The sequence below is a fragment of the Dipteris shenzhenensis genome, chromosome 24, assembly GCF_047967505.1.
Source record: "Dipteris shenzhenensis isolate YYH24624 ecotype China chromosome 24, Dip_SZ_1.0, whole genome shotgun sequence".
NCBI classification, from domain to species: Eukaryota; Viridiplantae; Streptophyta; class Polypodiopsida; order Gleicheniales; family Dipteridaceae; genus Dipteris; species Dipteris shenzhenensis.
Genome location: NC_141619.1, coordinates 24,336,100 through 24,480,278, shown reverse-complemented (window position 1 = coordinate 24,480,278; position 144,179 = coordinate 24,336,100). Strand labels below are relative to the sequence as shown.

The window sequence follows — 144,179 nt, the reverse complement described above, 5'->3', positions numbered from 1 at the left end:
AGCTCAAGCAAGAAAACCAAGTTCACGGTGTGTAGGTAAGAGGATCAGCGTTGCTTTTCTTTTTCATCTCTACAGGTAGCATAGCCAAAAAGTGCAAGAGTACACTGTCTGAGATTGGGACGCCCTTCGCAGTGTGGCGAGAGGGTAGTATATGCTGCGAGAAAGGGTGAAGACCTTGATTCGAGGCTATTTTGGGGCCCATTTTGGGGCCCGTTTTGGTGGCAAAAGTTTTCCACAGGCACCCAGAAAAGTGCCCTGTTTTTGCTGTGCGACCATTGTTCCACAGGTTGGTGGAAAGTTGCCACAGAAATTGCATCGTATGCTTGTGTGCAGAGATATTGGGAGTGATAGAATCATTCTTATTGCCCGTTGATGCAAAGTCGTCACTAGGAAGTGACCGTGTGGTCAAATACCACTTTCGTCAGTTTTGCAGATTTTGCCCTTATGAGGCAGAAGTTGTGGTTTTTGCAGTGACAGTATATTTTTGCAGTGTTTTGTAATGGCGTTTGATGCTCTTTCACAGATAGTCACTGAAAAGCTTGACAAGAACAACTTCCAAGCATGGAAGTTTAGAATGACAAATTTCCTTAAGGGAAAAGGCTATTGGGGGTTCATTGCTGGAGCTTAATAAGAACTAGTTAGTCCTAATGTTCCCAATCAACAGGAGTTGCAGGCATTTAAAGGATGGCATGAGAGAGCCAGAAAAGTTATATGCTGGCTGTCTATCAGTATTTCAGATTCTATGATTGTGAATATTTAGGATGCAAGCACGCTAAAGGAGGCGTGGGATACTTTGACAAAAATGTATAGCACAAATATGCAAGCCAGGAAAATGCAGCTCAAGCAGGAGTTGCATAATGTGCAGAGAGAAAATATGAGCATCAATGACTACCTCATGAAGTTGAAGAAGATTGCAGATGCACTTGCTTCCATTGGGTCACCAGTGGAAGATGATGATTTAGTTTCTGTGACCTTGAATGATCTAGGAAAGGATTATGCACAGTTTCAGACATCCATTGCCATCCATGAAAATTTTCATGATTTTGAGGAGTTGATTGCTCTTCTAATTTGTGAAGAGCAGAGAAATGGTGGTGCATCTGAATTGAGTGCAGCAATGTTTGCACATGGGATTGATGTAGTTGCAAATATTGATACATGGCATAAACGCATTGGTCATGTTAATGTACATCGACTTAAATTAATGCAGGCCCAAAATATTGTTGCAGGATTGCCTAAGTTCAAGGTTGCAGAAATGCATAAGGTATGTGAAGCCTGTCAATTTGGAAAACAAGCAAGGAAACCATTTCCTAGACATGTTCAAGAGAGTAAGAGGCCATTGGAATTAATCCACTTTGATGTGTGGACTACTAAAGCTACATCTATTGGAGGCTATCATTATTTTGTCACTTTTATTGATGACTACAACAGAAAAGTTTGGGTGTATTTTATGAAAAAGAAAAGTGAAGTGTTTGGGCATTTCAAAGCTTTTAAAGCTATGGTTGAAAAAGAAATAGGCTTGCAAATAAAATGCCTAAGGTCAGATGGAGGGGGAGAGTACCTCTCAAATGAGTTTGCAAGGTTCCTATAGGAGCATGGCATAAAGCAATAATATTCATGCAGTCATACCCCACAGCAAAATGGACTTGCAAAAAGGAAAAACAGGCATATTGGAGAGGTATCTCATGCCATGCTCAATAAAAAAGACCTGCTAGATTATTATTAGACTGAAGTAGTTGTTACAATAGTCTACATAATGAACAGGACTCCCACTGCAGCAATACATGGCATGATGCCAAAGGAGAGTTATACTAGTAGGAAACCAGATATTTCTCATTTAAAAAATTTTGGTTGCATTGCCTATGTTCATGTGCCAGACGAGTTGAGATACGGAAGTGCACAACCTTCATGGCCACTACGGAGGCTCTGGCATGTGTGTATGGCAGGTCCCCACCCCTGCCATAAGGCACCCTTGCCTAGCCAGCCCTCCAACCTCCACAAAAGGCAAGCTTGGGGGAATTGAAGATAGGAGGGGCAACTTGGACTATTTATGTCCCTTCATCTTCCACACACCTTTGTATGTGGGATAATTCAACCCTTTCTCCTTCTTCTTATCCCCTTTGTCCATGAGAGATTTGCACCTCCAACACCCCCCTCCAATCGATCATGGAGAGAGGTGGCCGGGGATCAGACCCGGGCTCTGATACCATGTTAGAATCCAAGAGCATGTGCCTAGCATGCCCCCCGCCAAGACCGCTAGCACCTCACGGAAGTGCACAACCTTCATGGCCACTACGGAGGCTCTGGCATGTGTGTATGGCAGGTCCCCACCCCTGCCATAAGGCACCCTTGCCTAGCCAGCCCTCCAACCTCCACAAAAGGCAAGCTTGGGGGAATTGAAGATAGGAGGGGCAACTTGGACTATTTATGTCCCTTCATCTTCCACACACCTTTGTATGTGGGATAATTCAACCCTTTCTCCTTCTTCTTATCCCCTTTGTCCATGAGAGATTTGCACCTCCAATAGAAACTTCTTCTTGCCGCCCTTCTTCTTTTTGTCTCACCACTAGTAGAGGACTCACCTTTGGTGGAAGAACCACCTTTGCCTTTCGCAGTGGCAGAGAACGTAGCGTCCCCATTGCCACCTCCATCTCAAGCTTTAAGCCTCAATTCATCCTCCATAAGTAAAGCACAAAACTCCTCAAATGACAATGGTTGGGGTCTCATCTAGCGATATTACTAGTCCATCAGACCTTGGTGGACATATTCGGAGACACCACCAAGCTAGCTCTTTGCTAGTCTTTTGTATCCCAACACCAGCCATCTAATCATGTAGATTTTTTATTCGGTTATGAATGCCTCCACTATCTCTCCTTCATTAAACTTCTCAGCTGCGAGCTGATTCTCTAGGTTCTGGATCCTTGTCTGATTCCGCATCTCATACTGAATCTTCAATATGTTCTAGGCCATAGTTGCCTTAGATGTATGCTCGAGGATGTATGCTGAATCAAGGTCAAAAACACTATCAGTAGTACTTGTAACCAGGGGGCACAGAGCATCCACATTCCTATGTTTCCAAGCTTGTAGAAGGTCAGCATTAGGAGGTATCATACTCCTCATATTTGCTAGGTTGGGGGTTCCTTGTGGTTTTGGGTCACAGTCCTTAATACTGTCTCCAAAAGCTCATATGAATCCAGAATAGTAGTAATTTTAAACTTCCACAGAGTGTAGTTCGTACCATCTAGCTTGCCTTTAGTGAAGGCTAGTGGGCAAATCCTCAACGCCTGGCTTGTTGGTATAGTTGGTGCAGCTGCTGAACTCGAGCCGCTTCTCGTTGCCATCACTCTATATGCTATTGAAGCCCTCGCCTGTCTTCTACTCTTTGATCCTTACAGCTACCTAGGCTCTGATACCATGTTAAATTACACTGCACAACAGAACAAAAACTGAACAAAGAATAGAGAGTACACAACAAACTGAAGACGAACAAAATTTTCCTTCAATACTAATGTAGTATAGATGATGGCTTCGTTCACCCATGTGCTCCCACAGTGGAGCTTAGATGGTGATCTAGATAGATACTAGGTGAAGAGCTACTAGCTGGAAGATCTTTGCTAGAAGATCTGATCTGGTACAATGGACTAGGGAGGTTGCCAATCTTTGACTATGTTGATCCGACTATGTTTGTCAACCTAGTCGATGAAGCCGACCAGTCAACCTAGTCAGTGGAATTGACTAGTCGTCCATGGAATAGTTAGAGAATATTCCCTATACCATCGCCTCAGGGGCTGTCACCCCCAAACCCCTACCAAGGGGCCGATGGCCCCCTTGGGACCCCCCAACTGGGGGCCAGCTAGCCCCCAGGCCCCAGCAAGAATAAGGGGCTCCCACACAATCACCTTTCTACCATCAACGGTCTCATTGATAGACCTCATCTAACATGCAAGTCAGGATCCATCCAGTGTCCCGAGCTCACACATGGCTTCTCCTCATATGGGGCCTTACAACTTGAGCACCTTGGACCACTGGTGGTTACCAGGAGGATGGGGCATTGAGCATATCTAATAGTTGATAGCCATTAAGAGATGAGATGTTGAGAAAGAATATGCATACCCTTAAGGTGAGATAGGAAATTCATTAGAAATAACCTTCATATGAGTGCAAAGACACAAATATTGTTACTAGAAAAGAATCACCTTTGACAAGCTCAATGTCCATGCTACAAGGACCTTATTGCATGTAATGTAAGACTCCCATTGTGTATGCACACTAGGTACTATGGTCCTGGTGTGGGCACCCCTACCATTTTTTCTTCTTTAGAGCATATGGAACAATGACAATTGTATGAAAAAATAGAAAAAGAATTGGTTGGCACAATTATAAATAGCTTGTTGCCCCTCCTCCCCCTTCCCTCATCCCCCCTTGTGCGCATCCTCCCCACCATCCCCCCTTGCACCCATGCGCTTGTTGCATCTAACATCACATACCAGAATATTAGACATGCCACACTAGATACCATGGGTGGGAAGCTAGGATGTAAACTTTTCGAGATAGTGGCAAGCTAGAATCAACATTCGTTGGACTACTTGTCTTGCAATTAGTTAAAGTTGGCTGAGATTTTGGCAAAGAACCATTGGCACCCAACTCTTGGAAAGATCTTGTTAGGAACTTGTGCCTACTCAATACATGCCTGGGGTGCTCATCTCCTTGATCACGTCACACACCTAACATGGTCCTAGGATTGGCTATGCCTAAGCTAGCTTTTTGGGAAAAAATATAATTGCATTATATTAGCAAGGGATCAAAAGATTAGTCATTACATATTCCTACTTTTACCGTTGATTTAGACTCAAGAGCTTAGAGAAGAGAATAAGTACTCAAAGGGAACAAAAAACTTTGAAAAACAGCATAAAACCAAATCAAATCTCCTCAAATTTGACCTAGAAAAGGATGGGGGCATTTAGAGCTTGCAATGCTTTCTGTTACACCTTGCATGCAATAAATCGGTGATCATGAGCAAAGATTCCTTTGTGCAACTATTTGAGAGGTTAATTCTAGTTGAAGATTTGTTGTTCCACCATCCTTTGGGCCTAAGGAACCCCTAGATCAGGCATAAGGATAGAATCAATACCAATATCAACACTAAGAGAAAGTATCAAAGTGCCTTTTAAACCATTTCATAAAACATAGCTTAGCTTTAGAAACTATCATTGAACTGAAAATCATTCCTAGAAAGCCACGACAAATCATGTGCCCTCACTGTAGACCATTTATTTGTTGTGTCTGACTCTAGCTACATCCCCAAGAAGAATGTCTTTAGCTACATCCCCATTTGTTTATTGTGTCTAACTCTAGCTACATCCCCAAGAAGAATGTCTTTCCAATTTAGTTGGATAAGTTTCCATACTTTCCTAGTAGTAGGGCAAGAAACAAAAAGATGGAAAACATCTTCCTTTAAACCTATGCATCTTTTACAACTCAGAGTCCTATCTTCTTTGCCAATCATTAGACTTTTGCTATTGGACCACACTCCTTTGTGTAATATTAGCTAGAGGCATGTTGACATTTTCTTTGGGACTCTTTTGTCCCAGATTTGTAGAAATCGATACTTCCATCTGTGTTTACTATCATTAGTTTCCATCTGATATTAAGGGTTTTAAAGACCTCATCAAGGTTCTCTCTAGAGGTAGGGATGGGAGATCAGATGGCAGTAGTCTACCCAACTGTGTTCTTTGCATTAGACTAGTGAGGTACCGCCTTTCCATTGAAACTAATTCTTGACCACAAACTGATCTCATATGACCACAAACTAATTCTTGATAAGAGGAGGATGGGATCTCTCCGCCTGGGATTTCCATGCACATTTGCCAAGTGCAAACCACTCCAGACATAAGCAACAAATTGGACCACAACTCACATGGTGTAGGCCAAAACTACTCAAAGAAAGGAACCTCCTTCAGTATGTACAAGCTCCATCTTCCTTTCGAATGCATCCCACATTTGATGCAGTACCCCTTCACTACTAGTGGGATGCCGATCGGCATGATCCAGACAAGGAAGATGCTCCTCACAATGGGCCCCTAATAAACACTCAGTAGATCCTTAGACAAACATGTATCACGAATGCAAGATAGTTATGACAAAAGACTCAAGTAAATCACCAAATACAATGAAGCTCTAGTAGTAATCCTGGAGGTGTCCATCACTGATGACCATCTACCCACCACGGGTTAGTTTCAACTTGAATCAATAGATAAATGTTCAAACAACCAATCACCTCTTTCAAAGAGTCATATCTCTTCAACAATGGTATCATTACCAAATCTCTTTACTTGTTTGCCAATTTGAATTGCCTCTTTATCTCTAGCCAAGTTTTCCATCTGAATTACTCCTTTGCCAAAGTTTCCCCCAGGTATGTAGTCTTTTTTGAAGTTTAGACTCACTACTTGGAAATCGTTGTCATTTAAAGGATGATTCTTTAAAATAGATGGGACCCATATAGAGTCTAGGTCCATGAACGATCCTTTCCCTAAAAAGACACTTGACTTTTGGTAGCCTCAAAAGAGTCCCCTAGAGATCTCTAAAGTTGGCTCCCTTTAGTGGAGCAAGGTTTTGGATTTTAGATACTAGCAAGTTTAGGATAGTTCCATTTAGGAGCTCTCAATGGTTTGGCTAGGGAAAAGTTTCTTAGTATGATTGAAGACCACTCCAAATGAGAATTAAGAATGGCCTTTATAATCTAGGCAATAGCGAGCTTATGGAATGACTGTATGTCAACCACCCCAAGTCCACCTTCTTCTTGGGTTCAAGTACAGAAGGACCACTTAACTTTAGAGATCCTTCTTCTTGTTGGGCTCCCACCCCAAAGGAAGGATATTTATAGCTTGATGCGCTTGTCCATGCTTGGAGACCAGCAAGAAATGTAAAAGATGCTCACTGGATAAATGCAATGATTGAGATCAATCCTTGTCCCAAATAGGTTAGAATACAAAACTCTCCAATTTTTCAGTTTCTTTCTAAATCTTTTTAAAAACCATTCCCACCTATCTTTCATAGAAACTTCGAATCTCATTGGTATGCTAAGCAGTTTGAAAGCTATTCCTTATTGATTTTGTGACATCACAACTCAGTTAATATCTTAAAGTCATTCCCTTTTAAGATGCAAAATCCTGTCTTGCATGATTAATTAGAGAAATAATGCCTTGAAAAAAGTGTCCATACGTTCAAGTACTCCTTTGATGTCCTCTATAGACTTCTTGATGGTTAGATTGGTATCACTTGCAAATTTTTGTGATAGAAGTTGTTTACTTGAAGGGAGCTCAATGCTTTTCATTAGCCCTTTGTCAAATTCATCTTGGAAAGCCAAGCTAGAGCATCAACAACAATAGCACAAACTAAAGGTGCAAGAGGGCAATCTTGCAAGATGGACCTTTTCAATATAAAAGGCTCAGTCATTTCCCCATTAATACATAATTTAACTGAGGCATTGCTTAGCAAAAGTTTGACTGAGCCTACATTTTTTGCCGAAAAAACAGTGCTGAATATATTTTTCGAAAAAACAAGATACATGAGGTCAGTTTTGCAGCTGACGGGGCTGCGTTCACAAATCGGACGCAGTCCTAAATGGAAACAAAAAGCTCTCTCTCACGGAGGGATCAAGCGGGTGTGAATAAACAGCCAGAGAGGTGGTGAATAGCGCCACTGAAGGCCCTGAGAAGTATGCTCGAAGAAGAGGCCCTGCGTATCCCAATCTCGGAGGAAACGTCTCCGCTTCTCTCGGCCCACGGGAATCTCCCTGTATCTGGTCCCACTGGTCTCTGAGTGTGTGTATAATCTCACTCCAGATGTCGGCCATGACCTGGGCAGTCGAAAGAGAGGTACCACCGAGGATCTGCACGCAGCGCGAGGTCCAAATGTGCCATCCAGCGATGCTGCTAATAACCTCCCAGACTGGTTGCCTCTCCTAAGAACCTGTGTCCGCCTCTGCCAGGTGCGACGGGATGCCCTCAAGCGGCCCCCAAGTCCCCTGTGTGATAAGGAACATGGGGTCCTACGGGCCTACCTCGAACAACTGATGAAAGCCAGGTGTGGTGCTGCACCAGCAGAACGCACCCCAGGTGATCAAACCTAGCTCCGGTGCTGCGCGAGTAAGGATCCCAAAGGTCCACCTCCACACTTCCTGGGCGCGAGTGCAGCTCCACAGGCAGTGTTTTGGTGACTCCTCGTCCTCATGACAAATCTGACAAAGTCCATCCTGACCAATCTATTGCAACCAGCCCCCCACTGGAAGACCCTTGTGGGCCAGTAGCCAAAAGAAGTAGGAAATCTTCCGCGGCCGCCAGCTCTCCCACAAGGCCTTCCAGAAGGCCTGCAAAAATATCCTGGAGATACCCTGAGCATACCAACTGGGCTTGCACAACCTCTGGCCATCTCCACTCACTTGGGTCCCAATCAAGCTCTCTGACAGGGCCCGCCCCTCCCAAAGCCATAATTGCCATAACTGCAGCTGATCCTGCTCTATACTAGGATCGATCTGCCAAACCTTTCCCACGAGGCCTACAACCCGAACCCTCTGCCACAAGAGAAGGGGGTCGATGAGCATACCCTCTCTCCTGAGTCGGCCGTCCCCCAAAACCGCGAAGAAGGAAACAGAGGTGTCATCCATCCGGCCTGCAACCACCACCAGTGGGATGCCACGGGGGTGAACTATCCAAGCCAACGGTCATCACCAGGCATGAGGATCTGAATCTCGGGTGGAACCAACCAACCGGCAGGAATCGCTCCGTCTATCTTTGTGCATCTCGCCTGAGCTCCACGGACACCTCCAGCTGCAGCTTCTAGAGAACGGTCTCCAAGTGTCTGTAAGTGTCCCTCCAAACTCGAAGGGACTGGGCTGGCCCCCGCATCCAACTATCCCACAGGATATGTGACCTCTCCCCCAGCTGAAGGCACAAGGTATCTTTGACCTGATCGTTCTAGATGAGCGGCTGGCGGTCGATCTCCTCCTGACTGCTAGGAGGGGACTGGAGGAGACTGAGACGGAGTCGCCTCCAAACCATGAGAAGGCTACGAATGAGCGGGGAGCGGGGGTGAGTAAGCGGTGCAGAGGTGAAGATCCATCGGAGGGATGGTAGCCACTCTCCACCTCAGCGCGGGATGCAAGAACTGATCCCCTGCTGAAGTAACATCTTCCACGTTTGCCCCCCCGGGGTCAAACCACTGATAACTAACTTGCCCAGCAGGGCCTGACTCTAAAGCTCAGGATCAATGACCCCCAAGCCACCCTCAGCATGTGGAAGAATGACTGTCTACCAGGCTACCCTGGCTCTGGTATCTCTGAGACCATCCCCCCCAGACCACAGGAAATTTCGGACCATCCTCCTGAGCTGTGCCACGCTGGATCTCGAGAAGCACCAACAAGAGGCCACATACCAGGCCATGGCTAGGAGAACCTGGTTGATTACAAGAGCACGACCTGCAAAAGAGAGCCTAGCAGTGCTCCAGAAAGCCAGCTTCCGTCGAATGGAATCTAGCACCGGGAGAAACTGCTGAGCTGGCGTGATGTCCAGGCCGACCTGAAAGCCGAGATATCTAGCTATCTGCCCCTGCATGATCCATTTGAAACCCAAAAACCTCCCCCATTGTGAGCTAGCCCCAGGGTTTGTGAGAAAACCAATTGATTTGTTCCAGTTGATTTTTGCACCGGCTGCCGAGCAGAAGACCTCTAAGGCCAGCCTCACCCTCTCCAGCATCATCTCATCATCCTGAACGTACAGCCTGTGTCATCTGCATACTCCGAGTCCAGGAGCTCCATGTCCTCCCTGATGGGAAGGCGAACACCTCGGATCCCGGTCGACCTCGCTCGAAGGTAGTATGTCATCACCTCGGTGAAGAAGAGAAACAGGTAAGGAGCGAGGGGGCAACCCTGACACACTGATCTCTCCAATCGAAATCGCTCTCCCATCCTGCCGTCGATGATGACCCTGTTGGAAGCTGTCCTGTATAACGCTGAGATACCCTGAATCCATCCTACTGGGAATCCCAGTCTCTCCAAAGTACCCTCTAGGAGGGACCAGTCCACTCGATCGTAGGCCTTCTTAAAGTCGAGAAGTAGGATGGCTAAGTGCGACCCGCTGTGCTGAGCCCACTCCGTCGCCTCTGAGAAAGTAAAGACATTATCCAGGATACTGCGATCCTGGACAAAGCCTGTCTGAGTGTCATGAATGAGGTCAGGAAGTAGTGGCCGAACTCTGGCACTGATCATCTTGGCAAGGATTTTGTAGGCAGTGGTGAGGAGAGTGATCGGGCACCATTGACAGATCTCCTGTCGGTCTCCTCCCTTCGGGATGAGGCAAATCAATCCCGAGGAGAGGCTCTCTGGCATATGTCCACTGCTGAAAATCCTATGGAGGGCTGCGAGGAGGGGCTGATGGATCTGATCCCAAAAAGAGGTGAAGAAAGTGCGAGAGAGCCCATCCTCGCCAGGGCATTTCTGCCCATCAATGGCCATCAAGGCCTCCTGCATCTCGACAGTAGTGAACGGTGCCATCAACGTCGTCTGCATGCTGGGCTGAACAAGGGCTGGAATGTTCCTCCACACCTCCTCGCGGGAACGTCTAGTACAGGGGGCAAGCTACTCCTGCTAGAAAAGAGTCCTATAGAAGTCGGTAGCCAACCCCAAGACCTCTTCCGAATGTGCCCCTCCACTGTCCTAAGACTCCGGAGCTGATCACCTACTGCCCTCTGGCCATGCGTCCTGAAGAACTCTTTGCTCATCCGGTCGCCCTTTTGAGCCCAGTAGGAGAGGGAGGCATGATAAGAAAACTCTGAGCGACGCTGGAGAGTCTCCTCAAGAAGGGCTCTGGCTCAAAGGGCCTGGATCCAAAGCTCCTCCGAACCTAGAGCTGCCTGCTGGAGTCGCTGAATGGAGGCGAGGTCCCTACGAAGATCTCTCTCTCTGCCCCACCACTCCTGGTGAACCTGAAGGGCTACGAGCTGGCAAATCTGGCTGGACTCCTGCAAAGCCTGCGCCACCGACTCTACTAGATCCACGCACTCGCCCCAATCTCTATCCCAAAGGCTACCGATACTACTGTGCACCTCCTCCCTAGAGAAGATGGAATCAGGAATCCTGCACGAACAGGGAGGAAGGGACTGAGCTGCCGAGTCTAGTGATAAGAGCACTGGCGCGTGGTCGGAGAGTGTCGTCCCTGGCACTATACCCACCTAACCACCTCTGATGATGGCCCAATCACTGACATAAAATCTGTCCAGTCTCTCCAGGAGTCTGCCTCCTTCCCTGCGGAAGCCCCACGAGAAGTCCAAGCTCCCGTGCCATCGGCGGAAGGACGGGTCTCTCCAGCTGTCCCTACCTCCTGTCGCGAAGATGAAGGAGTCCCAAGCGGACTGCTCTGCCTGAGCTATACCTGTAAACTCTGGTCCTCTGCCCTGCTGGTCCTCCAAAGTCTCCAGGTTGTTGAAGTCACCTCCAACAATCCACGAATCCATGTCTGGGAGAATCTCTGTGAGTGTCCTCCAGAAAGTGGCTCTGCATCGGAGGTCTGTGGGTGCATAGATGTTGAGGATTCCTATTTTGGAGCCCTCCAACTCTAGGTCAACCCAAAGTGCATGGCCTGGGATCAACGTACCATGACCAAAAACTCCCTGGGCAAACGACTCGCAAACGGAAGTACAGACACCGCCACTCCTCCCCTGTGCACCGATCGAGGGCTCCCAATAAGTGTGAGAGCATCCAGGGAGAATCTTCCCGCAGCTACGGGAGTGAGCCACTGAAAGCTTATGCTCCTGGAGCAGAAGTATATCCAAGCGACCAATCACTACTGGTTGAAGTTCCTGTCTCAAGATGAGCTTCCTAGGACCACGGGTGCCAGAAGAATGAAACCCGTTCACGTTCCAGGAGACAAGGTGTAAGCTCATGATGAGGACTGGTAGGCTGCGAACAACTGTCTACTCATGGATGAGGTCGATGAAGAGGCTGAAATGTCGGAATGAAGGCGCTGATGCTTTTGTGAGGGTTTGGAGGGGGAGGCGGGGTCATCCTGCCCATTCTTCAAAACTTTTAGCAAAGACGTGAGGCCTTTGATGCCATGGACAAACGCTTTCTCGAGCCAACTCGAGATCTCTGAGGTAGTCATCTCGTAGAAGGCGCGAAGTTTCTGAGGAGTCCAGGCTCTAACATCCTGGGGAAGGGGCCACGACAGAGGGGGCCTGAGGATCACAATCAATCTGAAACGCTTGGCGGCGCAACGCCACCTCAGGCGCACGTCACCCTCGGACCATTGAGTCTCGAGAAGCTGTCCACCCGACGGGCCAAAAAAAATCTGAGCGTGCGTCTGCTCTCTGAGAGCCTCCCAGATCGAGTCGTCTGTCCAAGTCTCAGTGCCGTCGCTGAGAAAGGAGAAAGCAAAGCTGGGGCCATCCCTCAGGGCCAAGGCTACGATCTTCCCATCCACCCCTTTACGGAGCAGGAAGATACTAATGTCGAGGCAAGCAGGGAAGGTCCCGAGGTCGGCCACATCCAAGTAATCCCAGGGACCAGATCTGTAGAATTCGTGAGGAAGCTCTCTCTCCTGGAGTTGAGGCCCGCCAGAGTCTGCAACTGAGGGGGTCGGGCTAGCAGATAGGGAAGACTGCTCCAGGGGTGGTGCAGACTCGGGATGCCCTGCCTGGGGTGGGGAAGGGGAAGGAGGCTGAGGGGTAGGCAACTCAGACTCCACGGAAGCGACTAGCGGGGGGGGGCGGAGGAGGGGGAGTGGAGGCTGCCCATGGCTGAGGAACCACCGGTGCAGCTGACACTGCAGAAGAGCTGAGAGGGGCGGGGGAGGGGGGATGGGGCTGGAGCTGGGACTGGGGCTGAAGAGGAAGAGGTGGGGGCTGAAGAGGAAGAGGCGGGGGCTGATGCTGCAGGTCGGGAAGAGGGGGCTGCGGCTGGGGTGGGATAGGGGCTGGGGCTGATTGGAAGGGAGCTGGGGATCGGAAGAGAGGGGGACCTGAGGCTGCGGAGGGCAGGCTACAGACGAAGAAGAAGCTCTCCCAGGACCCTGGGGCGGCTGCCTGTCAGGTCTCTGAGGCGCTGCTGCAGGTTGGGTAAGCTCTGCCTCCTTGCCTTTGTCAGAAGTCTTCTTATTCTTTCCTCTTTTCCTTCTGACCTCGGTCCAGCCGCCAGCCACCTCTGGACCGGACTCCGGCTGCCTCTGCCCTTCCTGACGTGGCTGCCCGGAGGGAGGGGAAGGGGGCTGAGGGGGAGGGGGCGGGGGGGGTTGAGAGGAGCTGGAGAAGCGTGGACAAGTAGCAGCTAGGTGCCCAAAGCCGTGACACCTCAGGCACTGGCCTGGCTGTCCTGTGACTACCATGCTCTTTGAGTAATGCTGCCAGCATCTGTCACGATCTCAATCACTGCAAGGAGGGACGCAGGGTCTGCCATAGCCACACGGACTCTGGGAGCTCCTGCCACAGTAACCGCGTCGACGAAAGTGTCATGCATCACCCAGCCAAAGTGAGAACCCAGGTCCCTGACTATCGGCCGCAACTCAGCAGCAAGGCCTGGAAAGACTAGCGTCACTAGGTGGCGAGGTATACGGAAACGAGCATCAAAGTCCACTGCGTTGAATCCTCAGTACCAAGGGACTATCATGATGATCTTTCCATCCACAGATGTGGGGGAACCAACAATCAGGTTGCTCGCAACTTTCGCAGTGGAGATTTTAAGCCAGAAGATGCCCCTTCCCATAAGGGCCACCTCCTCGATGTGGCTGTCCTCTAGCATAAGAGTGGACTGGAGCCAATCCCTGATGGCTGGTCTGGAGGGAGAATGTCCAATGACTCTGCCATAGACGGAAGTGAGGGCAAAGTCATTGGCAACCTGTTGTACCCGAGACGATTGTTGCTCTGTCAAGATCACGCGATAGGCATCTGGAGAGGGAGGGTCCGACTGGGCCTCTGGTTCCGAGCAGGGAGCCGCCATACCGCCAAGACAAACTGCGAGACCTCCGATGAAGAAGAGGCTGCCACCAAAAAAGGGGGGGAGATAGACGAGGGATGGAGCCTGGGTGTGACGGAGGAGGATAAGGCGAGGTGAAGCGAGGCGGGGCGGAGGAAGAGGAGGCGATGGCGGGGGCAGAGGGCGGAAGGCGGAGGGGGGCGGAGGGCGGAGGTCGGAGGCGAGAGCAGAGGGCGGAGGTCGACGGCGAGGGAGAGGGGCGGCGGCAAAGGTGAGGGCGGAGGGCGGAGGGGCGAGGGACGAGGGCGAGGGGCAAGGGCGGAGGGCAGAGGGGCGGAGGGGTGAGGGGCAAGGGCGGAGGGCGGAGGGGTGAGGGGGGAGGGGCGAGGCGGAGGGTCGGAGGGGCGAGGGGCAAAGGGGCGGAGGGGCGAGGGGCAGAGGGGTGAGGGGCGGAGGGGCGGAGGGGCGAGGGCGGAGGGCGAGTGGCAGGGGGCGGAGGGGCGAGGGGCGAGGGCAGAGGGCGCGAGTCGCGGGGGCGGAGGGCTGAGGGCGGGGTGTGGTGGCGAGGGAGGGCTGAGGGCGGGGTGTGGTGGTGAGGGGTGAGGGTCGAGGGGTGAGGCGAGGGCGTGGTGGCGGGGCGAGGCGAGGGGCGAGGGGTGTGAGGCGAGGGCGAGGGGGGTAAGGCGAGGGCGAGGGGGGGCGAGGGCGAGGGAGCGAGGCAGAGGAGGGTAGGGAGGTAGAGGCTATGGAAGGAGGGAGGAGGGCTCACAGGAGCAGTTGACTGAGCCTACATAGTTGACACCTAGCCCCAAATCCTGGATCAAGAGGCCCCAATCATATTTGTCATAAGCCTTATCAAAATCCATTTAAGAAGCAGATGTCATACCTGCATATTCACCCCTTCCGAAATGTTGATGATGGCTTTAAGTAAATGTCTCGCTTTAATAAGACCTTTTTTCTCTTAGATTATCCAAGATCCCATTCCCTTCCAGATCCTTAGAGAAAGGGCTTTGGCTAGGATCTTGTAGCTAAAATTTAGCATTGTGACTTGCCTCTAGTTTTTTAGCTCTTCTTTTTTCCATGCTTTGGGTATGAGCTAAATGATGCCTCCATTTATTTGTCCAACAAGTTATTCAAGCTCTACACTTTCTTGCCAAACTTTAAAAAGAGCAAGGCCCACAAAATCCCAAAAGTATTTATAGAATCCAATGGGTACACCATCTATCCCTAGGCTTTTACCATTAGCCATTGCATTTACTGCTACTTTTAGCTCCTCCATTGTGAGGGGTTTGTCTAATAAGGCCTGGACAAATTTTTTCACAGTCCTCTTTTGGATTTGTTAGCATTTTTTTCTAGCATTTAATAACTCCTCATTGGGTTCAAGAGAAGTAGACAATAGTCTCTGAAAATGGGAGTGTACTATTTGTATATTTTCTTCAGTGGAGCCTACATAAGTGTTGTCTCCTTTTAAAAGGAAGGGTACTTCTTACTTTGTCATTTTTTTCTTGATGAGTTTAAACATCTCCTTGTAAGGTTTGTCAAGTTTCCCTATCCACCATTCTCTAAAGTAAATCTTGGCTTCCTCCAATATGATTAGTTCCTCCAATATGATTAGTTCCTCCAATATGATCAGTTATATGATCAGTTCCTACTTCTTGAGTTTCTTTTTTATTCTTACAGCTTCTTCCTGAGTAGCCACATCCTCAAGTCTGGCTTTGCTTCTATTTCTTGAATAGTTGCCTTTATTGTTTCCATCCCTTTAGCTCTAATAGCAACCTTGTTCTTTCTAGCTAGCTTGAGAGCCTCCTTAGTGTTCAAGAGTGTCTCCTAAGGAGAGGAATTGCCACGTGGTAGAGATACCTACATATAGGTCTAGTTCATATCCATGGACTCTAGTAAAGGCCACACTAGACAGATGTCCTTAATGGACTAGTAAAAAAGTTCATTTGAAAAAAGGGAGGGGTCTCTACCTTAAACCAAGAGGAAAGTTTTTCCTCTTTTCCAAAATCACAAACTGTGAACACAGGCTTGTGATCGAAAGAAAAGGTTGAAGAAAGTCTGGGAAGAGTAGGATATGGTTCTCTCTAGTAAGACTTGAGCAATGTAGCATTTGTCAAGTCCCGCTTCTCTTTTATTATACCAAGTCTTCCTGTTGCACCACATGTATTTCACCCACATTGTCATTGTCAACAAGCTGAAACTACTCCTTGAGGTTTTAAGCCCCTTACAACAAAAGCTTTCTTTAGCCACCTGTTATTAGCATTTTCTACCATGTTAAAGTCCCTTAACATTATTACATCTTCCCCAAACTCTGGCATTGTGTCCCACATTTTTTTTCTTCTTTGAACACTATTGGCTCTTTCCCACAGCTTCCATGGGAAGAGTAAGGTATTCTCAGTATGTAGGGTTCCGAGGCCTTTTGTCACCTACAGATATATCGAGGTTGTCGTTTGTAGTATACATGTGCCTTAGGACCTCGAGTCATATTCCGATGAGAGATGTAGGCTTAAGTGTGGTAAGCAAACATAGTGCATGCATGTGTAAAAGAAACGTGTATCATCATGATTGAGGTAATGAAGGCTTTTATCTTCATTGGGGGTTGCAGGGTTTAGGAGGAGTTCAAGGGTTAGGAGGATGTTCTAGGGTTTAGAAGAGGTTCCAGGGTTAGAAGGAGTTCCAAGGTTTAGAAGGAGGTCCAAGGTTTAAAAGGAGGTTCCAAGGATTAGAGAGAGGTTCCAAGGTTTAGAGAGAGGTTCTAGAGTTTAGAAGAAGGTTCCAGAGTTTAGAAGAGGTTCCAAGGTTTAGAGTAGAGTACATGGTGGAGAACTCGTCTCCCTTGTAGATCATGGAGATTAAGGGTTGAGGAACTAAGGGTTTAGGGGGAGCATAGGAGTGGGAGAGAAAGAAGGTGTAAGAGCATGGGGGAAAGAAGAGAGAGGAGGGAGGAGGGAGGAGGAGGGAGGAGGAGGTGGGAGGAGGAGGAGGAGGGAGGAGGAGGAAGAGGGAGGAAGAGGAGGAGGAGGAGAGAGGATGAGGAGGAAGAGGGAGGAGGAGAAGGGAGGAGGAGGAGGGAGGAGGAGAGGGAGAGGATGGGTTGCAAGGTTGGAGGAGAGGGGAGGAGGAGTTGCAAGGTTAGGACATGCTTTTGGATGTGGAGTGCAAGGAAGCATGAACACTTGAGACAATTGCTTGGAATACTAAAGTAGAAAACTCAATACAATGCCCTAAAGAGTGTGGGCTTCATTCCATTATGGGGTATTTATACAAGTTGGAGAGCTTCTCTCTCTGCATGTAGGAATTGTAATACATTCTCTCTCTACATGTAGAAGTTGCATGTAGGAGTTGCATGTAGAACTCACATGTAGGAGTTGCATGTAGAAGTTGCATGTAGAACTCGCATGTAGGAGTCGCATGTAGGACTTGCATGTAGGAGTTGCATGTAGAACTCACATGTAGAACTCACATGTAGGAGTTGCATGTAGGATTTGCATGTAGAACTCGCATGTAGAACTCGCATGTAGGAGTGGCATGTAGGACTTGCATGTAGAACTCACATGTAGGAGTGGCATGTGTGAGTTGCATGTAGGAGTTGCATGTAGGAATCGTATGTAGAACTTGCATGTAGACCATGCAAGTTGGATTTCTAAGAGGGATTATTTCTAGCCTTATGCAAGTACAAGCGGAGCTTTGCTGCTACTCTACACACACATTCTATTCTACCTAAGTTCATGTTGGCATAGAAACAACATACTCCCGGATCCATTTTATTACCCATCCTTGAGTTATGTCTTATTTTGATTTTTGAGTTGGGATGCCATGTGCATAACCCAGTGGTTGTTGAGCTTATTGCATGCGAGTCGCTCCTACTATAATGCTTTTGCACCATACAATTTATGGTCTGTAGTCAGGAAGCTTATCTCCTCTTAAGGAGGGGTAGACGGCTGTGAAGCTTATCTCCTCTTAAGGAGGGGTAGACGGCTATGAATTTCAAAGGGGATCTCATTGTTGAGGTTGCCGACTCTGCCATCGAATCTTCTTGGGAAGAGGTTTGGTGAGGGTCTCGTTGTTGAGGCTGGCATTTCTTACTATCTTTCATACATGTTGGATGCGATTGCACCTGTATCATTGAGCTTGTAGATAAGTTTGTATGCAAATCTGATATTTTTGCATATAGGAGATGGCTGTGATGTTTGGCGAGGGTCTCGTTGTGTTGAGGCTCAAACTCTTGCCAATTCATCTTGAGTTGTGGCATAGCTTCTTGTCCTTCTTGTTGTGAATTCATTGCATGCTTTGAGAGTATGGAATGAAAGTGTGTGCTACTATTATTGATGCAATCTATTATGTGCCTATCCAAAATCGTGTGAGTGCACGTGATGTGTCTAACTATATGCTTATTTGTGGGATTTAATAGGGAAACTAAGACTCAATCATCCCTAATACGAAATTAATTAGGTCTCCCTAAATATGCAAAGATCTGCATATGACAGTGAGTGTGCATGTAACAATCTAGTGCAAACTATATGTGCAAAAACGTGCATATGCTAGTGAGTTCTCGTGATACAATCTAATCCTAACTAAGAAATACTTGGTTTCCCAAATCTTCATTTTTGTCGGGGATGGCTTGCGTGTTGATGTAGTAGTGCTTTAGTCGGCTCTCGTTTATTGTTGTGTTGAATTGGACTCCATCCAATGTTTCTAGCAGTATAGCTCCGATGGGATTCATCTTTTGTACTCGATATGGTCCTTGACCTAGATACTTCAATTTCCCCTTGTGTACTTTGGCACTGTATAATAGGACTAAGTTGCCTTTCTTGATGTCTTTAGCTTTCAAATTTCTATCAAACCATGCCTTTCTTCTGGGTTTTTAGTTGTCATGACATGGTAGGCAACTAGTCTTGTCTGTGTATGCTTCTCCAAGTGATAGAGTCTTTCTTTCAAGGATTCATGGTCTCCCATGCATTCCTGTACTGCTATGCGTAGGCTTGGTATTACAAATTCTAGGGGGACCACAGCTTCAAGGCCATACACCAATTGAAAAGGCGTGTTCCTTGTACTGACCTTGAGTGTGGTTCTGTATGCCCATAAGGCTGCATTCAGTTTCTCTGCCCAATCAAAACACTGTGGTTCTACTACCTTGGTGAGGATAAAGCATATTATTTTGGTGGTGGATTTAGCCTCCTTGGGGTAGTAGGGTGTGCTTTTTCTATGCATTACCATGAAGCCAAACAAGAGTTCTTGGATTACCTCATTAACAAAATATGTGCCTCTATCCAACACAATTTCAATGGGGCATCTAAATCGGGTGATCACATTTTTGTATAAGAATCTTGCTGTGCTTCTGGCATCTGCCTTTCTGACTGCTTTAGCTTCATCCCATTTTATAAAGCAATCAATGGTGGCCACAATGATGTAGCGTGCCTGTGTTCCTTTTGCTGCTAGATGTATGGGACCCACATAGTCAATCCCCCATTTTTCAAATGGTTTTTGTGCAACAACTATTGTTAGGGGATTGAAGTCTTTTTGTTGTGGTTTAGTAGTCTATTGGCATACATCACAGCCTTTTACATATTCGTAGGCATCTGCCCATAGTGTTGGCCACTAGTAGCCTACGAGGACAACTTTTCTTGCCGTGGCTTCCCCTTGGAAGTGTCCTCCTATGATGCCTTCATGGACTTCACTCAGGATAGGCATGATCTCATGAGGCATTACACATCTTCTTAATATCTGGTCCTTGCCCATCTTGTACAATTGTCTTGCAATGAGTTGATAGGGTGCAGTCTTTAGAATCAATTTTCTGGCATCTACTACTTTCATTTCAGGGGGTGGTCTTCCTACCATCAAGTAACCAATGATATCTACCACTTTGGAACAGCATCTATTTAAAATAGTGTGGCATCTGGTAAGTCGTCTTCTACTCTAGTGGCTTCTTCTCTCGACTTGACACGAGACATGTGATCGACAATGTAGTGTTGGGCACCTTTGCAGACCACTATTTTGAAGTTGAATTCTTGAAGCAAGAGGAGCCATCTGGTTATTCTTCCTATTGTACACGGACGTTGTACATGGACAATTCACAAGATCAAGCAATGCTTAATGGTCCGTGTAGAAGACAAAATCATTTGCCATAGTAGATAGTGCCGAAATTTCTTTACACTATACACCATTGCTAGGGCTTCTCTTTCTGTGGTGGTATAGTTGATCTCTGCATCATTGAGTTGTCGACTGGCGAAGTAGAATGGGTAGTCTTTCTTATGTTCACCAGGTTGACAAAGCACACTCCCAATTGCATACTTGGATCCATCAGTATGAACATGAAAATCAATATCCCAATTGGGAGATATAAGGATGGGTGTTGTGATTAGGTGCCACTTTAAAAGCTCAAAGGCTTGGTCGCACTCTTCGGTCCATAAGAATTCCACTAATAATTTGTAAAGTGGTCTAGCTATCATGGCATACCATAATATAAATCTTCTATAATAGCCGGCATGTCCCATAAAGTCCTATACACCTTTGGAATTCATAGGAGGAGGCAATTCCATGATGATTTTGATTTTGTCCATGTGAGTTGTTGCAATCCCATGTTGAGAGACCATGTGTCCCAAAACAACTCCATGGGTGACCATGAACTGGCATTTTGTTGGATTTAGGGAGATGTTGTACTCCCTGTATTTTGATTAGTACTACTTCAAGACATTTGAAGTGGTCTTTTTTGTTTGAATGGATGCACAAATCATCCAAGAACACCTGTAAAAACTTATTTAGAAATGACTTGAAAGCTATGAATATGACTCTCTGGAATGTGGCTGGGGCATTACAAAGGCCGAATAGCATGACTCTATATGCGAAAATATCCCATTCTGTAACAAATGCTGTTTTTTATTGGTCTTTAGGAGCGATTTGCACTTGGTTATAGCCACTAAAGCGATCCAAGAAGCTATATATTTCAGAGCTTGCCACCTTTTCCAACACTATTTCTGTTAAGGGTAGGGGATAGTGATCCCTAATTGTGGCGGCATTCACATTTTTTAAGTTTACGCATATTTTGAGCTTCTTGTTGCATTTAAGCACAATGATAATGGGTGAAACCCAATCAGTGTGCTCTATCTCGTAGATGAATCTGGCATCTAGGAGTTTTTCCACCTCGTCACATAAACCATGGTGCCGTACTTCGGATTTGTGCAATAAGGTCCACATACCTTAGGGTGAGCACCTTCCCTTATAGGTATCATGTGTACTGCCACATCTAGTGAAATTCCTTTCATCTCTTTGTATGACCATGCTAGGTAGTCACGGTATTCCATTAGGAGTGCTTTGATTTGGTTTCATCTTCTTGTCGAAGCTGTTTCTCGATGAAAACCAGTTTTTCTTCCTCCCCTTCAAGGGTGAGGTTTATTGTGCATGTTTTTGCTGGTCCCTCATAGATTGGAGTCTCTACAATGCTATCAGTTTCTTGAACTTCAGATTCTTTTATTAGTCTTGGTATTGCTATTGGCACACTGCCACTTGTGTAATTCTTGAAGTATTCCGGCACTTCTCGAAGATCAGGCCTCTGATGGTGTTGAACTAGCCTGACATGTGCCATGTATACTGGGTGGCATAGTTGCATTTACCAATGTGTTAGGCTCTTTTTTACTTTCTTTTTCTGAAGTCTCTTGATCGAGCTTCATCTGCACATGTGGCTTATATTTCCAAAACTTCTTACGTTGGGAACTATGGGGTAACTTTTCCACTAGTAAGGTGTTTCCAAAGTAAGGGTTCATTGGATGTGCATACTCCTAGTCCCTCAGGGGACCATTCAAGAGGCGGTGGTTCTGATTTTGAGGGAGCTGGCTTTGCAAGGTACAATTAGATGGACTCGTTTGAATTCATTGAAATGTTCGGCCTTGGCTTTTCTGCGATTTCCTCCTTCAACTTTCTTGCGGGATCTTCTGTTGTTATTCAACTTTGGAGGTTCAACTTTTGGGAGTTCGATTGCCATTAGGGCATGCAGGATGGCTAAGTCATTATCAAAGATTTGATCTTCAATTTCAGCATTTTCAGTCTCTGTTTCAAGGTCCCAAGGAAAATATGAGTCATCATTGGTATGGGTACCTTCTTCAAGTTCATTATTCCACTTGAGGTCAGCCATAAAGAATGGCATCTATAGATCGATTAGTTCTTCATATGTGAGTGGAGGATCTACCTGTAGCACCTTAGCATCTATCTGTGAGAAGATGGGGTCTAATGAATGGCAGTTGTTGATGGTTGCCAATGTTTGTATCCAGTTATTGACATTGCTTTGTGAATCGCCCATTATGGCATGCTGTTGCAAGGGAGCTGATTTGCTTGAGATTGTTGTTAAAGATGTGTCATCCAATGCTCTAGGCACAATTGGTTTTATAGCTCCTGTCCCCACATTCACCCTGACTATGGTGTCATGATTCTGGATTGTCAGTCTATCAATTTCCCAGTCATGGAGGACTGATGCTTCCCGTAACCAAGGACATCCCTGTAAGATTTGATAGGATATTTTGGGGAGATCCAAGATTGTGAATTGAAGGGAAAAACAGACTCCTATGATCTTTGTGGACACACCATTTACTATTCCCAAGGGTTTAGCCCGTGAATCATCGGCAAGGCGTATGTTGAAATTAGCCTTTTGCATTGGTGGGAGACCCCATTCTTCGTAGAGCTCCTTTGATAGGACATTTACACCTGCTCCACCATCCACTATGGCTTGGACTTCATTATATGCTTTATGGATCAAAGGCACAGTAATGTTGCCTATGTCATCTCTCTCACCCATCTGCATAGGGATATCTTTGATGTCATTCATAGGTGGAGGGGGATTTGCAAGTTCAATCCATCCTTTGAAACTCTCCCAAAGATTGGGATAATTTCGTAGGAGGATTCTGATGGGAATTGACACAGGGCAACTCAAGATGCTAGAGAGTGCAGCTCCTTCAAGTTGACGTGGCGGTACATTATATTGTGGAGTCTATTGTTGGAACAGAGGCTCAAGTACAGTATCAATACTTTATGGGACCAAGTCATGGATTGGGTCTTGAGCTTGTTGTTCTCAGCCTCGAGAGCTTGTTTCTCAGCGTCAAATTGAGCTTGTTCCTTTAGTACCCATTGTTGAAGTGCCTGAAAACGAGTCTTCTCCACCTCTGCATTTGGATATGGAGCTTCCTTTATTTGAGGCTCGGGAGTTGATGTGGATGAGCTTGACTGCTCATTGCTTGGTGGAGATGGAGGCACTTGTGCTTTCTTTTTAGGAAGTCGCTTTGGTTGGATTGGAATGTTAGGGTCCTTGCTGGCCTCTTTCTATTGGCATGTAATTACATTTACAAGTTGTGATATTACACTTGCCAGACCCAGACTTTGATGGTCCAACCCAATGATGCCGATTGGGATGTCAGGCTTAACCTCTGTTTGTTGTGGGACTTTATTTTTCATGAGACAATCCATACAGGCATGTCCTATGTCACAATCTCTGCAGAGTGGTTGGAAAGTAGTGGCACTACCATGATGAGGGTACTCTGTGATCCGGTGATTTTCTCCACAATCATAGCACTTGATTGGTGCTCGATATGTGTTGGCATGAACTTAATTTGCATAAACTAGTATTAGACCCTCTGCACCTTCTACATAGCACATTGGGTACTCTGTTTCATACTCAAATGATGAGTCTACTTCCTCGGCTTGTAATTGGTGTATTGGAACTGCCTAAGGAGCTGGATTTGGTGCTCTTGGATATGGTCATGGCTTTGGATGCCTGAGTAGTTGTGGGACTTGTGTCCGAATAAGAACAAGATCTAGCCTTGGAGCTGGGGGCACTTGTGCAAGAACCGGTTGCCTGTACACTGATATTGTTGAGGTCGAGGCGGGTTGTTGTGCATGTTGAAGATGCAATTGTTTTCATCATCGCCGTCGATGACACAGATATGGCACCACAACCTTGGTGGTGGATTTTCTTGTGTAGTGATCTTGGCTCTTAAGACCAGGCACTCATTTGCTATATGATTAGCCATACATTATGGACACCAGACATTTTCTCGTCATGGATATGTCTGAGTTGGTGGCCTCTAGGTGATCTTCATTTGATGTTTCGGCAGTGGACTTGGATTTGCCTTTTTTTGAGCGCTTATCTCGTGTACTGGATTTGCCGTCATCACTGCTAGTGTCTGAGTTGGTCATGCCATCCTCGATGTTAATGGCTATTGCATGAGCAGCACTAAACATTTCATAGCTGCTTATCTTTTTTATATCCTTTCGGATTTTCTTTCTTAGTCCTGCAATGAACCAGGCTGTGAGATACTTTGCATCGCAGCGTGGGTCACATTTGGTGATTAATCTTTTCAGCTTACCCAGGTACATGCGTACATCTTCTTGATGACCTTGTTCAATCTTGCTTAGTTGGAGAGCGGGATCATCTTGTAGCCTCTCCATGGTTCCATGTGGCACGCTCTTCCACTAGAAGGTCTAGGTACCATTCAGACGCTTCATCAGTTAAGGCCATGGGGAACCAAGCCACCTTGGTTTCATGGGATTGATCTCCACTTGCACAGCATGTGGCATCAAAATGCTAGAGGAATTCGGGCTAGATCTCCCCTACCATTACATTTGGGAAGTTCCAGTTTTCCCAAGGGGCACCTACCTTGAGTGTTATTATTTCTTCCATTAAAGAAATTGTTAGCCTCTGCATTGAGATCGATATCCCCATCATTTTCGCAATGGCATCCAGCCATGTTGTGGCATGGAGGAGATAAGGGGAGTGATTGAATCTCAAGGGGGGATTCGGGGTAGAGGATTGTCAAGGGCGGTGGTTGCAGCAGAGTTGTATGTGGATTTGGCAAGCATTGGAGTCACGGGCATTGGCCAGAACGTAGCTACATGCAGATTGGGCGAGATTTGCAAAGGGTGTCTATGCCGTAAGTGTGGGTGTGGATGTAGTTTTGTTGGAAGGGTTAGAGTGGTGTTAGTTTGTGTAGGGACCATCGTGTTAATAATGTGCCTAAGATTGTCCTACGTGTGTAGGGAAATGTGCCGGTGCAGACGGATCATTAATCGGAGGTCAGGGCATGAAGATACGAGCGAATTTGTACGAAACGAGGCCCACATGGGGGTGCGAATGAGCGAGTGCTAGGGATGCCGAAATGGTGTGCACTGGGTTGAAAAAATACCCCGTAGCATTGTTTCTGTGTGTGAAATCTGTGTTCAAACAGGGTCCAATTTGAGTCTCAAACAGATGAGTTACGAGGGGTTAAAGTAGGGGTAAATTTGGCTTTTTTGGGGGGGAAGTGGTCTTAAGGGTGGTGTGAATGGACTTTAAGTTCAACTGACGGGTTTGAACCAAGTTAATTCTAGTTAGATAAACTAACCTATCTCCTGGGAGGTTAATCTAACTACTCTTACTAACTATAGTTAGTTACTAACTGAAGGTTAATTAGACTAACCTAGCTATTAGTATAACTAACCAAGGTTAAACTAACCTAACTAAGTTAGACTAACCTAACCTAAGTTAAACTAACCTAGGGTTAAATGAATGGTTAGGTTAGGTTTTTTTTATAATAAGATTTTCGTTGGGGGACGAATTCCGCACCGCCCGCGCCGCGGTGGCAGGGGGGTGTTTTCGCGCCGCGGCAATGGGGGGTTTTTCGAGCAACGATGAGGGGGGTGGAGGGTGTAGGGTAGGGGAGGGGAGGGTGGAGGGTAGGGCAGGGGGGTGGAGGCTGAGGGCGCGAGCGGGGCGAGTTGGGGCATGACAAGCAGGGTGGGGCAGGGCGAGGTGGGGCACGAACGGGTGGGGCAGGGCGAGGTGGTGCACGGGCGAGCAAGCACGAGTAGGATGAGGCACAATGCGGTGCAGTGTGGGCGGGCGTGGTGCGACACGAGAGGGATGCGGGGCAAGCAGGCGAGCAAGGCGCAGGGCAAGGCAGGGCAGAGGGGAGGGGGAGAGCAAAGAGAGAGAGAGAGAGAGAGAGAGAGAGAGAGAGAGAGAGAGAGAGAGGGGAAAAAAGAGAGAGAGAGAGGGGGGAAAGAGAGAGAGAGAGAGAGAGAGAGAGAGAGAGAGAGAAGAGGGAGGGGGAGGGAAAGAGAGAGAGAGAGAGAGAGAGGGGGGGGAGGGAAAGAGAGAGAGAGAGAGAGAGAGAGAGAGAGAGAGAGAGAGAGAGAGAGAGAGAGAGAGAGAAGAGGGAGGGGGAGGGAAAGAGAGAGAGAAGGGGAGAGAGAGAGAGAGAGAGGGGGGGGAAGAGAGAGAGGGGGGGATGGGGGGGTGGGAGGGGGGGGTAGGGGGTCATGAATGGGGTGAGGGAGTGGTGGAGGGGGTGGTGGTGGTGGTGGAAGGGGGAAAGGGTGGTGGAGATGGAGGGGGGGTGGGTGGGGGAAATGGAGGAAGGGAGGGGAAAAAGGGGTGGTGGAGATAGAGGGGGGTGGGGGGGGAATGGAGGGAGGGAGGGGGAAAAGGGGTGGTGGAGATGGAGGGGGGTGGGGGGAGGGGAAATGGAGGGAGGGAGGGGGAAATGGAGGGAGTGAGGGGGTGGTGGAGAGGGAAAAGAAAAAAGAAAAAAGAAAAAAACTTAACAGATGAAAAACGAAAAACTTTGATGGAAATCCAAAGGGAGGAAGAGATGGTCACCTAAACACTCTTCAAGTCTTTCTCGATGTAACGGGATTGTTGAGGACCAATGGATGGTGGATGGATGGCTAGGTTATCGCCTACGAGATGAGATCGAAGTCACTTACCATGTGAGGATGGGAGTAGGGTGGTGGTCGATGGAGAGGGAGGAGTGTCTTGCATAGGGCTCGGAATGGGGGAGAGGATGGAGGCAAGATGTGAAAGATGAAGAATGAGGGGGTGCAGTGGGTTTTTATAGGACATGGGTTTAGGTTTAGGATTAAACCCTAAACTCTTCCCGAGCCGTAACTTTTTATGGTTAGCTCGGCTTGTTCTTCTTCAACAAGGTGAAATGATTGAAATTGCAAGCTCTACGCATTCGTGTCCACTACCTAGCCTGATTGCTTATCAAGTGGCTTCTTTTTAAGAAATGAAGAAAATTTCTTAATGTGGTAACCCAAGGTTGATGCTTGGGGTTGATATGTTTGGCTAGAAATGGAAAAAAAAAATTTTCCTTGCCCTTGAGTGTTATGTTCATGAAAGTTCAAAGTAAATTGTTTTTTTCTACACATACCTACATATGTTTACTTGTTACTTGAGATGCTAGTCTCCCCGACAGCGACACCGAATGTTCGCTCTTTCCCATGGCTTCCATGGGAAGAGCAGGGTATTCTCAGTATGCAGGGTTCCGAGGCCTTTTGTCACCTACAGATATATCGGGGTTGTCATTTGTAATATACGTGTAGCTTAGGACCTCGAGTCATATTCCAGTGAGAGATGTAGGCTTAAGTGTGGTAAGCAAACATAGTGCATGCATGTGTGAAAGGAACGTGTATCATCATGATTGAGGTAATGAAGGCTTTTGTCTTCATTGGGGGTTGCAGGGTTTAGGAGGAGTTTAAGGGTTAGGAGGAGATTCCAGAATTTAAAAGAGGGTTCTAGGGTTAGAAGGAGTTCCAAGGTTTAGAAGGAGGTCCAAGGTTTAAAAGGAGGTTCCAAGGATTAGAGAGAGGTTCCAAGGTTTAGAGAGAGGTTCCAGAGTTTAGAAGAAGGTTCTAGAGTTTAGAAGAGGTTCCAAGGTTTAGAGTAGAGTACATGGTGGAGAACTCGTCTCCCTTGTAGATCATGGAGATTAAGGGTTGAGGAACTGAGGGTTTAGGGGGAGCATAGGAGTCGGAGATGAAGAAGGTGTAAGAGCATGGGGTAAAGAAGAGAGAGGAGGGAGGAGGAGGAGAAGGAGGAGGAGGAGGAGGAGGAGGGAGGAGGAGAAGGGAGGAAGAGAGAGGAGGAGGAGGAGGAAGAGGGAGGAGGGAGGAGGAGGATGAAGAGGGAGGAGGAGGAGGAGGGAGGAGGAGAGGGAGAGGATGGGTTGCAAGGTTGGAGGAGAGGGGAGGAGGAGTTGCAAGATTAGGACATGCTTTTGGATGTGGAGTGCAAGGAAGCATGGACACTTAAGACAATTGCTTGGAATACCAAAGTAGAACTCAACACAATGCCCCAAAGAATGTGGGCTTCATTCCATTATGGGGTATTTATACAAGTCGGAGAGCTTCTCTCTCTGCACATAGGAATTGTAAGACATTCTCTACATGTAGAAGTTGCATGTAGGAGTTGCATGTAGAACTTGCATGTAGGAGTTACATGTAGAACTCGCATGTAGAACTCGCATGTAGGAGTTGCATGTAGAACTTGCATGTAGGAGTTGCATGTAGAACTCCCATGTAGAAGTTGCATGTAGAAGTTGCATGTAGAACTTGCATGTAGGAGTTGCATGTAGGAGTTGCATGTAGAACTCGCATGGAGAAGTTGCATGTAGGAGTTGCATGTAGAACTCACATGTAGGAGTCGCATGTAGGAGTTGCATGTAGAACTCGCATGTAGAACTCGCATGTAGAACTCACATGTAGGAGTTGCATGTAGGAATCATATGTAGAACTTGCATGTAGAACATGCAAGTTGGATTTCTAAGAGGGATTATTTCTAGCCTTATGCAAGTACAAGTGGAGCTTTACTACTACTCTACACACACATTCTGTTCTACCTAAGTCCATGTTGGCACAGAGACAACAAACACCAGTGGGGGCATAAACTGATATGACTAAAAAGGAGATTCCTTTTAGACAACATTTGATTCCTATCTAGTTAGACCTTGTGTTCTTACATACTTTGGTAATCCCTTCTTGGTAATGGGAAAGGATGCCAATGGTTGTACCGCCCCTGCTATCATCATGATCGGTGAAAAAAAACCAAGCTCTTCTTCTACCAATTGATGTCAACCATTGTTCCAATGTTTGTCCAATGACCTTAATCTCATGAAGTGCAAGGAAAATTGGGGAAAGGGAATTGCTCCTCATCCACGCAGCTAGTTCTAACCCTATGTTGGGGTCTATTAATCCACACACATTTAGTGTGAGCATACAAATAGTCCTAGTTACCATTTTTGTTCTTCCCCTTTTTAGCCTTGGAGGCACAGCTCCCGGGGGCTAGGGTATCTCCTTTCACTTCGGAGAGTCTTCTCTTGTTCTAAATTATTGCCAAGGCTTTAGCCTTTAGGAAATTTTCTTTCTTTGAAGACTCAAGAGGGATAAGTTCTTTTTTTAAGTTCTCCATCCTCCTCTATATCACTCATCCTCGCATCCTTTTGATTTTATTCAACTTTAAATTCTTGAGACCAACTAGGTTTGATTGTTTCTCCATTGGCACCCTCAAAATTTTCAGTTATCCACTCATCAATCTCCTAATCAACAACTAAAGTATCAAAGGCATTCTTTGTTATCACTGGAGGAGATTCAAGAGTCTTAGAAGGGAGGGCTGTCTCCATTTGCATGTTTTAGACATTACGAATCTCCAAGCTAGGACCCTCCTAAGGTTCGGTGTCCTTTTGTACCCATTTTGTTTTGGGTGGTAGGGGTGGGGGATGATTCTCTACATGCTTCTTAGCCTTGCCTTTTTTTAATGGGTAGTTCTTTATTATGTGGGATAAGAGCCCACATAAGAAACAAGATTTTGATAGATTCTCATACACTAAGGGTTGCTCTTTCTAAACTTCCCCATTTCTATGCATGTTTTGATAAGAGTTTCTTGAAGGCCTTCAGCTATGTCTAACTAATCGCATACCTATGGATTGCCCTTAGGTTTATTAAATTGCTCCTCTTCAACACTAACCCACACTGAGATCACTGTCAACCTTTGCTTATCAAGGGGGAAGTCAAGATACCACCACTTTAGGTAGAGTAACTTCGTAAGGGTCCATAGACTCACATGGAGGGCCTTGAAGGCCATCTCTTCTTTTTTTTAAAGAAAGGGATAATACCCCTTTCTAAGAAAGGGCATGCTTTTGTAATGTTTAGACATTTCTTTATCCAAGTTTTGTGCATCCAACTCTCAATTAGACTTGGGGGGGTGAGAACCTAGGAGATGACCTGCTAAAGATTGCATTCTCTCATTAACAGATTTCCTATGCAAATATTCATTGAGCATGGCACATACAAATTTACTTGTTAGAACCTAAGCTATCTTTGACTCTTGATCATGGTGGAAGATGCTACTACTACAAAGAATATCCAAATGTGGATCTCCCTTAGTTTCCCTTAAGAAATAAAAGATAGGCAACATCTCTTTTTGGGCTGTCGCTACATGAATGATACACGAACTCATGGGATTACCAACATTGGCAGTAGAAGGAATAGGAAACTTAGAAGAATGGTGAAATATCAACTCATAGGACCACTAGTGTCCGCATTAGAGGAATACAAAAAGTAGAGGAATGGTGAAAGTGGGAGGATGAATGGGGATGGGGTATCCACTTCTAATGGAAAATTTGATATGGACTTGTTGTTTTAAATTGTTCTTCTAAACCATGTTGCATTTAATAGAGCATCACAAAATGTACAAGATTGCTTTACATTTTGAGAATCATACGTAAACTCTTGAATAATTATTGAGATTTTTTGGTCTTGGAAAGTGTAAGGGTTGAGGGACTAAATTGTTCCCATTAAACGCCCCCTTCACTACTAAAAAATAAGATTGGTTATGGTATTCAATGCATTTTCCCTTCTTAAAGTCCCTTGCAACTAGAAGCTGATTAGGATCCATCATGGGAATAAAGGTTGTGAGGTAGAATGGAGGCTAGAGGCTGAGGATAAAGTTGAGTGAATGGATGGAATGAGATAAGGAAATAAAGGGTGAGATAAAGACGGGAATGAAGGATATATAGGATGAGGGAAAAGCCAAGAAAAAGAATGCTATGAATCTTGCACCCAAACTCATTACAAATCCAAATGCACACAACCTTTTGTATGGACTAATAGTAACATTTAATCCATTGTCCCTCTACCTTTCCACACTTTCCCTTTTCCATTCTATGGTGTTCATGCACACATCCCACAAGATTTCTCTTGAAGTGCATATTTCATACTCAACAAGAGTTTACAAGCCTTGCTTTGTTTTAATTCCCACATCATGGATTATTAATACCTACCACCAATAATGGCTTGCCAAATTATGAGCTTCCATTCACTTGAAATATGAAGCTACTCCTCATGGACAACCTCACCATTTGAACCTATGACACACTTTTATTTTTTCTAGTTCAATGCTCACATATTCTCCTTATAGTAAATTAGTTAAACACTCTTTTCTTTACTCACAAATTCTAGCTACATTCAATTATTTTGATACTCTTTTCTTCAAATTAATGTATGCTACTATGCCACTTTTTTTTGGGGCTTTATTAATCAAAGCATGGTACACATTTTAGTAGTCCACTTTCTATTTTTGACTGAATGAAGATTAACTAAAATGTTAACGTGCATGCACCCAAAACTCTAAATTTCTTTTAACCCTTGATTTTAAACACAAATAGTCAAACATGTATGCTAAATTACAATGGGTGAAGCCTAAGACATGGTCCATACACTATATATGTGCTTTGCAACATGAAACCTTTACCCCTTGAATTTTAACACAAATAGTCAATTAGAATGTGCTTGTAATGACTTGATGAGTCGTAGCTTTCCTTCACATAATCTTGCTCCCACCCATCTTCAACTCATTCTCCACCTGTAGTGCCCACTCTCGCCTGCCCTCCTCGCCCATCTGCTCCTCCCTCTGGCTACCCCCTCCTCGACCGTCTGCCCTCACTCCTCTGTGTAGCTCCTCCTTGCCTATGCAGCTCCTCCCTGCACACCTAGATCCTCCTACCGCCTGCACATCTATCTTCTCCCAACACACCCCTTAGCCCTCACCCGCTTAGCCCCCTCGCCCTTACTTGCTGCTCCTCTCTCTCACCTGCTATTTCTTGCCCATGCTAGCCACCCATTCTGCATCATCCACACCCCACCCCACCCCACTCACCTCTCCCTCAACCACACACCCACCCACCTAACCACTTCCTCACCCTGCTTTACCCTCTCCTCTGATGACATCTCTCCTTCCAACAATGGGGGGCCCCCACGTTATGACTTGCAAAAAAAAAACTGGGAAAAAAGCTACAAGATAACAGTAGTCAGCTTTCGAAATGGGAAAAGGGGAGAAAGACATAGACAAAATCAAGAAAAGAGATAAAAACCAACAAACACAATTAAAGCTCGAGGATGTGAATAAGCGATTCAACTTAAGTGGACTTGGAATGGATAGCAAAGCAACTCATAAAATGAGATCTACCTCAGCTTCATCTGTAGTTACAGCCACTCCAACTTCTTCTTCATCTACAATACATACCCCTGATAGGGGGTTCGACATTGATTTCCTCCACTTCTCCCACGACAAAGGGGTTGACACCAATCTCCTCCTTCTCTCTTTCTCCTATTATAGTTACAAAATCTCCATCCTCTTCATTACTAGTAGGTGAGAGCCAACAAGGATCTCAACATCAGAGTTCGTGGTATTCCATGCATTGAGGCTACACTGATGAGCAATGTGATTGCATTTCTGGCCACTATTCTTGGGGTAGCTGAGCATAGGATTGAGAGGGCATGGCGGGTGATGAGAGGTCCCAATTGAGAGCAACCCCCATGATACTCATGCACAATTCTCAGCTCTACGGCATAGATTAGTCTTACAAGACTAGCCATTGATACCCATGGATGAGGATCTCACTCGAATCTCATTCCCTTACAGGTTGAGGAGAGTCGCACTCTGATACAGTACGAGATCAAGCCCGCAAGCATGGGAAGTGGGCAGTAGTTTGAGATGGACGACTCCTCATAGGACCCCATCGGGCATCTTCCCCTCCTCCCACATAGGGAGGTAGGGTCTATGAGACCCAGCATACCAAGACCCTGTCCTATACCATTTAGAACTGTAATGGAACGTTATGGTCAGAACCAGGGAGCTTCTTGAAATCTTATATAGTTCATGCCATAGTCTTTTATATAGAGTCACATCAGAGTCCAGAGCACCCACTACCAGTAGTTAGTGGGTATACATGGGAGTCTACTTACAAAGATGAGACAAGGGACACAGGGGCAGTACGAGGATCGAGAAGAGTAGAATTTCTTTACAAGTCCACTCTTTTGGGAACTATCTCAGTAGAGCAGAGAGATACACACTCTAGATTTCTCCAGATCCAACACACAGATAGTTAGCTAAGATTTGTTTATTGCAGTATGCTATTTCCCTCATGAGACCTCACACTTTGCTCGGGATGTCCAAGAGGAAACGGAGATATCACCATATGTAGCTCTATACCTAGACATTGTCGACCTCTCAAGCCACAGGGAAGTCCTCCTAGTTGGGTCTTCAACGTGAGGACAGGGGTTAGTCAGGTACCACTTCTCGACTTCAGAGACGAGATTCCATTTTACTACGAGACTTTGATCTTGAGGATGCAGGTATGATGCGAGTTTCAGCTGATAGACGAGAGCTCTGGTCACACCTTACGGGTAGGCCTTGTTAGATTTAGGTAGGATGCATGATCTTATTATTTATAATGGTCTTGATAGATGGCCCTCCTCAGGTGGTTTTACCTGCTTCCCACATGGAGGGGTCTCTAGCATTGTTGATTACATCATGGGATCCCCTGCCTTCACCTCTTATATCAATGGTTTTACTATCGCACCCTATCCTCCCGGGGTTGATCACACATACCTCTTCTTTAGTATCTCTACACCCCATGTCACAGTATCTCCCACACCATAGATTACTCACACCACTTATCATGACATACATTTTGATCGTAGCCTCATCTATATATTCAGCTCGCCTTTACATACTTCTCACATATATTGGTTTTATACCCTTACTAGAGGAACGTGTTGCTCTAGTCGCTCATTACATGAGGCTGCCCTTCACGCTTTCCCTCACACTACTCGCTCCACTCGTCCACCACCACATGAGACCATCCCTTGTAATAGCTGGTACGATGATGAGTGCAAGGCTTTGCCCCATCAACTTAGATTCATAACCAAAAACCACCTCCAGAACAAACCAGAGACGCTATGTGAGTATCATCGATTGGTATGTAGGAAGAAGCTAGATTTTCAAAATGAGAAAGAACTACTGAATATTCTAGTTATAGTAACAACTGTAAGGGGCAGAGATTTCTAGAGGAGCGGTCCCTTTCACCACTCACTGACACTCGAGTCTGGCATAATTATGCACACACACTTTATGATATCCCAATCAGCCAGCTCTTGATCTCTCACACATACCCTACCCCACATCCTGCACACTCTTCACTAGGGAGGGTATGAAGGATGCCGTGAAACTTCATAATGGCTGAGTGAAAGATCATGAGGGCCTATGCACTAAATTCATTGCATATAGGATTAATCACCTAGCTCTGATCTTAGCAAAGCTTTTTAATGAAGCTGTTTGTTTGGGGCTTCCACGCACTTGGACTCTGAACACTATCTCACCCATCCACAAGGCAGGGGATCCCATGAGCTAGAAGAGCTATAGGACTATTATGATCGGACATGCCATGTCCAAGATTTATGCATCAGTGCCTGATTCTAAGGTCAGCCTATTCATAGAGTTTGTCAGGGACTTAGAGTAACCAGACAACAGGCTGGATTTGTACGTGATCATGGGACCAAGGATCACATTCTCACAATTATGTGTATCATTGAGGAGGCGAGGGCACGAAAGAAGAGGGCATATTGTTGCTTTGTGGATTTCCGTCATCGGGCTCACATGCTCAATAGAGTACTAGAGTGCATGGTAATGAGTGATTACAGCCACCTCTATCATGGCTATGATTCCATAGGGCTAGCAGTTAAAAGTACTAGCCACCACTCACCCACCACTAGGCTTAAGCATGCATGATCACTACGAATGTAGTAAAAATTACCAGTCACCGGGCTCACATGATCAGTAGAGAACTAGACTACATGATAATGAGTGATTAGAGCTTCATGATTTACCTTTGTGGGAATTACTGCCTGGTGGTGGTGGCTCTCATCAGCCACATCTATCATGGCTAAGATTCCACCGAGCTGACAGTTAATTACCAACCACCGGAGTGGCCTGCTCACCCACCACATGGCATCTACTTCATGATTACTAGCCCATCTAGGGTGGCGCCTAAGATTCCACCGTGGTGGCCTACAATTAATATGGATGGAATCCCAAGCTCTAGCCACCACGGTGGCTCGAACTTTATAATATATAAGGTTCGTGGCATTTGGCATTTTACTACGTTGCTCTCATCCACCCCTACTCTACTACTTTTCTCCCCACATGCTCTGCTACTTTGCTCCACACCCCTCCCCCAGCTCTTTTCTGCCCCTGCTCTACTTTGCTTCACGCTCCCTCCTCCAACTCTCGTCACTCATCTACTCCCCTGCTCATCTGTTGCTCACCCACTCATCTTCACCATGCATACTACCACCCCCCCTCGATGTTTTGTGATCCCAATGTTATCTACCTTCTCATATAAGGTGATTGCATTGCACTCACCTAGAGTAGAAATGATGGCACTATTGGATACCATTCGTTCCCACAGTCAATTCCCCCCACATCTGCATGTCACCACCTTAATTGACATGCTCACAAAGGGCCTCTTTATGGCTGTGCTGTATGGGTTCCCCCTAGATGTTGATGAAGGCCTCAGGATTTTCAAAGTAGAGTACTCTCGACTTGTTGGGGGGGCCGTAATCTGAGTCCTGGCAATGTGCATGGTCTTCAGCCTCATCGTATCCTCCTTTGGCTCCCTAAATGTTTTTAATGCAACAAGCTAGACTAGTAGAAAACTGAGTTGTAAAAGTTCACTCTTGCTTAGACGAGGCTCTTAGTAATGGCTGGATGTAATCTTTTGGCCTCTAAGAACGAGCTTTTGGCTCACTAGATGTAACGTTTTAGTCTCTAAGGCTCTCAGCAAATTGCTAAGTTTTTATTACATTTATGTACTCTCTTTTTGTTCAATTTGGCTCTGAGTATGCATTGTGTTAACTTTTATATTTGAATGGTTATGGTTGCTAGCTGTAATCTTTTGGCCTTTAAGGCTCTTAACAATTGTAATAAATGTAAGATTCTCTGTTTAATTTTTGCTTGGTATAAGTTGTTAATTTTTATATAACCTATTATTGGACGTAGATGTACATTGTAATCTCTTTTGCTCAAATTTTTCTCAATAAATTGTACTTTTGCCCTCGTTTATATTTACTACAACAAGGACTAAAATACCAATAAAGAAGGACTACAATTTCCTTGGTTTATGACCAAAATAGCGCTAAAATAACTCCGACCCACCATTGTGGTTGCATGGAGATACATTTAGAAAAATACAGTTTAACTTTCAGAAAATGCAATTGACAATATGTTCCTTGAGGGGCCCCTCTAGGGGCAAGGGCCATATCGACATGCATTATACAATATCCAGGATGCCACTGGATAGAATTGGCATGTTGATATGGCCCTTGCCTCTAGAGGAGACCCGTCAAGGGCCATATCATCAATTGCATTTTACTTGGTTACACAATGGAATATATTTTCCTTGGTACATAAATATTTAATTCCAAGAACCAGCATGGTGGCTATCATAGATTTCCTTCTATTTGCCAGCATGCTGCTATAGACTTCTTCCTGTAATACGTAAAAATAGGTAATGGAGGTATAACTCAAAGAACCAGCATGGTTGTCTCTCCAAGACAACCTTGAATTTTGGGCGATGACAGGTTATCAGGCTAGAGACTACATTGAGGTGATGCTCAGAATGATAGATTACATCTCATTATTATGCCAAAAACTAGTGCAGTGATCTCTATAAGCCAACCTATGATTTGCATGGGCAAAGATGCACAAAAGCCTGCACGATGATAGGTGGTCAGACTAGAGATTGCACTACGGTGATGTTCAGAATGATAGATTGTGTCTCATTATTACGCCAAGAACCAGTGCGGTGGTCTCTCCAAGCCAACCTTCAATTTTAATGATCTACATGGGTGCGATGCCCAGTGACAGGTGGCAAAAATATGGCAAAAGGCTACACGATGATAAGTGGTCAGGCAGCTTAGGCGAGAGATTACGCTACGCGAAGCACTGCAAAGATGCGTGTCAAGCTATGTGATGTTATTATGCTAGTGCGCCTTCATGATGTTGGGAAATTTTCAATGAGAGCACGTGTCCATGCAAAATTCGAACATTCACCCATAAGCGCATTGCATCACAGCCCCAAAATTGCCTTGAAAATAGTTCCATGAGTGGCTACACCCAAGCAAATGTTGACCCACTTGTGATATGCAGACATTACATGTAATTTGTAGACTTTTGCATTCACAAGTTGTGGCATCAACTTAGAGTTTGGTTGGCTTTAAGTGCAGCGTAGTGTTGATTTGACAAAGGTTCAATGAAAGCTAGTCAACCAAGTACTTTAAAGGAGCAATTGCTAGTATAAATAAACAATAAGTCAAAGAGAGACTTTAAGATCAAGGGCCCTATAAAGCACTGACAAGTTGCAAAACTTAGAGACCAAGGTTATAGAGGCAATAAGGTGGCCGCTACAAATAGACCCCAAATAGATGCCCAAAATACTGTGCTTGTTGACATCATGGAATGGAAATCTAATGCACTACTTTGGTTTGAATCCTACATCAATAAAAGTGATGTCTACAATCCTCCTTTACAATACCATTATTTGTTGATAACACTGGGGCATCACAAATGGGGCCATTGAATTCCGTATGGGCATCACATAAGACTAGAGTCCTATGATCCAATGAGAAAACCCTAATGGACAAGAGTTGGGATAAGAAGAAAGAATTTCATTTTGGTGAGATGTGGAGAAATTTGAGCAAGAAAAGGAAACCATTAGTGCGTTCTTAAAGGGAAAGGTGCAAGCTAGGACCACATAAGGAATGTTAGTTTCATGTCCTTTACCACAAAGAAAGAGATCTTTATCAAAGAGGATATTAAATCTATAATGTATAAAACCATCCATTAAGGCTATCTAATAGTTTATCCTTATTTATTGCAACATGTATGTTATGATGGTGGTAAGAACTACAAAGGTGACATTGGGAGGGTCATAGGAGCTACAAAGGTGACAATGGTATGATGGTAAGAACTACAAAGGTGACATTGGTATGATGGTAAGGACTACAAAGGTGACATTGGGAGGGTCGTAGAGCTGAGAGGTACCAAGAGAGATAGCCATTTAGATACCCGACCCTATGTTATTCAAGCGATTACTACAACACAAGAGGAGAGAATATGGACCATTACACCATTGTTCAAGGGTGAATCACCTCATTGGATTAGTAGCGATACATGCGCTGACAACAAATGTTACATGTTGAGTGAGAATCATTGATTAGGGAATGGCACAAGATATTTTGGAGAACTGTAGGAAAGGCTTTAGAAAATTAAAGCAGTAATCTTTTGACCAAGGAGGATTGGGTAGAGCGGATCCTCAAGCACAAGCAAGACCATGCTAAAGAACACACGCGCTATAGATTTTTCAATGCAAGAGGAGGAAGATATAGCTAGCAATCTAATGTATATACACTCACTTGGATTTTCAATGAAATGGTGCAATTTTTCTTTTATTCTCCCAAAGAGAGTAATGTTTGCATGCAATTTTCCTTTGATTGTAGTGTCTCTATGCATAACCAATCGCTTCTAAAGTCCCAAAATGAATGTTGGTAACAATATGATGGTAACCAATCCTATGGAGAGAAAAACATCTCAAGATATAACAATGGATGCTCTTAGGAAGTTTGGTTTCAATGGGAAGCTAGCCCTGTGGCCCATTGAAGACATAGACCTTGCATCAAAGCTTGCATACTAGTGTAAACATTTTTATTCATGATGGAATATAATACATTTTCCAACTATTGAGAAAATGTTGAGTATAGGTGACTGCATAAAATTTCATGCATCAATCATCTCATCCATTGCATTCTTGCCATGTGTCATATTAGGTTGCATCTTATTATGTTGTTTCTTATCACGGTACTAAGAGAAAGATTGATAAAGGAATTGACTTTGTTAAATATTCTCATTGTCCATTATTTGTGACCACAATTGCTACTAGCTAGGCATGGATGGGAGTGGTAGTCAATACCCAATGTTTGTGAGAACCTGTTTTGCCACATTTCTAAACTTTGTCACCATATTGCCTTTTAGAAGAAAAGTATGGAAGGTGAGATTGAACATAGGTTTAGACAAAGCTCTTCTTATAGTACAATAAGGTTATTTAAAGGATGGCTAGACTTATGTCAAAACATACATATGTAACTTGTAGATTCAAAATGAGAAGAAATTTTCAAAGTAAGATCTGCTAGATCCTTTGTAAGTTCATGTGATATGGTTGAAATCACTCACTGTCTCTTATTTACAACCCTCTTTTTCATCTTCATTCCTTAAATATGGTTTTGATATGCATGTGTCATTTTATGCATTTCATCATGTCACGCATTATCATTCTCTTACTATTCATCTTTTACATTGTGTCCCCATGGGTTTCCCTCATTTGTACATTCTCTTCACCCATGCTTATTTAGTAACTATTAATAATTTTGATTTATTTGTGATTCAAGAGGTTGATAATGGAAGGCAACCTTGCTTCCTCCCTAAAATTCAATATCCCCATATATAAATTTGTTTTGAAGATTAGATAAGGTCAATGCATGCTCCTATCATGTATGAACAAATTTTTTCCTACATCTTTTCATAATCTTTCAACGTGTGGCAATTATTAAATCTACCCATAAAATACGTGTGATGTTATCTAATTATTGCACTTTTAGATTGTGCATGTTGACAGAGTATCCTCTCGCAAAAAGATCGGATCACATTTGGGCTTGTTGATTAACAACATTTGAAAAAGCTTTTTTTCACACACTTGAAAAGAGTTTGTACCATAGCTGGTAATACGTTTACTAAGGGAAAATTTCATCCAAATGCTCACTTGAAAAGATTTTGTACCATGGGTTGTAATATTTTTACCAAGTGAGCTTTTTGGCAACGCTTAATATCAAGACTAAGCTTGTACGATAGGTGGTAATATTTTGTACCAAGTGAGCATTTTGGAAACGCTTAATGTCTAGAACCAGTTGGAATGAATATTTAGATAAACCAAGATGGAGCCAACTTTCCTAATCCAAAGTCGTAGATGGATGATGCATGCTTATCGCGTTAGACTTTGTTAGGGAAGAAAAAGTCTACAATCTACCAATTATACCAAGTCTATGATCTGACAAAATTGCCCATATAGGTTAGGTGGTGAAATTCCTTTAAATTCTCCCACAATTTTATCTCATTCCCTCTGACAATGGATCCTCTCTTTGTTCGTTTCTCAGTTCTATCCTCTACCATGTTCTCCCATGATTGTAGCTCATTCCTCTAACAATAGATCCTTTCTTTGTTCATTTGTCAATTATGTCCTCTATGATGTTTAATTCTCCAATTACCATTGTCCTTCCCCATATTGTTGAAAGATCCCTCCGAGTTTGTAACCTTCTTTGAGCTCTTGTAGGGGTGTAAACTAAGAGAAACCCTTAACACAATGCACATCTCTAGCTCTTGAATCACTCCAATATATGAAAACCCATGTTTATATTGAGGATGTACCCCTATTATAGTACCTTGTTTTCCTTTTCCATGATTGGTGTAAAACCATTCTCTTCTTCTATCCATTGATCTTAGTGTTTGAAAAAGGGTTGTATCAATAACTTTTATCCTTGAAGAGTAAGAAATGTTAGGAGAGAGAATTAGCTCTTAACCAATAGGAAAGTTCTTGTCCCCTTGAGGGATCAGTTAGTCCATAGACATTTAGGGTGAGGAAAGATAAAGGTTTACTTACCCTTTTTGTTTTTTCCCTTGTTTTCCTTGGGCACGGCTTCTCAAGAGTTGTGCAACCTCATTCTTAGGAAGTATTATGTCTGAAGCATTGCCTGGACTGCAAAGTTTTTACCACCCTAGTTTGGATGAGGCAGTTCCTCTTCTAAGTCCCCATCATCTAGAAGCTCAGTCACCATTGGATCCTTTTGCTCTATTTCATCCTCAAAATATTTAGACCAACTTGATTGCTTTTATATTTCTTCTATACTTTCTTTGCTATCTTGCATCCACCATCTACTTTTTACTCTATAAGGGCCTCAATATTTTTTGATATTATTGATATGGTCTCTTTTTCTTTGTTGTTGATTTGTCTAGGTTCATGTCATATTTGATTTGAATTTTTATCTTTCTCAACTCTATCTTGCTTTCAACCTGCTCTTTTTTCTCTTTTTGGACCCATTTAAGTGGGTTGTCGGCTCCTAAGCAACTTTTGATTTATCGTTCTTCTAAGGGGTAGGTTTTGAGAATAAGGCCTAAAAGCCCACATAAGAAGCAAGAGTTAGGGATATTGATATATTCATACACAGAATGATGCTTTAGAAGACATATCCATATTTAGAAAGAAAACTAGGGTACTAGGCAAATCCTCTGTCTCTTTGAAGACTTATCCATTTTTGGAAAGAATAACTAGCTTGTTAGGCATATCCTCTATTAGTCCATCTAGAGACTATATTGGCATTCCCTCTTGGGTTAACGAGATGTTCTTTGTCTACTACCCAAAGGACAACCCCTAGTCCTCCACAAAATGTGATTTCATAATATAGAGGCAAGTTTGAGTGTTCCCCCCAAATAGGTGTCCTCGTAGACCTCATCTTGTAAAAAGAGGAATTGGGATGCCAACTGTCCACATATAAAGGTTGGTTCCTTACTCATAAGCATTGATGGAGGATCCTTGTGGCCATCTTTTCATTTTCAAATAGGAAAATTCAAAACATAGTATCCTTTATAGACAAATCACACATTTTCACTACAAGACCCACGATGATCTCACTTATGCTTTAGGAAAGCTACTGGGGGATGGGATCCTAGTTAGTATCGTACCAAAGCATGTTTTCTAAGCTAGTCTACCAAGTCTTGATCCAAGTCTTCATCTAAGACAAGACAAATTGAAATAGCTTTTGGATTTGGTGGTAATGTTCCTCCATTTTGATTGCCCTCTCCCAAAATCACTCGTGCATTCAAAGATGATCATTTTGGATTTACTAACGCAATGTCACCTCCTTGCTGCACATCCTTTTTTTTCTTGCTTTTTGAAACTTGCACAATTGGCTTAGCATGTTGAGAAAAATTCTTAATCAAGGGTGAGATGGCATTGGGAGCACCAATATTGCATTTAGTCCTTGGGAAGGGTGAGGCAAAGAAGCCTCCCTTGAATGCTTGAAGTGCTCCTACACAAAGGATGGTTGGTAAACATTTTGCTAGAGGTCATGCCCTCTCACAAATTCTTCTTTCCTCTAGTATTCTCCATCCTTTTACCGTACAAGGGAGCTAGGTAGCAAGGGGAACAAGGTCTCACTAACCTTCTACACCTCTTTGTCCCAAAAGAATGGGGAGATGGGAAGTCTCAAAGAAGCTTCTTTTCCAAGGAAGAGTCTCTGTCAAATCAAATTTCTACTGAAGATAGGGGAGTTAGAGTAGTGCATGTGGAGGCTAAGCAAGGATAAAATGGGATATCCTGTATTAGTCTACCTCTATCCTTCATATTAGCTTGAAAGAACTTTGCAAATGGCCACAATGTGAAGAATCTAGTAGAATCTTAGTGGAATTCAAGGAGGCTCAAAGAAGAGAACTCAAGGAGGCTCATGGAGGCTGAGTGGCTCTGATACCACGTGTAATTCCATGTAGAAACAATGAGACACAACTATCCTTGTTTATTCATAGAGTGGTTACATATATAGGCAACTGCCTTCATGTAGGTAGATCCCAGATCCACAATCATCTCCTTGATGATCTCAATCAATCACCTCCTATGATCACTCACTCATCACACCAACTGACACACCTAATTGGAACCTTCTAGCACACCTACACTCACACACTTCTTGCATAGGACTCCAATCCCATAGGCGCACACACACACATCAATTTGCCCCTTTACAAGTACCCAATTTTGATTCTATGTGGAATGCTCACCTTGTTTATAGAGTATGCATAGAGTTCTACAACAAGGACTCATTTCAAAACCCCTATAATTTCTTACTATCTTGAAAATAATGCACATTACATACTTTGATGTGAGGTTATGTATTACATTCGTTTTGCTAGTCTAAAGAGGACTCGCTATTGTCATCCTTGGCATTTGATGCATGCCAATTTTGTTGATTCACCTCTTTATTCTCTTCCTTGTCTTCCTCATCCTCATGATTGATGCCACCCATGGCCGCACCTCCTTGCTGTGACTTTTTGTATGTTTTCTTGAGATTCTAATCCCTTGTCCTCTCTTGGACAAAATCAATAAAACAGTATCTTTTGAATCTAAGATCAAATATTTAGAGTTTATTCTCTCCTCGTTAGCATCCTCTCATTTTTCCGTTTCTATTTCTAAACTTCATCTTAATTTTTACTTCTTTCCTCTTTCTATACGACAAAGGAAGACTTCTCAAAATTATTTATGGGCCCTCATTCTCTCATAGATCAATAGCCTCTAAAATGTCTATAGTTAGGGGATCAAGAAACACCAAGGTGAAAGAAGGTTGAGACTGTGGTGATAGGATGAACTCAATCTCAATCCTCACTCGCTAAACATTAACAAAACTTACTTTGTTAGCTCCATGTTGATGACAACACATGCAATAGCTATAGACATAGATGCTCCCTTACCCTCTTTATTGATATCCTCCTCAAATATTGAGGATATGAAAAATATGGGCTACTTCTCTCTCCATCAATTGAGAAGTTGAGGATGTATCACCAATTTGTGTAGAATCCTAACAACACACTTATAAGGACTCGCTAGTGTAATGAATTACCTATTTGGACAGATTAGCCATCAAAAATTAGAGGGAAGGGTGATCAATAAGGAGGAAGGATCTCACGGTTTCCACTACTTTTTTTGGCTTTCAAAAGATGGGGTACATTTGGTCACTCAAAGGATGGGAATCAATCAATGACATCCAATATCCAAATGCTACTTTAAAGGAATCCATGACTAGGAAGCCAAATGGCATAAATGGGGGTGGTAGAATAGATGATCATTATCAAGTGGCAAGTTGGAAGAAGGCTAGGAGTGAAACGTGAATGTGAAATGACCTAAGTTGCTTATAAAGCGCAATTGCTAAAAGAGACAAAAAAGTAATTTAAAGTGTTTTAAAATTCATATATGTTAACACTGTAGAATAACCATAATCTCATCTCTTTCATCAATCTCCTCCTTTATACCTGCTCTCCTTCAAATTTCCTTGTTCCCTTATTTCCAAACCAATTATGTGTTATCAATTTGTACTTGTCCACCACTTCAAAAAGTAGTCACATTTTTTGTCCCACATTGTATAATCAATGACTCACAAATTTCCACCTTGCAATCAAAATAAATGCCTATTTATAAGTAAAACATTACTTCAAAATACAAATTCAATGGTAGGGTCAATGGTATAGTCGTTTTTATTTGTATGGGAAAATATATTCGTGGCATAGAACCACCAATATTTTCAAATACTTGTATAATTCTCAAACCCAATTACTAGTCTATTGAAAATATGTCTCAATAAACAGTGGGGGGGCATATAAGACCAGCAAGGAATGGAGGGTGAAGAGACTAGTGAGGGGTGGAGAGAGCATGGGAGGGAGGAGATAATGGTGAGCGGGGATGAGATAACACAAAAGGGGAGGAGATAGTAAATAATACCACAGAAGAAGAGCACATCGTGAGAGAAAATTAGAGTTGTAACAAGGAGAAAAAAGAAAAGTGGAAGTGGGAAGAAAATAGAGAGCAGTCAAAGGAGCAAATAATTAGGGCTACTGTGTTCTTTTGTGACAACTAGGCTTCCATTTTCTTGGGAAAAAAGGATCATGAATGGTCAAACATTGATATCATGTGTCATTTCATTTGACAAGTCCTCCAAGTAAGGATTTCTTGAACATATTTGGTAATAGTAAATTGGATGCGCAGTTCCTTTTCTTTTTTTGCCACCCCGCCTCCTATTTGTCCTTTACCCATCCCCTCTCCCACGTCCCCTCTTTCCCCATCCCCTTTCTCTCATCCCCTACCATTTCTGTCTCTCCCTCATCACATCACCTCTCCCATTTCCCTTTTCACCCAATCCCTCCCATCCCTTTGCCCCATTCCCTCTGATCTCCCTTCTAATATTCCCCCTTTCCCCACATCCCCTTCTAAATTCCCTCTCTTCCCATACCCTCATGTGTCCATCCTCCTTTGAAATGTCTACTTCTCCCCTGTTCCTTTCCCTCACATTCCTTGTCCCCTTCTAAACTCCCTCTCATCCTCTTCTAAGTTTATTTTCCCTCTTTCTCTCATTCCCTTCCCCCCATCCCTCATCCCCTTCTAAAAAGCTTCCTTTCCCTCGCATCCCCTTCTCCCATCCCGTTTTAAAAATCCCCTTTCCCCTTGCATTCGTTTTACCCATATCTATCTAAATATCCCCCTCCCCCTCACATCCCCTTTGCTCATCCCCTTCTAAATATCCCCATCTCATTTCCCCCATCCACTTCTTATAAATTCCACCATCTTTGTTTTTAGAGAGAGTGTTTTCAATCAATAGATTAAGATCATGGGTGGCTTCATAGATTTTGGATCCGACATGCTCCAACGCATAGTCCAAGGCCTCCGATGTATACTCTCTCGGTTGGATCATCAAGCAAATGTTCACTTTTTGGAAAAAGTGTCTGGATGTATATCTGAAAGTAGACTACCGCTTGCATACAAATTTTGTTCGAATGTCTCGTATAGATATTATTGCGGATCTTATGTTGGAAAAGAAGCCTTGAAGTCGACTATGCAATTGGCAACCCTCCATTATAGGATTGACATTGAAAGGGGTATAGTGCAAGATAAGAACAAAAAGGTGAAATTGAGTACCACTCCCTCCTCACACCTAAAATTTAAGGATGTCGCAATGAAATTTATAAGCAAGATGGTACCCAAAAAATGCGGGTTGTAGAGAAGCTCAAGGAGGAGTCCCTATGCGCAACTCAAAATCCTTAAATTGTAATTTGATACTGAACGCAATGATGCAAACATATCAGCGTCAAAGAGAGGTCATCTTCTAGGTAGCAAAAAATAGTGACCAAAGCCACCATGGATGTGCAAGAATAAGAACACAAACTTCAACGAGTAACAAAAGGTAAGTTATTTTCAAGACCAATTCCTTGAATGACTCTGAGTATATAAATGCCAATCTCTTGTTCCAAAAAATGTCTTCACTGTCGGGGGCAGCTTTGGCTCAAAGAATAACTCAAGCGAAAAATTTGGCCTGAGATAAGGAGATAATTTAGGCTATCCAAACAAGACCAACTCCTAGTGATGAGTAGGTTGGGACTATGGGATGCCAGCTTTCAATTGAAAGGGGGCTCTTGCTTTATCTACAAGGAGTTTAATGGGGGGGGAAGCTCTCTTCGTTTCCCATCACAACTCTCAATTCTAAGACAGATGAGGTTTACAAGATACTTATTCTGATATGAAAATAACCACATAATAGCCATTGTTCAAGAAGCAGATTTCTAAAGATTTGGCACAAGGACATACTAGAGAAAATGTCCATAGTTCTCTGCATAAAGCTATGTGATCAAACTGTAGAGGCCAAAGGATTGGCAAGAGTGATGGCAAATGTAAAAAATGTCAGGGCCACAAATAAGATGAATTAATTTCATTTGCTCATTGCTTGTCCTCCTGCTAGAAAAATCTGTTAGATATTATAGATTCCATTAGGGGAACCATTAGCTATTCAGTTCAATAATATTATAGATTCCATTAGGGGGGTCAGATATTTTAAAGCACAACAGTTAAGACGTAGTAATTCACTGCCATGGAAACACATTTATGGAATCGTTATAGAAACATGATAGAGTTCTTTTTTAATCGTGCAGATAGTATTTTAGGCAAGCAGCTTCATTTTCCTATCAATGTCTACTACAATTGTGACCAGGGAGGAAACACTTCCATCATGGCAGCTTTGAATATAAAAACCAAGGTTTAAGGGGCCCTGGATCTGATAAGAACTCGTTAGTCATCTGTGGTACTGCAAGGTTACATGCTCGTCAAGAGCCATACTTTTTCCCAAAAGGCAATGTCATAATTACATATTAGATCAAGAAACTTATCTGATGACCTTTTTGCACTACTCTAATGCTGGCAGATCGTCAAAACTACTCTCCTCTTGCATGTCAGTACTCCAGACATCGTCTTGTTTAAGTTCTTCCATAGGTGCCAGTCTTAAATTTTGATTTTGCTGCATGATCCACCACAAAAAGGATTAAATTCACAAGGATCCTGAAAACCTCATTAAAAAAAATGTTCCAATACTTTCATGTTACAAGAAAGGGTTTATCAAGACTTGCAACCCATTTTGGGCGCAACTTTTTTTCTTTCATGGTAAGAGCAAAAGCATTCATTATGAGGTTCTGGAAGAGAGATTCACAAGAAAGGTCTAACTTATGTGTACAGCACCTTCAGATGCAGTCCATTGCAGTTAATGTTCTCCACATTGTCAAAGACATCATGCTGTGAGACCTGTGAGGTGTAAGGAATAGTCTTCTCTTGATCTTGTTCCTTTCGCTGCTCATGCTGATATTTAGATGCATAAAAAAGTGCAGAAGTATTACATCCCTGAAAATTGACTCGGGTGTTTGAGCTGGATTTGGGCATGGAGATAACTAAGTTTCCAGTTGTCGTTGACCGTTGTGCAGTGCTTGCGTCTGGATTCACCTGTATTAAAGACACTTCTTTTTTTGGAAAAGGAAGCTGAAAGAATACCACCTCTGCATAAAGCAATTTGTCATTTTATAGTGATGCAATCTGTTGGGATGACGTACTTCTTCAGGAAGACACAGTTGTAAAAGTTTTCCTTTCACCAAAACTCTGACCCACATGGGCTGTATGTCTATGTCAATCAGTGAAGTGTCCATATAGCGCCCCACTGAAATATCGAGCAGTACTTTGAACTTGCAATCACTTTCTGTGAGTCGAAAGCTCCACCTTTCAAATGTGTGCCAATATATGAGATTAGTAAGGAGTTTCCCATAAGTGGAAGCTAATATATCCACATAAATACACATGAAAGACACAAAATGCAGTAGGAATGGAGGATATGATGATACAGAATAGGTAGATTTCACTGCGAGATTTGACAGCTGTCACGATTCTTTGCAAGGCTTCTAATGAATCCCCAGCTTATCTATGCGACTCAAAAGCATAAGTGCAATCTAAATACGACTTGGTTGTATAAATTGTGTTCACAGGGGAAAATAAGGGAGGCAGACAACCTCTACACAGATCTCACGTCTGTTCTGGTTATAAGCTAGCAGATGCCCATACACAAACCATGCTCGTGACCCTGCTATACTTGGTACGATCTCTAACTACAGAACTAACACTTCTTCCACGTATGCTAATAACCTCCCAACCAATTGCACGAGAAACAATCCACAAGTGTCGGAGACTGGATCACCTCCCAGCCATCTACAGCCTGCATTCCATGCTTATGCAGAGTATCAAATCATGACTCTACACATTTTCCTTTCGCAACGGGCATCAGGATGTACCGCAACCCTAGAAGACTCTTTTACTTGCTATGTACTAATCCTCCATGCATTTATTAACCTTAGTCCCTCTTGGCCCTCATCTAACTTATTAGCCACATTCTTGCCCCTAAGGACTTCCCCCTAGGTACATGACTAGCAAAGTAACATATTAACCTTAGTCCCTTTTGGTCCTCATCTAACTTATTAGCCACATTTCTTGCCATCCCTAGGGGGGACTTATTAGCCACATTCTTTCCCCTAGGCACATGACTAGCAAATTAACCTGCATTAACGCTTGTGAAACTTCATAGAGCCTTCTACTCATCTTGGACCCGTCATCAAAGAGCTTGACAAGACTAATCCTTAACCAAAATATTCCGATGCAACATAAAAACCAAGTATTCACATATATATGTACATTACTAGAGGTCTCTCTGAAGACTTTTTGTCACGATCGATCCGAGGTCTTGCTACATTCCTACTGATACGTAACATTCCTTCCCTCTTCAAGCAATCAGCACTGCAGATATCTTTCGGTTTCGTCCAATTTGTTCTCCCTAGTCTAGGATTCCCGCTTGTTGGCGTGCTACATTTTCTTGTATTCCTATAGCTTAGCTTCTTGCCACGGCTTGGTACATTGCCTCTTGCTGGTGTTTTCACTGAGGGTGCATTGGACAGCTCCGACGTTTGGTTCAGAATTTCCTTTGGGAAGGATCGGACGGCACGAGGAATACCAGAGCTCAGGTCGCTTGGCAAACGGTGATCACGCCGCAGGCATTGCGAGGCTTGCGTATCATTGATCCGGAGATGTAGAGCAAAGCCCTCTTGGGCAAGTTGGTTGTGCGTGGCCTCACCCTGGCGCAGAGCCCTGGAAGCTCCTCTTATAGCGAGGGCTTCTCAGGAACACCCCACGCACTGGGGGACAGTGGCAACATTCACACAAATAGATCTTTTTAGAGGCCCCCCTTACGAGCAAGGGTTCCCCCATGATGAGGAGCCTCCATAGGGTCTAGCAGAGATTAGCAAGGGGCCTCATCCGTGCTCAGCCTCATTGTAGAGAGGAGTTCGAGCGTCAGTCCCTCATTTGGCACCCAGAGATTAGGGATCAGGATGGACGTCTGCTTAGGCAGCGGACTCACACTCGTTGGGCACAGTGGGGCCCGGCCTGCTCCTTTGGCAGATGGAGCATGTTACCCATGGAGGCAGAGGCGAGGCTTGGAGCCATAGCGCATAAGCGAGGGGCAGGGCAACGGATGAGTGAGATTGACCTAGCCATCCTTGAGTCTTGGTGGGAGGGACTCCAAATGTGGATGGACAACAGATGGTTGGGTCAGTTTTCTCAGATTGGGGTCCCCTTGAGGATGATGATTCAGCGAGGCAGCACGCAGCCTAGTTTCTTCCGTGTAAGGCCTAGAGGCTAACTTCAGAAACTCACTGAGAGACCCAGAGATGGCTCGATGGGATTCATTGGCAGATGATCAGAGTTGTGGGCCGATTCGGGAAGGAGTGGTACATTGATCCTCCCAGCATCCCATGGAGGGGCAGTGTCACTGCTGTTCTACTGGATTTGTGGAGACGATCCCTCACTGCCTCTAGAGCTGTCGTAGTGGAGTGAGGAGTGGAGTGAGGATCTGGATGGGAGCCCTTAGGATTTTGACCCGCATGCAGAGCCTTTAGAGGGACTACACCTCGGGGATGGTGGCCTGGTTGTCTGAGGGAGGACAATCCGGTTCCACCCTCGGCTACCTTGGTCGCCATCTGGTAGGATATCATCTACAACTTGCGCTCCACCAGGGAGCGGGGGACCCCGGGCTCTAGGGCGATTGTCGCGAGTCGTGCACGTTTCTACAAGGCTTGGCCTTTAGGATATTCACTCCGCGAGGGATTCGCTGGTTATATAGTCCCCTCACCTAGCTATTAGCCCCTGTATAAGAGATTCCCTAGGCAGTGAGCTGGGTTTCTCTAGAACAGGCTGGGTTTTCTTCTTTCAGCCTTTATCCCAGGTTTTTTTCCATACTCAGTACCTTCGGGGCTGCTGGGGCTGCTGTTTTGTATGAAAGTTTTTCAAGCATTAATAGAAGGTTCCTTTCTTTGAAAAAAAAGAAGAAAAAAGCTAGGGCCTGCTAAAAGCTATAGGACCTCAGGTGTTTTTCGAGGGACAAGACTCAGACTCATCCTTCATTATACGACGACATTTTGTGGAGTCATGCTCTCTCCAGGATGTTCCTTTCACTCCTTTCAGATCTGCTCATGCCTTGCTAGACACATCTTGGGAGATTCTGGCTAGCATTGCAACTTGGCGCATATTTGGAGGGCTAGATGTACGGAGGCAATGGAGGATTCACAAGTTCACCCGTCCCAGTCTATGGCCAATATATGGACTGATACTATACACACAGTGATGGCCATCTAGGCGAGTATGCAGGGATCCTCTAGAGCAGCTACAACCAGGAGAGATACCTTTTTTAGAGTTTGAAGAGGATCTCCGTTCTTCTCTGAGACTATTTCAAGGTTGAGGTGGCATTTTCAGCCTCCAACTTGGATTTTTGTTAGCTGTTTTTGAGCTTTTTTTTCTTTAATACATGTCATGATGTACTCCCGCATTTGAGCTTTCTCTTGCGGCTTTCATTCATACTTAATGAAGCAATCTTTTTTGAAAAAAAAGAAAGCTACTTTTATATAAAAGCCAAGCTTTTTAGACTTCTTTTCAAATTGGAGGCTTTAGGCGCCTTCTCAATTTTGTGAGCCCTCTTTTTAAAAAGGCGCCCCCTTGTCCTTGGTTTTAGAGCCTTGTGGCTTTTTGTGCTTTTCTCCCCAATCTTGGGTCCTTTTTGCACTCTCTTGGGTCCTACATATTGCACAAATAAATTCCAATACTTTAACCCATTACAGGTTAGCGAAATGCATGCATTCCTAGTTCCTGGACGAATCCTAGTCCCTTGTGGATGTCCTCACAGTTCTCTTTTACCAATGCAAAGCAAAAGTAAAACAATAAAACTTATTCTTAGTTAACCAAAGTCAAGATTCTTTGACCGAAGTCGATTTCTAATAAAGATTACATTTTATTTCTTGAGAGAAGCAGCAAATGGTGACAAATTCCACTCAAACAAAATCTGAGTACCCCATTGTTGTGGTCTTTTAAAGGATAACAAGTACTAAACGGGCAAAGATGCATGACCATCCTCAACCACTCCCTATCTAAACGTGGATCTTCCCTCAGCCAACCAACAAAATGATCGATTCTTAAATTGCTAATCAATTCACCTTGCATACTTGGATTGGCTTGCTGTCTTAACCCATGGCTCTGAGACCTTCCATCTCCTCCTTTCATTCCAGTGACCTTCCATCTCCTCCTTCCTCTCAAAGTTGAACTGCCATCTCCTCCATTCCATTGACCTTCTATCTCCTCCTTCCCCCTAAATCTGCCTCTTGTCTTTCAACCTCCTCCCCACACAAAGCTTGCCTCTTATCTTTCCACCTCCTAAGAGCTCCTTCTTTGTGACACGTGGCCAACAGCTCCACTGAGCCAATCAGGTTCCAACACCCCTTTCCTGTTTTCCTCTCTGGAGGTTCTATCTATAAAAGTATGGATAGCTCTATTAACTCTTCATATCCCTCATTGGCCAGCAGCTCTACCAGCCAGTAACTGCAGCAGGAAATCCTCTAAATTCCCAATCCTAACATTCAATGAGCATGGTTGGACATTGGGTGTGATACCTGCTGTATGGACCAAATTTCAATACTGTGGGATTCACACTGTACACATGAGGTGTCATCTTCGATTTTCATTTCTAGTTGGCCATTGTGTTCCATATCTACAAGGTTTTGACTTCCTAGTTTTTGGTTTGGTGTTTTTTTTCTTAATAATAATTTCCACTAAATAGAAACTATCGCGCTTTTCCATATACTAGGGAAACAACTGCAATAGAATAAATTGCAATCCCAAAACTGAATTCTCATGAAAAAGAGTGCTCCCTAGTCCAATGTATGTTTAGGATCTCCTTCAGTTGTCGCAGGCTTTATCCTCAATTATCCTCCTCGCTGTACCATCACCTAACTTGCAAACGCACAGACTTGTATGGGCTTTTAATTTCAAGCATTAGTGTACTGCTTCCTTTTCCCTTTTCTCATCCACGTCATCCCAGGTTTTCATCACCTCATATCAACCATTGTCATGTTTTTTGAGAGATGCATTTCTTATGTTTTTTTAAAAGGTCTTTTGAAGTGTAGCTTGAACCATCCTTGCCCATGGAGAACACTCAATTCCTCCTTCTAACACTGGCTTGGCGGACTTGCAGTACAAGGTAGCCCTCTCTATTGATGCTTCCTCTAGCCTTGGTAGAGACTTTTGCTTGAGTTTAGCACGAAGAGGCTGCTGTGTCATGGCTGCAGCTCAAGAAATGAAGCTCCTTTATAGCCTTATCAAAGAGATCAGATCTTAACATAAAAGGGACACTAATGGGAAACGGAAAATGGCACCTAGATCGAACAAATGTATGTCAATGTCAACAAAGCTGAGATTGACTCTGCCATGGAAAATTCTCAGTGACTGGTAACTTGCTCAAAATCTTCACGGCCCCCAAATTGCAAGGCTCAAATCCATACATCCCCATCGGCAACCCGTACACCAAAGATAATACCATGGGTGCGCAAGGAAAATCTCCAACCAACCATATGCACCACACAATACTATTCTCAACATCAAAACCAGTCAAAATTACAAATATGTCATTCTGTCTGAGGGAACACCCTTTAAGACGCACGGTCTGCATACCATGCTTATGCACAGTCTACCCAGCTGGTTCCCATGCATCCAATCATGACTCCATATATTTCTTTTGTGTCATGCATCAAAATGTACCCTGATCCCCTACAAGACTCTTTCATGCTTCCCTATGTGCTAATCCCACATGCATTTACTAACCTTGCTCCCTTTCGGTCCTCATCTAGACATTAGCCACATTCTTGCCCGTAGACACATGATTAACAATCTAACCTGCATTAATGTGCATGGAAGTCCGTAGAGTCGTCTAGTCATCTCAAACCCCATCATCAAAGACTTTGATAGACTGATCCTTGACTGAACTATTTCAACACAACATAACAACCAACCATCGACATTTATATACCATTACCAACAGTCTCTCTTAGATTTTATCTCAGACAATCCATCCAAGGTCCTGCTACATTTCAAGTGAACATAAGATATGCCCTTATTGGCACCCAAAAGTTGTCCTCATTCGTTTAACCCTTTCAAGAGAGATCAAGCATCAAACTACACCTATGAAATTCCCAGGAACTCTCATTTTCCTGGAGCTGATGAGAATGTACTACAGGCAAGAGGCTGCCCCTGATGCATTGCATCAAATGAGGAAATTGAAGAGCTGTGCAAAGATAAAATCAAGATAACATAGAGGAGCAAGAAAAGGCAGAAAAACAAGGAGAATATTACCCACTCACTGCATTTCTTGCAAGAGCACTCATGAGTTTTCAAGTGAAATTGCAAAGAAGGAAAATAAATGTGCAGAGTAAAAAGGATGCAAGTGAGCAATTCCCCCAAGGGTCATAGCTCATAAGGAGGAATAAATATGACAGGAAAAGAGGCCACAGCTGCAAGCAAACAATTTACAAGGCATCAATTATAGGGAGTCAGAAAGAATGACAGGAAAAAACCCCATAGCACATGTGTGAAAGATCAAGGCATTATCCCAAAAATAAAACACACAACAACATAAAAATCGCAAGGACATGTGAGTGACAGATGTTTAATAGACGATCACTTGCAAGGGAAAGAAGAGCCTCACAAAAGTACAGTTTTGGTAATCTCTTGCAAAAAAGGAAAGCCATCATCATGATCCAAGTGCAAGAGATTGGCATGACATACTTGCAAAGATGAATGATATGGCAAAGGGGAAGCTGCTCAACTATCAAGATGAGAACAAAGCAAGGACATGCCCAAGGCATCTATTGATTAAAAGAGAGCTGTATCTGAAATTTCACGTAAGCTTCAAGTCAAGAGAACTCCTAAAAAAGTAAGGTCACCTTCAGATTCAAATGGCCTTGGGCTGCACATAAAAACAACCAACATGTAAATATGCAAAGGGTAGTCATTTAATCAAAAGACAAGTTTCTTGAGAAACAATTAGCTAAATATGAGAAAACCAAAGAAGACAGCCAAGGGCAGACAAAACAGAAAAAAAGAGAGAAAAACAATGACGAACTAGAATGGGTTGATAATGCAAATAGGCTCGTGGAGAAAGCAGGTGAGCAAGAAGCAAAAGGGTGAGGTGATATTGCTGGTATTGAGGGAAATGAGCAAGAAGATAAGTAGAACATGAAGCCACCATCTATCTTCCAGCCATATCAAAGTCTCTTCAAACAACAAAGACCAGTACACTCTGAAGACATGTGGAGCATCGTTGCATGATATTTCTGCCCATTTAAACAATGGATATACATAACTTACAATGATACGAGGATATGAGGGGTCCTTAAATCACATATACCTAGATGAATCCAGGAACATTCCCAAACTCATCCTCTAAAAACACAACATAGTGCAGTTTCAATCTCACGATAGTCACTCATAAGATTGAAAACCATAAACTCCATCATGCATAGCAGGGACTAGCTATTATGACATCCCCACTGACGTCATCAGCGCCCAAAAATGGGTGTAGACCATAGTATAAAAGTATGCTCTCACACATACAAATCCACACACCCACACATACTTGAGCATCCATTCATGCAAAGTCTTCGTACTGAGTTTCTGTCGGCACTCTAGAGGTGAAGGGCAAACTCAGCCACGACGAAGGCTAGCTCTAAAGGAGAAGGCTAATCAAAAAGTAGTCCAAATCTCTTCATTCAAGCTACAACTGCTTGTGAGGTCTAAACGATTTCATTTTAGTCTCTCCCAAATGAGCATCTAAATCTAAATCTAGCTGATAGGGCAACGCACCATATAGTTAAAACAACACCCATTTCTTTTATCTTCCATTTCATATTTCATTCAACTTTAGGTAACAGAACAAAAGCAGAGTCCTAGTAAAGTTAGACTGCACAAACCTGCCTTCATTTTTCTGATAGATTCTTCCTTCTTCTGGTAGAGGATCGAATCCATGTCGCCTTTGTGATTTTCTAGAATTCTTTTCTATAAGCTCCTGGGATTAGGCAGAAATTTAGTCTTAGTTTCATGCTTTTAAATTAATCATTGTCCTCCAAAAGAGGCAACGTAACCACGACCCCAGACATGAAGTATGGAGTTTTCATATATTAAAAAAGACTTTGATGTGGAGAATACCACTATCCTATGACTGGGCTTTCACATTTAGTGCTTTAGGAAATGACTGCAAAACTGTACTCCCTAACAGATCATCATTTTTCCTACAGATAACCTCATGCACTTTAAGTCATCTGATGTAACGCATAGGAGGATTCGACAACATCAAAATCATTGCACATGTTAGCGTTACTAAATCATGCAAGACTGTGTTTCATACTCCAACAAACTTTTATTGCTGAATTTCTACCCCAAGACAAAAGGGAAGCAATAGATTCGCATGGGGAGAGTGCCTACCCCTCGGTTGTTAATGCCTACTAGCCTCAACGCTGCCACCCTCCTCCCACCGTCCTCTGCTCTACCTCCTCCTCCTTTCACTTTTCCCTTCCTTCAGCCACCTTTTCTCACCCCCGGCTGATCTTTCATCCCTTTTGCTGTCCTTCTTGTAATACAGCTGCCCACCCTCAGCTATCCATTGGGCTGGTTTGAAGCCTTCCGGGCACTCACAGCCTCTCAAGCCTACTCGGCCTCTACCTAGTTCATGGCCAAGGTTTCCTTAGGTCCCCACCTTTTTTTAAGCATGCCTCCACCATCCTCCCCCTCCCTCTTTTATATCTTCCTCTTGTCCCTCTACCCCACCCTATACAAGGCCCAGCCCCCAATAACCGCTCCAACAACTAGGATTTGGATTAGGTTGAAGAGGGAGAAAAAGGGCAGGTATGTACTGAAGAACAAAAATGGGGATGGAGAATCAGAACTAGAGATCGGATAGCTACGGAGAACACTGCAGCACAAGGTCAAGGGCAAGAGATGGAGGAACCCATAAAGAGCTCGACCTCTTCAAAACAATCCATGAGACTATTTCTATTCCCTTGAAGGACACATCACTATAGTCAGAGAAGCCATCCCATCCCCGTCCGTCCCCTCCCCTCCCTTCTGTTTGAAATGACCCAACAGAGGGTACACATCGTGGAAAACTTATAGTATTGCCCAAGAGCTCACACAGTGTGGTGTGGGGAGTGGAATCACAAACTTCTTAGCTTGATGTGCATAGATGTGCAAGCCAGTAAATAGACAATGCTCAGAGACAAATATAGAAGCAACACTTTATATTTCCGTCCGTCCACAACGTAGGATAGGATATAATACCAAAAGGTTATCCTACTAGATGTCAAGCACTTCTAGATCTCTGCGACCGCGTGCTCCACCTCGAGCGTATGTAGACTCTTTGTCTAGAGTGTTCTTCTCAACCTTGCTGCCCTGAGTGTCAGCCTAGGTAGGCAGCCCTCCAAGCTCAGTCTGCAGCTCTTCCTTCTCTCCTGGTCCTCTGGGAATAGGCTCCAAGAGTAGGTCTCCTGCTGCTCCTGACTGCTTGTGACTGGCTGCTCCAGAAGATGTGTTATGAGGCCAAATGCCTCCTCTTTTATAGGCCCAAGGGGCCCTGAAATGGACCGACCAGTAGGGGGAATTTGGGCCGACCAGACTGCCCCCCCAAGTCTGTAAGCTGACCTGGTTGGGGGCTGTTCTTCAGACCCACCTGGCCACGTGGAAGCCCGCCATAGGCCCAAGCACTCTGCCCACCTGCTGGCCCTGTTCTAGGCCTGTTGCAGGCTCCATACAAGGCCCAAAGGCCCTGCCATGCAGACACCTTTGGCCACTGCAGATCCCGCCTTCTGTCAGGCTTCCAGCAGCCCTATTCTCCATCCAATAAGCCTCCATACGGCCCTGTACAGTGGGGCCGTACTCTGCTGATGTCATCGTGCCCTTCACAAGGCCTTGTTGCAGGCCATACGCCTACTCTGATGTTCCGTTTTGCCAGGCCAGATCCAGGGCTACATGCCCTCGCCATCTCTCCTGTACAAGGTCTCTTGTGCTGTCCACATGACAGCTCATGTGCTGCTCATGTGGCAGTCTATACATCCCTAGGTCCACCCCCCCCATGCTCTCCTCATATGGGGGCTTACACATGGGGAGGTGACCATTCCAATACCCCCTCTCACCGACACATCCAGGCCCAATACCAACACGTCGATGACGATGACTCCCTAGTCGTAGTCCTCTGGAACTTTTCGATGTCGAAATCTTTTCCTGGCTTTTCAGCTAGTGGCTCCAGCTCCACCAAGTTTGGTTCCGCTTCCGCACACCATCCTGGTACACAGGTCCATCTTTGGTAGCACCTCCTGGCACCATCACCTTCAGTCATGTTCCTGCCTTCGAACTCGAGCAATCGGGCCGTCACGATCTTCCAGTTGTCCCCCTCATAATGAATGAACAACCTGGAGTCTTCCAAGCACCATGCTCTGAGGGTCTGTTTCAACCCGTCCTTCTTTTGGCAAGGTTTACAACAAATGAATATTTTCAGATAACCTGGACCATGAACTCTGACTGAGTTCTCAAGTAGGTACTCTTCTGGCTTCAGTACTCCTTGTCCATCACCTTCCAGCAATCTACATCCGAGATTTGAAGAAGCACCCACACTTCCCCTTCTGCCTTCAAAGAAGGCCAATTCCTTCCAATCTTGCATCACTTGAGACAAATGAAGAGCAGAGTCTCTCCACAGCATGCTATAAAGGCTCAAATGCAGAACATTAAGTGCATACCAAACCGTCGTACTGCCTGTGTGCTTGCTTTGAAAGCAAACTATGCACCTCATCAAGGCACTCACCAATAGCCTGTGTAATCATGTACTGTCCCCCTCTGAAGTACAGCATCCATCTGAACATGAGACCCCAGGGCACTCCATGGAATCCACCCTTGTGTCAGTGTCAACAGCCACGCCCCTGGAAGGTACCAAGCACTCCATGTTGTTCTTCACCTTCACAAAGGCATCTGACTCCTCGTCGACCCACATCTCAATGTCAGATATCCTTACTGTGGTTTCTAGGTCAACATATCTACCCTCGGTAACACACGGAGATGTCACCAAGAACAACTCTTCGATTACCACATTTGCTTTGGCCTTTGTATCTCGCTCTGAATTTGAGTCGCATTCCTTCCTTTTGTTTTTTTGATTCGCCTTCTTCTTTCTGTAGTACTTCGCAAAATGACCTAGCGTATCACAGTAGAAGCACTTCTTCTTTTGCTTCCTCTTTGGAAGTGTCCTCGTCATCAGAGTCGTCTTTCTTGGACTTGCCACCATTAGGCTTGCCCTTTCCTTTGCCAGCGTAATCCTTCACCAGCAGTGCCTTGTCGTCCTTGTCATTGTTGTAGAGCTTCTCCCTAGCTTCTTCATGTAGCAGTAATGGACCCAACTCCTCAAACGCCAGAGGTTTGGTCCTCTATCCTGCTGTCACGATCATAACAAAGCTTTTGAAACTCTAAGGCAGCCTCCTCAGTACCATCAAGGCAACCGTCCAGATCGGGTAGTTGGTCCCATCCAGTTTCCCAAACTCTCCAAAGTTAGGGATAGTGAATGAAAGAAAACTGGGGGAGGAGGAACAGAGAGTAGGGGCTGAAGAGGCTGTAGAGGTCGACATCTCTGCTGCTTAACCACACAGCAAAGTCAACCAAACTCAATCTTCAGTAGACCAGAAGGCTGAACGCACCTGGCTGAACCTGATTCACCCTCCTTCTCGCAAGGGCACAATCCTCTAGCCGTGGAAGTCGATTCCCAAGAGCTTCTGAATTAGGGTCGTCCTTCAGCAAGGTCCCTGCCTTCAGGCTCCCACACTTGTGAGCCTCCTACTTGGGCTCTAATACCAGGTTAGAAATGACCCAATAGAGGGTACGCATCGCGGAAGACTGATAGTATTGTCCAGGAGCTCACACAGTGAGGTGGGGGGTGTGGAATCACAAACTTCACTTGATGTGCATAGATGTGCAAGCCAGTAAATAGACAATGCTCAAAGACAAATATAGAAGCAACACTTTATATTTCCCTCCGTCCACAAAGTAGGATAAGATACAATACCAAAAGGTTCTCCTACTAGATGTCAAGCACTTCTAGATCTCTGAGCCCGCGTGCTCCACCTTGAGCGTATGTAGACTCTCTGTCTAGAGTGTTCTTCTCAGCCTTGCTGCCCTGAGTGTCAGCCTAGGTAGGCAGCCCTTCAAGCTCAGCCTACAACTCTTCCTTCTCTCCTGGTCCTCTCGGAATAGGCTCCAAGAGTAGGTCTCCTGCTGCTCTTGATTGCTTGTGACTGGCTGCTCCAGAAGATGTGTTATGAGGCCAAATGCCTCCTCTTTTATAGGCTCAAGGGACCCTGAAATGGACCGACCAGTAGGGGGAATTTGGGCTGACCAGACTGCCCCCCTCCCAGTCTGTAAACCGACCTGGTCGGGGGATGTTCTTCAGACCCGCCTGGCCACGTGGCAGCCCGCCTTAGGCCCAGGCACTCTGGCCACTGCAGATCCCGCCTTCTGTCAGGCTTCCAGCAGCCCTGTTCTCCATCCAATAAGCCTCCGTACAGCCGCGTACAGTGGGACCGTACTCTGCTGATGTCATCGCACCCTTTACAGGGCCCTATTGCAGGCCGTATGCCTGCTCTGAGGTTCCTTTTGCCAAGCCAAATCCAAGGCTACATGCCCCCGCCATCTCTCTTGCACAAGTTCTCTTGTGCTGTCCACATGACAGCTCATGTGCTGCCCATGTGGCAGCCCCATTCTCTGCCCATGTGGCAGTCTATACATCCCTAGATCCACTCCCCCCATGCTCTTCTCATATGGGGGCTCACACATTGGGAGGTGACAATTCCAACACCTTCCCTCCCCCTCCTTTCACCCCCTCCCACCCCGGGCCCCCTAGACCATTTTTCCGTTACCCATCTTTCCCCACCTACCCATGCTTCTATCATTAGATTGGTTACTTGCCCTTCCTCTAAGGTCCAAGTAGCCTACCTATATCATATGGTAGATGGCTACCTCATCCTATAATCATTGCCCTAGGCGAAGAAGCCCACACCCTAGGTAGTGGCTGCTTGAAAGGAGGTTTGGGCCCACGGTCCCTTGGTCATCACACAACCATGAGAGTTGAATAGAGGCTTGAGACCTTGAAGGTTCTTCTCGTGCAAAAGTGTCCAAAAGAAGATGGGCTCTCTCGTCTTCTTTCAACAATATTGAGAACTGACAGGTATTGGATTGTCCTTCTTAGAAGGTATCATGTAGAAACTACTCTTCTCAGAACATTGGATTAGTAAGGCCTTTGCACTATTTGTAGGTAGCTCGAGTCAACAATTTATTGCAGGCCACAAGAGGGAGGCTTCTATCTCATATGCTCGATAGTACAAGGTTGCCGATTGTTTCCTTTCTTGGCTCGTAGTGGAGCCCTCAAGGTATTCTCTTCGCATAGAAAGTAGGGTTGGTTGGGTGAGGCTCTTGATCTTCCTGGACTTTGCAAATGACACTACCATCTCTGTGGAGGGTTCAACTATCGATCTAGAGGGGTTGAGATAGACTAGGCAAAGAGGGCTCTCTCACTTCAAGGGAGATCCTTGGCTCTTGATCTACCTGCAATTTGCAAATGACACCACCCTCTTTGTGGAGCGTTCAACTGCTGATCTAGAGAGAGAGAGATAGATTAGGCATAGAGGGATCTCTCACTTCAAGGGAGATCCTTGGCTTTTGTTGAATCCTCAAAGGTGAGACCACATGGTATCTCAGTCTCACCACATTGGAAAATGGACACTTTTATAGAAGCAAGTGGCCCCTACCTTAGAGAGTATGTGACATAAGCTCTTAAACTAGAGCTTCACTGAACACTCTTGTGGGTAGAGCATTGGGTGGTCATCAAAGTTGCTTGCCATTGCTAGATACATCACATCTTGTTGGTACTTCCATCACATAGGGTGCATGACTCATTTTTCATGAATAATGCACAATTTTCTTTGGACAGGATCAATGGCTAAGTTGACTTGGTAGAAAGTTATCCTACCTTACTTCGAGGAAGGATTGGGGATCTCATCAACCTAGAGATGCAAAAAAAAAATCCTTCTGGAAAAACCTTTTTGTGATAGGCATCATCACAAGTTTTTACCCTTGGAAGGTCCTTCTTCCACAAGGCCTACTTTTGAACACCCTAAAGATGTGAGTGTAATGGCAACCTTCTCATAGATGGATCTTCAAGGAGGTCCACTCACTAGGAAGGGATCTTCGATGATATGGGCTTTCGTGAAAAGCCTAGTGTAACTCAACCCGTGGATAACTCGAGGTTAACTGTGGTTAAGTCAAGTAATAGTTTGCTCGTGAGGGACTAGCTAGAGGAAGTGCAAACTTCCTCGAAGTTCCTAGGGGCAAATTCTAGGTGCACCCACTAGGTCCTAGGTGCAAGGCAAAGGCATTAAAGAGGGGTCTTAAAGTTGGGCCCAAGGACAACCAACTTTGTCCTTGGTATGGTGGTAAGGACTTTAATGAAGGGCCAAATGGCATGCATGCAAATGCATGTGCTCCCCCCAACCTACCATCTCTCTCCCTCACCGTCTTGTAGCATTCCAAAGCCTGCAGAAGGAGTGGGGAGCAGTTTTCAATGCCAGCTTCACAGTTTTCTTGCACTTTTGCTATTGCCAGCTCTTGCACACGCTTTTGCTTGCTTCTGCTACCTTTTCTACTGCAGGTGGCACATCCCGAGACTCTTTCTTACAGCTATATGGATGCCGTACGGATTGTCCGTACAGGTCTACGAACTATTGGCACACAGTTTGAGGTGAGCACGGTCCCCGAGGAGGTCCTGCAAGCAACTCGAGGCTTGATCCCAATGCGCTTTCTCAATTGTGAATGCAAAATGCAGTGGGAGCCTTGTCATAGTTGCAACAGAGTCTCGTGGAGATTATGCAAGCTCCTCCTGGCAGTATTAGAAGACATCTAAGAAGAAGCACAAGAAGAATTAGAAGACTCGGCACGCTCCCCCAAGCGAGCAGCCACCAATGATGCCCTCAGTTGCCCCTAAAATGGGATAATGCCAATAACTTTCACTCAATGAATCAGAGACAGCAAGTTTTTTCACATACTATGAGGCATCCAGGGTATTTTGGAGGGGATTAAGTGTTCCAAGTAATGGTGGGACAGCCCACGGAAGGACTGTAATGCCAGGCAGTTTTGTGGGCAGCATGCAGCCTGGAATGCAGAATTTCCAGCAGCATATGATGGGAGGAATGCCCCTGCTAATGAGGAATGCCCCCTGCTAATGCCAATATGATGTATGCAAACCTTGGGATGCAGCCCAGCATGCAAACAGGGATGCTTGGAATGATGGGCGATACTTGGAATATGCTACGGAGGCAAGGAGTGGGACCCAGAATGTTTAACCCCACCATGGGTACTCGTGGTATGGCTCAAAATGCAGGATCAATGATGACTCCGCTGTTTTTACAGCCCCCTGTTTGTGATAATCTTACTCCCAAAGGCAAGCTGAAAGATTATAAGGAGGAAGGGGCAGCTGTGAAGTTTGAAACTTTCGATGGGATGCAAGACAGAGTGAAGGCTTTGACATTTGTGCAATAGTTTGATGCCACCTATTCAGGTGGACATTTCATAGAGTCTTCCAAAGCTTGAAAGGCAGCAACCTTCTTGAAGGGAAATGCAATCCACTGGTGGCCCAACTTACTTTTGCAAGGCAGAGCACCTACCACCTGGGTTGAATTCAAACAGGTGTTCTCAACTGCATGGTTAACCACCACTTTCGAGGTGGATATTATAACTGATTGGTACAAGTTAGATGCGGGGACTTGCAGAAATTTGGAAGAGTACAATAGAAAGTTTCGGGAAGCCTTGTTGCCAGTGAACTACTACAGACATGTACCGCTGTCCGAGCAAATCGAAAGATACTATTGCGGGCTGCCAAAGGAGATTCGAGACTGCTGCACAAAGACAAAGGTCTACAACATGTCTTAGTTGATTGAGAATGCCACTACGGCTTATGCACTCATGCAGGGGAAGGTTTCTGGGTTCAGAGGTAGCCAACAGGAGGCACCAAAGTCAAAGGGCAGCAAGCTAGAATCTCCCAAGAAGTTCAGAAAGTTCTCACAGCCTATGAAAGCAAAGTTTGTGTAGGACAGAGGCGAGTACCATCTCATACTAGTATGTCAGATGAAGAAAAGCAAATCCTTTATGATGCCAACAAATGTTACATTTGCAAGGAGGAGGGCCATAGGGCTTTCGAGTGCCCACACAAGAAGAGGAAGTTCCCTCCTACTGAGCAGGGTGAGCATAAGGAAGAGAAGAGGCATGATCAAAAAATAAAAAGCCCAAACCCACTGCTGGTCTTTTGGCAAATTTGATCGGGGCTGTTCAGAATGTGGGTGCTACAGAGTTATGTCGGGCATGGGATGAGATAAGAGACCAAACAGCTTTCCTGTTTTTCGATCCGGGAGCCAAAGCCAACTTCATTTCTCCAGAGCTGGTTGGAAACTTGGGAATAAAGGCAGAAGAGATGGGTCCTTTGTGTGATACGGACATGGCTTGCCCGGGGCTCAGCCAATCAATTACTCCGTTGATAGGCAGGATGAGAATGCACATTCAGATCTACATGGACACGGAAAGCAGCGGGTTTTTTTGACTCTCAGTCCCCCGAAAGGCTAGAAGACCAAACAGGCCTCCTTACAGGGACAATGCCGAAAAACAAGAGGAAATTATGAATCAGGTCAAGGACCTGTTAGAGAAGGGGCTGATTCAGCCCAGCTCTTCACCCTACTGCTCACCCGTGTTTTTGGTCCAGGGATGGATCCTAGTGGATGTGTATTGACTACCGGGCCCTCAATAAAATCACAATTAAGAACAGATTCCCAATACCCAAGATAGATGATATTTTGCATAGGTTACAGGATTTTGGCATGTTCAGCCGCATTGATCTTAAGAGTGGTTATCATCATATCAGAATTCAGCCCGAGGATGTGCACAAAATAGCATTCCGAACCACATTTGATCTGTATGAGTTTCTTGTCATGCCATTTGGGTTAACGAATGCACCTGCTACCTTCAACAGAATGATGGATGTAATTTTTAGAGAACACCAGGCCTTTGTTGGCACTTTTTTTAATGACATCATCGTGTTCTCTTAGGATGAGGCTGAACATAAGAAGCACTTGGCAATTGGTTTTGAGGAGCTTCGAAAGGATAAGCTGCTTGTCAATGCCAAGAAAAGTGAGTTTTTCATGCATGAGATCCATTTTCTCGGACATATTGTTTCTAAAGATGGAGTCAAGATGGACCCTGCCAAAGTCGAGGCTGCCAAGGATTGGCCGCACCTGCAGAACATCCATGAAGTACGTAGCTTTCTGGGCTTGTGCTTGTACTATAGGAGATTTATCCGATATTTTGCAGAGATCGCATCACCAGTCCATGTCTTACAGAAGAAAGGGGTCACTTTCAGATGGGGTACCACCGAGATCGCAGCTTTTGAGAAGCTGAAAGAGAAACTTTGCTCCGATCCCGTTATCATATTGCCCGATTTTGCAAGCCTTTCATTGTCCAAGCTGATGCATGTGGGAACAATGTAGGCAGGGTACTTATGCAAGACGGTAGAGTGGTGGCATAGGAAAGTAGAGTGCTCAAGGACGCTGAAATGAATTTTGGCATCTATAAGAAAGAGATGTTGGCTGTCATACATGCTCTTTCCATCTGGAGGCATTATCTATTAGGTGCTGATTTTTATGTTCAGACCGATCACCAATCCTTGCTATACTTTCTCACTCAGAGAAAGCTGTCCGAGGAGCACATGAGGTGGGCCAACTTTCTTTCTATGTTTCATTTTCAGATTGTGCATGTGCCTAGAAAAAAGAATGTGCAGATGCACTTTCCCGAAAGCCCACCCCAGAAGTAGTGTCTATTACGCCGCAAGTTTCAGCCGTTACCATTGCATATCAGGATGAGCTTAATGCCATGACAGATCAATATGCCAATGATGCTGATTTCGCATGGATTTATGATCAGTTGCTCGAGGGCCAGAGGCATGAGCACTATACTCTCAAGGAGGGTTTTTTTATGATGCATGGTAGATTGTGTGTCACACAAAAGTTGAGGCCAAAAGTTTTGACTGAGAGTCATGCCCCACCTTATGCAGGACACAAAGGCATTGATGCCACCATTAAAGCTGTGGAGCATTATTTCTTTTCGCCGGCATTGAGGCAGGATGTCGAGACTTACGTCAGGACATGCATCACCTGCCAGAAGGTGAAATATGATAGACAGAAGCCGGCTGGACTGCTGCAGCTTTTACCCATTCCCGATCGACCCTAGCAGAACATTGCCATGGATTTCATCTTCGATCTTCCACGTACATCATTGGGACATGATGGAATATGGACCATTATTTGCAGATTTAGCAAGCAGGCCCATTTTATTCCCGTACAGAAGAAGATACAACAAACCAGATGGTGAGACTTTTTATGTCTCGGTAAAGCCAGGAGAAGCACAAACGGGTAGTAGATAAACATCACCACGAGCTACTCTTGAAAGAGGGCAATTGGGTGCTGCTGTGTTTCAAGAAAGCACGACTCAGGAAGATGAAAGGCAAGGACAAAGTGTACACAAAGCTAAAGATGAGGTACTATGGTCCTTTCCAAGTTTCTGAATGGATTAATGATGTAGCTTATAGGCTAAAGCTACCTGAAAATTGGACAATACACAATTCCTTTCATGTGAGTTTACTGAAGCCTTTCCATGGCGATGTGCCTGTTGACCAGCTTCATGAAAATCAGCCTGAGGTTGAAGAGTTGGGTGAAATCTTAGTTCAGGAACAAATTTTGGCACATATGGAAAGAAAAGTAAGAGGTAGAGTTTCCCATCGCTACCTGGTGAAGTTCAAGAACTATCCTGGTGAATGGAGGAGGTTGATCTAGCAAAGTCACCTCGGATTTTCCAGCTCTACCTGGACGCATTTCAGCTTGAGCCCACTGCGGTGTAGGCTCTTACGGGTTAAGCAGAGCACAGATCTGGAGCATTTGCTGGTGCTCGAGAGGAGGATAGCACCTCCACTACTTTGATACAGATTGCTCACGTATCTAGAGATCGCTTGGTGACACCGATTGTCTTACCCGAGATGCTGCTTGCTGACAGTATTTCTGCTGTGAGGTCTCCATGATGGGTGTTTGCGACACTCCATACAAAGGATGCATTGATGTATGGATGGACTCTCGTTCCAGGCAGACATGCTCCTCGAGGAGGTCTTCGTGAGGCAGGCACACTTCCCGAGGAGGATCTTCTAGCACAGATCCTAAGGCATGAACTTCAGGGCAGATCTGCTCGCCTTTTTCCTCTACATCTCTTTCTTGCCTGACTTCCGCTCTCTATCTCTCTCATTTTTTCTTTACCTGGAGGCTGGAAGACTTTTACACCTTGCTGGGAGCATGGACAGGGGATAGGTGCGAGAGCAAAGCTTGCCCCTCTTCCACGGACAACAGGTACATGGTTATATTGTCTTCTTTTTTATTGTATTTTCCTGTTTTTGAAGCTGTTGCCATGCTTTTGTGTTTGGATCCCTTTTTCTGGTCCCTATAGGCTCAAGCAAACACTCAGAGGCATAGGGTGTGCCTGCGGAAAAGCCAGAGGGCTTCTCTGGTGCATGTGAAAGCCTTGAAGCTACCTTGAGCACAGTTGCATGTTGGTTCAGATGCCTTGATGTCTTCAATTGGGTCAAGTCAGATGTGGATGCCTAAGATTGCCCTGCCAGTTGGATTTTAGTGGTGCACCGTGGAATAGATGCCCAGAGGATAGTTAGAGGAAATTGGAAGAGAAACAGTCCAGGGGTGAGCTCCTTGTTGTAAAGCTTTATCCATTCAGAAGAATTAAATAAATACCGGAAGGGGTTCGAAGGCATTTGGGGCCATTGGGTGTCTTGTCTACCGTTGTCATTGAGCAGGGGCATTCTAGCCTCCACACTGTTGTTTTTCAGTTTATTTCTAAATAAATTTAGTAAAGGAAGTGTTTGGTGTGATGCATTGTGGCTGTATTTGTGGCACCTGATAGTTTAGCAGAGGTTCATCACCCTTTAGTTATCTGAAGGCCGGTTACAATCCCCTCATTTTCTGTACCATATGCTCAATTTGTGACAATCTCTCTTCCTTGAGGCTGATCACCCAACCTTCAAATGGAAATCCTAGAAACAGCCCCCATAATGAGCCCTTTGCGATGGCAAATTGATTCAAGATTGTGTCCATACAATGTCACGACCAATTGATATGAATTGTAGTGTAACTTTAGCGAGTTCTAGAAGTCCAACCATGTAGGTCTACCTCATACGGTAAGGACTACCTTGCAATAGACCCATGGACGGCTCACCATGTGACAATGATCAGGGGATGCCCCTCCAAACCTTTGGGCATCAACTTCTGCTTCATTCTTTACATTCTGTGAAATCCATAGGCATCATGCCTTTGAATATAGATATCTCAAAGGGTTGAGGAAGCTCATCCCAGAATACCTACGGGAGAATCCCTGGTAGCAGCTATTCAAAGAGCCCTATCGAACACCTCTATACGTGGTCTCCATCCCTATGTCGGCGCAGTCCTGCTAGCACGTCAGAATTACCACTACTTCCTACTGCTCCATGCTTTGCTCTCTCTCCATCGGAGAGATAATGATAAAATAACAGACACTTGCTCATTCATAGTAGCCAAGTGCCCTACAAGGAGTTCAAGTCACACAGGGAGTTCACGTCATGCAGATTTCTGCCCACGGGAGGCTGTGTACCGATCTCTGCATACGGATGAAATTGTGTACGGCTGTACAGACTGCAGATCATGTATGGCTGTATGAACTGCAGACTATATCGATTGTATGGAATAGCAGGGTGTGTACGGCCTGTACGAGATTCCAAGGCTGTATAGGTGCATAGGCTGCATACGGACTGCATGGTACGGAGTGTTGTGTACGGTTTTACGGCAGGGTATGCTGATGTATGGGCAGAATAATGCTCCTTTGACAATGGGTTGCCCAAGCTCATGTCTGAGCTTAGTTTGAATCCCCCAAATTGACTAGGATAAGCTGGTTGCTCGCACTTGATTCTGCTCCTTGGTTGTGAGCTGTTTTGGAGAGACTTTGCTGGCACGATGGTATATAGTGGATGCTTCCAGTTCAAATGCAAAGTTCCTGAGATTGCCGGCTGATCATTTATGATTTCACCCATTGCTTGGGCATATCAGTGGTCCAGAGGACATTTGAGACAATCAGGGGAGTTGTGAGACCCTGCATGGGTTGCTAGTAACAATTTCTAAGTTTCATACAAGCATTTGGAATAGTGTTAAATGCCCGGGTTATTGCTTGGGTATTGATGCCCTGCAGAAGTGAGATATGCATAGAATGCAAGGGAAGTTGAATCTATTGTGTATCCCATTTGCAGGGTTCTCCAATTAATAAAGAAATACCGAAGGGGGCGCCAAGGTTTGGGGCCAATTTGTGTCCTTGTTCTTGAACATGGGCACTCTAGCTCCCAATCTGTATTTGGATATTTGCTGTTTTTTTCTTTTTAAATGTGAAAGCATTGGCTGGTTAGTTGTCTATTGCCACCCTCTTGTTGCCTTGAGACCGGTTTAATCAACCATTGCAGTATCTCACTATCCACAACATCTAAGACATAGAGTCTCAATAGACAAGTCTAATGAGAGTGGCACCATAGTTTTTAGTTGACTGGTTGACCAAAACATCCTCCTTTACTAAAGATGTCTTTAACAAAAGTCTTGCGAAACTGCCCTTCGAATGATGGTAGATCTGTCCCATATGAAATCAATCATCCACAAAATCAGGCACTCCATTGTCCCATGAGCCCCGTCTAGCCTTGGTGCTACTTCAATCACATGCCTATCAATCAAATTCTAAAATTTCCAAAACAAATCCCTCCTAGCAATATTACCTCTACAATAGGGGAGTGTGGCCTCATCTCGTCCAACAGAAAAAAGAGACTTGATCATCAGAGATCATGGTAATGTCTTAGCTCAAATCCAAGTTTCTCATGAGTAGGGATAGAAAATCGATGCCATAAAAAAGTGTACCTAGAGATAAGGCCTTGGAGTTAAAGCATTGAACAGAAGCTTCATTGATTGCCTTGCTTTGATTCGATCCAGGATCCTCCCCACCTCCCGAAGGTCCCTCCATTTCATGTTGGGGTCTGCAACAAGTGCAAGCCTGTCTAACTCCTAGTGGAGTAGGGTGGTCAATATCCTGGTTCTATCCTACAGCTTAATATGCGAGCTTCCTTTTGATACTCTTTGACACCAACTAGAATTGTTAGGAAGGTGACAAATCAATGCCAACCGAAAACTGAGATATATTGCAGTAGAGCTTGTAGCCGTCTCGGTGAAGCCAAAATTTGTTACCCAACTAGGAAGAAGATGCCATTACTGTCATTTTGCTTTTCTTTTTCTCCAAATAAAATACAAACTTTTATTGTATTCTTACATGTCCAGATCATCAGCAAAATAAGAAACTAGAAATTTTGCATCTATTGCATTAAGCAGGCCTAAAATCCCATGGCTCCTAGCATTCCAAAAATTCCCCAAAGTCTCACCAAAGATTAAAGGTAAAAGTATGGGGCCAAGGGACATCCCTACCCATCTCAAGGGGATCACTCGTGATACCTCAAACAAGGACTCTGCTTTGTAAGAGTGAAGCCTGAGAACCCATAAGAACCATTGCTCATTGCAAAAGAGAATAACAAAGAAGCCAAGGGACATCTCTACCATCTCAAGGGGATCACTAATGTTGCCACAAAGAAGAAATCTTGTTCTAAAGTGAGTCAAGGCTGGAAACACATGTGATTTATAGCTCATTGCATCTGAGATAAGAATGTTGACACCGAATATAAAATAGATGGTTAGATTCTTTAGCGCTCATATGTGACCTTCAAACTTTCACTTGGACTCTCACACCTCTCCCCTCTGATCGACATGCCATACCCTGCAAGTGGGTTTTCAAGCGTAAATATAACGCTGATGGGTACTTATCAAAATACAAGGTCCCCCCATGTGACCAAGAGATTTTCTCAAATCGCCAGTTTGGATTATCTTGAAATGTTCTCTCCTGTCGTTAAGCTTACCACTATCCGTGTTCTCCTCGCATATGCTGCTCAAGCTGATCTTAAGAAATACAAGTTCTCTTGAGTTTCAATTCTGTCTATTTCACAATCATTCATGTCTGAAGTTTGCTTCATTATAAGTTATCTCAAGTTTCAACTTCACTTAAATATTTTTGAGTGGTTTATTTTCAAGATATGGACAATATTCATGCCAATCCCTAAATGTGAAGGTGAGACTTAATAGAGTCCTGTGTTTGGAAGAGAGGGAAAAAGAGAATACCATAGTGCAATAACATTGGCAAAGAATAATAATAATTTCTTGCTATGGGATGTGATGAAGAGAGAGAGAGAGAGAAATAACAATGACAAGAAAAACTAATAATTTATTTCAAAGGAAAGGTGAGAGAAAGAAAGAAAGAAAGAAATTTTATTAAAGGTCCACGGAAGGCCATACATGGCCTATGGGACACAAAATCATCCGAAAGGAAAATACATCATCAACGATGCGCCAACTAGGTGGCCTCATCGTAATACAGCTAAGATGCCAAAAATGGCTACAAAAATCCTAGATACAAAATGAAATGAAATAGAGTACCAAAAATGCCTAGATACAAAATGTAAAATATGAAATATGAGGAACATCGTCTTCCCTAAGGGGTCTGTGATCCAAAGAAATGATGGAAGTCATGGCCATCGACCATGCCTCCTGCCATGAGTGTGAAGATCTGGGCAAGTGTCAAGTGGGCTGCTGGCGGTGCCAAGTCTCCATGGAGCAATCTCCTCCGAAAATCTGCCATCATCCTCCGTTGTCTAGAAATAAAGCGACGGGTACGGCCTCTGTGTAAGATCATCCTGCGGTGCTGCTGGATCATGTCATATGTACATCCTCGGGGTGGAACCATCGGTGCTCTCTGGCAAGATGGGCTATCTCTGTGCTCATGGTCCTGCGCCTCGTCCTGCTCCTCGTGAATAACCAGGTCTCTGGCAAGGATGCTACGGTGCTCTCTGAGGAATCTCTCTCTGTATCTGGTGATCTCCCTGATGAACAACGCTAAGCAATACTGATCCTCATACTCCATAATCCGAGAGAGAGGTCCAAATCCGTGCCCAAATAAACAGTGAAATCTGCCACGGATCTCATAATATAAAGGGCATCTGCAAACAAAGTGCTCCTCAGTCTCCACCTCCCCCATAGTGCAACAAGGGCATATCCTAGTCTCTCGCCTGGGTCTATGTCCGGTAGCTGTACGACGCATCCTGCCGGCCTCAACGTTGGATGGGCAAAAGCAATAGAGCCTAACCCGCCTTCACAGCCACCCTCATCCACGTTTAAACACCCGAACAACACAATCACAAGGCAAAAGGCATTCATTCAACATCCTTCTCTCTACACACCTTCTGATACAACTCACACTCTAGCCACATTTTCTCCAGAAAATGACAACTTCAGAATTGCATAATTTCCATGACCACATCCTGACAACTCATTTTATAAACAACCATGCTCATATCTCCCCTGACTAAATCCGTGAAGAACAATCCCGGCTCTCTTTGACTTCAAGCTTCTTCTAAAATCAACAATGAGCACCGGGTATGCTACAAGCATACAAGCATACACTAAGATATGCACGGAGATGTACATAGCCCCGTCACTCTTTCTCTGCGTCACCCTCGTTATTCCTTACCTCTTCATGCTATGATAGCCCCTCACGGCTTCTTCTACTCCCACTACGAGCCTCCAATAACTATGATCCTTGCATGCATAATCACGTCCATCCGCTCTTAACCGCTACCTTCCCGTCTCCATTTCGTGGAATTCGATCTGCAGTAGCTCACGATCATGCGTCCACTAGAGTCCTCCTTCCACAAGAAGCTTCCATCACCAAGCCACAATTGACCTCCCTCCGTTATCCCAGATCCTCCCTGTAATAGTGACGCCCCTTGCTTCGTTTTGAAGCTCTAGCCTTCCATAGTTGTCACCCAGCTAGCCCGTTGGATACCGCCCCTTCTTCGAGCTCATCACCTTCTCCCCAGGTTCTCTAACTCTGCACGCTTCGTAGAGATTCCCAGCTCCTTTGCGAGTTCACCAAACAATCGAGCTTCCCTTTTTTGCCCTTCCCTCACACACCTCCTCGCCCATCGACAGAAGCCTCCACGAGCCTCCTATCCTTCCGTCTCCAGAAACCTGTCGCCCGTCACCTTCATGAGATCATCCTGTAGTCTCACAGCTTTCCTCCCGTATATTCTCGACCTCCCTCCAGACTCTGCAGTCTGTAATTGCGACATCACCCTAGAAGCTCTCTCGCTCTGTCGTCTGAGATCCTCCGGGTGCCCACCACCCTTCTCGAAACTCACAGGCTCCCTTTTGTAGTCGTTGCGACCCCCTGGACAAGCAGCAGCTCCTCCTTTCAAAGCTCACACAGTCCTTCCTTCAACACGAGGTCCGTGCCTACGACCCTGCTGGTCCTTCATGGTTCTCCTTCTCCAGCTCCTTGAAGCTCTCCACACACACGTCATTAAGCTACCTCTCTCACCCGATCATAGCTCCCTGAGCTCCCCTAGCCGTCGCCTTCATCGAGAAGAGCCTCTTCTACTCCAGCGAGCCCCCTCTGTCGTCCACGAACTCCTTCTAAAGTAATCCTTCACGTAGCATGCCAGCATCGTCGTCGAGAAGCTTCCTCTTCCTTTTCACGTAGCCACCTGCATGCATGCTTTTTTGATTATGGCCACGTCACCTTTTGCTTTTTCACCACTCTCCCCCTTCCCTTCAAACTTTACACTAAGGCAATTAGTGCACCTTATCCAACCTTAGGCACCCCACCTTTGCACATATCCTTCAAGCAAATTTTTATTATTTGATTGCCACATATAACCGCGAGTCCATGAAGCTCAAGTGCCTGATGCGCTCTCATTGCTTTTCATTATCTCCCAGAAATCCATGTAGAAGCGTCTTCCATCTCAAGACAATATGTCATCAGTGTGGAGTCCGTCATGAGGGTATCCACAGCTCATTTCCACAACCAACTAGCTATGCACTCACCCAGCAACATGCAACAAGTGAAAAATATTTTTCCATTTTTATCCACACAACGTCTAATCTATGGGAAGATACCCTGAGCTGGCCCAAGGCAATCCTGAGTGAGTGCGACATATGAACGCCGATATATCCTGGGGATATGATGAAGCCATCCTCTGAAATCCTGAGAAAATGGTCACGATATGTGGCCATCTTCGTAGGAAGCTCCGTGGGATGAACCCAAGTGCGAAACGTGTGTAGCTGCAACAAATTTGCCCTGATAACCTGACTGAGCTCATGTCGAGTGAGAGGGAGGCGAGGGGCATCTATGTTGTATCGAAATGGTGGCAGCCTATCCATATCCAAGCCCAACGAGGTGAGCCATGTGGAGAGAGTGTGGTACCAACAAAAAGTATGACCTCTCTCCGCTAACATCTGCGAGGAATGAACAGAGAATCGGTTGTAGTTGAAAGCTCCTGCGAGCCCTCTCCCTCCCTCCCGCAGCCTCTACCCCCCTAGCTCACCCCCGCCTCGGCCGCCCTCACCCCCTTGCCTCTCCGCCCTCACCCCCTCGCCCTCCGCCTCACCCCCGCCTCGGCCGCCTGCACCCCACCCCTTGCCTCTCCGCCCTCACCCCCTCGCCCCTCCGCTCACCCCGTCGCCTCGCTGCGCCCTCACCCCCCCTCACCCGCCCTCACCCCCTCGCCTCTCCACCCTCACCCCCCGCGCCGCTCCGCCTTACCCCGCCCCCTCGCGCCTCCGCCTCCGCCCTCAACCTTCCCGCCCTCCGCCTCCGCCCTCGCCTGCGCCTCCGCTTCCCTCGCCCGACTCACATCGCCCCGTTTCGCCTCACCCGTCTTCATCACACCCAGGCTCCACCCCCCGCATCTATCCCCCCCCCTTTTTTGGGTGGCAGCCTCTTCTTCATCGGAGGTCTCGCAGTTTGTCTTGGCGGTATGGCGGCTCCCTGCCCGGAACCGACCGGAGGCCCAGTCGGACCCTCCCTCTCCAGATGCCTACCGCGTTATCTTGACAGAGCAACAATCGTCTCGGGTTCAGAAGGTTGCCAATGACTTTGCCCTTACCTCTGTCTATGGCAGAGTCATTGGACATTCCCCCTCCAGATCAGCCATCAGGGACTGGCTCCAGTCCACTCTCATGCTAGAGGACGGCCACATTGAGGAGGTGGCCCTTATGGGAAGGGGCATCTTCTGGCTCAAACTCTCCAATGCGAAAGCTGCGAGCAACCTGATTGCTGGTTCCCCCACTTCTGTGGATGGAAAGATCATTATGATAGTCCCTTGGTACCGTGGATTCAGTGCAGCGGATTTTGATGCTCGGTTCCGCATACCTCGCCATCCAGTGACGCTAGTTTTTCCAGGTCTTGCTGCTGAGCTGTGGCCGATTGTCAGGGACCTGGGCTCCCACTTTGGCTGGGTTATGCATGACACTTTCGCCGACGCGGTGACTACGGCAAGAGCCCCCCGAGTCCGTGTGGCTGTGGCGGACCCTGCGACTCTCCCTGCAGTGATCGAGATCGTGACAGATGCCGGCAGCATCACCCAGAGCATGGTAGTCACAGGACAGCCAGGCCAGTGCCTGAGGTGTCACGGCTTTGGGCACCTGGCTGCTATTTGTCCACGATTCACCAGTTCCTCTAGGCCCCCCCCGCCCCCTCCCCCTCCGCCCCCTCCCCCCCCCTCCGGGCAACCACGTCAGGAGGAGCAGAGGCAGCCGGAGTCCGGTCCAGAGTTAGCTGGCGGTTGGACTGAGGTTAGAAGGAAAAGAGGAAAGAATAAGAAGATTTCTCAAAAAGGCAAGGAGGCAGAGGTTACCCAACCTGCAGCAGCACCTCAGAGACCTGACAGGCAGCCGTCCCAGGGTCCTGGGAGAGCTTCTTCTTCGACGGTAGCCCGCCCTCCATAGCCTCAGATCCCCCTCTCTTCCGCTCCCCAGCCCCCTTCCACTCAGTCCCAGCCCCTTCCCCAGTCACACCCCCCTCCTCCCGACCCGCAGCTTCAGCCCCCGCCTCTTCCTCTTCAGTCTCCTCCTCTTCCTTTTCAGCCCCAGTCCCAGGTGCAGCCCCATCCCCCCCCCCCCCGCCTCTCTCATCTCTCCTGTAGTGTCAGCTGTACCGATGGTTCCTCAGCCGCGGGCAGCCCCCACTCCCCCTCCTCCTCCCCCCCCGCTAGTCGCCTCCGTGGAGTCTGAGTTGCCTACCCCGCAGCCACCCCCCCCTTCCCCTCCACAGGCAGGACACCCTGATTCTACACCACCATTGGAGCAGTCTTCCCTGTCCGCTAGCCCCTCAGTTGCAGACTCTGGTGGGCCTCAGCTTCAGGAGAGAGAGCTTCCTCACGACTTTTACAGATCTGGCCCATGGGACTACTTGGATGTGGCCGACCTTGGGACCTTCCCTGCTTGTCACGACATCAGTATCTTCCTGCTCCGCAAAGGAGCGGATGGGAAGATCGCAGCCTTGGCCCCGAGGGATGGCCCTAGCTTTGCTTTCACATTCCTCAGCGACGGCACCGAGACTTGGACAGACGACTCGGTCTGGGAGGCTCTCAGAGAGCAGACGCACGCTCAGGTTTGCTCCTGGATAGGCCCGTCCGGTGGACAGCTTCTCGAGACTCAGTGGTCTGAGGGTGACGTGCGCCTGCGGTGGTGTTGCGCCGCCAAACGCTTCAGATTGATTGTGATCCTCAGGCCCCCTCTGTCGTGGCCCCTCCCCCAGGATGTCAGAGCCTGGACCCCTCAGAAACTCCGAGCCTTCTACGGGATGACTACTTCAGAGATCTCGAGTTGGCTCGAGAAAGCATTTGTTCATGGCACCAAAGGCCTCTCGCCTTTGCTAAAGGTGTTGAAGAACGGGCAGGACGACCCCGCCTCCCCCTCCAAACCTTCTCATAAGCGTCAGCGCCTCCACTCCGAAATGTCAGCTTCTTCATCGACATCTGCCGCGAGCAGACAGTTGTTCGCAGCCTACCAGTCCTCACCATGAGCCTACACCTTGTCTCTTGGAATGTGAACGGGTTTCATTCTTCTGGCACCCGTGGTCCTAGGAAGCTCATTTTGAGACAGGAACTTCAGCCAACAGTGATTGGTCGCTTGGATATACTTCTGCTCCAGGAGCACAAGCTTTCTGTGGCTCATTCCCGTAGCTACGGGAAGATTCTCCCTGGACGCTCTCACACTTATTGGGAGCCCTCGATTGGCGCACAGGGGAGGAGTGGCGGTGTCTGTACTTCCGTGTGCGAGCAGTTAGCCCAGGGAGTTTTTGGTCATGGCACGTTGATCCCAGGCCATGCCCTTTGGGTAGGCCTGGAGTTGGAGGGTTCCAGAATAGGAATCCTCAACATCTATGCTCCCACAGACCTCCGATGCAGAGCCACCTTCTGGAGGACACTCACAGGGATTCTCCCAGACATGGATTCCTGGATTGTTGGAGGTGACTTCAACAATCTGGAGACCTTGGAGGACCAGCAGGGCAGAGGACCAGAGTTTACAGGTATGTCTCAGGCAGAGCAGTCCGCTTGGGACTCCTTTATCTTCGCGACAGGAGGTAGGGACAGCTGGAGAGACCCGTCCTTCCGTCGTTGGCACGGGAGCTTGGACTTCTCGTGGGGCTTCCGTAGGGAAGGAGGCAGACTCCTGGAGAGACTGGATAGATTTTATGTCAGTGATTGGGCCATCAGCAGAGGCGGTCAGGCGGGTATTGTACCAGGGACGACACTTTCCGACCACGCGCCTGTGCTCTTATCATTAGACTCGGCAGTTCAGTCCCTTCCTCCCCGTTCGTGCCGGATTCCCGACTCCATCTTCTTGAGGGAGGACGTGCGCAGCAGTATCGGTAGCCTATGGGACAGAGATTGGGGTGAGTGCGTGGATCTGGTTGATTCGGTGGCGCAGGCTTTGCAGGAGTCCAGTCAGATTTGCCAGCTCGCAGCCCTTCAGGTTCAACAGGAGTGGTGGGGCAGAGAGAGAGCTCTTCATAGGGACCTCGCTTCCATTCAGCGACTCCAGCAGGCAGGCCCGGGCTCGGAGGAGCTTCGGATCCAGGCCCTTCGAGCCAGAGCCCTTCTTGAGGAGACTCTCCAGCGCCGTTCAGAGTTTTCCTATCACGCCTCTCTCTCTTTCTGGGCTCGGAAGGGCGACCGGATGTGCAGGGAGTTCTTCAAGACACATGGCCAGAGAGCAGCAGGTGATCAGCTACGGAGTCTTAGGACAGCAGAGGGGCACATTGTTACTGATCTGTGTGAGGTCTTGGGGTTGGCTACCGACTTCTACAGGACTCTTTTCCAGCAGGAGCAGCTTGCCCCTCGCACTCGACGCTCCCGCGAGGAGGTGTGGAGGCACATTCCATCCCTGGTCTAGCCCAGCATGCAGGCGACGTTATTGGCACCGTTCACTACGGACGAGATGTTGGAGGCCTTGATGGCCATCGACGGGCAGAAATGCCCTGGCGAGGATGGGCTATCTCGAGCTTTCTTCACCTCCTTCTGGGATCAAATCCATCAGCCCCTCCTAGCAACCCTTCAGAGGATTTTCAGCAGTGGATATATGCCAGAGAGCCTCTCCTCGGGACTGATTTGCCTCATCCCGAAGGGAGGAGATCGACAGGAGATCCGTCAGTGGCGCCCGATCACCCTCCTCACCACTGCCTACAAAATCCTTGCCAAGATGATCAGCGCCAGAGTTCGGCCTCTACTTCCAGACCTCATTCATGACACTCAGATAGGCTTTGTCCAGGATCGCAGTATCCTGGATAATGTCTTCACCTTCTCAGAGGCGGCGGAGTGGGCTCAGCACAGTGGGTCACATTTAGCCATCCTACTTCTCGACTTTGAGAAGGCCTACGATCGAGTGGATTGGTCCTTCCTGGAGGGTACTCTGGAGCGACTAGGTTTCCCAGCAGGATGGATTCAGGGTATTTCAGCGTTATATAGGACAGCTTCTAGCAGGGTCATCATCGGCGGCAGGATGGGAGAGCGATTTCGTTTGGAGAGATCAGTGCGTCAGGGTTGCCCCCTTGCTCCTTACCTGTTTCTCTTCTTCGCCGAGGCTATGACATACTACCTTCGGGCGAGGTCGACCGGGATCCGAGGTGTTCGCCTTCCCATCAGGGAGGACACGGAGCTCCTGGACTCGGAGTATGCAGATGACACAGCACTGTATGTCCAGGATGATGAGATGATGCTAGAGAGGGTGAGGATGGCCCTAGAGGTCTTCTGTTCGGCAGCCGGTGCGAAAATCAACTAGAACAAATCAGTTGGTTTTCTCACAAACCCCGGGGCGTGCTCACAGTGGGGGAGGTTTTTGGGTTTCAGGTGGATCCCGCGGGGACAGACAGCTAGATATCTCGGCTTTCAGGTCGGCCTGGATATCACGCCAGCTCAGCAGTTTCTCCCGGTGCTAGATTCCATTCGACGGAAGCTGGCTTTCTGGAGCACTGCTAAGCTCTCTCTTGCAGGTCGTGCTCTGGTAGTCAACCAGGTCCTCCTAGCCAAGGCTTGGTATGTGGCTTCCTGTTGGTGTTTCTCGAGATCCAGCGTGGCACAGCTTAGGAGGTTGGTTCAGAACTTCCTGTGGTCCGGGGGGGACGGTCTCAGAGATACCAGAGCTAGGGTTGCCTGGCAGACAGTCATTCTTCCGCAGGCTGAGGGTGGCCTGGGGGTCATCGATCCAGAGCTTCAGAGTCAGGCCCTGCTGGGCAAGTTAGTTATCCGCGGTTTGACCCCGGGGGGGCAAACGTGGAAGATGTTACTTCAGCAGGGGGTCGGTTCTTGTGTCCCGCGCCGAGGTGGAGAGTGGCTACCGTCCCTCAAGTGGATCTTCACTTCCGCCCCGCTCACTCAGCCCCGCTCCCCACTCGTTCGTAGCCTCCTCATGGTTTGGAGGCGGCTCCGCCTCAGTCTCATACAGTCCCCTCCTAGCTGTCAGGAGGAGATCGATCGCCAGCCGCTCATCTGGAACGGTCAGGTCAGAGATGCCGAGGGCCTTCAACTGGGGGAGAGATCACACATCAGGTGGGACGGCTGGATGCGGGGGCCAGCCCGGTCCCTTCGAGTTTGGAGGGACACGTACAGACACTTGGAGACCGTTGATCTAGCAGTCGCAGCTGGAGGTGCCCGTGGAGCTCAGGCGAGACGCACGGAGATAGACGGAGCGATTCCAGCTGATTGGTTGGTTCCACCCGAGATTCAGATCCTCATGCCTGGTGATGACCGTTGGCTGGGACAGTTCACCCCCCGTGGCATCCCACTGGTGGTTGCAGGTCGGATGGACGACACCTCTGTTTCCTTCTTCGCGGTTATGGGGGACGGCCGACTCACGAGAGAGGATGTGCTCATCGACCCCCTACTCCCATGGCAGAGGGTTCGGGTCGTAGGCGTCGTGGGGAAGGTTTGGCGGACCGATCCCAGTATAGAGCAGGATCAGCTGCAGTTATGGCGACTCTGGCTCTGAGAGGGGCGGGCCTTGTCAGAGCTTGATTGGGACCCAGGAGAGTGGAGATGGCCAGAGATTGTGACAGGTCAGGGGCCGACCTCTTTCTTTGCCTACAGCACGACATTGGGCAGGCGAGTTCTCGGGAGGATGCAGAGCCGCCCTCCCACCCAGCAGCCCAGTTGGTATGCTCAGGGTATCTCCAGGTTATTTTTGCAGGCCTTCTGGAAGGCCTTGTGGGAGAGCTGGCGGCCACGGAAGATCTCCTACTTCCTTTGGCTTCTCGCCCACAAAGGTCTTCCAGTGGGGAGCTGGTTGCGGCAGATAGGTCAGGATGGACGTTGTCAGATCTGTCATGAGGACAAGGAGTCACCAAAACACTGCCTATGGAGCTGCACTCGCGCCTAGGAAGTGTGGAGGTGGACCTTCGGGATCCTTACTCGCGCAGCACTAGAGTTAGGTTTGATCACTTGGGGCGCGTTCAGCACCGCACCTGGTTTTCATCACTTGTTCGAGGCATGTCCACAGGACCCCACGTTCCTTATCACACAGGGGACGTGGGGGCCGCTCGAGAGCATTCCGCCGCACCTGGCAGAGGCTGGCACAGGATCTCAGGAGAGGCAGCCAGTCTGGGAGATTATTAGCAGCATCGCAGGATGGCACATTTGGACCTCGCGCTGCGCGCAGATCCTCGGTGGCACCTCCCTTTCGACTGCCCAGATCATGACTGACATCTGGAGTGAGATTATACACACCCTCAGAGGCCAGTGGGACCAGATACAGGGAGACTCCCGGGCTGGCCGGGAGAAGCGGAGACGTTTCCTCCGTGTTTGGGACACACAGGGCCTCTTCTTCGAGCATACTTCGCAGGGCCTTTAGTGGCGCTACTCACCACCTCTCTGGCTGTTCATTCACACTCGCCTGATCCCTCCGTGAGAGAGAGCTTTACTTTTTTGTTACCTATTGGGCTGCGTCCGATTTGTGAACGCAGCCCGTCAGTTGCAAAGCTGACCTCATGTATCTTGTTTTCGAAGTAATATAATTAGCACTGTTTTTTCGGCAAAAAAACATCTGCGAGGATGTCAATGCTAGCCACGGTAATCGTGCTCTGCCTGCTGCTGAGTCTCTGAGCGCCCTGATCCTATGCAAGTATGTAACTGACTGAAATGTTGCATCTAGCGCTAGGGGTGTAGCTCCGAACTCTGCGAGCATAATCTGATGCGGTACCGTGGGCTTCGCTCTGATCAATCTGGAGAACATGATGATCTGTAACCTCTCTACTCGTCTCCAATCTGCAACACTGAGATCTCCTGCCCAAAAGGGGCTAGCATACATGGCTGCAGGTCTCACCAGCGTATCGAAAAGTAAGGACTTCGTGTCGGGATGCTGAAAATGTGACTGTGCACACTGCCTCTCGAGAAGAGCCAAGGCGGCATACCCTCTACTGATCCTATCTCATGCTGCATGCGTCATGGTGAAGACTAGACCTCTAAATGTGGCACCCAAATATGTATACTCCCTGACTAGCTCCACCTCCTGCCCATCAAATGTGAAAGAGAACTCGCCTCTCCTATAAACCTGGTATGACGTGTTGAAGACCATGACTTTGGTCTTCCCAAGGTTTACAGACAACCCTCTGTCCTGACAAAAGCTGTGGAGTGCATGGAGATGTGCCTGTAAACCCTGCTGGGAGGAAGAAATAAGAACCACGTCATCTGCATAGAGGAGAATCGGTATCGTGGATCCTGCCAGTAAAGAACCTGTACCACCCATCGTCTGTATGTACATCTCTAACTCATCGATATAGAGACCAAAGAGTGTCGGAGACAAAGGACACCCCTGCTTCACCCCTATCGTACTGCGTACTTCCCCCGACAGCCCCGCCCGTGTCCTGACTCTACCTGTGACTCTCTCATACAAGGCCATGATCGCCCATTGAATCTCCCCACTGAATCCCAAGTCACGAAGTCGCTGGAAGAGTCTGAAACGCGGCACAGTGTCAAATGCCTTTCTGAAGTCCACGAAGCAACAATAGAGCCGTTGCTTACGTGACTTCGCCTCCTCAATCAAAGCCCTGAGTGTGAAGATATGATCTAGAGTCGAGTGCTCTGCACGAAATCCTGCCTGCCCTCTAGCTCTCATACCTGTCGCCTCGGCATGGTCATTTATATGTCCTTCTAGAATGGTTGCATAAATCTTGGCCATGACATGGCCAATCATAATGGTCCTGTAGTTCGACGCCTCCAAAGGATCCCCCGACTTGTGTATGGGTACTATAGTATTTTCTAGCCAACTAGGTGGAAGACCTGTACAAATGGACTCGTTAAAAAGATGGGAGAGGACTGTAGCTAAGGCATCAATCCCATGGATTACATACTCCGCTTGCAATCCATCATGGTCCTTAGCTCTCCCAGTCTTCAAATGATGAACTGCTGCTCGGACACTACTGGATGAGAATAAGGCAGAGGAGGTGGGTCTAGGCACATTGGATAAGTCGATCTGTGGCTGGTCTGGAATATCATATAAAGTGGAAGTATAGGCAAGCCAAACCTGCGGGTCTGTAAGAGGAGTTTGAGATTTCAAGCGAAGGAATTTCTTCCAGAATTCCTTGGAATCACAGCTGAAAAGTAAACTTCTCAGCTCCTCCTCATTCCGGGCTAGAAATTGGCGCTTTTTGCGTCGCACCAAACGCTTGTAACTCTTCTTGGTCTCAATGAGGAGGGGAGACTTCTCCTGTGTCTCAAGGCGAAGCTTCCTGCGGAGTTCTTTACACTCCTCATCATACCATCCATTACAAGGCACAACACCGACTGGTGGAGGACCGGATGTGTGGCAAGTGACGGGGAAGGACTTGTGGGCTGCCGAGATGATGGAGGTATGTACAAGGTCCCACCGATCCTGTGTGGAGGGTAGGGCATCGAGAAGGTGCGGACGGAGAAGACTACTCAGGTGCTGGCTATAAATATCATCGAACTGGTGGTCAAAATGAACCTCTTAGTATGGCTGATGCTCATGATGTCTAGAAGGGGGGGCATGAGGAATCTGGGTAAGAATAAAGTGCAGACGTGCATGATCGGCTGAAGGCATAAGAGGGTCGACTGTGAGGTTATGTACAAAAGGGATTAAAGTCGGGGGACCCAAGACGTAATCAATGACGCTCGTACCACCACCCGCGAAGGGAAAACATGTGGCTGTGGATGAATGCGGCCACTGTCGAAGTCCATTATAAATGACCATGCCATGCGATGAGAGAAGCTCCAATATGTCCCTGATCTGTCACCTCTACCCCTCTATCTGAAGATAAGCGTGGAAAACTCTCATCTGGGGCAGCTGGAACTAAGACTGGATCCTCAGCAAAGTCCAAAATCTCTGCCTGTCTGTCTGATGTCCTCGCGTTGAAGTCTCCTAAAAGGATGACCTCTCCGCGGCGTGAGTACTCCAATACATCGGCTAACAAATCCTCAAAAGGTGACTATCCTGGTCCATCTGAGGCATAACGAGACTGTCTCGGGGGAAAGTAGCATACTGCAATAAACAAGTCTCTCAAGGGGGGGCTCTTGATCCGTACCCAAAGATATCTGGCCCGATGGTCTCTCCTCACGACTGTGAGTATCGATCTGAGATGCTCTCTATAAAGAACTGCCACACCGCCAGATCCTCTGACTCCTCCTGATCGTCTAGTCTGCTGTCGAAAGACAGACTCCCAGGCATACCCTGTCACCTGCGGCAAGCCTCTCTCTGGGCTGTCATGGGTCTCTGTAAAGAAGACGATGTCCTGATCAAAAAAGGCCTCTCGTAAGTTGCCAGGCTGAGCTGTGAGGGAACCATTACAGTTCCAAACTGCGAAACTCAAGCTATCTGGCAGGCTACGTGTCCCATAGGCCTCGTGTCGTCAACTGTGGGCTCCAGCCGGTCTAGATCGCATAGCTCCTATCAAAAGTCTGCCCTCTCTGATCACGGCCCACTTGCCCTCACGACGGGCAACATCCCTCTGTGCAATGAGACGTCTATGCTCCTCCCACTGAAGAGCTGTAGGGTCCTCATCCATGTGAATCTGTGGATGATCCCTCAATCTGGATCTCCTCCGTAATACTGCGAGACGGGCCTCAACATCTCTGAATCTGATGATAAGTGGCTGGTGCCGTGCTGGATCCCGGCCCACTCGATATGCAGCTACTATGCCATGATCCTGAACTCCGAGTGTCCCAGATATGAAATCTGTCGCCTGATCCATGGCTGATCTCGTATCTGATCGCTCAACTCCGCGGATGCGGATGTTGAGGGCCTTCTGAGCTCACCGCTGACTCTCGGCAATAGTCTCAGAGACTGTGGTCTGCTGGGCCTGTGGGGCTCTACGCACAACGTCCACCCACTCTGAGGTCTTCTGTACCTCTGTCTGCAGTGTGGCTAGCCTCTCCTCAACTGCTGCACTAGCTGGAGGAGCTACATGCAGCTGCTGGAGGCGATCATCGCATGCCACAACATGCTCCTGAATGCGTGCCTCCAGCTGCACTATGCGCTCAGCATGCGTCCGTAACTGGATGTCCCGATCAATATCTCTGGTATGAAGCTGGCGAATATGGGAGTCCCGATCAGATCTATGACTCTCAATTGTCGATAGTTGAGCAGTCAGTGTGTGTATCTGTGCTGTGAGAGACTGAATCGCAGCGCCTTGAAGTCTGCAAGTCTCCATGCACTGCATAACTAAATCTCTCAAGCGCAGATTATCTGCCAGGACTGCTTCCGCTGTGGAGGGTGAAGGGGAGAGGGGGTACAAGGATGAGGGGGTAAGAGGGTAAGAAGGCGAGTAAAGGAGGGGTGCAGAAAATGGAGGTCCTGAAGAGAGAGATCCGGTAGGAGGAAGTAGGGAGTCAGGGACCGAAGAAGAGCCTACACTAGGGGAGGAAGGGGCTGAAAGGGAGGGTAGGTGGGAAGAGGTGGGAAGAAGCTGGGTAGGGACTAGGGGAGGGGAAGAAGAGGAGGGAAGAGGCTGGGTAGGGAATAGGGAAGGGGAGGAAGAGGAAGGAAGAGGATGGGTAGGGACTAGGGGAGGGGAGGAATAAGCAAGGGAAAGGGCTAGGGAGGAATGAACGGGAGCAAGAGGAGGAGGTGAAGCTGAGGAGGGGGAGGAGGAGGATTGAGAGGAGGAGGATTGAGTAGAGGAGGTGGGTAGGAAAGGGTTGGGATTGAGGCAAGGGAGGTAACCGGAAGTGATGGGGGAGATGGAAGTAAAGGAGATGGGGTAGGAGCCACAGGAGGATTGAGTAAAGGAGGTGGGTAGGAAAGGGTTGGGGTGGAGGCAAGGGAGGTCGTTGGAGGTGGTGGGGAAGGAGATGTTAAGGGTAAAGAAGAACTTGCCTCTTCAGCTCTTGTACTGCTGCCTATGCTTTTATCTTTCTCTACTTTTGCTCCTTGGAGGGCCATGGCGGAGCTCCTTGTTTGTGGCATCTCCTTAGTCCTGGAAGTGCTGAATTCTCTGCTCAAAACTGCCTCTTTTTGCCCCTTTTTACTCTCTGGAAACTGTTTCCTGCACTTTAAGGACACCCTGTTTTAAGTCGCCGCATATTGGGGGGGTGCTGAGGGTGCCTGTTAAGGACACCCTCCTGCTGCCTGCTGCTCCCTGTTAAAGGCACTTGCTGTAGGGCTATTCACACGGGGGGGGGGGAGAGGAGTTTAAGACTTTCCTTAAACCCCCTTCCCCTCCAACAGCCAGAATCTGGCCCTTCCACGACCTATTTTCTGCCTGTGTTTGGGACTGCCTCCAGCCAGTTTCTGGCCCTTTCACGACCACTTTTCTGCCTGTGTTTGGGACTACCTTTTCGGGCTGTTTGCAGCCCACTTTTTCGCACCTTCCAGGGGGGCTGAGAGAGAGCCTTGCACGAGCTGAAGAGGAGGCTTCTGCGTGCTGAGGGAGAGGCTTGCACAGGCTGAGGGGGGCTTGAGAGTGAGCTTGCGGGCTCAGGGTGAGCTTGTGGGCTGGGAGAGAGGGCTTACGGGCTGAGAGGGAGGGTGTGGGCTGAGGGTGGGCTTGCGGGCTGAGAGAGAGGGTGCGGGCTGAGAGGGAGGGTGCGGGTTGAGAGGGAGCGGGGGAGGGGGCAGCGGGCTGAGAGGTGAGGGGGCGGGCTGAGAGGGAGAGAAGGGGGAGGAGGGGAGAGGCTAAGGGTAGGGGAGGGGGAGCGGAAGAGCTCTGTGTGAGAGAGTCAGCAGAGAGATAAGTCATAGCCTTGTACCCCTCATGCCACAACATGCTCCTGAATGCGTGCCTCCAGCTGCACTATGCGCTCAGCATGTGTCCGTAACTGGATGTCCCGATCAATATCTCTGGTATGAAGCTGGCGAATGTGGGAGTCCTGATCAGATCTATGACTCTCAACTGTCGATAGCTGATCAGTCAGTGTGTGTATCTGTGCTGTGAGAGACTGAATCGCAGCGCCCTGAAGTCTGCAAGTCTCCATGCACTGCAGTCAGGGACCGAAGAAGAGTCTACACTAGGGGAGGAAGGGGCTGAAAGGGAGGGTCGGTGGGGAGAGGTGGGAAGAAGCTGGGTAGGGACTAGGGGAGGGGAAGAAGAGGAGGGAGGAGGCTGGGTAGGGAATAGGGAAGGGGAGGAAGAGGAAGGAAGAGGATGGGTAGGGACTAGGGGAGGGGAGGAAGAGGAAGGAAGAGGATGGGTAGGGACTAGGAGAGGGGAGGAATAAGCAAGGGAAAGGGCTAGGGAGGAATGAACGGGAGCAAGAGGAGGAGGTGAAACTGAAGGAGGGGGAGGAGGAGGATTGAGTAGAGGAGGTGGGTAGGAAAGGGTTGGGATTGAGGCAAGGGAGGTAACCGGAAGTGATGGGGGAGATGGAAGTAAAGGAGATGGGGTCGGAGCCACAGGAGGATTGAGTAAAGTAGGTGGGTAGGAAAGGGTTGGGGTGGAGGCAAGGGAGGTCGTTGGAGGTGGTGGGGAAGGAGATGTTAAGGGTAAAGAAGAACTTGCCTCTTCGGCTCTTGTACTGCTGCCTATGCTTTTATCTTTCTCTACTTTTGCTCCTTGGAGGGCCATGGTGGAGCTCCTTGTTTGTGGCATCTCCTTACTCCTGGAAGTGCTGAATTCTCTACTCAAAACTGCCTCTGAGGGCCATGGTGGAGCTGCTGAATTCTCTGCTCTCAAAACTGCCTCTTTTTGCCCTCAAAACTGCCTCTTTTTGCCCCTTTTTACTCTGTTTTCTGTTTCCTGCACTTTAAGGACACTTGCTGTAGGTCTATTCACACGGGGGGGGGAGGGGGGGGAAGAGGAGTTTAAGACTTTCCTTAAACCCCCTTCCCTTCCAACAGAGGCTTGCGCAGGGAGGGAGTGGGCTTGCGGGGCTGAGGCTTGCGCAGGGAGAGAGAGAGAGAGAGAGAGAGAGAGAGAGAGAGTCATAGTGCAATAACAATGACAAGCAAAAAAAAAAACAAAGGGACAGACGGAGGGAGGGATGTGACAAAGGGAAGAGAGAGGGAGAGAGAGAGAGAGATGTCATAGGGCAATAACAATGACAAGAAAAAATAATTTATTTCAATGGGAATGTGAAGAAAAGGGCCAACTGGCTATGTTTAGCCAAGATACTTTTTGGAAAGTGGGATGCTCTTCTATATAAGAGTGGCAAAGGCTATTGGGTTGGGATTCAGTGTGTTGACACCACTGGAAGGTCTGGTCTAGATAATGAGTCTAAACATTTGCCTTCTACATGGCGGATCACAGGATTCTATGCTGAAGGTTCCTTGTGGATGGTTCTGGCGGTATGGGATGCCAGAGCTGTGGTGGGGACGCCGGAGCTGTGGGCAGTCTTGTGGGACTCTGAGTCTAGCCCACGTCCTCGAAGGGGGGGGGGGGGTTGCTAGCTGATCTCTATTTAGTTTTGCTGATTGTGTTTGGACTGTGTTTAGGGTCAGATCCTAGTGTGGATGTATCAGTTGGTATTAGAGCAGTCCTCAAGTTTTCCGAGGTATGAAGTTCGAATGGTGCCAGGTATGTGGTCAATGTGTTTGTAGAAGCAAGTTGCTGAAGTGTTTGAGGTTTCAACCAGAGCGAATTGTTGAAGCATGATGCTGGGAACTGTTTGCAATAGGTTTTTTATGCAAGAAACCCCACAGGGTGTGGAAACCTGAAAAGGGGGAAAAGGGGGGGGGGGGGGGGGGGGGGGGGGGCAGGGGCGGCACAATCGATTGCGACTGAGTAGAGCAGGGTTTTTAAGTGGGTTGCTTGAAAATAAAGGGCAAGAGCTGTGGTCACACTGCAGTAGTTAAGCGAGGAAAAGGCAGTGATCAGTTTGCTGCCCTCAGAGAACAATTCACTTCCAAGGTGGTGTCTTGCTGTTGTACTTTGGACGGAGTAATGGCCGAGTAATGGCCTAGATCTCCTGCTCTAGCCCTTTATTATCTATGCAACGACATGAGAGATTATTGTTCTGCTGATGGCTCATAGGTCATGGCTGGAGATGTACTCTTGATAAATTTGTAGATTTGAGCATGGAAGCAGCTTTCCATGAAACAGATACTGTGATGTGGGTTTTGAAAATCAAGGGCAAGAGCTATAGTCACACTGCTGTAGTTAAGCATGGAAATAGGAAGGCAGCAAATTGACAGTCCACAGCCGCTCAGAGAAAAATTTGCAGTTCCAAGGTGGTGCCTTGCTGTTGTATTTTGGATGGGGTAATGGCCCAAAAAAGGCCTAGATCTCCTGGAGTAACCCCTTGTTATCTTTCAGCAACATGAGAGATTATTGTTTTGCTGATGGCTCAAAGATCATAGCCGGAGATGTACTCATGATCATTTGTAGATTTGGGCATGGAGGCAGCTTTCCATGGACCATCATGCTAGCTGAGGGGCATGTCCCAAAACTTTCATTGCTCTATGCTGTAAAGAGGGAGGCATGTCCTCTCATCCCGTTATTTAATACTCCGCAGCAGCACATGATTTAGTGGTTATGGAAACTTTAGGGGTATAATGTATGTTGGCTCTTTTGGAGGATTATGGAGGGGAGTGCCATCTGGCATACAAGCAATTATCCTGCATAGGAGGCAGCTTGGAGAAGTGGCTGATGAGTGGCTGTGCATTATATTTAAGAAGAGATTGCATTTTGAAAATGAGCATCTCGACTTGAGCTTCCTTTCCTTGGAGTCTTCTTTTAATACCCTTCATGTAGTAAGTAGGCCTTAGTCTTCGACAATCTGCTCATTAAAAAATGTTTCTTTGCGCTGGGACCTGAAAAGACTCCCCCATCAGAGCCACATTCTATAAGCACTGAGTACCTTTACATTTACCTTTGGTGTTCTACTTTGCTCCCGTATCTGCTCCAATTCAGCATGCTCAGCAAGTCTCGTTGCGGGTGTATAGTCTCTGATTGTATGACCTTTCTCATTTCTACAGTACAAGTGATATCCACAATATATAAACACTTACAGAAGTGCTGATTTGCAGATATTGATCTAGGTTTGCATACAAATATACTTCTCAAAAAGATTAATTTGCAGAATGACTGGATGGTTAAGATGCTCAATAGGCCAAGACACCACGAACATTGTTGATGTGTTTTTTTCTGTGTATGTTGTGTCTTCACATACACTATATTCGTTGCTCTCCAATTCCTTTAAAATCGACTGGAGTACCTATATCAACACCATTAAGGAATAAGGCAATTAATGATAGCATAAAATAGACGATTCGCCCGAGGAAGGATAATTTAACATGACCTAGGATAGCCAGATGAAGTCAATGAATAACAGAATCTTTTGGTGTAAATATGGCTATTTTTACAAGCACAGAATTTTATTACAACTGCATTAATAATTTTGAAAAACCTTTTTTGTACTTATTATTATTATTATTATTACTATTTTGTTTGTTTGTTTTTTTTGTTTTGTTTTTTTCTTGGGGGGGTAGGTTGGGGGGACATCTTGCAAAATTTCAAAAACAAACAAAGGAGGATGATCCAGCCTCAACTCCAAACACCAAAACTTCAAACAAAGAGGACACTTCCCGCATGTACCCCAGCACAGGATCAGAGAGGATGCAAAGGCTCTAGAAAAGGCACTGCCATAGAAAATAAGAACAATAGCGGTGGCCAAGAAGCATAGCTCTCAACTGCTCAGCTCCTGAAAATTCCGATAATACTTCCGGAGGAGAGCAAGCCCCCACCTAAGACATTGTGGGACCCTTCTGGTCATGAGGAGTGAAAGAGTGAAGTGACATCAAAGGGTCGTAGTGGTCGATTGAGCTTATGCCAAACAATTTCAGAGGCTTCTTGCATAGCACACAAGGTACAATAAGCAATACATGAGACAAAAGTCCTCAAGTCGGGGCAAGAAGTGAGCATATTGTGGTGATAGCACAAACCACCAATTTCATAAAGGCCCTTGTCAATTTGGACCGACAAGGCCATTGGCAGTGGGACCAAAGCCGCAGTTCCGAAGGAGAGGAAGAGGTACAGAGTGACGAAGAGCGAATCAAGAACAAAGAAAAGGAGGATGCAAATTCTTCAGAGGCAAGAAGGATGTCTTCCTCAACCACCAATTCATCAGGTCTTGTAACCTCTTCCATTCCTACTGTGGCAATGGTACCAAGTACGGGATCAACTTCACCTTGGTTCTCAACTTTAGTGTTTCAAGTTAATTGCGACTTCCAACCTCGATAGCAACCCCAATGAACTTTGCTCTCTTCATGTTTCCCCCATCCTTGTCCATCCCTACTCCTCTCTTTATGTTTCCCCATCCCCGTTCTTCACTACTCTTGTCTCCACATTTCTCTACCCTATCCTTCCCATCTTGTCTCACATCATCTTGGGCTTCCGCATCCTTATTGGCTCCTCCATCCATGTCTGTATCACGTCTTCTATTACACACCTGAGCTAATTCACTAGACTTGATTATCACGGGCGATGGCACTGGTTATTCCACCCAGCCTTACTCTCATGGATCGCATTTCCAACAGATACGTATTTCGCTTTTTCCTCATGCCTATCCACAAGACCCACAACTCCCTAGATGGTTCCCTCTGCCACATGTCATCATTTTAGCCCTTTTCACTTGGTGCACCATTTACCCCTCTCTTGGGGCACATTAAAATCATTTGCCCCTTGGCATTATTGCACATTTAGGTGCAGCTAATTCACTAGACTTGATTATCACGGGCGATGGCACTGGTTATTCCACCCAGCCTTACTCTCATGGATCGCAATTTCCAACAGATACGTATTTCGCTTTTTCCTCATGCCTATCCACAAGACCCACAACTCCCTAGATGGTTCCCTCTGCCACATGTCATCATTTTAGCCCTTTTCACTTGGTGCACCATTTACCCCTCTCTTGGGGCACATTAAAACCATTTGCCCCTTGGCATTATTGCACATTTAGGTGCACCTAGGCCTTAGCACACGAACCACCTAGTCAATGCCATTTCACCCTCACCTAGGACCTTGGCAGTTACTTCTCTTGACCATTTTATTTACGCACATTAAATATTACAGAAGTCGGTCATCTAAGAGAAAATGCCCACTGATCTTTCCGAGGTCATGCTATCTCGGCTAGAGCATAACATTCCTTCCCTCTTCAAGCATCAGCGTCCTCGATGATGAAATCTTGGAACACTCTCCATAACTGGTATACGGATTCCCAGGTAGCTTCCGATAGAGGCTGACCATGCCATGCAACCAACACCGTGGGTATCTTCCGATTTCGTATTTGCATTGTTCCCCGGTCCAGGATTCTTGTTGGTTTGCGTCTTGCATTATCCTCTATCTCCTGAAACGAAACCACACCTTCGATTAGTGAGTCACCAATATGCAAAAATTTCTTTAAACGAGAAACATGAAACACTGGGTGCACCTTACATCCTGGTGGTAATTCTAATTTATAGGCTACCTTGCCTATTCTTTTTAAAATTAACCACAGCCCACAGTATCGAGGTGATAACTTAGCACACTCTCCTGAAGTCAACGACTTCGAGTGCGAAGGAACTCTGAGAAAAACTTTTTCTCCTTCCTTAAATACTCTTATAGACCGGTTTTCATCCGCATACACCTTGGCTCTATCCATAGCCTGGCAGATGTTAGCTCTCGCAAGTGCTAGCATCTCCCGCATCTGAACCAGAAAGGTCGCGGCACTAGGCACTGAGGTACTCCAACTATAGTTGGATTTGCTGGTCTATAACCATAGTTCAGCTCAAACGGACTGAACCCTGTAGAGGAATGTTTTCTATCATTGTAGGCAAACTCCAACAATGGCAACCACTTGTCCCACGTATGTTGCCTCAATGACACATATGCCCTCAGCATATCCTCTAAAGTTTGATTGACTCTCTCCGTCTGACCATCCGTCTCAGGATGATCCCCACTACTCATTCCCAACTCAGTCCTTAGTGTCTCAAATACCGCTGTCCAAAAATGACCGGTAAATCTGACATCTATGTCTGACACTATGGATCTAGGCAATCCATGCAGACGAAATATATGTCTAATAAACAAATCCGCCACTTGCAGGGCACTAACAGACTCTCTAGTCGGAATGAAGTGAGCCATCTTGGTTAGACGATTAACCACCACAAGGATAGAATCATACCCTCCTTGTGTCGTAGGCAGCCCTACAATAAAGTCCATGGAAATGCTCTCCCACTTACTTAGTGGTATCTCCAAGGGCTATAAAAGTCCGGGTGGCTTCACCCGCTCGGCCTTGCTTACCTGACACGAAAAACACCGTGTCACATATTCATGAATATGCTTTTTCATCTTTGGCCAAAAGAAATCTCGCTTCACGAGATCATATGTCTTCTCGACTCCTGGATGTCCTACACATGGGCTATCATGGCACTGTCAAATGACTCTCTGCCTAAGATCATTCTGACTAGGTACTACTACCTTGCCATTTCTTTTCAGCATACCATCCCTTATGGTATATCTTGCATAAGTTTGGCCTTTTCTGGATGCCAGGTCATCCTTTTCATTTTCCCCAGGTTTTAACACATGAGCTTTAGGCCATAAGCTCTGGACAAACTCGTCTACTTTTTGAGTTTTACTAATCTCGGTCATTAGAGCACTCTCTAATACCGTGAAACTCAGGTTGTGCATAATGCGAGACAACGCATCAGTAACCTTATTATCTTTTCCTCTTCGGTACCGAATCGTCAAATTAAACTCCTGCATGAGCTCTGCCCACCTAGCTTGGCGGCCCCTCAAGTTAGGCTGTTTACTAAAATGCTTCAGAGTATCATGATCCACATCTACATAAAACTCTGAACCATACAAATAATGCCTCCATGTTTTCAAAGCATGGATAACTGCATACAACTCTAATTCATGAGTTGGCCAATTCCTTTGAGAGGGAGAAAGCTTCTTGCTTTCAAAGGCTACTGGCCTTCCCTCTTGAAGGAGAACTGCTCCTACCGCAATGCCACTTGCATCGGTTTCTAGGAACAACGGTTTCTGGGGATCAACTATTTTTAACACCGGTCCTGAGACCACAGCTTGTTTTATGGTGTTAAAACTTTCTTGTTGATTCTGTCTCCAAATAAAAGATACTTTATCTGAGGTCAGATCAGTCAATGGCGATACTATTCCGGAATATCCTTTGATATGCCTTCTATAAAACTGGACAAATCCCAAGAATGATCACAACGTGGTCAGACTCTGAGGGATTGGCCAAGTTAGTATCGCCGCCACTTTCTTCGGATCCATTTCTACCCTCTGTGGAGTAATTACGAATCCTAAATATTCAAGCCTAACCATACATAGTATAGTTTTCTTTTATTTACATAAATTCTGGCTATTATTCAATGCTCTATAATCTATACAGAGGCAAAACGTATCATTCTTTTTCCTCTTTAATATCACTGGCGAAGCAAAAGGTGAGAAACTTGGTTGAATCTGCCCCAACTTGAGGTATTCTTCCAGTTGTCTATGCACCTCTGCCTCTTCGGTAAAACTCATTCTATAGGGCGGCCTATTTACAGGTTCTGCCCCCGGGATCAGTTCAATCTTATGCTGAACTTTCCGCTCTGGAGGTAACCCATAAGGTAGTTCATCCCTAAAACATTCAGAGAACTTCTCTGATATCTCTTTAGCCAACTCGGCCATCTTCCCATCTTGGGTAGCCTCAGTGCTAGTCGATGCATCATCAATCATCTCTACTGATTTTATACACAGACACAGAAACTCTTTCGGAGTCTTCCGAATTTCCATGGCTGAAATCAGTGGTCCTCGAGGTAAATCCTTCTCACCTCGCAAAACATATTCTACCCCGTTCATCTTGAACTGGTAAATATGCTTCTTCCAATCAATGGCTGGGTTTTCTCGAAAATGCCAAGCCATGCCTAGGGCTATATCTATGTGAGCAAGTCTGGTCAATTCAAAGTCCAGCTTCTCAACATAGTCCTGAATTTGAAGTTCCAACTGGGTAACCCTTTGGTCCCATACTTCAGTTGAACTTCCGTCCGCCATCCTGACCGTATAAGCATAGTCAGACGGACTAGTTTTCAACTTGAGCCTCTTAAGAAGCTTTGAATTGATTACATTGTGTGTTGACGCTGAGTCAAACAACACAATCACATCATGACTGGCTACTTGCCCTTTCATTTTAATCAACTCAGGCTCATCGAAAACCGTATACCCCGTTGCTGCGGGCTTAGAAAGGATGTTATCAGGTGCACCGCTTACTAACTTAGTAACAGACACACTTAACAACACAGGTACTAACCTCTGAGAAGGTCCCGCCAATTGCATCTGCATATGTTCCGCATTGGGACTCTCCTGCATTTCCGCGTCGCATTCAGATATTATCATATTAGCCGTGCGACGGTCTTTATTCAGTGGACAATCTTTCCATTGATGTCGTTGAAGGCAGCCGAAGCACAATCCTTCTTTTCTAGCTTTCTCTTTTCGTTCAGGGGTCAACGAGGACTTTGACCAAGCCCGGGCTGCCATTAGAGTTATTTTCCTTTTCACCCCAACGGTGGTACTTGTTTTTGCTGGTCCCTCAACCGGCTTCACCTGCTTGGTTTGGCCACTTGGGTGCGAGACACTTGCCTTTGAAGTCCATTTCCTCTGAAATCCCCCTTTTCTCGGGTACTCATACTGAGTCCCTGCCTGCACAAATCCACTAGATCTGCCTCTGGCATCCTCATAGTTCAGGGCTACTGCAATAGATTCATCTAATGTAGTCACATATTTAGCCCGAACTTCCATTTTAAATTTGTCGTTCAGTCCATAGATATAGTCTTTTAACTGAACCGACATAGGGAGAGAGTCTGTTATTTTCATGACACATTCCCTGAATTTGTCAGTGTACTCTGCCACCGACAGACTCCTCTGACGAAGATTTCTATAAGCATCCCAAGCTCAGGACTCTTCATCAGGTGGAAGAAAGTGTTTCTTAAATTCAGCTTTAAACCCTTCCCAGGTGGTAGGAGCAACTTGATCCTTCTGTTGCTTTATCTACCATCTATCCGCTGCCTCAATAAACAGGTGAGTGGCCTCACGGATTTTCTTTAGATCAGATCTGATTTCACAAATGGCGAAGGCTTCTTTCCACTTGTGGTAACCAAACCTCGATCACATCAGAACTGCGCTCGGTCATCCGACCAGCGTACTTCTCCGGTCTGTAGTTAGCAATATTAGGCACCTTGACCCTTGCACGCTCTGATGAATGTATACTGGGCTCTGGCTCTGTTGGAGCTTTGCCCTTATCAATTCTAGATGGTCTAGCCGACAAGGCTTGCACCATCTCCCTAATCTCATTCTGACCAGCATTCACTTGAAGCTGCTGGTTCATAATTTGCTGTAAAGCATCTTCTAATACCGAAATCCTACCGACCAGAGTAGGTGTTGTGTGATGTGACATTTGTTGTGTAGACCGTGCTCTAGAATCACTAGGATTCACTCTAGAATTTTGTCCCTCTGCCTCCATAGTTTCACAAGGGAAAATAGATTTTTTTTTTTTCCTTCAGATTTCCCTTTTGTTATGCATGAAAAATAAACGACAGCCTCTGCTATACAGAACAAATCGACTGCAACTCAAAATTTGTATAGAGGAGAAAAAAGTGCTCCCTGGAAGCTCCACGCAGACTAAGTATGCGTGTTTCACTCTGAGACAAGCTCGAGGGAAAAAATTGATATTTTGTGTGCCTCTTGCTCCCTTATTTTCCCTGTGTGCAAATCTGTCACGTCAACAGCATTCACTGCCAACTGCGCTCAGAATTAAACTTGTAAACATATGGCTTGCAACTGCGGCTTTGTTCTGGCCCTTCCACTTCGTCACGACAGCTATAATACGCAGGTCATCGCCCCGTCGGTGCTCCACCAGGGAAGTCTAGGCCTGGAATTCGTTGACTGACCAAATCCCAGTAGGCTTAGTTTCCGGCATAACCACTACCCTGCAAGGCCCGTCCGTAGAGGGTGCGCCACGCTATCGCAGCACGTCAGCCAGCCTGCTCTCAGCCACCACGAAGGTTCCCGCACACCGAATTCAACCACCACGGAAGTCTTCGTCACGGCCAATGATCCTTCCATCCATCGCACGTCACGAACAGCCGTATTCCTTCTTCCACGCCTGCTGTCCGCCGTTCGTAGCTTTCGTCACAGCCTTGGATTTTATCTTCTGCCTCACCCTCGCTGTCCGAATTCTGAATCACAGCCAACTGCTCGTCGAACAACGCTCCACCCTGTGTCACCTCTGCGCTCCAAGCCTTTCTTCCGTCACCCAGATCCTCTCTCTTCCCTTGCGCTCTGATACCAAATATTACACACCTGAGCTAATTCACTAGACTTGATTATCACGGGCGATGGCGCTGGTTATTCCACCCAGCCTTACTCTCATGGATCGCAATTTCCAACAGATACGTATTTCGCTTTTTCCTCATGCCTATCCACAAGACCCACAACTCCCTAGATGGTTGCCTCTGCCACATGTCATCATTTTAGCCCTTTTCACTTGGTGCACCATTTACCCCTCTCTTAGGGCACATTAAAACCATTTGCCCCTTGGCATTATTGCACATTTAGGTGCACCTAGGCCTTAGCACATGAACCACCTAGTCAATGCCATTTCACCCTCACCTAGGACCTTGGCAGTTACTTCTCTTGACCATTTTATTTACGCACATTAAATATTACAGAAGTCGGTCATCTAAGAGAAAATGCCCACCGATCTTTCCGAGGTCATGCTATCTCGGCTAGAGCATAACATCTTCCTACTCCCTATGTGAGCCTAAACACTTTTCATGTTCTCAGTAATCATCTCGAACCCCCATCATGTATAGTTTTCGCACCCTTCATGTGTTCTCCGTCAAGGATTGCATTAGTGACACAACACGTCTCCAATATGGCCCTCCTTTTTATCTCAACAATGGCCCCTACATCATCTTCCACCATGTCTTGTGGCCCTTTCTCATCTTTACCAACATCTGGATGAACCATGGTACCTCCTCCCTTGCATGTAAGCCCTATTGGCAGTGGTGCCATTGGACAGCCTTGGCGCTTTCTCATCTTACCAACGTTTGCACAAACCATGGGTATATCCCTTGCATGTACGCCCGGTTGGTGGTGGTGCCATGTCCACAACGGTTCATGATGGTGCATGAATTGAAACTCATTTGCAAACTGCATACGAGCCTTCCTCACCCCTACAAGACTTGTTGGAGGATATCTTGCTCACAATATCTTCATAAAGGATAATAGAACACTCACGCGACTCTACACATCTGACACCAGTATGTGACACCTCGCCATGGTCTTGTAGTGAAGAGAAAAGTCGTAACCGATGATAGACTCTCGAAAATCAAGTAGGGTAGCTGAGAGATCAAAGGTGACCTCCATGGTGCATCCATCAAGGCTGATGAGTGACTTTGCATGAAATCCAGGCAGTGGAATCTCCTACACTAAAGTCGCCATGCATCCCCACTGAAATCCGGGCAGTGGAATCTCCTACAATGAAGTCGCCATGCATCCCCATTGCACCACATACAATAACGCCTTGTGATAAGTCTCTCCAAAGCCTTCTTTGCTCCCATGCAAAGTTTGCATCTTCAACAACCCCTTCAACCTGAAGCTATGGGCAAAGGTAGATGGATTTTGAAGGAAGAGGTTTACCAAAAGGCGGTTGCACAAAACAAAGTGCTTCCTGCAAAAGAGGCAAAGAAAAACAATACCAAAAATGACCCCCCTCAACTAAACAATCAGCTAGTATGCATGCTGTTATGGATAAAATTGTCTAAGGAAAAAGGCATTAATATATGTGTGTGTTTGTATATGTGGCAATAGTATAATAAAATATGGTGTGCATAGGGCCCAGGGTTGAGGTGGCAGAGCATGACCATGTGCCACCCTTCCACGTAAGAGGACCCATAAGGTGTGTTGTACATAATCCATGATAGTAATATTATAAAAAGGTAAGGTGGCATGGCTCCTCCATGTGCCACCTCTCCACCTAGGCTGCATTTAGTGAGTTATGGCTCAAAGTCCATGGGAGAAGTAATATAAAATAGGTGGAGATGGATATTATATTGGGTTATTCCCTCCATATAGGATAGGCCCATGTGAGGGAGGTATAGAAGGTCCAAGAGAGCAAGTTAAATAATGGGGAAAGTAGGATGAGGTGGCAAGATTCCTTGTGCCAACCCTCCACTTGTCCTCCTAGAGGTTTGAACATATTATAAAATTGGGAAGAGACCAAAGGAGTATCATAGACTTGAGATATGGGGCTTGATTTATGTGAAAAATTGAGGCAAAGGGTTGTCGCACACAATTGAGAGTGCGTAACCGCCTAGCCCACATGGGAGACTTTTCCACACACACCATGCATGTGGGAGGATGCATTAATTGGGAGAGACCCCCTCTTTTGGCTATAAAAGGAGGGGGCTATTTCTTGATGAGACACGCTCATTCTTGTAAAGCCACCTAGCTAGTACTTTGATATTTCCCTCTCATCCTTTCTTTCAAATAAAGTATGGTCCTCTTCCCTTGATGTCTCCACCTTTACATTTTTCCTCCTATCATGTACATGCTTCTCTTCCCCCTCTCCCTTTCCCCTTGTGTCATAGTCTCCCTCTTCATTCCCTCCCCTTCTAATTCCTTTTCCCCTCCCATGATAACGTTTCGCCCTCACGATCTCCTCTCCTCTATGGCCCTCGAGCGTCGCCATGCTTAGCCTCTAGTCTCTGGTCTTTATTTCTTTTCCGGCTAATAGAAATGGTGTGGCTACTGGGATCGAAATCTCCACGGCTAGTGGCGAATCTTCTGCTCGTACCGGTCACATCTGCAAAACTGTAGCATCTGTGCTCCTTCTAAGCTACTGTGTGCGCATTCGATTCGCGCGTCTACTGTGTTCACCCGCGCGACAGTTTTTTGGGCTGCTGCGTCTTCTGGTCGCGGACAGTTTTCTCGCTTCGCGCGTCTACTGTGTTCACCTGCGCGACAGTTTTCTGGGCTGCTACATCTTCTGGTTGCGGACAGTTCTTCTGAGTTTCTGCAAAACTGTAACAGCAGATCCCGCACCCCCCTCTCTCTTCTCTTCTTCTCTTTCTCTTTCTCTTTCTCTTCTTCTTCTCCTCTCCTCTCCTCTCTTTTTATTAAAGAGTAGGATTTGAACCCAAGACCTCCCCCTTCACAAAAGGGAGACTTATCATTGGGCCTATAAGTTGGAAGTGATGAAAATGTAATGATTTTTGTTTATATATTGAAATCTCGGAAATTGTAACTCTCTAACCGTGGGGAGTTTGCTCTTGCTGTAAAAAGCAAAAGTACTTCATTTCATGTGCTCTATTCACATCTCCTGCTAGATCGTTGATTCAAAACTTCTCCAAGTTCACTTCACGGATGCACGCCACACGAGGAGGGTGGATATTTATGTCACTTCTCGACGCGTTTAACGATTTGGTGCTTGATCCTCCGCGCCTTACGGCTACCAATGCATGAGATCTCTTCCTTGATCTTCATGTCGACCTTCAACGGCTAATTGTCCAGTACATTGTTCAAGGTGATGACGGGTGGAATGATACACCATGGATGATTCATGGTGAAGAACTACTGATACGCTGGGAGAACTTTGACTTTAATTCTACTCATTGTGCGGTGATCGAACTACTTGCTGCTTCAAAGGTAATTAAAACGGTGTCCTTCATCGAAGGGTGGGATGCTCCCCAAGCTTGGGGGGAGATTTGGTGCATCTGCTTGTTAGTTCCGGTGGATAAGCTCGTCCTGAATGGTTTATTCTCAATCTCACTACAAAGGTTTCTAGGCCTCGGCTATGGTTGGTAATGTTTCGACCAAGGAATCCATTTGTACCTAATCAACCTTTTGTGCCTCATTTCGAGCTTCAAGTTGTAATTCTTTTTTATCTAAAGATAAACTATCAACAAAGGATTGTAAGTTTATTTGGTACTGAACGTTTGGCTCAAGTGTTGAATTCTCCCCACCCTCTCCTTCTACCTATCCTGGACTACCGAGAAACTTGGGATGTTCGAATTTTAGTCTTGGTGTGATGACATCTTGGATCCTTCAATTTGATGGAGCTTACAAACCTTCGGCCAAGGCTGCTGGTGTGGGTGTGAAGCTCACTTCACTGGGTGGTGAGGAGTATTGTTACAGCAAGTCTGCACCTGCATGTACTTGCAATCAAGCTGAGTACTCGGCGCTCATTTTTGGGCTACAAAAGGCACAAGAACATCACGTCAAGCAACTTGAAGTGCAAGGAGATTCTCAACTAGTGTGTGAACAAGTTAGTGGAAGGTGCGGAGCAAAGGCTTCGTTCCACGACATCAACAAGCATTGGAACTTTGCAACCAATTTGAAGAGGTAAAAATTCAGCATATCCCTCGAGCTCAAAATCTAGTTGCTGATTTCTTGGCACGTGAAGCTTGTACTTCAATCACGCATGACGTGAGTGGAAGCACCACCCCAACAAAGCCACAAGCCACGAAGGAGGGTGATCATTTGTAAGGAATGCAAAGGTTGTGGTCATCATGAAACTAAGTGTTGGGCATACTTGATACGAGTTCACCGACTTCGGAAGATCATCAAAAAGGTCCTCAAGGACATTGCTTAAAAGAAGGATGCCAGACCACACACCCCTTGAAGAAATAGCATGGCGACTATGTAAGTACTTTGCTTGGTTGTACATTTCTTTCTAGCATTCTTTCATTTCCATTATGTTTGCCTAGTCTTGTTTTTCTACTTTCCTTTCCATTCCATGTCTTGCATCTTCATGTGGTATCAGAGCAAGGCTAACGTCCAAGAGGTTGAGGTAAGAGGTTGAGGACATTGAAGCCTCTCTCCCTCATTCCCCTTGGAGGGCTGCCTTCTCTATTCCATGTTTGAGCTCCACTCCTTCTCCACCCAAGCCTCACCAACAGTGGCAACTCAGCTCAGCTCCAATGGTTCGTGGCAGCTCCCTGCTCAGCTCATAGGCACCACTCTTTTGCCTACTGCCCAGCAAGCAGCAAACAGCTCGCCATTCAGCCCACAGCAAGCAGCAAACAGCCCGCTATTCTGCTCGCTATTCTGCCCGCTATTCTACTCGTCTCTCTGCCCGCCATTCTGCCATTCTGCCCGCTTCTTTGCCCGCCATTCTCTACTCTTTTTTCTGCCCTCTTTTCTCCCCGCTCAGTTTACCACTGCCCGCAGCAAGCAGCCCGCTCCTAGGCGCCACATCTTTACCACTACGCCAGCTGCCCGTCAAAGGGACACACTGCAGCTCTCTCTACTCACATTCCCAGCTCATCAACAATGGGCTCACTATCGACAAGTTCCTTGCTTGTGGAAAAATTTATGGGAGAAGGATTCCCCACATGGCAAATGAAGGTCCAACACTTCTCATGAAGGAGAATGTTTGGGATTCCATTGAAGATGATGAAGATCCTGCTACAATGGAACCTCCAATGCGCAAGATTTGGAAGCAACACAACTCGAGAGCCATCGCAATCATTGGCCTTTGCCTAGATGATTCTTTGATTCATCACATCAACTTCAGGTCAACGGCCAACAAGATTTGGGCATGCCTTGAAAATATATTTGGTAACAAAATCACAAACTCCAAGGTTCTTTTAAAAATGCAATTTTATAAGTTGAAAATGGAAGAGTGTGATACCTTGAGTGCACATATAGCAAAAATTCAGTCTTTAGTTCAACAACTCTCCAACTTGAAGTGTTCCCCGGATGACGAGGACAAATGGCTATCCTCATGACAAGTATGGAAGGGATCTCTCGCTTTGAGGATGCCCTTGATGTACTTCGAATTGCATTGACTATATTCGAAGACATGGTGTCTCTTCTTCTTGAAAAGGATCGCCGCAACAAAGAATCTCCATCCTACTCATCGGATACTACATAGGCTCTTGCCTCCACCAACAAATGGAGACTTAGGCCATTGCCTCCACCAGCACGAGGAAAGACATTCAAGCCGTTCAAGTGCACATATTGCAACAAGCTCGGTCATACAGAGGATAGGTGCTACCAGAAGCTTGCCCAACAACAATCTAAGGATCATGCCAGTTGGGTGGCATCCGCCACTAGCGATGATGCAGACGAAGATGACCATCGACATTTCTATGTTATGCTCACTAGCCTCTGAGCCATGCTCACTTGTCTCTAAGATTGTGTGGTAACCATGTCTAGTTCTAGACCGGCATGCACAGGTTTGATGACCATCATTATCATGACTTTGGTTCCATTCCTGTAGTCCCTCACCTTTCCTCCATGGGGGGGTGTTAGGAAATGGAGTCAATTTGAGTGACTTTTAGTGTGTTTCTATTGAGTTCTAGAGTAGTATATACTACTTTATATCCTAGAGTACCACGTGCCACTATGGGACTTATCCCATATACACTTGACATTTAGAGTGTGAGTGTGCCTATCCTATAAAGGCATTGTACTTTCTCATGTCAAATCATCAAGCCTCAAGCCTTTCTTGATCATGTAAGTACTTTGCTTGGTTGTACATTTCTTTCTAGCATTCTTTCATTTCCATTATGTTTGCCTAGTCTTGCTTTTCTACTTTCCTTTCCATTCCATGTCTTGCATCTTCAGAGAGCATATGTTTCCTTAAGGCAAAGCTCTTGGAACAAGCCATTGCCATGATGATAAAAAGCACTCACCCACAGGGATGAGCCCTTTCGAACAAAAATTATGGATTTAGACTAGCTAATCCAACTATAGCGGGAATTCCACAAAAGATACCTAACCTAGTGCCATGGGATTATACAATCCAAATGCAGAGTATATTGGAAATGGCTGAATCAAACATCCTCCAAGCTATGGATAGAGTCCTTCTCTCGACCCCTCTTCCCTACTTCTATCAACAACCCTCGTCCCTCACCTCCCCCTCTCCTTCACCCTCTCCCACTCCCCCTCTCCCCCTCTTTCACTCACCACCCCCTGCTGTCGTACCACCTCACATATACACTCCTCCCTCTCCGCCCAATTTTCTTCACTCGCTCCTTGTCCCTCCCCCCGCCCCCCAACTTCTACCGTAACCCTCTCTCCCTGCTCTCTTTCAACCTCCTGGCCCCGCCGCCATACGCCCCCTTCTTCCTCTCAGCCCCCGCTCCTGTTGCCGTACACCCACCCTGCTCTCTCACTCGGCCCCCCCGCTACCGTACCTCAGTCCCCCTCTCTTCCACTGAAACCCCCCCTTGTTGTAGTACCCCCCACCCTAGCTGATCTCACAGTCCCCCTTCTCTTTCACTCAAATCCCCCCTACTGTTGTACCCCCTCATCGTGCCCCCCGCCCCCTCTTCCTTTCTCTCCTTCACTCAAAACTCCCTTGTTTCCGTACACAAAACAACATCCCCCCCTCTCCCTCTCAGCCACTCCTTTCTGCCGTACCCCCTCCCTCTTTCATGCGGCCCCCTCCTGCCATTGCCATACCCCCTCAAACACACACCCCTCAAATCACTTCTTCACTCCCTAGCCTGTGTGTGTGTGTCTCTCTCTCTCTCTTTGTGTGTGTGTGTGTCTCTCTCTTTTTGGCAGACTTCCTACAACCCTGGTCCATTACTCTTTATTTTTGTATTGGGTCAGATATTGGGCTTTTTGGACCATATGGCAGGATCACAACATGAGATATTTTGGGAATCCGTTCTTGCAATCTTATGAATATTTCAGACTCCCCTATGGCAATCTATCTACGATGCTTGCCATCAAGGAGATCTTCCTTAGTCATGCCTGGAAATAGTTTCTCTTTGCTTTTGATTTCCTGTTGAGGCTCTCTGTTTTTTTGAGACCCTCATGTAAATTTTGCTGATAATATAATCATGGATTTACCAAAAAAAAAGAGTGTGTGTGTGTGTGTGTGTGTGTGTGTCTCTCTCTCTCTCTCTCTCTCTCTCTCTCTCTCTCATCTGTACCTCTCCCCACGTCCATACAACCATTAGCAACACCGCACAACTCTTTCTCTCCCGTATAGCTCTCCATACCGTACAACTGCTCCCATATAGTCAGTCCGTACCTTCATCGTACCTCTCCCGATACCACATCCCGTCCCCCGTCAACAGCTCTTCGTACCTCTCGTTCGTACCTAGTCCTAGTCCTCCCATCCGCACCTCCCCCCCATCCATACAGCCATTAGCAGCAACCCATACAGATCATCAGTAGTACAGCCCGTACTTCTCCGACCGTGCCTCTCGCTCTATACCCGTTAGAAGCAACCAAACTAACCCTAACCCCGAGTTGGGCTAAACCCCCAACCCAACTCGAGGGGTTAGGTTAAGCTAGGGGGTTCAACAGACAGCCAACTATGGATTGGCCTACCCTCTCCTCCAAGTCCCCCTCAACTCCCTCAACTCCTTCAACATCCATTAGCACTCGGTACTCTACAGTTGTAGCCATCACACCCTCTCCATATGCATGGAATTACCAACAAGAAGGATCAAAACGACCCATCCTCGGGCAACGGGTTTAGATTTTTTATCTGCAGCACGCAGTGAGAGAGCTACGATTGGAACTGGTAGAAGTAAAGGCCTGACTTCACATTCTGGAAGGGCCTGGTAAGCAGGAAGTAATTGATGAGGCTGTAAAATATTGTAAGGATTCCCCCCCTACCCTGCAGCTAGTCTCTACAGTCAAAGATCTTGTTCACACTGAAGTACAAACTGCTAAGAAGGAAGTGACTGTGGAAGTGGACAACAAAGCAAGTACGTCTGATATTCAAGCAGAGATTAAAGAACACGAAGCTAGATGTGATAATGTGCTGAAGATTAGAATAGGGGGACTCCCAGAAGATTGGTACAAAGAGGAGGACACATATAGTGAAATATTGACAAAGATCAAAACAAGATTGCCCAACATTGATTGGATGGATGATGATGACCAGGATGATGACGACTCTAGGCCAGCTTCTATTTTGCACTATAAAGGTCATGCAATCCTTACACGGAAGTCAAAAGATATGCGGATCAAGCTTCTTTGACAATCTTACAAGTTGAAGGGCACCAAAGTATGGATAGCAGAGGAGCTTACACAAGCTCAACTCAAGATTAAGGCAACTGAATTAGCTAAAGTCAGGGCTGCCAGAAAGGATGGAAAATGGGCAGTTTACTGTGAAGGCGTAGCACTAATCAAAGAGTTTAAATCAAAACCAAAAGACTCTTCGTCTTAAACTGATGTATGGCTGTTTACTCTTCTAGACTATCATGTAGGTACTCTAAATAATTTGGGTTGCTTTTTGCACTCCTTGGGAGCTGCCATGTGCCCTCCCTAAAGTAGATGTACTAGAGGGTTTCTTTCTGTCCCATAGACCTTTTGGTCTCCAATGGACGTTAATAGACTTTCTTTCTTTCTTTCTTTCTTTCTCCCTCAGCCTCCACTCCTACTGCCACACATCCCCCTGCCCTCTCTCTTTCAGTCACTTCCCTGCTGCCGTACCCCGTCAACACAAACCCCTCTCCTCCCTCTTAGGCCCTTTCTTTCACACACGCCCATCCCCCCCTTGCTCCACACACACACATGCACACACCTTGCTCTATGTTACTCCCCCTGTGCTCGTAACACTTGGCTGCTTCATATATAGCAAGGGATTTCTCATTTGGGAAGTGGCCCTAAGCTTTTGATGAATCCCTAGAGGGCAGACATCATAATACTTGGGATGTTGGTTGGGTACGTCTCAGCTGGCAAGCGACGACAGCCCTAGAGAGTGTCCCAAAGGTTTTGTACTACAGCTCAACATAGCTCTCTCTTAGCTCTCATGGTAAACCAAACCATGTTGGCTACGTCTTGATACATTGCATCATGTTAATATAATAGTGCAAAGAAGGTGGCATATAAGCACACAAATTACAGTGAGCAAACACAAGTGAGAAGAGAATTACACTTCAGCTTTCATCAGCAAAAACTTATACTGCAATTCTTAATAATAAGTACAAAGTACACATTTCCATGGTCTAAAACGTAATGATAGCTTATTACTCACAGATAAATCATTCTCATGGCATATAGAAAAGGAGCAGAGTACTTAAGTCAAGGATGTGTTCTTTGCTACGAAAGCACATTTGTGAAATGTCTTCCCCTAGACACAAGTCGTTACATGTTGTACTTCATATCTCTCCCAAGAACTATCATCTACACAAATACAAGAGTATACGTTGCAAATATGGTTGTCACCATAAAAGTCATCAGGATTAAACAAAGAATAATTTTGTATTGCTACTTCATATGGAGGGGGACCATAATCTGTGTTTTCATCTGCCTTTGAGTGAGGAATGTCTCCTTCTATTCTTCCTATACTACAACTATCTTTCAAACTTTTGCATGGACCAAAAGGGCCTTGTCTAAATAACAAAGTGCTACCTGCAATTCTGAAAAGTACCTGGACAATGGCAAGAAAAGTTTCCACATACAACAGGCCAAACTGTGGTACCTGATGGGAATGATGTCTTATAGCAGCACTAAATTCCCACATATGTCTGATGTCATCATTGCAGAAGTACATCATCTATGCATGCTTTGCTCTTGACTGATCTCACTCTGTCAGCAAACATGATGCAAGAGACCCTACAATCTACTGCTTGTCATACTTTCTACCCTTGGTCCAATGTCAACATCCCACTCAGCTTGTTGCTCCTCTATTTTTTAGAGCCCACAAAATCTCATGAATAGCCCTCCATCAACAGTGTTCCTATGGTTCCCTCATTTCCTTGGTAGCTAGGAACCTCTTCTTGTGATTAGCAAATGTTGGTTGCTTACAAAAATGTTTCAAAGCATCATGATCGACTCGAGATAAAACTCTGAACCATATCTTGGTGACCTATCATATGAGACAAAGGAGCACTAGCAATTTTATATATATATATATATATATATATATGTATGTATGTATGTATGTATGTATGTATGTATACCATGAATCTTGACTTTCATGCATTGCTTTGTCACATGATAATTGCACTTGGTTGTGGAATCATGCCATTTTGCATATTCTTACTGTTGTTATACTCAAGGTCATAACCCCCACCTACCACATTAATACCGGGGACTTGCTGCACGAAAGTATATCCTACAAAAGTGCCTTGCCTAATGGTCAGAATTAACTTATATGAGCTCGTAAAGCATGATTTCTTTTGGCCAAAAATGCAAAAGCATATTTATGAATATGTCCCATGATGCTTTCATGTCATGTAAGGTAGAACGGATGGAGGCACTTGGCCTTTTACAGCCACTGGAAATACTATCAAGTATATGGGAGAGCATTTCCATGGACTTTTGTAGTTGACTTGCCACACACAGAAGGAGAGGATGATTCTATCCTTGTGGTGGTTGACTGTCTTACCAAGATGGTTCACTTCATTCCGACTAGAGAGTCAGTGCCCTGCAAGTACTAGATTTTTTGTATGCATGGATTACCAAAATCCATAATATCTGGTAGAGACACAAAATTTATAGTCAGTTTTGGACTGTAGTATTTGATGCACTGAGGACTAAGTTGGGAATAAGTGGTGTGGATCATCCTGAAATGGATGGTCAGACGGAAAGAGTCAACCAAAATCTAGAAGATGCACTGAGGGCATATGTTTCCTTAAGGAAAAGTGCTAGGAACAAGTGGTTTCCATTATTAAAAGTTGCCTATAATGAAAGAAAGCATGAATATTCACAAGAATGAGCCCTTTCGAACTAAACTATGAACTTCATTGGGATCCCGCTGAGTGGTAGGTGATGATAGCAAACAACCACTCAAAAAGTCTTCCTTTCTTTTTACTTCAAAGTGAGTAATGCCAAAAAACTTCGGAATACTGCCAAAGATTGCAAGCCTTCTAGAGCTGACCATTGGGAGAGCTTTCAAATCAACTTGGAGATACAAAGATCATTTTCAAGGAGGCTCAAAGAATCCCTCAAGAATAGAAAATTCACTCTCTTCTTCTTGCTTTCTGTCTATGGAGAGATTGCAATAAATCATTGGAGTAGTATTTTCAGAGCTGTGATCCCTCTCTTCCATGGTGCTTGTCAACCTATGAGTCTATGGTGTATAGTTCTGCCAACTTCATGCCATCCCTATCTCTCAGTATTGACCTAGATATGCATCAGCAGACACTTACTAAGGATATTGTAGAGATCAACAATGCTTGGCACATATGGAGATTTAGATGCACATAGGCTATTGATGGCACCGAGGGCCACCCAACTCATACAATGGCCAGTATCTAGATAGAACATGTACACAACTTATTGGCTATTTGTTGGAGGATGCAAGGATTTTCTAGGTCTACTTTGGCCGCAAGGACAATTTGTTTTCAAAGTGGAAGGGTTGTCCTTTCTTTTCGGAGAATTGGATGTAGAAGTTCATGTCATGGGTTTGCAAACAAGAGAAAAATCATATTATGGCATAACATATGTACTGTAGACAATGGCCTCCCCTCTGTACCAAAGTCGTACCACGAGAAATTCTTTCCTCTTGCATTCTAGGCTCATATAGGTGCAATGAGAACAATAGCCGCTCTCAATCGACAGGATTCTTTGACGTCTTGCATACAGAGGGTCATATATAGGTATCTTCATGGCACAATAAAGTAATCTGGACATTATTCTTTATGATGTTTTATGGCATCTAGGAAAGTTGACCTGGGTCTATATGAGTTCATATCTTAGGCACCATATTGACACTTCTAAGATAAGCCTCTTTCCACCTCTACCTAAGACTTGGTGTACTAAACAAAGCCCAATGTTCAGGTACCATGGTGTACAATTTTAGATGTGTAAGAATGTGATTCTCTCTTGGATTTCAATGTATTTGCTTTGAATTACAAAAATGTACTGGTTGCGGGCTTTGACTAATATCAAAAGAAATCATTGTCCACAATGCACTTGAACAAAGAAGAGACACAACTATACTAAAGAAAAACTGAGGCCTAAGAAGCTGCATTGCTATTATGGCAGCTACCTCATCAGCAATAGTCTGGCTTCTTAAGACCTCAGACTCGCTTAGGATCAATCTAAGTATTGTAACCTTGTCGGATGAATGGGAAAGAAGAATCTGTCCCAGCTGCCTTTAGACATTCATGTGTATGGAGCATTGAAGGTGAAGGTCCATCGTGAAATGTGATGGAGGAATATTTACACGTATGGTGCTTCCAATTTGCAGATAGACGCAGGACACTTTGTTTGCATGTGCAATTGGATGCCATGAGTAGGGTGCAAGAGTATGCACACTTGCACCTATTTGATGCGGTCCACCAACAGATAGTGGATTGTAGCCTACCCATGGGAGCAAGCAAGTGCCTAAAGGTAGTGGGCTTTCTGTTGTACAAGTCCCGTGCTCACTAGCACCTTCACTCAATCAGGCAATTTTTCATGTAGAACACCTTATCGTGATAGCATTTTGAAGCTAGAGCTTGGGGATGACCTAATCCCTGAAAGGCAGATCATTTACAACATGTGAGTTGCAGAGCTAAATAACTCTCCATATATCATTTTGGTTAATGATGTCTTTGGAAAATAAGTATGGGTGATTTCCTTACAGACTTCCTATATTGACAATTTTGTGCCGCAAATCGAAGAAGGGAGGGGTGCGTTGAGGATGGTTGTCAGCAAGGTTTTACGCATTTTCAGTATATAATATCCTATATACCAAAGAAAATGAGATTGTTGTGGATTTATTGTCTATGATAGGTTGTCAAGTTGTCTCGCCTTCACTGCTAGTATGAGAAATAGCATCCTGTGGCCTTTGAGAAAGAGAGACCATAGCAATGGTCTTTTGAAGCCCTTCTCTACGTGCTTTTAACATCTTGAACCCTTCTGCACATTTCTGATGAATCATTGTAATATGGAGGCAATGAGAGAATTGTTAAACACTTGTTTTCCACAAAGCAACTCTAACCTCAAGTATGCAACTTGACAGATGCAAATCATATGGAAGAAGATTGCTAGTCTTTTGAGTACTAATGTTCCTTCCTCCTTCATGACCTGGCGTTCAGTGGATTGGTTGTCTCTTTCGGGGCCTCGGGTCTTTTATGAGAGGCATCCATCTTCTTGGTCTCTTTCAGTTCCACACCATTAAGTAGAGTCATGCTCTTGGGATGCTCTTCCTATCTTTCCTTACAGACCTGTACATGTCGCGGAGGATAGTTTTTGGGAGATTCTGGCGAGCATTCCAGTGTGGCACACTTTGGAGATCCAAATGCACTGAGGCTTTAGATGGCTCCCAGATCCACCCTTCACACACATTGGCTAGTATTTGGGCATACTGTACACACTTTGGCGTCCATCTCAGTGAGCATGCAGGGGTCATCCCAGGCGGCTGCCAGGAGGACAGTTTTCTTTAGGGAGTGGACTCTAGAGTGGCTCCCCGCTCGGAGTCCACCACAAGGTTGAGGTGGCACTTTTGCATCAACCTGCATTTCTATCTCCCTTTTGGTGAGCATGGTTTTTGCCCACTTGTGACTTAAGGGTATTTGAACTTTCTCAATTGGAAGTTTTGGACAATCATTAGTTTCTGCCAGTCATTTTGTCCAATGAAGACTGCATCTGTTGTCGTTGCCTCGTGTAAATGTTTATGTAAAGGGAAATTTCAAGTAAATACGTTCGTCATTATACTTCTAGGTACATAAGCAATAGGCTAGAATGGCTCAAAGACCTCACTGTCACTGTGATACTGGAGCTGCAGCAGCAGCTGCATAATGGACTGCAGTTGTGGCGATGGAGCTGCAGCTGCGACAATAGGACTGCGGAACTGCCATTGTGGGAGCGTAGCTACAGCTGAAATTTGGAGCTATGAGTGTGGCAATGGAGCCTCTTGCTGTTTGGAATTGTGGAGTATAGTTGCGACTCTTTGAATCTCAGTTGTGGCTTGTGAAGCTGCAGTTGCAACTTGGAATTAAACTTGGAGCTGCAGCCACGACCGTGACCATGACTTGTAGGGTGTTTCTGGAAGTGACCATGCAACTTTCAGATCCAAACCATAGCTGGGGTACAGAGTTACAAAGTGGAGGTGTGATCTTGATAGTGGAGCTTTTTTTTTTCCAATGGAAAAACTTCTATCAAGTATGAAAGAAAACCTAAGAGTGAAGCTAATGGCTGAAATATATCATGCAAGGCATGAGAAACCATACTCTAATCCTCTACAAGATACCATCCATCCTCTATGAAAGAGCACAATTATTTAAGAAATAATTTACACCATTTGTAGTAAATTATTGGGAATGCACCAGAACTTTGAGAGCTGCTAGGGACCATATGGCTGAATTGGTTGTGGATAGGGATTGTGGTATCTTCTTCATTTTTCATAGAAGACAAGATGGCATTACGAGCTAGCGAAGTCATTCTCAATGGATATGGGAAATGTCATTTTTCAAACCTTCCATGCCATAAAACATTTATGAAATGAGCTTGCAAAATAAAAATGGGCTAAGAAGCATATTGAAAGGAACCAAAGAATGCAGATCTCCAACTTGCACATCTACCAAAGTCTAGTTTCAAACAAACTAGTATTTATCCATATTCAAACAAGGATTGGATGAATGTGCAATACCTGTTTTGCTTTTATTCTTTCAGAAGGCTTTATCCCAGATCCATCCAGTCGCTAAATCATGTCAATTGACAAAAATAAGATGTGTCAGGAATCTCACAGACAACGACAATTGTATTATTAGCTGTCTACCACGTTTATTGGACTTCAGTTTGCCAAGACAATTTTTTTCATCCACCTTAAAACAGTGTGTGGTTCTGTCTGTGGTACACAATTCATACTCATATGGACACAATGTATAGATAAATAAATGCAATCCAATGTATAAACAGTGTGTGATTCTGTCTGTGGTACACAATTCTCTCTCCTATGGACACAATTACAGACAAACGAATGCATTCCAAACCCATGCTAGAAACAAGCATGTTTCTTTATAAGTCCACCAGGTTTCTCGAGACTAGACAATTAACAAAATGCACTCTGCTAGACACTGATATATAAAAATTTTCAATGGCACTTCTGGATTACGAAGTTGCCAAAATCTCAGATAGCTGGTAGTTTTTCATTACACTTGTTGGAACTTGTATACTCGGTAAGGTGGTGTAGACCAGCTACGACTTGTTAGAGTGAATGGAGAAATTACTCTTTCAGCAAGTGTCAGTTTTTAAATTCATCTCTAACTCAAAATCATTAAAAGACCTTCTCATGGAAATAAAAGAGGGAAGCATGCTTTTCCTTGTAGCAGTAGTATCAAGGTTTGCATTGTCAAACTTTGCTTGCAAGATAGACAGTTACAGCTCAAAGGATGTGTAAACCGTGTCTGCAAATGTGCACTTTACTGCTCCAAGTCTTTGCCTTTGTTCTGTACATCCATGAGCTCCCTGAAGTGACACTCACGAAGCTGGAAGATCTCTAGCAATTTATGTTCCAAGTATGCAAGCTGACTTTTCAAGTCAGCCATGTGATGCTCAACCAGTGCCGTCTCGGTAAGGAATGCAGAGTTTGCTCCTGCAATTTCGACAACACCTCCTGCAATTCAGCCTGTTACTCCTGCCAGTATATTTCCAAGTCATCTTTCTCATGGTCCCATACACGCCTCCGGCTGTCCATTTATTGCTGTAGCAATCAATTCTGATTTCCATCCCTCTTTCTTTTCTTGTAACTGATGTGATGAAGCAGACACTTGTTATATCTCTTTGGTTATGTCTCATAAACCTTTGGCCCCAATGGTCTAGTGAGGATGCATGGAGTCCCTAACAGGACAAGGGTCAGAGTTATGGTGGACAACAGTGCCCCCCATAACTTTTCAAACAACTTTCCAATTAAGAAGCCTAAGTTACCTGAAAGTCCCAGCACACGTAAGTATGGAGTCTTGTTCTAAAGACCAAGAGAACAGTGTTTGGAACACTATGGTTAGTAATGTAAGTTTGGAGATTTAAGGGTATAAAGATACTCTTGATTTTTAAATTATGGACCTTAACAAGACTAACTTAGTCCTGGGAAGAGAATGGCTCTATGACTTTGCAGAGGATCTATTTGAATTACTCGATTACTTTTCAGAAGATGGGCAATTGCCTTCAGGTTACCAAAAAGCTCCTGCTGTGTTAATGATCTTGATGAAGATTATGCTTAGAAAGTATCTGACAAGTTTGTAGTAGTCCTGAATGATATTATTATCTTCAATAAGATAGAAGAGAATAGAGAAGATGAAGTCACACCAAAAAACCAAAACATAGGCAATGAAACCACCAAAGGATTAAAGGAGCTCGCAAAGATAGCACCTATGGTTTTACTTGCAGTGTAGATGGAATGAAAGTCCCAACAAAAAGTGAAGGGCCATGAATGAAACGAAAAGACAAGAAAAGTCGGGAGAGAGCACAAGGGATGACAGGAATAAAGTGTCAAGTTTTTCTGGAAACAAGGCACAGGTGGCAAGATGAAGAAACAACAAGAAAAGAAGGATGAAGTCATGCCAAAAATCCCAAACATTGGCAATGAAACTAGAAAAGGATTAAAGGAGCTGGCAAAGATAGCACCTATGATTTTACTTGTAGTGCAGAAGGAATGAAAGTACCAACAAAAAGTTAAGGGAAACGAATGAGATGAAAAGAGGAGAAAAGTCAGGAGAAAGCACAAGGGATGAAAGGTATAAAGCGTCAAGTTTTCCTTGAAACAAGGCACAGGTGGCAAGCTGAAGAAAGAGCAAGAAAGAAGGATAGGATAAAAATGTGAACTGAGAAGAAATGCAACAAAGTAAAAACTGGAGAAGGAAGAGGTGAAGCAAGAACAAAGTTGTACTCTAAATCTTGCTCACTGATAGAATTTATAAACTTGTCTATGACATTTAGCTTTCCACTAATTAAGCATCAATGAGCAAGAAACCTTTCACCTTTAAAGCTAGAGGCTAACCTGGTCTCTTATGCATATGACAACATATAAATTTTGACACAGGAAAGCTTCAATATATGATATATCTATGTAATTGAGTGACAAGGGTAGCACCTTCAAAGAGGAGAGATTGGCAATTACAAAATGGCGGTACCCGGAGAAGTCTTGACATGGGTTCCCTGTCAGAAATCTGCCATGGAACAAGGAGCTTAAACAAAGTTCTCAACAAAAGGTGAAAATTTTGTTTCATGTTAAGCTTTTTAAGGTCCAATAAAGCAAAATTGTGTGTTCTATGTTGCTTGACAAGCAACTTTGATTGAATGAGACAAACTCAGAGTTTATAAGATAATTGGAATGAAATTTGAAAAAGAGACCACAAATATCACAACAACGAAGGGCCACATGTCGACCAAACACTATATAATAGACTAGTCTTTAAAAAGAATGTTGCTATCAATCTGTTTGTGCTTTGATGTCAAGTTGATTGATGATCTATTCAATGTTCCTTTGGCATTGTGGATGCATATAAAGAATTGAAGAAAAGACGAGGAAAACTACTTCAATGTCTTGAGGTGGGGGCTCATACTCTTTTCAAAAGTATTATTGGCAGCCAAAGGCCACTGATATGTAAAGACTTGCCTACTACATACATCTTCCTATTTCATCATCTACTGAATGCAACTGTGGTGTACGTGAGCAGAAGGCCAACAAGAGGCCTTCATCCTTAGCAAGGAGTCACATCCTACATATACTTGGGACACATCTTCATAGGTCCCATGTTTATGATGAAACCCACAGCACATACTTCATCATCTACTGAATGCAACTGTGGTGTACGTGAGCAGAAGGCCAACAAGAGGCCTTCATCCTTAGCAAGGAGTCACATCCTACATATACTTGGGACACATTTTCATAGGTCCCATGTTTATGATGAAACCCACAGCACAGACACAACCAAAGGACATGCTTCTTTGACAGAACTAGAGAAATAGTGTTTCTAGGCACACTTCCAGCATGTAAGCATGAAGCCATTCCTCTTTCACTCTCTAGCTCAACCAACGGCTCTATATATAGAAGCTTTCTTGGCAGTGGATCTCCAAGAGGATGAGTGGACTAATTTGAGAGACTATAGGTCATGATGTCGTGCATTATTTGGGGGAAGAGATATATTTGAATGAAGGATGGCCTTCTACAAAGAGCACTTCATTCATTCAAGCGACGATGGTTTCATCCAAACTCCAAATCCATCTCTCATGCAGTATGGATCACATCATCCGACTGATTATAGATCAAGGTAGAAAGGGAAATTGCAGCAACAACATTATAGAGAACTATGACTTTGTACTTTATGCGATACACATGAGACAAAAAAGACTAAGGAGCATGTTTTGATGCAGCTAGGAGATCCGGGGGAGGTACCATTGCCTTTTCACACAAGGATACACTTACATGAGCAGAGTTGTTGACTATCCAAATTAAAGATGCACTGCACTCTTTGTACATGAGGTCACCCGACTTAGGAATAAACTCTATGATGCCTACCAAGGTCACCGGCCTCGTTAACAAGAGATGACAATTTTATTATTTATACGAGAAGGACTCTCTGTGCCGTCACATCTCGATCAAGTAGAGCCCATCACAAACCTCGTCGTGGAAGTGGATCAACTATGAGAGTGAGCCAAAGCCGTGCCCCCCTTGAAAGAGGCAGTGATATTGTCCTCGAACCTTGTAGTAGGCTGGGTGGGCATACAAAAAAATACTCCTTTGTCTCGACCTACACAGCCTACAAGTCCGCCGCTCTTTGGGTGTGCTTGCCGCCCTTCTTGCCTCAATCTTCAGCTGATGGGATGAGACCCGCATCTACCAATGCCAATCCTCATTGCATGTGAGACTCCTTTGTCCTCTAGGTACCACGGTTGGATCATGAGACCATCCTCCGATACTCTCAAGAAGTGGTTGCAATAGAACTGGATCTTGGTAGGGAACTCATGGTCCCCCTCCCAAAGTCCAGGACATATAGAGCTGGAGGAAATCTAACCATATCATACGGTTAATCTCATCTCGTGGAATCGAATCTGGCGGTGCATCCACGCTATACTAAAAGGAGAGAAGCTGTTCCATCTGAATACCCTCATCCGCAAACCATGTGGACACGCATGCATACCATGCTGTGCTGACCCCACTATTTGCTAACCGTCTAGTGCTAGTCTCGGCAGTCTCCAATGGGGTAAGGCCCAAACTCTGTGGAGGAATGTCACCGTCTAAAAGATGGCATCTATTTGAAGTGGTGTCGTGGTGAACTTTACCTATACTATCTGATGATGGACTGAGGTATTAGTCTGAATCATCCTTGACCCCATGATCACATGTAGCCACTCAAATCTCCTTAGTCTGTCGCCGAGTGGTCACTCCTCAAAAAGGTGATGCATACATGGTAATCGGCCTCACTAGGATGTTGAAAAGCCAGCCCTTTGTCGGCGGATCCTGAACGTGCATCTGACAACACTACTTCTCTAGCTTGGCCAAAGCTTTGTGTCCTCGTGTGAGTCATGCCCTAGCTGCATGAACCATCCTGAAGACTAGCACTATGAAGACTATCCCCAAGTAAGTGTAGGACTGCACAATCTCCACTTGTGCACTTCGGTAAGTAAAGCTATGTCAGTGCAACACAACACGTGAGGTGTATAACCTTGATCTTCCCAAGGTTGACTGTCAAGTCTATCAAACAACTCTAAGGCCTCCAGATGTCTTTGCCCTCTATCAAACAACTCTAGGGCTTCTATCTGAGGAGAATAGGCGGCTTCCCCTCAGATAGAAGCCCCCATCCAACAATAGGATCTCCTCCTCGGAATGATCGGATTACCCATCCTTGTGTAAGGAAGGCCTGCCTCTTACGGTGTGTCAATCATAGTGAAACCTGCTGCACCTTGTGTGTGGGATGGCCCAAGGCTCGCTCACGTGTAAGGTGAGATCTCATCTCTCTACACTCTTCATCAAACCATAAATTCTAAGGCATCTTCCCAACTGGGGCATGTGCTGTAGATCGAGTCGTAGGAAAAGATCTAGCGGCGACGTCCTGTACCATTGAAACAAGAGTGTCTGAGGCGCAGGTGAGGTTTGTCATCTCCCAGGAGATCCAGGAACTCATGGGCCAAGTGGCTCACATAGACTGGATCAAGAGCACGGTCAAAATGGAGAGCACATAGTTATAACTTTAAATTTTTTGCATTTTGTGACACAAAAGGAGCCAAAGAAGTAAATGTATATGATACCCACCATTTCACCCTTTTGCAAAATTTACGTGTAGCATTAGATATTAACATTAATGTTAGCAGTGCCATTGTTGATAGGCCGCATACAATTCTTGTAAATGGATATTGCGCGAGAGTTTAGAAACAGAGAGAAGTTCCTTTTGGTCCACAAAATTCAAGGTCAAGTCCAACTTTTCAAGCAACTCGCACTGCTCCAATCCTTCTATCTGGATTCAATAAGCGAGCAATGTCATAGTCAAACGCGTATCTAATGTGGAGTATGCAGTCAGACTTCCAATAGAAGAAACCGTACACTTTTGCAGCATCGTGGAAACAAATTGCACAAACTGACTGCATTACCTTTGTAATGTTGTTTAGTGCCAAATTCAGATACTGTAGCTCTTTCAATCGACTTAAATTTTCTGGGAAACGATATAACCAACAGCAAAATTCCGTTAAAGATGATAGAAAATAAATGAGAATTCGAACAAATTTTATGGTTAAAAAATAATCTACATGCATCACAAAATTCTTATATAGTTTACCCTATGCATATAAGAATATTGAAATACATACACGACTAACCACATACATTGTGGTCTTCTTTTGTCTAATACATCTTTTCCCAAGGTGAAGATAAGCATATTCAAAATGCAGGCTATGGCCTAAAAAGCAAGCAACGAAGAATATCTCATACATAAATTATAGCAAAAACTATGAAAAAACCTCTGCAAAAAAATTTAGAATCACAGTGATAATGAGACCCAGCTAATGGTGATGTTGCCGACCAATCAACCCTAATGCACAGAAACAGGCCTTTGCTCCAGGCTTGCAATAGGCCAGCCTGTACAGAAGATCAGATGATTGCTGCTCAAGTTCCCTAAAAGTAAGGGTTGGATCCATGGGAATCTTATGCAATCAAGCTGCATATGCACTCCTAAGCCATAGGACTTAGGCTCTATGAATGCTGTATACACTCTGTCAATGTTATGCATCAAGCTGCTTATGCACTCCTAAGACAGAGGACCTTGTCTCTGTCAATGCTATATACCCTCATAAACCTAGAATATACTCAGTCTTACAATTTTAGATGTAACAAATAAAAGGTAAGAAAGAAAAGAAACATTGAGAGAGAGAGAGAGAGAGAGAGAGATTTATTATTGTCTACTGAAGGACAACAAAATCCTATGAGACCAAGGAAAGAAAGATACAAAATGAGATTACATCCCTCATGGTGGAGTTGGGGTGGTCTAGCACACCTCCCGGAAACTACCAATGGTGAGATGAAATGAAAACTAGGAGCAACATCAACATGAACGATATAAAACTCCAAGTATCAGAGAAACTCTTGTCATGTGCAATCACGTGCTATGCCTGTCATCATAAGTCCAGGCTCCAAATGGTGTGGGCCAAACTAGGGTCCCATTAGGAGCCTTGGTGCCTGTGGAACATGTCTGAGAGATTAGCATCTATAAAAGAAAAAAAAGCCCTGTCAAATACACCCCATGTAGGGGAGCTAGAGGTGCCTAGCACACCTCTGCAGAATGTAGCAACGAAGGAAAATTTTAAGGAGCCAAATTGAAAGAATGGAGTATGCCAAGGACCCCGGGATCATTGAAGTCTATGAGGATGATAAGTGGGTGACTCTATCTAAGCCATCCGGACCTTGGGCGAACTGGGCTAAAGGCTCTAGAGTGTCACTAGAATCTATCTGAAATCTGAATCTGTCACCCTCTGGACTGCTTCATGGTCTCACTTGGGGACATTGTGAAGCAATCTAGTGCCATGAGTTAGTTTGGCATTTTGGGGCAAGAAAGGTTTATTAAGGACCAAAATCTGAATACATCATGACATACACACATGTGAAACATGCTCCAAAGAGAGGGATAGCTAAGCCCAAGCCCAGAGTGCCCCAAGCCCATACTCTACAACCAAGACGTTCAAAATCACCAAATATTAGTAAGGATTGAGCTAATGAGCTCACCACCCTCCCACAGACCTAGTATCAATTTTCCCTCTCCCAGCTTGACATTAGCTAATACCAAGGCGCATCCATGGTCACAACCCCTGTTCTCATACCACAGAAGTCCACCAGTCCAAGTCTAAGTCCATAGAAGTTCACCCATCCAAGTGTAAGTCCACACTTGGCATAGGTCTATTATAGGTCCGAGTATCCCAAGGACTCTATACCAAGGGATCCTTAAAAATAAGCCCACTGCTCATATCTCTAGACTCGCTAACCAAAGGGCACCTGTACATTAGGTTCCAAGTTAAAGTCACATTAGACCCCTTTTAAAGGGTCTCATGATCAGATCTTGGCCCACCCTAAATGCCACATCATGCTATGACCTTGCGGCGATTAGAACATTTCTCCCACTGCAAAACCACCTACACTTGGAAGTTCTCGGCTGGAACTACTGCATAGATGCGACACTCTCCCAAGAGTTGGCATCGCTAGACCTATCCTTCCACTTGTTGATAAGAAGCTCAAGACATGTGAGGGTGCATCGGAATCTGGACAGCAATGAAGAGCGCGCTCACTCACACTTTTTTTTTAGTGAAATCTTTGAGTGCTTTATATTAAAAGATAGCTAGACACACACACACACAACAAACTGAAATGTGAAAGGAAAGAAAGAAATGCTCCACCAAGACTCAGGAAAACACAATCTACTGCTAAGCAAAACCTCCAATACAAGATGCTCAAACAATGGGGGGGATCCCTATTTATAGGGGGCCCCCCTCAACCAACCTGGCCAACCAAGGTCGTGGGAAACCCGACCAGTAGGTCAAGTCACCCGACATTGTTGGAGGCCTGATTGACCTCCCAACCCAGGCAGGTCGAAGACGCCAACATGGTGCCAATGTGATGCCTCAAAAGTAGGCCAAGGGGCGGGTGAAAACAATCCAGCAACCCCTGTACACAGCCGACCAGCCGACCAGCCGAAACTAGCCTATTCCTACACCTCACTCCAGGCAAGCGCACCCACATAGAAGCCCTCTCTCACTACTACGAGATACCATACTTTAACACAAAGGCCCTGGGTAATGGCTAGGTTGGGGCCTTGTTTGGGCTCCCAACCAGGTCGGGTTACCCGACTTGACTGGTCAGGTTAACCTGACCAAGCCAACCCTGCTAGGGTCAAGTCAGCCGACCTGTGGGTCTGACCAACTGGATCAGTCCATCTGGCCAACCTACCAGGCTGGATGGGGATATATAAGGCCCCCTCCACTCTCCACTCAATATCTTCACACTTCGGCCTTTTTTGGAGCATTCTCTCTCCCCCTCTGCGAGCCCCCTTGGCTGTGGGTTGTACCCCTGGTCATATATGCAGTTGCCATTGCATATCTTTGGTGTCTGTCTATATCTCTCTTTGTATTTTCACACTTCCGCACATGCAAAACTCTCACATGGTATCATTTGCCATCGTGATGAGGGACCAAGAGAGGGTTGAGTTGACGCAATTATAAAGGCTGTTGCTACGTATATCTAGGACTTTTCGGAAGGCTCGCTGCTGATTGGAGCCTCATGGGTCCCCATGTACGAGTAAAGAGAATAAGGTCGATGACACAAAACTATGCTCATTGGAAGCTTAACATGAGGAATGGTTCACCTACAAGGGTTTATGGAAGCTTGTTCAAGGCTATGAACAGAAGTGTGAGAATCCCAAGAGCTCTATCCACTAGGAGGCTGCCCAGGAAGATGATTTTTAGGAGTAGCTCAAGGATTGGGAGGATCGGTACTCAAAGGCACATTCAGCCTTGATCATGAGAATTACTAAGGAGGTTTCTCCATCTGTCTAGACCCTGGATAGTGCATCTGACATATCTCTATGCAAGAGATTTGGCGATGTGTGCCATCACTTTGCAGGGACAGCCGTTTCCCAAAGGAAGTACCATGCAACCCTTCTTGATGAGCAAAAAGGTTCTCCATGATCTCACCAAAGGCCATGGGTGCTGCCCTCACCACAAGTCTGCTGGCAGCACTCATTCTCACCAAGAAACCTCCATATTACAACATGGTTGCCCGAGCGTTGAGACCATGAGTCAACTAGAATTTGATGATCTAAGCACTCTTCTCCTTGAGGAGGAATCAGTTCTTGTCTCCTAGGGAAAGCCCAGGTTCACTCCAAATGGTATTCCAGGTGGAGGTGAAGCAACTTTGACGGTGCACAGGATAAAGCGGAGCAATTGCTACAAATGCCGGAAGAGAAGGCATTTGGTCAGAGATTCTCGGTCCAAAGGCAAAGCTAAGGACCACGACTCGGAGTCAGACTCTTCTTCTCACTGAGGCAGTCCCTAGGCATCAGTGGTTGCCGGAAAGCACTAGCCTTCTAACAGTAATTCAATCTTCCCCCACGGGTCACAGCCAGGAGGGCATGTGGGGCGTGACTGCAGCCTGTTATCAGCCCCAACCATTTGGAAGTTTGATAAGCAAAGCAAGGCTGTGGAGCTATTGACTAGATGAGATTAGTGTTTATTGCTTGACGTCGTAGAGACTATGTACACAGTGTGTACCAGAGTTCGTTGTTCAAGGTTCCTGTTCGTGATGTATTCATTGGAGGATACAAGTCGTGGTGTGTTTCACAGATCCCACTAGGAGCTTAGTGTAGACAAACACGGAAAATCACAGCTGAGAACATCTCATTTGCTGTTCCAGGTAGCATTATGGTTCACTATTTGGTGCTCTCTTCAAGGTGAGTCCAATAGGTAAGCTACGGGAGGGTCGTTGGTTGCATCTTCATTGGCTTGATTCTTCATATTATTGTGCTCACCATCAGCTGCAGAGAAGGTGCTAGAGATGGCATCTCATAGTGAGAGAGGGCTTCTATGCGGGTGTGCCTGCCCAGAGTGAGGTATAGGAATAGGTTAGTTTAGGCTTGTGATAGGGCCTGATCAAGGCAACCTAGCAAGGGCCAAATTGTGAGAGTTGTGCACATGTGGACGCATGAAAACAGAGAGACACAGATAGATAAATAGATAGAGAGAGAGAGAGAGAGAGAGAGAGAGAGAGAGAGAGAGAGATTCCAAAGATAGGCAATAGCAATTGCATACATGATCAGGGGTAGAGAAAGAATGCTCCAAGAAAGGCCAAAGTGTGAGACACTGAGTGGGGGCCTATATCTCTCCCAGCCAGCCTAGTGGGCTGGCCAGATGGACTGACCAACACGTCCACCTTGACCCGACCCCAGTAGGATCAGGTTGAGTCAGGTTAACCCGACCAGTCAGATCGAGTAACTCGATTTGGTTGTGAGCCCAAATTGGTCCCCAACCCAGCCATCACCCAGGTGCTTTGTGTTATATGGCATCTCATAGGTGTGCCCGCTCGGAGTGAGGTGTAGAAATAGACTAGTTTAGGCTGGTAGATAGGGCCTGAACAACACAACTCCAATGCTAGCTCTCGCACAGGAACAATGGCACTATCATCGTCATCGGCTGGCTCACCAAGAAAAGGTGGCTCATCAACCACTGAGGATGGTATCTGTTTGTCAAAGACGACATGCCTTACTAAGTACAACTCTCCTCGTAGGATCATACAACCGATACTCCTCAACTAAGAGTTATACCCAACAAAGATCATATTGGTGGATTTGATATCCAATTTCTGCCTGTGCTTCTTGGTAATATGGACATAGGCATCACAACCAAACACTCGAAGTGAGAGAAATCAGGTTCTCCTTCCAAAGCAGGCTTCAAAAGGAGTTTCCTTAGGAACAAGTATCATTGGAGAGAGGTTGAGGATGTAGAGTGCCGTTGCTAAAACTTCTGCCTAGAGAAAACGGAGAATTTGTTGTTGTGCCAGAATATCCAAGACATCTCCACTATTATCATGTTCTTCTTCTCAACTATCCTTGCTTCAAAGGCAGTACCTATGTTTGCAAACTCTCACTGGATACCCTTCTCCACAAGAATTTCATCAAATACTTGTGATAGAACTCACCATCGTTATCAGCCCTAACAAGTTTCACAATCAACCCAGCTTCATTCTCCACGAGAGTGCACCACTATCAAAACAGGGAATATGCCAAGGCCTTCTGATCCTGGAAGTAGATCTACATGAACCTACTAAAAACATAGACCAAAAACATGAAATGCAAAGCACCCCCAAGGCTGGGGGTCGTCATGAGTCCACAAAGATCCGTATGTACCATCACAAGGAGTCTACAAGCCCGCCTTGTAGCTTGCTTCAGAATGGCCTCTCAATGCTACTTCTCTCGTAAACATGAGCGGTAGTACCTGCCCACATTGGTTAACCCAAAATCCATCTGCTCTTGAGTACCTCGCCATAGCACATCTATGTTCAAGTGGCCAAATCTAAAGTGTCACCGCAGGACAGATCTAAGGGCTCCAGTGATATAAGAGCACAAAAATTTGTAAAGGCCATTGTCCACCAAACCAATGCACACCACCTGCCCGGTTGCTTTATCCCTAATCTCGACAATACCCACCTTGAACAAGATAGTTGTGCCAAGTTTGCACTATCTCATAAACTGATAGCAATTATACCCACGAGACGGAACAAACAATACTTGAGAGGAGTGCTTCCTTCCTCTTCCACATCGAAAATAATCTCTAGGCTGCATTCATATGAACCTTGATGGTCAAACTCTCACTTATGCAAATTTCACCCTTGGTGATCATGAAGTTTTGGAATCCTTCAAAGGATGGGCACATGTTTCGAGAGCTCCACTATCCTGGATCCAGATCCTGGAATCTACTGCCTGAAGGGCAACCCCTCTCCAACGGGAGATGTCGTTGAGCCCTCTGAAATACTGAAAATCGAAGGTTGAGGTGGAATACCTCTTAGCCAAGAAATGAACTTGGATCCATGGCCTGCGATCTTGACATCAAACCCTTAGTTCTAATAATCTGGTTGGACTTCGAATGGGTGCCACCATCGTGTTGATGTCCGCTGCCTGAGTAGGTGTGAACCTGAGTGGCCAACTGTCTACCCACCCTGAGATTTTCAGAGTGGCTGAGGAGACCTGCATGCTGCTCTCTATCTGATGCCCCAAAAATGCGCCATTCAAGGCAATAGAATTCGTCGTTGTGAGAGACAATAGGGATTTCTTTGTTACTTTGGTGAAAATGTTGTCCTCGAAGCTCCGTGAATCAACCAGGATCAGAACCTTTTGACCACCAATCTGACCATACAACTGAAACATGTTGGGAACCAGAGAAGGCTCCCCCTTCTGGTGATCTTCAAGCTCCTTGATGACCCACTGACTTTTTCCAAATAGGAGTTGAAGCTATGGGTGAACACTTGACATGGCTCCTTCTGCTCGAAGCTTCTGGTAATGCGGTATTCTTCTTTCTTATGACCCAACACATGACAATCGAAGCATCGGTTCTCTTTGGCAAAGGTTGCTCCTATCACTGCATCCAAGTACCCACCATAGCAATTCCTATCCTTTCTCTCCCTCTCTCTTCTTTTTTCTTTGTTTAAACAAAGCAAGAAAATCTCTCTCTCTCTCTCTCTCTCTCTCTCTCTCTCTCTCTTCTTCTGCTGCCCATTCCCACCATCACCTAGTGTGGAATGCTGGGACTCATTATTGTTGACATGCTTGGATCCTTGACCCTTGTGCATGAGCTTGAAATTCTAAGCAAGCTCGTATTCACACTCGAAAATTCTAAGCAAGCTCGCATGCACACTCGAAATTCTGAGCAAGCTCATATGCATTCGTAATCCCGTGGCTTGAAACTACGACCACAATTATGGCATGTGGAGAGTAATGATGGAGTCAATATTGCAGTCCTATGATCTTGCAGACCTCATTAGTGGGTTCCAAGACCATATCACTTGATGTATCTTTTTCAATTGCACTCCTCAGAACATCAATCATGTTAGGCACATGACGTTGGCCAAAGGGATTTGGGAGCAGTTGGTGTCCCTGTACAACAGAACTTCTCCAATGAAGAAAGTCCCTCTTCAGTTCCAAATGAGAGTGTTGAATCCTGCAAAGTCGTCTACCATTTGGGAACACATCAACAAGCTCCAAGAGCTTCAGCAAGAGATGGATGCCCTTCCCCACACAAAACTCATCAAATACTTGTGAACAAAAGTCACACCCCCTTATCAATCGGCTGCAAAAGGAGTTACCTTAGGAACATCAGTTGGAGAGCAGTTGAGGATGTGGGCTGCCGTTGCTGCCTAGAAAAAACGGGGAACTTCTTGATGTGCCAGTATATATCCGAGACATCTCCACGACTGTCCTGTTCTTCTCTCAACTACCTCTGCTTCAAAGGCAATACCATGTTTGCAAACTCTCGCTGGATGCCCTTCCCCGCACAAAACTCGTCAAATACTTGTGAACAAGAGTCACACCCCCTTATCAATCGTAAGGGCTTTCATGCTCAACCAGGATTCATTCTTCACAAGAGTGCACCACTCTCGAAACTAGGAATATGCCGAGGCCTTCTTAGCTTGGAAGTAGATCCACATGTCCACAGACCCAACGCACATCTGCAGCCGCTCTACAAAAGGGCAAGAGTTGGCTCTAGTGGTGAGCCGGGATACATGGAGGCAGAAGAGACAAGGCAGTGGCATTCCAATTCGTTAGTGCTCCATTCACAGATATACACACACACTCTTTTTTTTTTGGTAAAAGAAAGTATGTATTAAAAGAAAATGTACATTCAAAAAAGTTTCTACTGACAACTCAAAGCAGTGAAAGAAAGCTTCTAGCTCTCTCTCTCTCTCTCTCTCTCACACACACACACACACACACATGTATGTATGTATGTATGTATGTATGTATATGTATGTAGAGAGAGAGAGAGAGAGTAGAAGTAGAAGTAGAACTAGAGTCTATTAATGTCCTCGGGGGGCCAAAAATGACCCATGGGACCCGTCTCAATACAATGTAAAATAGAGTCTCCTCAAGGAGAGGGGTCAGGAGTCTATGAGTTTCTGATGCCACGTAAAAAGACGAGTGAAAAGATCCCAATGCTGCCGGAGAGGCAGTAGAGAGAATTGATGCCAGCTGAGTGGAGTCCTCCAGTATCTGCTGGCAGTCCTCCCTAATATGTGCATATCGGGGGCACTGTAGAGCCACACGTGCCTCCGTCTCAACTGTTTGCATGTCACAAAGGGTACAGACTCTAGCATTTCTGGGCTGATGCATCCAAGCTCCCTTCTCAATTGCAAATGTATGAGATCTGGTACGAAACCTGGCTATGTTTCTGCGATATAGAAGGGGGATAGGTGTGCTAATATAAGGCTGAGCATGAATCTCTATGGACATGTATGTAGACCAACATGTGGGATTTATGTTGTCTTGGTAATATTCCAGCTTTACCCTCTGCTCAGTAAAGACAGTTGAAACTCTTGCATGGTGACCTTTTCAGGCGGCATGGTCAAACATGCTTCCACTTTCCATCTGTTGAATCATTTTCTTATGTCGGTTGCCCATCCTGTACAGATGATCTTACTTTTGTGGTTCTTTTGAAGCTTTGTGCTGGCATTCCATGCTTTATGAGGCAACCTATCAGGTTGCATTTGCTACATCTCTATTAGGTATTGCATAACTCTGATCAGTGCATGAAATTCAATCGGCCTCCTTCCTGTTTCCAACAGAAGTACTGAGTATGGAGTAGTGGGTTTGACACCAAGGTGTCGCCGTAAGAAAGCCCTTTGCATTTTCTCAATATCATTCCATGTAGAGGCTGAAATACTGCCTCCCCATACTTCCACTCCATATAATACTGTTTGTACTGCATATGCATCAAACAATACATTTCGAATTTTCCAGTTCCTGGTGTCAGTGTGCCTGCAATCATTCTCAAACTGGTAGTACTTTCCCCAGCAAGTGTCCATCCTTCTGTGTATACATTGCCACCATCTGTGATCTGCCGGGATATCAACCCCTAAGTATTTGAAGGTGCTGACATACTCAATAATCTGTCTATCAAAGGTGATCTCAGGGGGATGTTCTGGCTGATTGGTATAGACTGCCATCATGTTTGTTTTTCCGACATTCACTTGCAGCCCACTTTCCTAACAGAAAGTCTTGAGCACTTGTAAAAGTTTGTGCATAGAGTCTGGATCGTATGCAAAAAGAACTACATCATCTGCATATAGCAACAATAGCACTATCCAAGTCCCAATTGCGGTCCTTGCAACCCTTCCTCTGTTGCAAATTCATTGATGAGTTCCTCCAGTTGATCAATGCATATTCCAAACAAGGTAGGTGATAGAGGGCAGCCTTGCTTCACTCCCATATTACTCTCAAACACATCTGACATAGCCTGTGCTTGTTTGAGTCAGCATAATACCTTTTCATAGATACGAGAGATGCCTACTCTCAAGGCCAATGGGACTTCTATTGCTTGCATTCTCTTCCATAGTCCTCCTCTTGGAAGTGTGTCAAATGCTTTCTTGAAATCCACAAAGCAACAAAATAAAGTGCATCCTCTCAATCTGGACTCATCCATGAGGACTCTCAAGGTAATAAGGTGGTCGGCTGTCCTGTGCTCCTTGCGAAAGCTTGCTTGTCCAATGGCCCTTTTCTGGGCCTCTTCTGCCCATGAGCTGATTTTCATTTCAAGCACTGTACTGAAGAGCTTGGCCAATGTAGAGCTGACCATTATAGTTCTGTAATTTGTGACTGAATTTTTGTCTCCACCCTTGTGTAAAGGCTGGACCCAATTTTCTTGCCATTCCTGAGGAAAACCATGGTGTAGAGCATGTGTTAGGATGTGTGAGAGTCATGTTCTTGCTCGGTCTCCTGTCCATTTCACAAATTCAGCCTGTATCTTCATGTGATCTGAGGCTTTGCCATTAGCCATTTGTGTGTGTGTGTGTGTGTGTGTGTGTGTGTGTGTGTGAGAGAGAGAGAGAGAGAGAGTTATATGTGTGAGAGGATGTAAGGAGAAACGTGTCAGCAGCCTTGAGCTACAACCTCGCAAGGAAGAATTGTTTTCTGAAGAACTAAAGTTCTCATCCATCTGCCCCCTCCTATTTTGTTTCTTATTGCAACTTTGACTCTATGTAATTTTTTGCACTCGACTTGTCTCCAAATTCATGCATGCATGAAAAAGAAGTCAAGCGATGCAACTTGGTATCATCAACATATAAGATGATAACCACCAACGTGTCCTCTCTTGTCAAACATCAGACTGATCTCAGGTTGGTTGTCCTTTATGTCTTTGGACAAATAATAGGCGTGTACGCTTTAGATCATGTTAGTGACGCTAGCAATAATCAGGTCACGTTACACAGTTTTGGTATCTTATACACGCTGCATGCTATATGGTATTGGCACATTATTTGATCAAAACTGTTGAGTCCGTTGTTCTAATCAGGAGCAACTGGACATTCTGGTACAGGAGTATACAACAAAGAAGTCAATCACAATCACATTTGTTTTCAGATTCAGATTTGCATATAGACACTGAAGTCCAATCTTGACATTTGGCCATGCAGTTCATGCAAATCATTCTCAAATTCACTTTTTAAAACGTATGTAAGCGTTCAAAGGTCAGTTATGTACCAATACGAGGTATGAGGTTGTTAGGCATGTACAAAAACTTCAGGTGAGGACACAAGGCACCCAGTATTTTGTCAATTTTATCTAGACCCTCCTCTTGCAACACAAGCTCCTGCTCATCAAACGAGTAGTGCAAATCATCATTTACCTCTTCAGAAACATTACATTATTTAATAGGAGATATGTAACTCAACATTTATTCTCATAAAAGAAGACGAACCTTCTTTACTAAAGACGACTACTAATCTTAAGCCCAAAGTGGAACCTTGGAAGGGGCAGGGGTAGGTTGGACTCTTGGGTGGCAGAGATAAAGAGAGGAAGGGAGGGCAGGCACGGGGAAGGGGGGGGTTGGATTTTTAAAACTAATATACTTACTCAAATCCGTGCCTCACAAAGCAGACTATGCACAAGGTCACTAAGATAAGTAATTAGTTGTGCAATTGTTCCTATCGTCGGGTGGTTGACGTATGGTAATGCTTCTCTGTAGATGAGATCAGAACTGGGTGGGCTGCATAAACTCATAGCCTTCCCTCTCATTATCTCTTACACACACACACACACACACACACACACACATACGTACACGTGCAGGGATTTGAATGCCCTTTACATATACCTCTAAATTGTAGAGTATACCATCGTTGTGTTCCGCACGTCGCTTAAGCATTGCTTCCGTAATGCCTCCCATGATGCCAATGTCCTAGTATTAATAACAAACAAGACACATGAGTTTACATGTCGCTTCATTGGACGTTCTTTAAGCGCATATCTTGTGTATCGAGAATGTACGCTTGCAATTTATCTCGCCAAGCCCTTTTTCGACCTGTAAAACAGGCCCACTGGAAGAAAGAGTGCTGTATAATAATAGCTCATTTTTTAATTAGTTCTGGTTTTCTCCTGATCTTTCGATTACGGCACTGCAAATCATTTATCCCTCAATCGTAGCTCACCGAATTCTTTTTTGTGTGGATCTGACTGAGAGACGTTGCCAATGAAGCGAGATTCAATGTACGACTGGCTCCAAAAATGAGGAGACGTCTAACCCAATTTAGTTAGAAACGAACACGTTGTTATAATGTACTCCTTGGATTCATGCTTTGAAACCAGAATTCTTTTTTGTGTGGATATGACTGAGAGACGTTGCCAATGAAATGGAAGCTTTCCATAGCGTCGTCTGTCAGGCGATATTCAGCCCGCAAGTCTGTGCAATCGGTTACAAGATGATGGTTTCTTCACATGCTCTTTTTGACTGATGAAGAGTCTTGTCCCTTAGATAGATCGGGCAAATGATTGGTTTCAAGGCTGAAATCAGGGGCACATCAAAGCTAATGTGCAAGTATGGCACATGTAATCCGATTGCCTAGTTCTTCATTGCCCCCTCCTTACCTACCTTTCATTTGCCCCTCTCTGCAGTCCGTTTGCATAGGTATCTGATTGCCTTTTATGCTTGAACCTTGCCTGAAGGCTTGCATTGCCAAAGAAAAGAATTCCAAGACAAGAATTTCAAGAAAAGAATCTTTTAACGTCAAGCCTCAAGGTACGCCCTATGAGGCCCGGAGTATGTACCGTGGGTTATCGCGGTAACCTTACATACACCATTCCATGAAGAGCGACTTTTATGCCCAACGACGAAGCCTTGCAACATGAATGCACCTCGTGACCATCTCATGACATATTCATTTATCATGATCAGTGTCGTCGAATCTAGACTGTTGATCATGATGGCAAATTTTTTAAGGGGAGGCTTTAAAATACTTAATTATTTGGACCCCATCAATTACTCACATCTAGGTATCGAACTACAAAGAGTTCAAACCACCAACACATCCAACATTACGTTGTGAAATTTTCCTCATTTTCATTGTGTAAAGTATTAAAAAAACACTCAAAATGTCACGATCAATGCCCGCCGTCTAACCCCCTCCACCGTTGATCACAATTCCTAGCTATGTCATCACTTGGCTCCAAAGGAATTGCCCAATATTAGGTCACTTTCCCAATATCAATGAACTATAGGCTTATGAGTTGGAAAAAATCGCATCTGTGTTGGGCAAAGTTCTGTATGTCCCTCCTTTACAATCTTTGCCTAAAGTTTGTATACTCTGAGATATGAGGAAAGAGCCTTCGGAAGGTCTGGAATTGGTGCTATCTAACGAATGGAATCTTTTTGTTGAGGTGCGATTTGGTATTTTCCCTAATGCATGCTACGTGTGCAAGTGATGTGGTCATTTGCTAGAGGGTGTCTAAATGAAGAAATCTCATTGATTGCAGTTGATTCGAAGAAAGATGCAAAGAAACCAAATAATGTAAAGCAAAGTGAGGTGGGTGATAGGAATTCATTGCATGTGCAGGAGTAGAAAGTCTTGTGGTGTAAGGTCAAACAAATAAAGATACGAAATATGCAAGCTCTTGTAGTAAGGAATTATAGCAAGTTGACAGACGATTAGGGTCTCTATCAGCAGTGATACTAGAAGTGGGAAATAGGTTGGTGAGCACAGATCTTGCGCTAATGTGGTGATCATGCATAGAGAGCCCGCCAAAATCAATGTTTCCTGACAGGAGTCTCTCAGAATCATTAAAGGGAAAGCTCACAGAGGTAACGCTTTTTTTAATTTCAAGTTTGTAAGAGCTTAGGTCTGAATACTGCTTCATTATGCGATTTAGAGTTATCAAAGTGCGTTGCCGATCTTCGTGTACAGCAATGAGGAAAAGACCAAACATTACCGCCAAATTGAGTAGAGATCCCACATTCATTAGGGCAACGACAACAATCGTCAACCCTGTCATGATTGTGCGAGGACCTCCCTCTTGCCGAAAGGCCTTCCGAAAAGGACCAATTGCTCCATGCGATAGAGGTACAAGAAAAACTAGGCCCAAGCAGAACACACAGAGAGACAGGATGCGTGACCAAGCTGAAGCCGAAAACGGCTATCAAAAAAAGCAAGTAATTGATGCGAAAGTAGCCCCAATTCTTGCAGACCCGACTCATTGCATCGCTAACAGATTCTTGCTTCGCAAAGGAAGTACGATAAAAAAAATCACTCCATGATCGACGTTGGGAGAGAGCCACTCGTGAAACATCTAAAATCTCGGGTGCGGAAGCTTAATTTGCCATTCCTTACGGACATGATCTGATCTTCAGGCTCTGCTAGCCCAAACGTTGTGCAACTCATTTGGTGCATAGAAACTCCTGATGGCGGTCTTGTAATGGAGCTAATGCAGCGAGAAAAATAAAAACGGTACTGTACCACCCTTCTCCCTTCCAATATAGTGGATATCATGCTACCACGCTGGCATAGATTTGCGGCAACATCTTGGGTCATTGGGCGAGATCTTGGGTCCTTGATAGCCAAGAGAGTGAAAAATGTTCCTGGACCACCCTTCTCCTTTCCAACAGCAGTGGATATCATGCTACCACACTGGCATAGATTCGCAACACTTTCATAATATTGCTTTGATGATCAATTTGAAGCCGAGTGGGAAACTTCTATACCGTAGTAAAGGTCATATTTCAGGGGCTTTAGTCTGATGTGCTATTGTAGAATTCGAGACATTTAGTATAATACTTGATTGTCTCCTGTTTCTAAATATCACAATTGCTTTCGGATTTAACCATTCAAGATTTGAATTGCTTCGGTATTTCACCTTTCAGATTTGATACATTATTCATGCAAGGAGATTTCTGAGCAATTTTGGATTCCATAACATTTCTAGGTATTTACATTGTAGGTATTGTGAGTAACTAGTAATCATTATTCCATACAAGGACGTTCATTAAACAGGTACATTTGGTATTTCTCATGACATTCTTTATTAGAATAAAAACAATAAGAATATTCTTTAAAAAAAGACACATTATGCAATATGCACAATACATTATGCGATTTACAAAATACGAGATGCAAGATCCTAATAACAAACGGCACATTCCACATTATGCAATGTGCAAACTACATTATACAATTTTCAAGATCCCAAGGAACAACACATTCCTAGGTCTTATAATTTTTGGAAAGAAACTGTGCCAACTCTTCCCCCACATGAATGTGTAGTTACACGAACATGCGGCTATATGTATTATGAAATTTATACCAAGATGATCATGCTTTTACATGATCATATCGTTATATACACTCTGAACTTTCTATCCACATTAATGTGTCGTTATATACAAGATTTGAACAACAATACGTATTTATATATAACATTTAAACAAAGATTTATCATGCCTTTTCAAGTGTGTTTTGTTTGTTGTATACTTTCATGATATATCTTTACATTTGCAATGTAGAGTGAAGATGTGACTTATCATCAATTGACATACCTTGTCATCTGCTCAAATATCACGTGGATTGCGAGCAATTGGTACTGTCATTTACACTTCTTGCCCCTAATCAACATCAGAATCTGTGGAAGTGTAAGTTAAATGACTTGGCATAATGCATTCTATAATCCCATGTGCCATGTAGGTGACATAATACTCTCTTTACTACATTGAAGAGGGTCTTCTTGGGACTATACATGAAATAATTAGGCATGCCAATGGAAAAAAAAATCTATTTTCTCATTTTTGACCATGGAACGTGCATAACTATCAAAAAATAAAGCATCAGTATGCTTATACAACATGCATATGTGTCGCATGGTCATGGAACTTTATAGAGACCTCTGAACGAGTAAGGAATTTATATTTGCAAAGTTTCATATCATCTATGAGCACATCCAAAGACTAGGTACTTTTATAATTTATAGAATGATTTGTGAGGCTTGTATAAAGTCTCCTTTTAGAAAACTGTACTCAGTTCCATATGGTCCTGACGACATACGAAATATGCTAGTTGCAAACATATTTCAAATGCAAATGTTGTTGGTCATTGATGTATCTTTGAATATTTCAAAAGCAATTAAATTATTAGCAATAGGAACATCACAAAGGAGATCAATACTAGACAATCCATTAATATGTTGGGATCGACAACAATGGATTTGCAAATTGTCAACAACTGAGCAAATACTAGCTTTCAACTTGAGAACAAATTCTATCTTCAAAAACTGAGCAAATACTATCTTTCAACTTGAGAACAAATCCTACTTCTCAAGTTTGCAAACATTTTACTACTATGCATCACCACATCAAGCATCCAATTGGCATTTACTTCCTCTACATAACAACTACTTGCCCGGATCTAGTTGAATTTTCAAACTCGAATTTCATTAAGGAACCAATCCCTTTCAAGTTTAACACTTCTTTTATGGGCCAAAAGGATTTTGATTGGGTTGTTATTGCTGCTTGGATTAATGCTTCATCTAAATATTCTTGTTAAGAGTAAGAGATGGGGTGCTTGTGTCTCTGAAGTTACTAAGGTTGCAAAATGGTTTGGTAAGGCAAAAAGCCAAAAAAAGGGGAAGGAGAGATCATTACTACTTAGGCTCGTGCTCTCTGATAAAGATTCACCAAATGATCCAATGCTCCCTATTCTACTTAAGGAGGTCGAAGTTTTCTTAAGAGACCTTAAACATGCAAAACTGGCTGTAGCTAGAATTTGGGCATGATTGAAATGGCTTGATGAAGGTCCGACCCTTGACTTTCTTCTTCGTAGCTGTTAGAGAGAAGAAGCCAATAGGATGCATCACATTGCCCTTGATAAAAAAGGGAATCTTGTCTATGGCAATCATAACATTGCACATGTTTTTGTAAATCATTTGGTGAGTATTGCAGGTCCTAAGCCTTCTATTCTCTCTTCCTGCAATTCCAACATGGAAGCTTTCTTGTGTAATCTTCAAAGGTGAGTTCAGCCCCATGATGCTATGCAGCTGCAGTGCCCTTTTTCAAGTGTCGAAATGAGCTATACTATTTTTTCTATGGCCAAAGGCAAAGCGCTGGGCCCTGATGGCCTTCCTATTGATTTTTGTCAACACTATTGGGATACTTGTGCCTCTGATCTCACTAATCCAATTAACTAGTGTTGCCATGTCGGTAAGTTGCGCTGAAGTTATAATACAAGCATTATCAAACTTGTTCCTCCACCCTAATCACTAGAGGCCCACTCTTAATGCTAAGTTGTGCATAGAATGTTCCAGCTAAAGCCTTACCTAACAGGATTAGGATTTTTCTTGGGCAAATCATCCATCCTATGCAATATGAGTGTGTTCAAAGCCAAAATATACAAAATCTGGAAGGAGATGACACCAACATTATTGGTGAGATGCACTCCTCTACATTCATTTAGCTATAGATCATGATATTTTATAGAATGAGAAGTTCACGATGCTAAACTTAGACCTTGAAAAAGCCTATGATGGAGTGAGCTAGGACTTTGTACTTAACACCATGAAAAAACTCAGATTTGGAGTTAGATTTTCCAAAATGACACGAATGTTATTTGCATTGGTCTATGAAGCTTGATTTCAACTTGAATCAACCAAGTCAAGCTCTCAAATATTTAGGATGCCATGATGGTGTTGGTATTTCCATTAAATGCAAATTTGACTGGTGCATATAGAAGTTGGTTGACAAATTTTCTAGGTGGAAGGAAAAGAAACCTTCCTTTACAGGAAGAGTCATTCTTGCTAAACAGATTCCGAAGTCCTTTCTAGTTTATGTGTTGTTTATATTCCCTTTTTCAAAAAATTTGATGAGGAAAATAGATGCGTGTATCCAAGATTTCCTTTGGAAAGATGAGTGGCATGCATTCTCATGGGATTTGGCATTGATACCTAAAATGGATGGTGGCTTAGGCTTGGAAGGGATGAAGGGAAAATGTGATTGTTTGTGTACCAAATGGATGCTTAAACGGGGTTGTGATCAACCTTGGGTTGTCTTAGCAAAGTCACTAGATTTGCAGAAACGATTCTCTGGGTGTAAATGATCCATGGAAAGACCTTGTATTGTCGGATGTTCGTATTAAAGTCCCCCAATCTAGAATGTTATCCATATTAATTATTGGCTAGAAATCTAAAGGCATTAAATGTTGCTAGAATGGTTTGAGATCACTATATGGTGATGCCTCTTTGAGAAGATATTGTTGGTTATCTAATTGGGCTTTGAAAGAAGGACCCCCTCCCCTATTACAAGTCATCCTAGAGAAGTTAAGAAACTGACTCAAAAAATTATTCAAACTTTCAATGACTTTTGGGACCTTGATATGGCGACCGAGAGTTCTATTGATGCAATTTTATTCAATTTCATCTTTCGAATAGAGAAAAAAGATTTATGCTGGCTTTTCTGAGTAGAGTTAAAGAAATGTTGATGACTATAAAGACTTCCTCGATGCCAAGGGTAAATGTCTATAGGGATGTTTGATGATGGATTTCAAGAATCAGTAATCCTCTTGGATTGCCTACATGATTTGTGAACAATGGAAGATACATGCCCCTTTTTATAGTCCTTCAATTCGGCAACATAGATTGAGTAAAGTTCGGAAAGCAATGCCTTCCTTCAAGATTAATCTTATTTTGTGGAAGCTCTTAATCTCCAAGTTACTTGTCAGGTCTAGATTGGCAAAATGGAGCACTAAGATCTCTCCATTTAGTCCCTTTTTGCAAGGTCAAGAAGGCAACTCATTGGCACATGTTTTGGGAATGTCATGCTGTCCAAGGTCTTTGAAGGAAACTAAGCAGATGCTTTGAGAAATCCTCCATGACCGTGTTTGCTTCCCATACATGCAATGCTCACACATGCTAAAATCTGAAAAATTAAACACAGGAACATACTGCAAACCAGAAAGTATCTTCATTCCTATCATTCTCATGTGTCCCAACCGATGATGCCACAAAGAGACGGATGGCTACTTGGTCACATTGATTACACTATCTCTTATGCCCGACACATGCATTGAGTACAACGTTCCATGCTTCGAACCTTTAGCAATCACAAGTGACACTGCTAATTTTCCATGTATTGTTGCGAAAAAACACATGATAGCCATCATCATCAAGCTGTCCCATACTTATCAAGCTCTTTTTCAGATTTGCAACATGCCTAATATTTTTTAGTACAAATGTAGAACCATTAGGAAGAGACAAGTGGATATCTCCCACTCCAACAATGTCACATGGATAATCATTTCCAAGTCTCACAGTTCCTTTCCTTCCTACATCATAAATGATAAACCACTCCCTATGTGGAGTGACATGGAAAGATGCTCCTGAGTTTAGTATCTAATTCTATGACAAGGCATCATCACTAGTCACAAGAAAAGCATACTCAAACATAGAGGCATAAAGAATGTCACCCTCATCACTATTGTTATTATGGCATTCACTTCCTCTATATTAACCGTGGCTTTCTCTTCCTTCTTGGGCTGCACATTAGCTTTGCCTTTGCCTTTATCGTTCTTCCATTTGTAGCAATCCTTTTTGAAATGGCCTTTCTTCCCACAATAGAAGCATTCCAAATCCTTTTTGGCATGGGATTTTCCTCTAGATTTTCTTCTAGACTTGCTTGTATTTCTGTCGTGGTATTTCCCCCTGGAATATGATCTCCCTCTCACATTGAGAGCACTTGAACTTTTAGTTCCAGCATTATTCTTTCTATTTACCTCCTCAGTGAGTAGGCTACTCTCAACATCACTGCTTGTTAGGCCTCCTGCATGGGCTGAATTGCTTATAGCAGTCCTAAAAGTGTCCCAACTTTCAAGAAGGGTGACCAATAAGAACATTGCCTTAACTGAGTCATCAAAGGCAATTTTCTGAGCTGAAAGTTGACTGAAAATTATGTTAAACTCATTTAAATGGCTAGACATTGAAGTCCCTTCTTCCATGCGAAGATCTACAAGTTTCTTCAGCCAATACACTCGACAAGCGGCACTCTGCTTCTCATAAAGATCATAACTTTTTCTCTAAATCTCGAATTGAAACGTTTTCAAAAACAAGATTGTAGATTGTTCAAAAAAATAAAACTTCTTAGTTCAACTCAGAAGACAATTCCTCATGGATTCTCTGATATTCACTTCTGAAAACAACCACTTGCTCACTTTTTACTGCTGTCACAAGACTGCAAACTGCCAATCACCAATTTTCCTGAAGCACTTGAGGCATAAACTCCAATAAAATAGCCCAACAATTCTGAAAATTGTTGTTCGAAAAATTCCCTTAGTGGGAAGAGTATTTCACTCACAAAAAATAATCCCTTCTTGGGATACAAGACAGCTTTAGAAAAACACTACTCACTTATGCTCACTTTCTCAGCTAAACAAAGGCTCAAAATGCATCAATTGTAAGTAATCACTTTCAGCCAATGATATGCATCAACTTGAAGGCATAAACCCGACTGAAATCTGAATGTACCAGCCGCCATTGATCAACTGGAGTCTGCTACAAGCAAAAGACGTTTTTGCTTTCGGGCCCAAAAAAGCAACTTCCAGTGGCTGGAATTACAGAGCAGCAGGTCATTTTTGACCGTAGATGGATAATATTCCTTGTGCCCTACTCAAACAAGGCAATAAACTATTGGAACAATCGAGGCAACCTAATATATATGGCTAAAACAATAAGAACGAGCTAGTATATGTCAAAATATAGCTCCCAGGGGTAGCCCACGGGCAGTAAGAGACTCCACACAACAAGTTCGAGCTCTTGGCACAGTAACACCACAATGCTACAGTATCCTTATTGGCTTCGCTCAACCAAGCTTTGATACCAATTGATGGAGAGGAGGTCTTACCGGAGAGCAACAAAGAAAGGGAGAACACCGAAATTGTGGGTGCTAACTCACCCAGATCAAGGTAAGCTCTTATTATGTATGTATGGTACAAAGGGGTATATACTAAGCCATTGACCTTTACCCCAACACCAAAAAGCTCTGACTACTACATCCCACTTCTCATAGGTTGTTCCCCAATTATCCTTAAATGTTTTCTCAACCTTGTGCTTAGGTTATGTGCACTGCAAAACAAAAAGTATGGGTCATCTTCCTAATTCTTCTCAAATGTTGCAACAATAGCAAAGTTATCCCCCTCTTCTCGACAGTCAGTGAGGTCATCAAAACTCTCCCCAAACTATGGTGAGTCATTTGTCTCTTCATTGTTTGTCACTCCATCTAAACATAGAGGGAAAACTTGAACTCACTCCCATGTCTTCATAGTTGTAATGTTCTCACAATCGTCATGATCCCCTATGATGCACGCACTGTAGAAACAAGCACGTTTTCTTGTTTTAATCAATTGGTTGTTTGAAAAGCCCCATGTGCTATGCAGACTATGAACTCCTTTAATTTTCTTGCAACCGTGGCAGCTTCTCCTTTGCACTTCATCCAATTTCACTTCATGGAACACTCTGTGTACTATAGTATTCTCAAGGCTTTGTTTACTGTATGTTGAATGCACACCTGTGGAGAGGTTGGCTGTAAGCCATGTTACAGCATCTTGGGCATCATTGAGTTTCTCTTGAGGGCATTCTAATTGGTGTTTAAACAGAGCTTGCTTAATAACAACACTACATCCATCATGTTCACCCTTGCTATGGCTAGACCCAAAGAAATTCCACATCATGTCTAGACTGGTTAAGGATTTGAACCTTGAGACAAAATAGAATCCACGAGCTGATTTAAATTGAGAGGCAGCACCATTTGACCACACCCAATGTTGTTTTATATTTTCTGCATGGGGATTTTCCTTTTTTAGCCATTCCTAATGTAGTAGAAAAGCATACTGCACACATAAGGTGTCATGTTCCCTATCATCTGAAATGTAGAAATGGTATATGCATTGCACTGACTTGGACTCCTGTGAGTCAGCAAGCAGATTGGCATCAGGCATGAAAGAATCAAGCAAATGACTGTACGTGATATGCACAAGAATTGTTATTTGCTTGTTGTACCATTGAGCACTTTGTATCTCATCTTGTTCTTGAAATGAATAATTTTTAACAAAATCTATGACAGAGACAATAGTGTCATGGGGAAAATTGGCAAGGCACGCCTTGAACTACTTATCCTACTAGCTGGCCATGAAATTTTGAAGCACAGATTTTGGGATGGATTGAACCATGTGACCTATAAGCTCCCTTGGCTAAGTGCACTTATATGATAGTAGCCATCTATTTTTATAGGATCCTTTAACATTGACCTTTTCAAATCTCCTCCATTTTAGAGAAACATGGTTGTCTTTCCTCATTTGATTTGGATAAACATTGAATGTCTTCTTCTTCAGCTTCAAACTACGAGAAGGAAATGGCTATCGACACAGAGATCCAGAACTCTGTCACACTTGAAAATTATCATTCCCATCAAGTGTGTGCATGTTGGAATAACACACCAAGAGCGTGTTTTTTGGCAGTTGTGCATGACACTTAGTGAAAAATGCGATTTGTGGCGAATTTGACCGTCCAAAGCATATTCGATGATGATACTTGGCACAAGATTTAAAAAATGTTAAATTGACATGAGTGTAAGGTATCGTGCCCATTTGGTATGTGCGCATTCAAATAACACACCTCAAATACTATTTTTTGGCGGTTGTGCATAATACTTGATGAAAAAGTGGGTTTGTGCCGACTTTGACCATCCAAAGCATATTTGATGGACACAATACTTTTCACACCTCAACTTATGTTGCATTGACATGTGTGAAAAGTATCGTGCCTATCGAGTATGAGTGCATTTGAATAACACACCTCAGATACTGTTCTTTGGCAGTTGTGCATAACACTTGGTGGAAAATGCGTTTTGTGCTGTATTTTACCATCCAAAGCATATTTGATGGACACGATATTTTTCATGCATGTCTAATTAGGTTGTTTTAACATGTGTGCAAAGCATCGTGCCCATTGGGTATGAGAGAATTCGAATAATACACCTCAGATACTATTTTTTGGCGCTTGTGCACTTGGTGAAAAATGGAGTTTGTGGCATGTTTGACCATCGAAAGCATATTCGATGGGAATGATATTTTGCACATGCCTCAAAATATATTATATTGATGTGTATGCAAAGTATAGTGCCCATTGGATATGAGGGCATTCAAGTGACATACCTTAGATACTATTTTTTCACTGTTATGCATAACACTTGGTGAAAAATGGGGTTTGTAGCAACTTTGATCATTCAAAGCATATATGATGTGCATAATACTTTGCATATAGATCAACATAGGTTGTATTGATGCACGTACAAAGCATCTTGCCCATTGGATATGTGCGCATTTGAATAGCACACCTTAGAGTGTCTGTTTTTGGCAGTTGTGCATTTAACACTTGGTGAAAAATGAGGTTTGTGGTGAGTTTGACCATCCAAAGCATATCTAATGGGCACGATACACTGCACAATCATCAAAATCTATTATATTGACTTGTATCAATAGTATTGTGCTGATTGGATATGTGCGTGTTTGAATAACACACCTCAAATACTAAATTTTGGCAGTTGTGCATAATACTTGATGGAAAATGGGATTTGTGGCAACTTTGACTATCCAGAGTATATACGATGTGGGCATGATAATTTGCACACAGCTCAAAATAGGTTCTATTGATAAAATTTTAAAGTACTATGTCCATCGGGTATGTGCGCATTTGAATAACACACCTCAAAACGTGTTTTTTGGTGGTTGTGCATGACACTTAGTGAAAAATGGAGCTTGTGGCACGTTTGACCATCCAAAGCATATTTGATGGGCATGATACTTTGAAAATACCTAAAAATAGGCTGGATTGACATGAATGCAAAGTATCATGTCCATCCAATATATGTGCATTCGAATAACACACCTTAAACTCTATTTTTTTGTGGTTGTGTATAACACTTGATGAAAAAGGTGGTTTGTGATGACTTTCACCATCCAAAGAATATCCAATGGGCATGATACTTTTCACACAACTAAAAATAGGTTGTATGGATGCACGTTCAAAGTATCTCTCCCATTGGGTATGAGAGCATTTGAATAACACACCTCAAATACTATTCTTTGGTAATTATGCATAACACTTGGTGAAAAACAGGGTTTGTGGTGCGTTTGACCATCCAATGCATATCCGATGGGCAAGATATGTTGCGCACACCTCAAAATAGGTTTTATTCACACTTTACAAAGCATCTTACCCTTTGTGTATGAGCACATTCGAATAATACACCTCAGATACTATTTCTAAGCAGTTGTACGTAACACTTGGTGAAAAAAGGTGTTTGTGGTGCGTTTGACCATCTAAAGCATAATCAATGGGCATGATATTTTGCACACACCTCAACATAAATTTTATTGATGTGTATACAAAGTATCATGACCATTGGGTATGAGCACATTCGAATGACACAACTTAGATACTATTTTTTTGCGGTTGTGCATAACACTTGGTGAAAAATGGGGTTTGTGGTGACTTTGACCATCCAGAGCATATTTGATGGGCATGATACTTTGCATACATCTCAAAATAGGTTATATTTATACACGTGCAAAGTGTCATGTGCATCAGGTATGTGCGTGTTTGTATAACACACCTTAGAGCATGTTTTTTGGTAGGTATGCATAACACTTGGTGAAAAATGGGGTTTGTGGCAAAGTTTAACCATTCAAAGCATATCCGATGGCCAAGATACTTTGTATAGGACTCAACATAGGTTGTATTGACATAAGTGAAGATTATCGTGCCCATCGGGTGTGTGCACGTACGAATAACACACCTCAAATACTAGTTTTTGATGGTTCTGCATAACACTTGATGGAAAATGGGGTTTGTGGCGACTTTGACAATTCAAAGCATATATGATGGGTACTATAATTTGTATGTGCATTAACATAGATTGGATTCATGTGTGTAGAGAGTATTATGCCCATTAATTATGTGCACGTTCGAATGACACACCTCAAATATTATTTTTTGACGGTTGTGCATAACACTTGGTGAAAAATGGGATTTGTGGGGACTTTGACCATCGAAAGCATATCCGATGGACATGATACTTTGCACGTGCATTAACATAGATTTATTGATGCATGTGCAAAGGATCATGCCCATCGGTTATGTGCACAGTCGAATAACACACCTTTAATACTATTTTCTGGCTTAAGGTTTAGGATATATGGTATAGGGTATAGGGTATAGGGTTTAGGATTTAGGGTATATGATTTAGGGTATAGGTTTTAGGGTTTAAGTTATAGGAAATAGTGTTTAGGGTATGGGAATTTGGGTTTACACTATAGGGATCGGGGTTAGGATTTAGGGTATGGGCTAGAATTACAAATATTAGCCATGCTACAATTGTTAAGGCTTCAATTGGTTTAAGTATAATTAAACTTCATTCACAGGTTTTTAATAAGCTATAATTTGAAAATTCTAACCCTATAGATGACTTTATATGCCTTATGCCAATCGATTTGAGTACTTGGAGGGCTAAATTTGGACCTCAAACGAGAAAGTTATGTTAAAGTTTGGGTGAAATTTATCAAATTTCAAGATTGACATATTAGCCACACTAGTTTGGAGAAGCTCCTCAATTCGTCTTTGGGAAAATATTCGCCCTTAGAAATTTATCTTCGGTAGGGTAGGGAAAAAAGGGAATTAATGGAACGGAGGAGAGGAAAGTAGGGGGGGGAAGGGGGGGGGGGAGGAAAGGGGGAGGGGGGGGGAAGGGGGGGGAGCGGAAAAGGGGGGGGAGGGGAGGGGAAAAGGGAAGAGAAGGGAAAAGGGGGGGCAAGGGGGGGGGGGGGGAGAGGGAAAAGGGGGGGGGAGGGGGGAAAGCGAGGGGGGGAGGGAGAAGGGGGGGGGGAGGAGAGGGGGGGGGAGGGAGAAAGGGGGAAGGGAGGGGAGGGAGAAGGGGGGGGGGGAGAAAGGGAGGGGGGGAGGGGGAGAAGGGGAGTTAGGGGAAGGGAAAAAGGAGGGGGGGAAGGGAAAGGAGGAGAGAAGAGAGAGAGAGAGAGAGAGAGAGAGAGGGGAGACAAGTAGAAGTGGGAAGTTTGAATTCATTGCAGGTATTATATTGACTCTCACCTCTCTCGTAACTCATTTTCG

At 45.0% G+C, this 144,179-nt stretch overlaps 1 protein-coding gene across 4 annotated transcripts; it reads right to left on the bottom strand.

Annotated features, from left to right (window-relative positions):
* Window positions 1–46,966: 46,966 nt before the first annotated feature.
* Window positions 46,967–130,627, bottom strand: LOC147886403 (uncharacterized). 4 transcript variants are annotated; one of them, XM_087395846.1, is made up of 13 exons: window positions 130,187–130,627; window positions 129,853–129,936; window positions 129,240–129,386; window positions 118,108–118,169; window positions 117,856–117,974; window positions 114,611–114,686; window positions 112,172–112,222; window positions 89,760–89,848; window positions 89,498–89,603; window positions 55,602–55,696; window positions 47,826–47,988; window positions 47,461–47,718; window positions 46,967–47,242 (listed from the first exon to the last, which is right to left on the bottom strand). In XM_087395846.1, exons 3-13 carry the CDS (start codon window positions 129,265–129,267, stop codon window positions 47,132–47,134), a joined length of 1,158 nt encoding a protein of 385 aa, XP_087251972.1. In that variant the 5' UTR covers window positions 129,268–129,386; window positions 129,853–129,936; window positions 130,187–130,627; the 3' UTR covers window positions 46,967–47,131. The 4 variants fall into 4 exon arrangements, with proteins under 4 accessions (XP_087251972.1, XP_087251969.1, XP_087251970.1 ...); XM_087395843.1 differs by having other exon boundaries at window positions 129,240–129,348; XM_087395844.1 differs by having other exon boundaries at window positions 89,504–89,603; window positions 129,240–129,348.
* Between the last annotated feature and the right edge of the window lie 13,552 nt (window positions 130,628–144,179).

What these genes read in the sequence shown, in the direction of transcription:
- LOC147886403 (XM_087395843.1), bottom strand. Translation starts at nt 129,924, where the DNA reads ATGGGAGGCATTACGGAAGCAATGCTTAAGCGACGTGCGGAACACAAC. An exon ending in CAACCTCATACCTCGTATTG is followed by an intron (nt 118,170 to 129,239) that starts GTACATAACTGA and finishes ATCGTTTCCCAG; the next exon opens with AAAATTTAAGTCGATTGAAA. An exon ending in CACTAAACAACATTACAAAG is followed by an intron (nt 117,975 to 118,107) that starts GTAATGCAGTCA and finishes TATTGAATCCAG; the next exon opens with ATAGAAGGATTGGAGCAGTG.